This window comes from Acomys minous, assembly GCF_964271855.1.
Source record: "Acomys minous genome assembly, chromosome: 18".
NCBI lineage: Eukaryota > Metazoa > Chordata > Mammalia > Rodentia > Muridae > Acomys > Acomys minous.
Window position 1 is genome coordinate 44,521,434 of NC_140501.1, and position 121,896 is coordinate 44,643,329.

Here is a 121,896-nt window from a genome sequence, read left to right on the forward strand (position 1 = left end):
GCTTACTGGCTTGCTCTCCATGGTATGTGCAGTCAGCTTTTTTGCTGTCTCTCTGTCTCTGTCTCTTTGCTCTCTCTGTTTCTGTCTCTGTCTCTGTCTCTCTCTCCCCTTCCTTCTCCTCTTCCTCCTCTTGCACCTCTTTTTCTTTTGGTTTTTCGAGACAGGGCTTCTCTGTGTAGCCTTGGATGTCCTGGACTCACTTTGTAGACCAGGCTGGCCTCGAACTCAAAGAGCCACCTGCTTCTGCTTCCCTGAGGGCTGAGATTACAGGCATGCACCACCACACCGTGCCCAGCTCAGCCTACTTTCTTATAGAGCCCAGGACCACCATCCCGGGTATGGCACCACCCTCAATGGGCTGGGCCCTCCCCCATCAATCAATAATTAAGAAAATGCCCTAAAGCTTTGCCTATACCCTATGGAGACATTTTTCTCAATTGAGGTTCCCTCCTCTCAAGTGACTCTAGCTTGTGTCAGGCTGACATGAAATAAGCCAGCACAGAGGCCAACCACTGAAATATGGAGAGAGAAACTGGAGGCCATATGGGATATAGAAAAGCCCTGAGAGGAAAATACTATTATTTAGAATAGTATGCCTGGAAGGATCCAGGAAGAGGAGGGGGAGAATTACTTGCTACTATCATATAGCATAATGTGAGGAATTGATGAGTAGGATTCAAATAGAGGGATGACACGTCATAAATAAAAGTGAGCACACGTTTAGGATGCTCACCTCCCCTTCCTTTAAGCGACTTCAGGTGCTCTGTGAGGGTGGTTTACCCTACAAAATCCCGCAAGCCAACAGGCTCAAGTCTTTGCGTCTATTTTAGGAACATCCCTGAAAACTGCTCAGGCCATCGAGGGTACAATATCCAAAAAGCCACCAAGGATCCAAAAGATGTCACTTTAAAGAAGCAATGTGTGCTATTCCAGCAGTATGATGGTTGTCTGTAGGTGCGCCCGGGCAAAACAGTGGGGCTGGGCACAGGGTCAGTGGCCCAAAAAGAGTGCTGTATTTTTGTTGCACACGCTTAAAAATGCAGAGAGCAAGGCTGAACTGAAGGCTCTGGATGTAGATGCCAAGTGAACAAGGCATCTAAGGTATGCTGTCAAACTTACAGAACTGACAGCCAGATTAATCCATACGTGGGCTCCCCTGCCACACAGAGATGGATGATGAGCCTCACTGAAGGGAAACAAACTTCCTAAGCCAGAAGAGGGGATTGCATGGGAGAAAGACATCATGGAGGAAACAAAACGTAAGGTGCGGGAATAAATCCAGGATAAAAGAAATGCAATTAAAAATAAAAATAATAACAAAAAAACGACACTTGGACAAAAGTATAAACCTTTTTTTTTTTTTTACAAGATTTATTTTATTCTGATTTATTTGTATACATGTGTCTGTGTGCCTGTGCCTGTTAGTGCAGGCACCCACGGAGACCAGAAGAGTTCATCAGATGCCCTGGGTCTGGAGTTCACCCGTGCTAGGAAGTGAGCTTGGGTCCTCTGAAGAGCAGGTGGCCTAGAGCCTGGGCCTTGTGTGTGTGTGTGTGTGTGTGTGTGTGTGTGTGTGTGTGTGTGTGTGTGTGTGTGTGTCTGGGTTTGGATCCTGAAAACCCAATTCTTCCTCCCAAGGCCACTGTGCTGCATCTGTGAAGTCCTGTGTTTCCTTTTGGCAACACTGCTTGGTTAGCTTCCAGCTGCCTTTGGTCCACTGTGTGATAACCTTTTGTGAACTCAGGCCCATTTCCCCTCTGCAAACTGTATATAAGATGCTGCACTTCTTTATCAACTAGTCTGGCATAAGATGTAGATTGTGCACGACCTCCTGACCCCAGCTTCTCATCTCCTTTATTTTCTCATTTCCCCCCCCCCATACTTCTTCTCAGGAACTTGTCACTGAAGAATGACCCTCCTGGTCCAGGCCAAACAGCAAGTGTTCTTAGCCACTGAGCCATCTCTCCAGCCCCCAAATACAAACTGTTAACTACAGAAGAGCTATCTGAGAGAACACATAAGCTAGGAGCTGCTGTAAAAGAATATGAGGTGGACTACATCATTAATATCACTAAAAATAATGCACTTACCTAATCCATAAAGCTAAACAGAACTTCAGATTGTCCCACCATACAAAAATAAGCTCTATTTCTTTTTGAAAATAATTTAATTTATTCAGATTAGAACTCAACTGTTATCCCATCACTTGTATATAAGCTCCATTTTTAACATCTTATAAAAAAAAAAGAGATTAGGATATGTTTAAAATTTTTCAAACCATTTTCAGTAATCTCGGGATGACAGACTGATAGCATTGTTCTGTTTGTGTGTGCTATCTAGCATAAAGGAAAGTGTGTGGTTCTGATGCTATTTAGTGAAGCAGAATTTGTGTGTTCGTGTGTGTGCATGTAGGCATGCCAGTGTGCATGAGCATACATGTGGAGGTCACAGGTAAATATCACGTGTCTTTGTCAATCTCTCCACCTTATTTTTTTAAGAGAGTGTTTCTCACTGAATAGCTAGATCCTCCTATGAGAGGACTACCTCACCAACACTGGAATTGAAGGACCACTTGCCACTCCTGGTTTTATATGTGGGTGCTGGGGCTTGAACTCTGGTCTTCATGTTTGCATAGCAAACACTTTACAGACTGAACCATCTCCCCAGCTATGGGAAGAAGGATTATTAATGGAGGAGAGAGAAGATACTGGTGTGAGACATAAGAGATTGAAAACTTTGTGGTTCTGAATTGAAGTGTGCTTGTCTTGATATGAACTCACAGTGTTTTATCTCTATGAGAAAATAAAATATGTATTTCTTGTTCTATTCGTTTAAAGGACCTAGAATCAAGATTATAGTCTCTAAATATCATTCCTCACTGTGTTTGTTTGGATGAAAATGGTCCCTTTAGGCTCATGTATTTGATGTTTGGTCCCCAGTTTGTGGAACTGTTTTGAAAGGATTAGGAAGTGTGGTCTTGTTGGAGGAGGTGAGTCACTGGAGGGTAGGCTTTGGGGTTTCAAAAGCCCAGGGCAGGCCCAGTTAGCTCTTTCTCTACCTCTTAGCTCCCGCTCCAGCACCATGGCTGCCCACTAGCTGCTATGCTCCCTGACATGATGGTCATGGGTGCTAAGTCCCTGGAACTGTGAGTCTCAGTAAATATTTTCTTTAATAAGAGTTGCCTTGGGGTGTCTCCTCACAGTACTAGGAAACTAACTGAGCAAAAAAGCAAGAAAGGTCTTGGAAAGATGTGCATGCAATGACCCTTAAAAATAGGAAGCTTTTTTTGTTGTTGTTTTTTGTTTTTAATGTTGAGTTGTTAAAAAAAAAAAAAAAAGCTTAGCAATCAATCTGAAAAGACTCCACTAGGGTGAGACTTTTACTAAGTGATCCAACGCTGTTATATTAAAACCTTGACTCCTCAGAGAGGCTCCTGCTTCATCCAAAACAAACCCTTTGCTCTCTAAACGGCTGCAGCGTCTTCCCAGTGCTTACTAACTGTGGAAACACCTATGACTCTGACTGACTTGTTTGTTTCCTATTGACACAGACTGGAAGTTGTACATGGACAGGGAGTTGTCTTCAGCATCTGGGATGGTGCTGGCAGGGGTATTGTTGGGAAAAGCGTATCTTGGTGACACACAAAGATGATATAACTTGGCAGGTGATTTCTTTTTCTAGAAAGGCTTTGCCAGAACTAAACCCAGGCTAGCAAGCACACTTGACTCAGGTCCATCTTTTGTCCCTGAAGAAGGTGGCGACAGGATCTTGTCCCACTAGTTGAGAGTTTGATTTTATAATTTGACTTGATAGCCTAGCCAGGGCAAAGGGGAGGGAAGAGGTTCAGGAAATACAGGCTCTTTTAGACTGGCCTAAAAAAGACATTCTTATAGGATCCGGGTCAATAGTTTTATGATTTCCAAAAGGATCAACCCATTATCGGGTAATACCTTGCTGAAGAGCAGTTGACCGGAAGTTAAGGGTGAGGTTCTGCAGGCTGGGGAAAAGGGAGAGACAGCTGAAAAACTGGAATGAAGAAGGCTGTAGGGTGAGGGAAAAAGAAGTTAGTGTAAAACACTAGACAGAAACAACTAAGGAGGAGAGGTCACAATGGGTCATGGTTTACAAATACTTCAATCCAACATGCTAGTGTGGGCATGGTGGCATTCATGGTGTCAGGCACATGTGGCAGAGAGGCGCCTTATGTCTTTAAATATAAGGCAACAGAGATATCGAGACAAGAGCCAGTGCCAGGTATAATCTTCAACAACCTGGACTCGCTGACCCGCTTTCCCCAGTTAGACTCTACCTCCCAAATTCCAGAGTCTTAAAACCAAACCAAACCAAAAACCAAACCCATGGCCTGGAGGCTGAGAGACCAAAACATGACTGGAACCCTAAAGGGGGACAGAATACAATGCTCAAGCCTGGGTGACTGGTTCGCACTGAATCTTTCACACTTGAGTTTCTCTTCCCGATGCTGCCTTCCCTCTGAAGGGAGCATGCTATATGTCTAGAGGGCTCCTACCACAGGCCTTGAGGTTGGGCCAGGTACAGCTGTCTCACCTTGGGCAGAGTTCTCCATTGTTTTCAGCCTGCAGTTTTTCATGATGGAACAGGCTGAGGAGTTCTTAGGAGAACTTGCTCTTGGAGAGTGTAGAAAGCGAAAACTAAATCGATGGTTGTGACTTCTGGCTCAGTATCTATGCATACATGTCATGTTTTGGGGACTTCCCCACCTCATGAATCTGTGCTTTATTATTATTATTTATTTTTATTTCAAGCGCATTGGTGCCTTGTCTGCATGCATGTCTTGTGTGAGGGTATTGGATAATCTGGAACTGTAGTCACAGACAGTTGTAAGCTGCCATGTGGGTGCTGGGAATTGAACCAGGGTCTTCTAGACTGAGTCATTTCTCCAGCCCGAATCTGTGCTTCTTAAGTCAAGGGCTGAGGCTGCCCCACCATCTTGGTTCCCACACAAGCTTAGGGTAACTCACTCCCTATACTGGAACAAGACTCACACCTGACCAGTGGGAAACTCCCTCCTAACCTCTAACTATGGATGCCCCACTTGAACCAGCCAGATGCTGCCCAGCTACTATGATGTATTTTAGAAACACGTTCTTGGTGTCTTTGAAATCACTTACATCCTTCACTCAGCAGGTTTATTTAGAATCTCAGGATTGAAGCTGTTCCCACAGCGAAAATAGCAAAAAACGCTTACTCAACATTATGCATCAACAGCAAGGAAAAAACATTTTCATAATTGAAGTGACTTTCAGTTTATGTGTTCAAAACACATCCAGGAGCAAGGAAAAGCCTCCTACTCATCCTTCTCATCACGAACAAACATTTTCTCTTCCCACGTAGAACTACAAAGAGGAAAGAATGAAGTCTCCACATGGAGGGTTTTTGGAGTGTGGGTATGAAAGAAAGAGAAAGGGTGCTAATGGCCAGCAACGTCAGTCTCCCCCTAAAGAACCCTCCATCCTTCCTGTCCATAGCAATGAAAAGAACCAGGGACTCATCGCCAAAGAATAACAAGCTCCCTCTTCATCGAAATCTCTGCATGTACAGCCTGGATGAGTAAATAGAAACCTGTACGTATTTGTTTCATTTTAAACTCAGAAGGGACAGAATGGAAACAGCAAAAATGGCCCTGGGACACACTGTATAATTAGTGTAAACTGAAGTTTCTTGGAGAAACCATACCTGTGTTAATGGATTTTACTAGGCTGATTGACTGATAAGTACATCCTGACTGTGGCCTAAGGCTATCTCATACACTACACGTCTGATCTGACGTTGGAGGCTAAGCTGAGTTGGAAGTGTACCTGGATGGGAAAAGTTCTGGAGTGGGGAGCCTTGGAATATCCAGATATTCTAGCCCCTTAATAGCATTTTGCACCCACTTTCTCTATCTGACCTAACAGTCTTTTCTTGGGTAGCTTAGTCGGACACAGGCAGGCCTAGAGGTCACTGAGTGTGGGCTCTTCTCCTCCTGATCCCCAATCAGCATTGGCCCCTACGGCTCACGTCCGTGGTAACACATTACATTTAAAGAAGAGAAAGTCCCACAAACACCCTCCTTGAAATATCTTGAAAGGAGGGTAGACATCTTAGTTGACTTGCGCCTAAACCAACTTCAAGTACCAAATAAGACAGAGGAGGGCAGGGCTTTGTGGAAGTCCATTTAAGGGAAGACCAGTTCCTCCTGAAAGTGCCTACTTTTTCATAGGTTTATTGTTTTTATTTTTGTCTTTTCTATTACATGGTTTTCGGTTGAAAGAATGAGATCTGAGTCTTATCCCTGCCCTGGATGATAACATTATATTCTACATTGTTAAAAGATTATAATACTGACAACAGTATTGTCCGTTCAAGAGTTAATTAAAATAGACTCGTCAATGACTTGGCCAGGAAACCACCCTTCTTGGATTACTATCCATCCCAGAAACTTCAAGAAGCATGATCTACCTGAAGATATGCTAACTAGGTGGGAGGAATAATTATCCCCTCACTGATATATGCACTTATGTACCCTAGAGGCCTCTCCCTTGGAGTGGCTACTTATAGAGTCTCAGGGCCAAGTCTATCTATGCACTTCCTGCATTCTGACTAGAAAAGTATGATTTCCCTTTTCCTCTTTCTGTCTCACCTTTTGGATACTGACCAGCATCCTAAACCTGCTTGCCTTGACACTTGGGCCATTTGCATTTTCTCTAAAGACTGGCCCCCAACCTAATGCACTAACTCACAGGCTTGCCAAGCCTGCCTGCTCTCCAGGATGCAAACTCAGAGAGCATGCCTCTTCTCCTCTCTGTCTCCTGCTTTCTGCCACCTTGTGGGTGCTGTTGTTTTTCTTGAACTTTAACAAAACTGTCTTTGAGTTTCTTTTCAAGTGAGTCCACTCTTAAGTCTTTTGTCTTCTAAAGAAACAGGCAAAAGTGATCCTCCCTGGGAATAGGTAAAACCTTTGGAAGGTATTAGCTAACCAGTTTTACCAATCCTAAAGCTAGCACTATCATCTAAGACCCCACTTTAGTGTTACCTGCCTATCTGATGTTCCTACCAATGTATTTAGTGCCTTGTTTGATAATTTCCTCAGGTTCTGTGTCTATACAACCTTCAAATATATTATTTTCTCGGTGGAGCGTGAGCATCAGACAATCCAGCGTAAAACCTAGAAGCCCTGACTATTCCGGCACTGTGGAAAGACAGGGTTGTGTTCATGTTGTTTCTGACTTGGCGTGCTCATGCAATTGGGCTTTGCATTGGCATCAATTACCAGTATCCATGAAGTACTTGACCAACTGTGGTCTGGGTTATCACGTCTCCACAAAGCCCATGAGGGCCAACATGGATAAATTGAGCCCCCCCCTCTCTCTCCCCCGTTCCCATTATCTGCTTCTTAGAGATGCACGCTACACTTTCATTTATGCTGCACCCAAGAAGTCTTGATGGGAAATAAAAGATAATAGATATTGGCTATCTATTTAAACACAGTAGTGTAAGATTCTGTTCCAAATGAAGTCAGTCAAAGGGCTTCAGAAGAGGTCTGTATTAACAGCTCACGTGTGGCTGCTAGAAATGCCATCGTGCCGCTTACAATTACTGGTTAGCATTTTACACTTCAAAATAACTAAAGGCTCCTTGGTCAGGTGGGTAAGTTTAAGAGGAAACCTGGCTACGTTTGCCCTTTAGGGGAATTCCCATTGTCTGTGAACAATCAAATTCAAGGTTGAACCAACTTAGGATTGTCATTAGCAAAAATATGAAGATTAATTAGGCAATAATCTCTTTACCAGCTGCCCAGAGTGGATAATAGGTTTGTCAGTGTAAGCGACATTTTGAACTTAATCTATGCCTGCGATGGGCAACTGTTCTAGGCAGTTGGTTGATGGCAGCTACAATTTTGACAAATCTAATTACTGCTTCAAATGGCTCCTGATGACTTGTGACAGTTGAAATTCTTCATAAGGATGGCACAGGAGGTGGCAGTATCTGGCTCCTCCATTCTCTGTCACATAAGCTAGCCAGGACAAATCATGAGCTGGAAAAACTCCCACCATCCACTAAAAGGCTATAAAAGCCAGGTCTTTATTGTTTTAGGGCAGTGGTTCTCAACCTTGCCTAATGCTGTGACCTTTTAATCAGTTCCCCAGATCCCCAACCATAAGATTAATTTCATTGCTACTTCATAATTATAATTCTGCTACTGTTATGAATAGTAATGTGAATCTCTATGTCTTCCTAAGGTCTTCGGGGGTCACACCCCACAGATGGAGAACCACTGGTTTAGAGGCTTCCTCTGGAGTCTCCTCCCTGCCCCATCATTCTATCCCTGACAGATCTTTCATTACTATTGTTACATTAGAAATGTATCAGCTCAGCCTAAGATGCTAAATAAAGACACAGAGTCCAAAGCGTACTTTAAAGCTGCTAGCACAATGCTCCGGGCAGAAACTATACTAATACAAATCTATTCCTAAACTATGGTAAACAAACCACTCTAAACTGATATATAATACTTGTATCGCAAGCACTTATCACTATAATGATCAACAGGCCATTAACTCCCGTTCGTAGACCTCCTCAGTCAATGTGTTTTCTCTGCCAACTGCCAAACCTCCTCCTCTCCAGGAAGCTCCGCCTTCCACTCTCTGTCCTTCTGCCCAGCTGATTGGCTAAACAGCGTTTTATTGATAGATATTACATCCACTCAGCATTCTATCTCAGCTCTTTAAATTAAGCTGTCTTGTCATGCAGCTTCTCTCCAGACCTCAGGGAAAGCCTCTCTTCTCCTTAACGACCTACCACTCTGTTTTAACGTATTGTGGTGTTGCACACTGCTCCTTTCCAATGCTCTCCCATCTCAAAGCCTGCCCACAGACTTGAGACCCTTTCGCGCAATGAAGCTAATTCAGAAGGGTAATTATGTTTCTGCTCCTTTCCAGGAGCCTACTTGTCACGTTTTTTCTTTTTCTCTTCATAATAGTTCGTATGTACACAAACCAAAACGGAACTCAGGACTTAAAAGGAGATGAGACTTTCGATCACTCATTCACAAGTGGCCATCTGGGCAACTGAACTTCCGCAGGGACAGTCCAAATAAGGCTCTGATCCAACCTGAACCAGCAAATGCCTCCTTGGCTGTGCTTCTGAGTTTGCCCTGAGACTTAACTACCTCTCGTGGAGGTCTCAGCCATTTCCCTCTGGAGCTGCTTGACTCATAAGTTGTTGATTGAGCAAATCAATGCTTTAAAGGTGGGCGGTTTTTTGTTTGTTTGTTTGTTTGTTTGTTTGTTTTTTGTTTTTTGTTTTTGGTTTTTCGAGACAGGGTTTCTCTGTGTAGCCCAGGATGGCCAAGGTGGGCGTTTTGAGGTTGGAGATGTAGCTCCGATTATAGAATGCTTGTTTAGTACACAGGAAGTCCCGCCCTGGCACCACACAGAACCAAGTACGGTGGCGCATACCTTCAGTCTCAGCACTTGGGAGATTCAGGCAGGAGTGCAAGGTCATCCTCAACTACATTATCTAGTTGGAGGTTAACCTTGTTTCTAAAAACAAACAAGCAAACAAACAAAAAACAAGCAAAGTTGGTATTTTAATAATAGTTTGGAAAATAAGCTCCTAGTGTCTAAATATAGAAATGTATTACCACAGATGACAGTAATATACTGTACCGTTAAATATGTGCAATAATAAAAAAAAACAGTGCGGAGAGAACGGGATGAAGGAAGTTATTTTGCAGAACTGACATTTGATGTATCTGAAAAACAAGTACAAACAAGGAAAAGGGGCTGGGGGGTGGGTTGTGAGCAGGATAGAGGAAGCAGCGGTCGGCATTCATACAGAAACTGCTGCTGTCCTGTCATGGCACCTTTGTGCTATGGTACAATACTGATGATGTTCAGTGGATAGGAGTTTCATGGATGGTCAGACACTGAGTCAGGAAGATACAGACAATGTAAGAAGAACGAGGGCATGATGGGAAGGGGATGTGGGTCAGGAAGATACCATGTAAGAACGAGGGCATGATGGGAAGGGGATGTGGAGAGAAGGCCCATCTGGTAGCACAGTGTCCCACGGAAAATCTAAAGCAGCCAAAGATTTTTAGCTAGAAGGGAAAGTCCTAGGAGCTTGAAACATGCTCCAGCCAAACTCCCTTTCTTTGTAGATGAAGTGATGCTCAGAAGGATGGTTTGCACAGAGTTCTGGTGACAATACTGAGAACAGATGAAGAAGGTGAAGCTGAGTGCCCACGTGTGGAGTAATAGCCAGTGGCTAGGGAACGGTCCACATGAGGTGACACTGGGAGCTGGGATGGATCACACCTATAATCAGAGGACTCAGGCTCAGCCTGAGCTGCAGAGTGAAACCCCATCTCAACAAAACAAAAAGATATGAGATCTAGGATCGTGTATTAACTATTTTTTGTACTATTTTATTAGTTTGCCACTTGAATGTATTTCTAAATCAGAATTATCCATTTTTTCACACAATTCTCTTGACCTGTATCACGTTTTAGAGACCAGAAATAAAGGTGCAGCTCCCATTTTCCGCCTGCAGTTGCCAAGCAGGCATCCTAAATAAGCTGAAGGATGCTCTGCCCTAAGCTGCTGATTATTCAAGGATGAACTTCTGTGAGTTTAACCAATTGCAGACAGAGTGCCATGGCATTTTAAAGGCAATTCTTGAGTGTGTGTGTGTATGTATGTATGTATATATGTATGTATGTATGTATGTATGTATGTATGTATACTGTAAAGCTGTTTGAAATGTACTTTAGAGAAGGGACAACACAATTCTGGGCTTTCGTTGAGTATCATAAAGTTGCCATCATCGGGCCTGAACTGGCACCAGCATACCATGTTACTACCAAAACTGATGAAGAGATGGTTGGTTGGCAAACCTAAAACACATAATCAACTCTCATCTTCACTGGGCATTTCTAACATAAGGGGCCAGGAAAAAAAATGATACTCAACTTCACAACCCCTCCTTTGCTTTCAGAGGTAGCCATGTGATAAAATGATGACAAATGATTCCTATCACCTATCAGAAATATAGAAGATACAAACCAACCCTTGTTTATTTAACCTATATTAATAGTGTAACCCATGGGTGTTTAAGACAAAGCATGCTGAGGGAACTTTATGGGTGGGAGGGGGGTTTCTGGGACCACTGCTTTACACTTAGTGGCAAGGACATCAGAAGAAATATGCTGTCCAAATCTGTTCGTTTCCCCCCTAACAACGTGTATACAAACAAACAAAGATTGGTTACAAATTGAAGTTCTGGGAGACAGATACAATCTTCACATGGAAAGAGGGTCAGAAGGGCTGCCAACGTCCTTTATTTGGAACAGTGAGGGGCAGAGAAGCCAGACTGGCCACAGAACTCTTCCTGGACTCAGGCTGGTTCAGGCTGGGCAGGGCTGCACACAGCTGAGAAGATAGGATAGCCATGGAGTATAGCAGGCAACCCTGGGCTGGATTCCCTGCAAACTACAGTGTTGCAAATCATTCAGTATCATTTAATTCAGGAAAACTACCAGGTGACAGATTGAAAAATAATGGCTCAGAGGTTAAGAGCATTGGCTGCTCTTCCAAAGGTCCTGAGTTCAATTCCCAGCAACCACATGGTGATCCACAACCATCTATAATGAGATCTAGTGCCCTCTTCTGAAGTGCAGGTGTACAGGAAGGCAAAAACACTGTATACATAATAAATAAATAAATCTTAAAAAAAAAAAGAAAAATGGGAAGAAAAACATGAGCTCAGAAGTTACAAAAACAAAATGAAACACAGCACACTGAGCAAGGCAATTGAGACAGAGAATGAAGAATTGCTTGTTCCTTGGGTCACAGACTGAGAACAGTGCTCACAGCAGGAGTAATGGAAAGTTGAGACATCACTTATCTAGAAAAAAAAAGGGCTGCTTGGATACTGGACACTGGTAAGACAGTATGTGTGTGTGGTGGGTGGGGGTGGGGCTGTGTCTATAAGAAGTCTAGAAGAGCCAGAAACCCAAAGTGTACCTGGCATTTGAGCTGGCCTTATCCACACGTCATTCTAAAATCTGAAAGGGCAACTGAAGAGCAAATCAGAAGTTGGGATGTTCTTAGGGAAGGCAGAAACACAGGCACAGAAGGACAAGGACACGGCCTCTGAGAAGCCCGTGCCCTTTGAGTTTGTGGAATGCTGGTGGGTCACCAGGGCCCAAGCATAATCTTTAGTCCAGGCTGGGTCACAGGGAGATCCAGGCAGCCTGGTCCTAAAACTCAGTTAGAATGTCGCCAGTGTGACGACAGTGACTCCCAGAATCTGCAGAAACAAAAAAAGACTGGATTCCAGGGTGGCAACTCAGATCCTGAATGTTTGCTACAGACAACTTTGTAAACTTTATTTTGTAAGAAAAGATGAGTAAGCCTAAAGGTAGATATATAAAAAAGAACCACCAGAAACACCGAGCCAAGAGTAACACTAAATATCAGTATTGTCAAACACACACTCAGCTGTTAGCATGAGAAACACGGGCATTTAGAGAATGCAGGTAGTGACAATAATGCATTATAACAGCTAAAATAGAACAGAAGCATTCATGCTGATAAGAATGAAGAAGCAAACAGGTAAGGAGAGCTCCTGAAGCAGAACACTGACAACTGTGGGAGAAACGAGAGAAGCAGACACAGCACTTGGCCCTCAGCATAGCAACAGATGTGAACGGACATATAAAATATAGACAATATTAGCATACTGTTCTTTTATGTCTATGTATCTTTTCTCCTTCAGTTACTTTCAAACATGTTCTCATAAGTAACATGGAGTTACTTTTCTGCACTTAACAATTACTATCTTTAACTGAAATATTAAATATATTATTATATGATGTAACTTAATGAATATACTTATGATGATGATGATGATGATGGAGACAAGGTGTCACTATGTAGCCTTGGATGTCTTGGAACTTGCTATGTAGACCAGGCTGACTCATAGAGCTCTGCCTGCTTCCGGAGTGCAGGGACTAAATGTGCACACCACCACACCCAGCTACCCATGTCTTAGACGTGTCCTATCTGACCATGTTCCTATTTGCCTTTTAGGACATGCCCAGGTCTCTTTATAACCCACTAACTATCCCATGCTGTGCCTCTCAGCTCCACAGTCTGCACATTATATAAGACCAGTTATCTGCACACCAGCGTTTTGTCCTATTTCCGTAACACCAGATCTAAGTTTAGTAACACTGACTCTAAAAGCTGTGCTGCGGTAAATCTGCAGCATCACTTGCCGTAACAGAATCACCCACAGCAGTAATAAATTTACAAGGGCTTTGGGAAAAATGTCCACACGCTGCACCAGACAGCAGCACCGAGCCACATGTAACTATTTTATGTCCTGTTGCAGGTTATGTTGGTCACATTCCCATGAGGCTACTGCATCAGGCGGCCCTCAGACCACCATTGTGGAAAACTGCAGAACAACACTGCCCATTCTGGTGCTGCGCGATAGCAGTTAGTACCACAGAAAGCAGATCTAGTCCAGCTGTGAGCACACGCCAGGCTCTCCAGTCCCTCAGCCCCCAGTGCTCCTCCCTTCTTTGCCCTGCTGGCCCTGCCCTGCCCTGCCCTGCAGTTTTCAGGTCTCATCTCGCAACCTAAGACAGCACCTACCCTACCCAGTCTCTGTTCTTTTATTTCCCTGATCAGCTTTTCCCTCCCTTCTAACTAATGCAATTTAGAAGTCTGCTTACATCCCATTTTGCCTCAGCCGCTGAAACTGACAAATCAGCAAACGTGCATACCAAGACAGTGTAATAGGCAATCTGATTGTGAAGAAATAACTCTAGAGCTGAGAAATTCTGCCTACAGCTCTATACAGAAAGTTACTAAACAAAAACTTCACCTTCAGAATAGAGTCTATTACTATGTCCAAAATGCCTACCTGGAAAATGCAAAAGGACTAGTGAATAAAGAAAATGTACTATATAGACTTTTAAAGGAGAAATTGACCTTTTTCCCCTCTGAGAAAGGATTTAACCCCAAGACACTAAGCAAGTATTCTACCTACAAGCTATATTCCCAGCACCACAAACCTTTTAAGATTTACTTTCTCAAGTTATGTCTGCCTGTGTCTGTATACCCGAGTGCAGAGGCCAGAGGCATCAGCTCCTTGGAGTTGGAGTTCCAGGTTGTTGTGAGCCCTGGAGAGCCAAGCCGGTTGTCGTGTGGGTTCCGGGAAGAACAGCACTACTATCTGGTAAGGACTAAACTCTCTCCAACCCCATCTACCTTTAAAACAAGCAGCAGGGCTCTTCTGGCAGCCCCTTCCTGAGGCTCTAAAGCGCCATCAATGGCTTCACTTCAGGAACAAAGTGGGTGTTCTGTAGACTTAATTAATGTTCCACAGGTAAAGACAAGTCAGAAGTTCCCAATGTGGCTACGAGGCAGGATGGGCATCATCAGAGTTGCGTGGCTGCTGCTCCCGCAGACCAGCTCTGGCAACAGCGCACTTACGTTACGGCTTATGCATACTTGCAAACTTTCGTCTACAGTGAGGCTAGGTGAAGAGCTGACTCAGCTGTCTGACCATGTCGTTCTCCTTTATCTTCCACTGCAGACGCACTTCTGCCCTTTCTCTCTAACCAGCAGCTACAATTAGGAGGCACCATTACAGCAAACGAACAAGCCTGTTAGACCTCTAAGTACAACAGCCCATTCTTACACACGGGAAGGTGTTTTCCAGGATATTAGGTCTAGAGCTCTTATTAAGAGACCCAACAAGACTTGGGTAGCATTTTTTTCTGTGTAACACTAAGTTTGGAAACAAGACTGAATAATCTTCACCTGGGACTATGAAGTTATGGAAAAGGCGATCTCATGCAAAATGGATGAGCCTAAAGCTTTCCTTTGCTGCCTAACAAAAATAAAAGGCAGATTCAGCCACAAAGTTTCCACATGGACATACGAGGCAGGCAGGGTCTTTGTAGCTCTGGCTGTCTGGAAGTTTGCTATGTGCACCAAGCTGGCCTCGACCTCCCAAGCACGAGGTTTAAAGGCATGCACCACTACCCCTAACATAAATAAGTCATTTTAGATATTCTCAGCGCAAATGGACAAATGAAGTCATAATTGTTGTCAAGTTTCACAATCCTGGAAGCTATTAGTTCTAGGACTTTAAATTTCTTTAAACACTGTTTTTTTAAAAAAATTCAAATCTTAAAGCTATCCACTTCAGTGAAGAAGTGGTTTCCTGCTGGCACTCACTCTCAGAGGTCGTAACTGTCTGTTGTTTTCTTTTTGTTTAGAGCATCTGGAAAGAGAAAATGACACCAGGAGATTTACTTAGATTTCTCCTTTCTCCTCTGGTGATTTTTCTTAGAAATGTCCTCAAAGCTACTTTGAAAATAAGATTATTTCCTTTGCTATGTGGATATCCTACATAACAACTGTTTCTTGAGATTGATGTAGAAGAAACTCAAGGCAACAGAACTGATGTTCTGAAGGATTAACTAATAGATCTGCTTAGGAGCATTAATCACACAGAATTCAGCTAAGGGTGCGCTGCCTCCAAACACCCCAGACGTAAGTAGTGTGCTAACTAGCTGACTAGGGGTAAGGGAAATCTAGGATGCGATGACGTAAATGTCTGTCCATCAGGATGGACCAGCCATCAGGCCCATCCCCAAAGCACATGCCTCTGACTGGCAGTTCAAAGGGACAGTGCAGGGCCACAATGAACGTTAAGTCCTGTCTGCCATAAAGCCCCAGTTCTCATCTTGAGAAAAGCATAATTCTGCCAGGTGGGTGAGATGACCCTAGGTAACAACTATTCAAAACAAACAAAACAAAACAAAAAACCAACAACAACAACACAGGTGTACTTAAGAAATAAATCTGGCAATATCTTTGCAGTGTAAATCTCTCATCTGCCAAAGTGGCCGGTCTCCTGTCTCTGTTAAATTTGTTTAAAGTGTAACCTGGGGCCAGGACCTAACAGATAAAATTCATAAGCCTGAGGTATATGCAAGCTGGCAAAACCTTTTATTCACGGCTGACCCTTAATGTGGGCTTTGGCCCCAGCCAGTGTGACTATTGAAGAGATCGTCTTTGATCTCTCACTGGGAAGACACGCTATTTCTAGAACAAGATGGACAGGAACACACCAGTGCCATTGTGCAATCTTCAGAGACGGGAACACAAAGCCGGAGACAGGAAACACTGGCTCATGGCTTTAACAAAACCTCAGGAAAAGCCAGGCGTGGACTGAGACACCTCCTTTACTCTCGCCTCAGCACTCCTGTGTGCCCAAACCCCTCAACATGCAGCCAATCCCAAGTCCTCCTAAGAGGACGCACAGAGAACAGAGTGCTCTAAAGCTTAAAAACGCATTCTGTACACAGGACAGGATGTGGTGGCAGGCAGGATTCCCGCCTGCTGACAGGCCCGTGAGCTCTCCACTTGCTTCCAGGGTCACAGAGCTGGACGTGGAGTGCATCTTCAATACCCTCCCACACAGGCAGGGAGCTATAACGCTGATGTTGGATGTGTCTAGGTGTATGGAGTCTGAGTAAGAAAGAGCAAGGGAAATCTACAACAAGGAAAGGGAACACACATTTATTAAAAATAAAATAGCACACAGTCTCTGATAATAAACAATTAAACCCCACTCAAGAGTCCAAAGACTTCCAATATATAATGTAGCAATATACATGTGTAAAAAAAAATCCCATGGAGTCATTTATTTTAGAATATTCAAAAGAAAAAACAAAAAAGCGCACTTGGGCTTCATTTTGGTGGAGACTGCCTCCAGGCGTGTGTCAGGCCGCTCCCTCGGTGCTCGGTCGGCACCACAGCATGTGCAGCAGCTTGCATCTACACCGCCTTTCTGACTAAGGTCAGTTTCTGTACGATAATCCAGAATAAAAATCAGTGCTTTTATATTATAGGATATATTCACAGGCTGGAAGAGCAGGGATAACCTGGTTTCCTAAAATCTTCAATTTTTAAAGAAGACACAGACGAAACTACTAAATCTAGATGCTTTCACATTATTTTGCCTGAGTGTTGATTACTGTATAAAAACTAATGTACAATCTTAAATAAACCAAAACCAGTGTCTCTAAAGATAGAAGTTCTTCACTCGCAGTGTGGCTGGTGAATCTTCTGTCTTTGTAATTAGCAATGTCTTCAAAGCAAAGACCTTCAAGGAAGATTACCCACTGCTGAGAAGATGGAACCAGAGGGCCATCCTCAGTTTCTGCCTAGGACACACACAGCTCCTGCTGGATACTGGACGGTGCTAATTTACTGTCTTCAGCCTTTTCTTGTCCAGGGGCATGGCAGGTGGTCTTCCTCTTAAACAGCCGCAGACTCAGCCGAAGCAGCTCGTTGTCCACCATTGGAGTGCTTGTGTACGCCTGCTTCACGGTTCCCTATTTGGAGGAAACAAAAGCAACACACTGTGCTGGGCAACAGTGGGACAGAGGCAGCGCAGCTCTACCCCAGCCCGGATGACAGCTGAGCACTGACCTGAACTTTTCTGATATTAAAGCGAATCTGGGCTCTGTTCAAGACCAAACAAGCAAGGCCAGAGGGCACCTTGTCTAGCTCTTACTAAGGTTTCCCACCAAGTAATTAGTGAACACTGCAGCCAAGCAGAGGCGTGTGTGCTGAGCTTCTGCTTCTCTTGAGGGAAGCAACAGCGCCCACCCTCCTGACTGACACTTGTATTCAATCCTGCTTTTGCCGACAAAGTACAAATTCTGAGAGAAGAATCACTTCTTCCTCATTTTTCTTTCACAAGCCAAACATTCTTCACTCCTTATTAGTCTTGTAACATTTGGGCTGAAGAACTGGATAAAGTAACTTTTTATGTACAATTCTATGAGGTTTAATACACATACAGATTTGTGCAAATATGGTGACAAAATCCCATATCCTCAACCCTAACCCTGGTAACCACTGTTTATGTTTCTCAGAATGTCCCAGAAATACAGGACAAGTCTCAGCTACTGCCGGTGTTAGTCCCTCTCTTCAGCACAGTGCCTGAGATTCACGCATGCCGCTCAACATGCCAAGGGCGGTCATGTTTTGTTGATAGTGACTTCCTACTGCTTGGCTGTGTGACAGTTCATCTACTGGCCCCTGGAAGTGGATTCAGTTTGGGGAGTGTGTCACCAAGTTTTAACTGGTTAGGTCTTTTAGGCCATCAACACAGGTAAGTAACAGAATGTCAGTGCAGTCTTAATCTATACCCATCCAATCATGTGGCCTAAGCACACTGGCATAATGTCTGTTTAAATATTTCACCATTTTGAAAAACTGAATTGTTTTCTTATTAATTCTTGAGAATATTTTCATATGTTTGGAGTATTTAAGAAGTGTATTCAGGCTGGGCGTGGTGGTGCAGGCCTTTAATCCCAGTACTCAGGAGGCAGAGGCAGGCGATTGCTGTGAGTTAAAAGCCAGCCTGGTCTACAAAGCAAGTCCAGGATGGCCAAGATAACATACAGAAACCCTGTCTTGAAAAAACAAAAAACAACAAACAAATGAAGTATATTCTGTAAATACTGTCTCCCATTGTTTGTCTTTTTCTTTTTTTATCAGTCTCTTAATTTATGAAGATAAAAATCATTATTTCATAATAAAAATTAATTTAAAAAATCAGAACTATTTTATACTCTCCCCTGCCCCCTCTTAACTGGTCACATTTGTGTCTGTCTACTTGTAGAATCTGTTCACTTCCATTTAGCTGAAATTCTATTCTTTTACCAGTACTTCATTATTTTAAATATATTTTTTATAGTAAATCTTGAAACAAGTAGTAAATTCTCTCATTTATTGTTAGTGGTTGGGTTTTGTGTAAAATCAATATGACCAGATTCCACAAGAACTCTAGAATCAGTTTGTTCATCTCTACAAAGAGATCTTGGTTGGGTTTTTATTAGAATCTTATTGAATCGGCAGAACAGTTTTTGAGAAAACAATACTCTTAACTACTGTATAATATGATCTTTTTTTTTTTTCCTTTTTAGCTTGATCTGTAGATCATACTAAATGATTTAGAACACTGGCCAGTCTTTCATTCCCAAGGTAACCCATATCTGACTGCAGTGCAGGATTCACTTCATATAGTTCTGAATCTGACTTCTCAACATTTCTGAGGGTCTTCACCACCATCTTCCCAAGAAAGGATGAGCAGGAGTTTTCCTGAGGTGTCTCGGTGCTGGAGCTGCAACATGAGCTGGGAAGTGCCCCTGCCTTCTTCAGCTTTCTGGAAACACTGCATAGAATCAGTCTTTTTATTGCTGTCCATCTTTTCTTTTTAATACTTAGAGTGGAAATCCCACTTTTTGGAAGATGTGAGCTGAAGCAGATGTAAAGCTAGCTTAAGCTTTCTACTGCTTCTGACACAGGTTTGGCTGTCTGAGAACTGTCTACACAGTACTACACTGAACTTTATGTATGTGGAGTTTCTGCTTTTCTTCTTCTGTTTTGGTAAGCAGTGCTGGGCATCAAGGCCAGAGTCTTGGGCATGCCAGGCAAGCCCTCCATCACAGAGCCACACCCCAGCCTCTACTACTCTCCTATCACTTATGATAGCTGTAGTGACATCTCAACTTTTATTCTCATTACTGCTCATTTGTATTTCTCCTTTATCGGTTTAGCAAGGCACTATTAATTTCTTAAATAAAACAAACAAACAGCTTTTGGTTTTACTATTTTCTCCAATGTCCTTTTATCTTCAATTTTCTTAATTGGCTATTATTTCTTTCCTTTTATTTGCTATCTGTGTGCTATTTTAATACTATGATGCTAAAATGATATTTAAACAAATTTACAATAGCTAAATGTTTTTTCTTGCTATTTTCTAAGGCACTTTATACTTACACACTTCAAAGTAATTCTCCTATAAAGAGACAATGTCAAATATATGATTAATGGTTTTTTCACTTCTTGTCACTGGAGAGGAATCTATCTCTTCTCCCAGGACACAGTCCTGTTCGTACTTCTCTTTTAAAGTAAGATAAAACTAATCTGAGTCTTCTTCCTGAGGCTGCTGAGCATTTGAACTGTTGCTTAGTTTTACCCCTTCCCGTCAGCTTGTGCTGTTATCTGTAATGCAGGTTGGTCTCAAATCCTCCCACCTCAACCTGAGCAGCATTCACAAGCCTGCACTACAGGCCCAGCTGCTGCTGACATCTTTCACACTGAGAAATCTGAATACTTGCAATTCTTTCTGCAGAGGGGTCAATTAAGACATGTACAATGAGTTATTAAAGTGTCACAATGTGTCATGTGGTCCGTTAATTATCTGCACTGTAAATTACAAGGTGTAAGTTTCTAAACATTCTCCATGAGATTTTTTTAAGGGTGTCTGAGTTGCTATAGTTTTTGAGGAACACAACAGTACATTGGGGAGAAACCAACAAGTGCCATAAAATATTTTTTATACAAAGAGGGCAGTATCCTGAAGATACTGGCACTAATTAGAAGCAGCTATAATATGACGCAAGTGATAATTTACAAGTGAAGGATAAAGATGATGGTGGCTACTGTTAGTGCTCAACTGCAGAGGACTCACTACAAACACGCCTAGGGATGGGAGTGGGAACACACAAGAAAAATGCTGAGTTGAGAAAGGTAGCCACTAAAGATGGCCACCCATATGCAAAACAGGAACAATAAAGGAGAATGATGACTGTAACTTTTTCAAAAGTCATTTAGATGACAGATAGCTAGACAAGACAGTAGCGGGAAAGAGAGACAGAGGAGACACAGAGAGGGAGACAGAGAAGGAGGTAGGCAGACAAAGGTGGTAGAAATGAAAGAAATGGAAAGACACACAGAAGGAGAGACAGATCACCCACAGAAGCCAGAAGAGGGTGCACAAAATAGCTTAGAGGGCTGACATCTGCCTAGCTCTAGTGCTTTAAGCTTATAAAATAAACTATAGTCTCTCTGTTAATTATTTTGGGAGTTAGCGGGGTTAAAGAAAAACTGTTGCTTTATTAATTTTATGCTACAACACTCACCTACAGTCCCAGTTTCCCAACTTTAAAATGCTGAAGACTCTTTCAATTTCTCATCAGATCCTTCTCTAATCCAAAGTAACTCGTATTTCTTATCTTCCTTATTCTCTAGTAAATGCTCTGTATGTTTGCTTTTCTCACATGCAAAACATTTCATGTAATGTTTTGTGCATGAAGTAGGAATGACAATTGCCATTCTCAACAACGACTCATCAATACTACTGAGGATGAAATGTGAATTCTTCCTTTACATGACTGGCTGACTATGAAAGCAAAGTCATAAAACAATTAAGAGGAAAAACATTATTCCTACCACCCACTGCGTGGTACCTTTTCATTCTTCACAAGCTGCTTCCGGATTGCAGAATCTCGTCTGAAACATAACGCTTTACAGCATGGTCCCAGGTCACTAAGAAGACTTGCTCGCTCTTCTTTTCGCAGTAGAGCAGCCATGTTGAGAGCGCCTAGTTCATGTTCGAAAAGGCTCTCTGCATCTTTCAATCAAAACAAGCACACATTAAGTTTCCCTGAAAGAGGAAGTGTCACCACTGACTTAACTGAACACTTCAAGAACCTGATTTACTCAAGTTAGCAGCCTTAGTGACTTGTCAAGGCTAGCAGCAATGGTCTCCTGTGAAAGGACTTTCAATGTGTAGATACATTTCTAGCCTGAATAAACACAATAGTGTTATGCTATTTTAATTTAAGAGTATCAAAAGCAGACTTCAGAGGGAAAGTGAGGCCACTGATTACTACTTGGAAGAAGGGTCAAATGAGAACATTTAAATCAAGTTCAGTGTTCACTTAACTTGACACACACTGACTCTCTCTCTCAGGAAAATTTTGATTAAAAAATTCAACTGGGATAAAGTAAGTAAAAAATTGGGGTTAGCATGAGTTATTTTCTGAGGGCCACAGATCTAACAAAAGTAAAAACAATGTGGCTAGAACCCTTAGGTCACTTTTTAGGTTACAAAATATTCACATATAATTTACTAGTAGTATTAAAATGGAGAATTTTACTGATTATGGGAATGGGCAGAACGACACGGGCTCATGAAACATAAAACACCTCCCTCCCGCCAAACTTTTGTTTAAACTTTTAGGGATATAATATAAAGTCCTAGGTAATGGTGCTTTCACCTTCTCTCTCTTCCCTTGTTTAAGTATTTGCTCAGCCTCTCATTGACAAAAGCTATAAAACAAACAACAGAACAAAACCACCAGAATCCATACACTAAAAGGTTCAGATTTGCTGGGCATGATGGTACATGCCTTTAATACCAGCACTCAGGAGGCAGAGGCAGGCGGATCTCTGTGAGTTCAGGGCCAGCCTGGCCTAGAAACTAGGGCTATTATACAGAGAAACCCCATCTAGAAAAACAAAAACAAAACCAGAAGTCTCCAGAAGTTCACTAAGGTGAACAATAATTCAGATGAAGTATTTTCTGAGTGATAATGCCACGCCACTGCAGTACTGTTGTCAGTGTTTCAGCTGATGGTGTAACTGTTCCAACTACACCTCACAGGAACAGGTGGAGACCAGGGGGCAAGCAGGTATTCTCTGGGCGACAGACAAGGGGCCATACCCACCAAGCTAAACCATCTGTTAAAGGCTCCACCTAGACATTCCGGTTTGAATATATATATTCCTCTGCTTGTAGCCAGGTGAAAAGGTTGCAAGTCACTCATAATTTGCTTGGGAAAAAAACCCAACTTCATGGAACTGTTTGTTTAGTTCTAAGCAAACGTCTGTGCATTCTGACACACGAACTTGTTTGTTAAAAAGCAACTTCCTCTCCTACGGTGCTGCAATTGGGCCTGGTGCCTGGTGCTTATGCTCTGCTGCTGAGCTAAACCTTCAGGCCTCAAAAATATTTTTGTTATTTTCTTTCTTACTTTTCCAACCTCTTTTTTCTTTCTTTCCAGAATCAAGTTTTTCTTGAACTTAAGAAATAACACTCCTAAAGCAGTCCCTAGTGCACAGACTGTATAAGACAAGCAAACGGGCCCCTTCCCCAAAGCACACTGACTGCTACAGTACATCACACAGTTCAGGCAAACAAAGTGCACTTACCTCTGGGTTTTTCTAGAAGCCGCTGACACGTTTCTTTAACTTTAGTAAAGAGATCAGAACCTGCCAGCCTTTTGGAAACCCCAACTCGTAACAGAACAGCTCCGGGCGTGAACTTTAGGAGGGCCGCCCCAGGCTCTCTGGGTTCTTTTGGATGCTTTGGCATAAGTCCAGACCAGTCCACATCGATTACATCTAAGGGATCTGTAACAAAGTTAAGGAAGTAAAGACAGGGCTTTATTTTACACCAGAAAACCAGTCTGAGGCTGGAGAGATGGCTGCAGGTAAAGGTGCCTGCAGTCAAAGCTGTCAACCTCAGTTTGAGTCTTGGAAGCTACACAGTGGAAGAACTGACTCCCAGTGCTCCACACACGCCCTGAGGCATATGCCCACCCTCAACAAAAAGATGAACAGATGTAAAAGAGTAATACAGTGAATGCTGACACACAGCAGATGATCTACTGAAAAGGACGTGACAAATTGCATCTATAAGTTAGGAAATATAAGGTCAAGTGAAGTAAGTATATTTTACATATCATGACCAAGCAAAGTGTCTCCTTATGATAAAAACAACAACAAAATGAAAAAACAAAATAGGTGTGGGGCACAATCCTATAACCCCAGGGCTTGGAAAGGTACAGGCATAAGAATCAGAAGTTCAAGGCCATCTTCAGCTACACGGCAGGTTTGAAGTCAGTTTGAGGACTGCTGTCTCAAAAACAAAAAATAAACAAATGAATCAAATAAGTGAAAAAGTTGCACAATGAGACCCTGACTGAAACAGATGGTTCCCTGAGTTCACAGTGCCCACTCAGTGAGTCAGGCAACGTTCACCATAGTCATGGAACTGACACCGTGTTCAAACAACCTTTATCTATTTTTGAATGTGGGTTAAGTTGGCTGAGGCCACCACAGTTGTGAAGTCCTGCTGCACCACATACCTGCCATGTTGGACACTGGCAAGCAGCTGGGATATGGTGAGGTTCTGGGTGAGATAATAAGAATCTTAAACTCTGGAAAAGAAATCTTACAATTCTGCTCTTCACTAGGACACTCTTTTACACAGGCAGTGTGGAAAACCACAGATGCACAAACTCTAACACTCCTTCTAGTGGCCCCCTTACTTAAGACCTAACAGGAGGAGTGTAAGTGCCCCTTACTTCTCACAGCATGGCCGAGAACCCCACACTCCAGTTCTTCTGAGCTCTGGGTACATTACCTGGCATCTTCTCCTCTTCCTGCTGGTCCTCTCTCTTTTCTGCATCCCCTGCCAGAATTTCATCCAGTTCGTCATCACTGATGGGCTCATAGCCTTCCCCAGCACCAGATCCTAATGAATGTGCATCATCTAACTTGGATTCGTCGTCTCCTGCTGCACAGACAAATTAAGTTCATGTCATAGAAAGATATATAGATAGACAGACAGACAGATAAAATAGAGTGATATCTAAGTGGAACTGAAAGGCAGAAACTATTGGGCACAATAAAAGGTTATAAAAAAGTTGTTTTATAGCTGGCATGGAGTCAGACACCTTTAGTCCCAGCACTCAGGAGGCAGAGGCAGACGGATCTCTGTAAATTCCAGTCCAGCCTGGTCTACAAAGTGAGTTCCAGGACAGTTGGGATTATTGAGAAACACTGTTTTGAAAAACAAAAACTAAAACTAAAAAGGTGTTGTTTGTTTTAGCTAGAAAACTACGTTTTGTAATTGAACACTTGATAATTTAACCTGAAAACAAATTTTACTAGTTACAATCTTAAATGTTAAGAATATAATAGCAATATCCAAACACACTGTAAGGTCACACTTAAAATATCAGAAGTAATGCTGAGTATGTACACTGTATTGACTGACAGTTTCACACCTGTATACACTGAGTTTTGGCCATTCTACCCCTGCTTCCCTCCTTCCCGGAGTCCTTCCTCACCAAGTCCCTCCTATCTCATGCCTTCTTTGTGTGTTAATTTTCAATGATACCATCTCAACACTAAGAAAAATCTAAATAAACTCATTTTCAAAACTCACAAACCTATTTCAAATTGCATTTTAAGCTCAAATCTTATTCTGATAGTCAGCTCATAGCACAAACTTTCTAGCACTGAGGCACAAATGTTAAAGTGCTTTTAAATTCCCCTACCTCTCAATTCTGCTTCTTGATCTCAATATTTTCTTCTCCTTACTGAATAAAATCTTAGGAAGAATGCTGTAATAATATGTGATCAGAGTGTTTTTTATGGCATTAGTAGCATAAATTCTACTTTGTTTTTTCATTGACTTTTTCCTTCAACTATTCCCAGGCGAAGCTTTTATTTCCTGCTGAGTTAGTTGTAAACCTAGTCCCCAAACTATAAATATGCTTAATTATTTCTAAACTACATATTTTATGGATCTATAACCCTTGTTTTCAAACTGTAATAACAGGCTCATGGGGATGCATCTGCAGCATGAAAAGTATGAGGCTATGAAATATCTCTAATAGTTTTTCTACTTTTCAAAAGAAAACTCTCTTTATGGTTGGTGTATGAGGTCACTGTGCAGCACCTTAGTGAGCTTCCATACAATGAGAACACTGTCTTCTTTGGCCAAGCTGAGCAATGAAGCTGCTACGAATGAGAGACGTGTAACCTAGGGTTTTACACCTTCTTGGCCAGACTTATTTTAATGCTCTGCAACTTGGTCAGCAGAGCAGATTTTCGATTTCTTCTGTTTGGAAATCTTGACTTGATTAATGCATTTCACAGCCCACAACCAAAGCATCTGCAGGCTGCCTTTTAGACTGTCAGGTCTGGTTGCCTGGGCAACAGCAACAGCTGGACTGGGTGCTACTCTCAGCTAAGTGGTCCACGGAAGCACTGGTGGGCCTCAGACACATGTATCAATGAAAACCCCACGCCAACATGGGTACCAAGCCATGAAAGCTGCACCACTGTGGCCCTCAACTTCTCTTGCACGGCAGTCTCCCCTGCCAACAATGGTTTGTTGACTACTCTTTACTGGAAAGTTGTGTACTTTCCCAGTATCCCCACTAATTCATCTCCAAGGCAAATTTCATAGTAATATATTTCTAAAAATAGATGTACATAATAGAGTTAAGGTTGTTAAGTTTACCTAACTCATTTTTTCTACCTTAAGTTGAGTAAAATATTTACATGATACAGCAAATGACTCACTTCTAAATACATATGCCATATTGTCTGGAGTCACCATAAATAAATGATATGTTCAGGATGAAGCCTGTGACCCAGTCCTAAAAGACCTATAATAACAATTAGTTCAGTTATATTCCATTACATCCCAAGTACTTCCATTAGAACCATAACTTTTGACCTGATGCTACTTATACTCAAAGTTGAGATAAAAATGTGATGCAATGAAAGCTGAAGATAGATGTTTTTGTTAAATGGGAAAAATAGGCATACTGGGGGTTAGTAACCAACAGATCTAACACTCCACCGGTGTAAAGATTGGGGCTTTACTACACAAGCCAGTGTGATTATATAGCAAAACAAGACAAACAAAAACTAATAGCCTGGGGACTTGAAAGGTTATGTCAGAACAATGATTTAAATTCTGACAGTGAAACTGGAGAGTCTCAGGAAGGCAGACTTTCCTAAGACTTCTCAGAGAAGCCATCCCGTTAGCCTGGGGTTTATATAATCCACCACAAATACCATGTGGAGAACGCACATACGGCAGAGTGTCAGCAACACAGTGTGTCCTGAAACAGTCCTCACAACAAAGGAGAAAAGCCATGATTCATAAAAAGGAGGCTATGGGGAGGGAAACACAGGAAAGTCATTCTGCTACGGTGCAGGGAGGCTTACGCAGACACAGCACAGCGGAGGCTCAAAGGGCAGCTGCCCTGAGCAGCGAGAGCTCCTGAAGACAAGCGAGGCATTAAGGTTCTGGTTTGAGTAGAAATGATAAAAGGGAAAAGGAAGGATGGAGAAAGGTGAGAGACTGGAGATGCTGTGTCAGCTGTCTATGGCCTGGGAACAAGTATATATAAGCAAGAATACTTTGCTATTTTTTAACTGTCGTATGACAGGAGTTGGCCCATAGTAAAACTCACAGATTTTACACCTTTAATCCCAGCACTCGGGAGGCAGAGGAAAGCAGATTGCCATGAGTTCAAGGCCAGTCTGGTCTACAAAGCGAGTCCAGGACAGCCAAGGGTACACAAAGAAACCCTGTCTCAAAAACCAAAACAACAAAAACCCCAAACCAAACGGGAAAAAAAAACCCCACAAAATCATGGGTTTAAAGGTTTAGACTTTCTGTATAACTAAACTGAGCTGAATCAAACTGTAACGAACTGAACTGATTGAAATAACTTTGACTGAAGTCACTATCCCTCCTCCTCAAAATGAATCAGTTTGTGTGGCACAGTGGGAAAGTGAAAGGAGGGAGAGGCAGTGAGGACTAAGGTCCCAAAGACTCAAGACTGGCTAACTGGGTCTGTCAGATGGCTGATGTGGCCCTGTGCTCTAACTAGGCCCAGGGAGTGCCACCCGGCTGCTGCAGTCAATCTGCCATCAACCAGTTTTAGGGAGCACTGTGATGATAACATGTTCATTTTCAACTGTTCTAGCAAACAGGAACTAGTAATTGCTTTTTAATTCCTCACTTCAAATTTCTTCATGTGTTGTGACAGGGTTTTGTTATGTAGGCCAGGCGACCTTGAATATGAGTCTCCTGCCTTAGCCTTCCTGGAGACAGGACGATGGGTGAGTCATCACGCTCAGATGACCTTTTTTTTTTTTTTTTTAAACATGTTAAGTAAAATATGTGATGTTTATTAAAGGCTACATGCGATGCACCTAAGGGACCTCTTATTTGAATGTTTAGGCAGCAGTAGGAGCGACTGTTCTGTCTTTTGATGCTCTGCTCCCCTTTACTTCATCACCACTTCTTTATTTCATTAAGCTCTCCGAGCAAGGTTGCCTGGACACTACTGCTAAAATGAACGCTCTTCTACGCTCACAGGCTTTCCTTCTTCAAGGACTTCCACTCACAGAACAGAGTCCATTGTCTAGTGACCCATAGGTGACTTAGAAACGCTGTCCTACAGGGAACTGGGAAAAGAATGGGGCAATACGACAGAGAACAGCGGCGCCCTCACCTTCCAGACTCTCTGTTCTTCCAGCTTTACTCACATCTTCAAATCCCTGCAGCGAGCCCAGGTCTCTATCCAGTCTTTCCTTGTCCAAGGCCGCAGAGTCCCGGGAACTGCTGTCGAGGTCTCTTTCATGTTCGCTCTCCAACTTGGCTTCACTGCGCTTCACAGATTCCGACTGAGAAGTCTCAAAAGTTCTATCTCGTTCTCTGTCCCTTTCCATGGGGTCAGTGATCAGTCTCTCTCTCTCTCTGTCCAAGTCTCTCCTTTTGTCCCGTTCTCTGTCTCGTTCCCGCAGCCTGTCCCGGTCTCTGGTCCGCGGCCACTCTTTCTCAGCGTCCCGGTCCCAGTCCCGCTGCCGGGGGTCTCTGCGCTCCCGCTCCCTGTCATGCTCATACCTATCTCGTTCTTGGAGTCTGTCTCTACTGTCAAACGACCCCGACCTCGAGTGAACCTGCCGATCGGACTCAGGAGAGCTTCTTCGTGAGCTGTGGCTTCTAGAATCCTGGCGATCTAAATCAAGTACGCATACGTAAAGTTAACACAAGAAGCAGAAACAGAATGCTTCAATTTATAGCTTTTAACTTTTGTATTTTCCACGTATGTTCTGTTTATACACTCTGAATATCACTTACAATTTATAACGTTTGTATTTTCTACTTATTTGTTTATATACTCTGTATTTTACATCTATAATCCCATATACTCAAACTCATTTTAAGGAAAAATTTGTCTCTCAATTAAAGTGCTAATTAAAATAGTCTCTCAAGTGTTCTTATCCATTTTCACCCCCCCCCACCCCCCCCGCCCCCCCGCCCCCCACGACCAGGCGATGATACAGTTGATTGCTCTAGTGTTTGATCTCTTCCTTATCTTGTTTTCTATAGTGAGAACGGTGGCACTGGCTAGGAGGGAGTTGAAAGTAAAATATGTAAGCTTGATCAGTACAACACACCACTAAGATCCTGATGTGAACATTCCGCTGCGTATGCATCTTCATAAGGTCAGTATTTCAGTGTCAAAAGATGAGATTTTAAAGAAATCGTTATTAACCTTTTGTTTTGTTTTGAACTTGCATGCAATTTCAGGCAGCATGTAAAATAACCAGTTGGCACTGCTTTAGAGTTATAATCCGGACAAAAATCACAGAAAACACTAATTGGATCACAATTCAACTTTATTACCTGAGGAAGTACTTCGACTGGGTTCTCCACGCTTTAACTGATCAATTCTAGACTTTCTCTCTCCTGTGATTTCCAGGCTCTTTGTTTTTTCTCTGTCTCTGGAACCACTATGCAGCACTCTCTTTCGACTACCCTGGTCATCCCCGCTTCGATGGGCAGAATCATTCGACGGGGAGCGCAGGCGACCAGAGGTGTGGCTACGGTGACTTCGATTGCTTCCAAGGCTGCTGCTTCTCTTTTGGTCCACCAGCTTGCGATGTGGTGTGTCTTCTACGGTCATATGGGGTGCCTCTCCTTTCTCCCCTCGTGTCCTGTGGCATTTTCTATGTGAGTCTTCACTGGCATTGGCATTGGAGGTGGCAGCAGCACTGGGAATAGCAGCAGAGGTGGCGGCAGCAGTAGCTGAGGAGGCCAGAGCAGCTGCTGCAGTACTGGCAGCAGCCACAGGCGGCGGAGGAGGGAGCAGAGAGGACAGAGGGGAAGGGGTACTTCCAGGAGTGGCGGCGGCTGCGCTGTGCTCCGGTTCCATGCCCTCTGCGCGGTCAGGCACATCCTCATCTGACCAGTCACTGAAGGCTGTATCTTCTTTCTTCAGAGCGTCCTCCAGGATGCCATCCTTGTCAGTGGAAATGTCAATCAGCTCCTCCTTGATGGCCAGGGGAGGCGTCCGCGGGCCTCTCTTCCTTTTATTCTGTGGGGCCGCTTCTTCGTCAGAAACATCAGAATCGCCTTTGGATCGTTTACGCTTTTTTTCGATATTTTTCTTCTTCTGTCCTTTTTTTGGTGAAAACACCTGAGCATCTTCAGACGCCTCAAGGCTGCCCCTCTCTAGTCCAACATCATCCTCTTTTTTTTTCTTAACAGGTTTCTTCGGAGCTTTTGCTTTTTTCTTTTCATCGTGGGCTCGATCAGACCCGTCGCGGTCTCGCTCTTCAGCCTGGCGATGGCTCACCAGGTCTTGCGCGCGCCCCCTTGAGCTCTCCATGCTTTCCGCCTGCTCCCTTTGCCTATCGCCAGAAGAAACCTTCTCTTTGAGTTCTTGCTCTTCATAGCGCCTGGAACTCTCTTTTCTCTCGGATTTGCGATCCTCCTCCTTCCATCTACACTGCCTGTCGTCTGGGAGGTGTGATGGGCTGAGAGAACGCGATTCCTGTGGTCGCACAACCTGGCTCAAGAGTCTATGTTTTTCATCTATACAAAAAATAGAAGTACTCACATCTTCATTAGGTCAGTAAATAGAACATCTCATTTAAAGTACAAACTGACTTTTCATTCAAAACCTTCGAAATGGCAATAAAGATAAAAACACATCTCTAACAAGCAATATTAGGAAGAGATAGCAGCCTTGTGTAAAATGGTATTCCTAACACACCACTCACATATGGAAACGTTCAGCAGCACAGAACAAGAACATTTAAAAAATCTGTTCATTAGTTGCAATAAGGGTGGGTTCACGGCAACAGTGAGCATGCGCAGACAGAAAACAGACTACTCACTCTTGTCATCCCCACTGTGGTAGGTGTCGCTGTCTGGAGAATGCTCCCGCCGGCGCTTGGGGGACAGCCGGGGGCTGGGACTCCCTTCGCTTCTATAGCGCTTCCTAAGTGTGGACAAATACAAGTTATAAGGTACTACATTGGAAAAAGAAAAAAGACTTCTGTACTCAGCTTTTAATGGTGTTTCTTCACTGTAAGTAGAACGTACAATTGCAGGAAAGCTGCGCTGTTACAGCTGTACTCACAAAGGCAGTGTGGGGCTTCTAATACAATTTATTTTACTTCCTTTGCTAAAATGTACATCTGTGAGTAAAAAATCCAGAGGCACATTCCTCTTATCACACACAAGGAACACTCAAGGGAAACTTGTCAGATCTAAATCCTACAAGTTGGTAACATACAGCAGAAAAATCAATGCAATAATGTATTCTGTACTATAACTTGTCAATTTTATATGCCTCGTGCTGAGACAAGGGATGAAAACAATAAAGAGTTACTTTAGGAGTTAAGAGCTGTGAGTGTGACTTAACAGCCACATTACTTTCAGGCAACCTAAGTAAGTTCCTGGAGGTTCCCCAAATCTAAGTTCTCTCATCTGAAATTGGGAGAAAAAGCAAAATCCCTTCTCATAAGACTAAAGAGAATTAAATCAGTTATGTGGTAAGTCCAGTACCATGCGGGCACACTGTGGGTATGTTATAAAAATTCCTTACTGTATTTGTTTTCATAACTAAACTTTAACTGAATAGTGGCTTAGACACCCTGGGTAAACTATTCTAGAGTTTTCTCATATGCTCATTAAATTCTGACTTTTTTTTTTTCATTAAATTCTAAACTTTTAAGAGCTAACACTGTTTTTAGATACCAAGGTCAAAGCTAAGAAAGAAAACCAACTTCTTACATAGATGAGTGATCATGTGAACGGGCAGCCCCAGGCATAGTATGACAACTCCCAGGCCACAGCCTGTGTACTTCATTGTGCAATGCTTTTTCTGCTAAAAGGTGGTCTGTTCCACACTGTTTAAACTGGGCTTGGCTCACACTTGCTATGCACAAAAGAGAGAAGGGAATGGAAGTCACACTCAACATGGAGAGGACTCAAAGGGCTTTGGGGTTTCAGAGTTTGAACTATCGCAGGCTCCAAGGTCACAGGGAGGAGAGGTAGGACACTGCGATTGCTAGACAAGGGATGAAGGCGTACTCTGCTGAGCCCAGGTGACACGGCTCACCTACAGAAGCATCAGAAAGCATTTATGACTTGTCTTTAACTGCTCACGTTTGGGGTGAACTGTTAACACAGCAAGGAATAGCTCATAAAGCAAAATTTAAAACACAGGAAAAGCCAAAGTTAGAATAATAAAACAAACACTATGGTAATTCGGCAAAACTACATAAAACAATGTATTTTTGTCTTTTTTGTTTTTGTTTTTTAAAGTTCTGTGTAAGTTCAGGGCACTGAGATGAAAAAGCAACAAAAAGATGACGATATTAGTCTCATTTAACTAATTTTTGGTTACATGGTTCCTAAGTTCCTAGGCTCAACTTCTGGGTTGGATAGATATGAAAAAAAATCAGGGAAAAAAAATGCTACTGTAACACAATAGACACATGAAAAATATTAATCAAACCATGGAACCAAAGATAAACCAAGATAAAGACTTAAAATTTTTAGTCTTAGAAGACAGAATTAGAAAGAAATGTACATTTGCCTTACAATGTCTGAGGTTTGAATTCATTATCCTTTTTGTTTGTATGTTTGAGACAGGGTTTTTCTACACAGCCCTGGCTGTCCTGAACTCAGACAGACCGGCCTGCTTCTGCCTCCCAAGTGCTGGGATTAAAGGCGTGGGCCACCATCACCTGACACATTCATTATTCTTAACATGGAGCGAGGAAGAGAGCAGAAACAGACTAATATGGAGAAACATAGCCCTGGGATCCATAAATAGAACTCAGAACTAGTTTTCTAGACAACTACAAACATTTTTAAACACCAAATAAATATATGTACGGTGTATGCATGCATACACACGAGGCAACTCTGCAGTACAGGGAAGCAGAGCACAGCGAAGCATCGGACAGAACACGCGACTGCGCTGGAGGTCCCGCCCTCCTTACTTGGACTTCCTCTCCTCGTGGTTGTCTCTGGGGTTCCTGTCCTCTCGGACATCCTCACGCTTCTCCCTCCGGTCATCACGTCCCTTGTCTTTATCTTCCCACTCTCTCTGCCGTTCTCGTTCTTTTTCTCTTTCTCTGGCCCTTTCTCGCTCTCTCTCTCGCTCTCTCTCCCGCTCTCGTTCTCTCTCCCGCTCCCGTTCCCTTTCCCTCTCTCTCTCTTCTCGCTCTCGCTCCCGCTCTTTTTCCCGCTCCCTCTCTCGCTCCCTCTCTCTTTCTCGCTCTCGATCATGGTCACGATCTCTCTGATCTCTCTCTCGTTCTCGCTCCCTCTCCCTCTCTTTCTCTCTTTCTCTCTCACGCTCTCTAGCTCTCTCCCTTTCTAGTTCTCTTTCTCTTTCCTTTTCTCGCTCCCGGTCTCGCTCCCGCTCTCTCTCCCGCTCCCTTTCTCGCTCTCGATCCCTATCTCTGTCTCTAACCCTTTCATCTCTTCTCTCGTCTACTCTGTCTATTCTTCGGTCCTCTCTTCTTTCATCACGCTCAAGCTCCTCACTCCTTCCCTGATGTCGAATAGGCGAGCTTGGTCTTTGATCTACAATAAAAATCAAATTTGTCAGTGATTGATTTGTCAGATAACCTACAGGTAAGTCTTAAATTTTATCTGAGTATAGCACATCAGGTTACAGTAGCAATAAATTATAGATCAAGTACTTCACTTTTGATTTATCATCTAAACCATACACACACACACACACACACACACACACACACACACACACACACACACACACACACACCAAAGAACAGCAATAAGTGAGAAAATAAAGCAATGTTTAAAACTTGAGGCTGGCTATTAATCTCTAATAAGCTAGAATTAGTGGTACTGATGCCCAAAAACATTTGTCATGTTATATGACAAAGTCCGCTTTTCTCCTTTTACTTTTGCTGAAATCCATTACAACTCTAAATGGATCTACTGTATAACTTTTTTCCAGCAGTTCTATGCTTAGGAAAAATTTCTGATTTAGTGATTATAACCAAAAAGCACCATCATGAAACAGTCTGAAAAAACAAATATGGCAATTTTCCAGAAGTTCCTATCAGTGACCTGGCACAATATCACCAGAAACCGGCTGTCCAGCCACTTTAATGGCAGTGAAACCTTTATGATGCCAACCAACACTTCCTATCTTAAAGGAAAACATAAAGCACCTAAAAATGCCACAATAACATGCCAAACTGTCTTCTTTCTGATCTCTCCTAAAAATGTGTTCTTCAAAGCTGTGCTTTCTTTATGTGTTTCCCAATTCTGTTCTATATAGGTAGATTGATTTCGTTCTAACACTTGTTTCTTTTCCAAACCCTATCTCTACAGTTGCTTCATTAATGCAGAAGGAAACTGTTCAGCTCTGTTAGATGCTGATATATAATCAACAGTCTAAGTGGTTGGTATCTCTGCCTTCAGTTCCCCGACCAGATGCATAAGATGTTTCTCATGAAAACGCTGATCCACAGGCTTAAAGGCAGTTACTTGTAGGCAGCGCACAGCAATCCAATCTGACCATTCCAGTCTGGCCTAGAGGCCATTTGCAGCCTGTGCTATCATCCTTCTTTAGCCTTCTCCTCTAGGCCACACTCCAGCCTCAGAAGCTAATGCTTGCTCCTGGGGAGCAGGTGAGTCTTTCAGACCTGTGTGTCTACTTATGCCATCACACCATCCTAGGTTTTCCCACTGTTTCTTCCAGCTAACTGACACATGCTCTGGGCTAATGTAGACAATACCTCTTTAGTTAAGGGAGCTTTCCTGATATTCCGCAGAATTGTTATTTGCCTAACAGAATTTTGCATAGCTCTGGCAATCACTCCGTCCTGGCTACCTGTCTGTTGCGCTTACACTGTGAAAGTGGGAACAAGGCATGCCTGAGCATGTGCCCGCCCTCGGCCTCTCTCCAGCTTCCCTCTGCTCACTCTACAGCCATGCCGATTTCCCTTCATATTCTGGGACATGGTAGGGGACTTCCCATCTCAGGAATCTGTACCTACTCTTTATTTCCAACACACTCTGTTTGCCATCTTGCAAAGCTAGTTGCTTCTCTTGCCTTACACCTCTACATAAATACCTTTTCTTGATGTTTAATAGAACTCTAAAGTAAGTAGACGGTATCAAAGAGACTCTGTTCTGCATCTGATCCTTATGTATTTTCCAGTAATCTGGCTACAAAATGGATTAAAAGATCATCTAGTAGACTGTCAGGATACTTGTACTAGAGATGTACAAAGGAAACTAGCAACAGCAAGTACAGACTCTCAGGACAGAATGTGAGCATCACGGTCTTCTGGATTACCATACTTTACCCCCTTCTTAGTCCCCGCCCCCACTTCCACTCTTTTTTATTTTATTAGCTGATCTCTGACACTTTGTAAAATGACTGACAACAGCTAATTACTGAGTAGCCAGGAGTTTCAGCTGCAGGGGTTAAACTGGTAAAGGCACATGATAATCTACCTTCTTTAGAGAGCTGCCTACCACATACAATAGGGCAACCCCAGCTCTTTAGATCTGCTTATTAGGTTCCAGTAGCTACTGATATACTTCTGCACCACACAAACAAAGATTATATAAATAGCTTTAAATGTTACTAAGTATAGATCCTAAAATACATTTCCTGTTAAAAGTGACTTGATACCAATTTAAAGAACCATTCTCCCCTAGCTGTTGAGCACTAAAGGATACAAAGCTGTTTAACAAACCTCGCTCTCGGTTGTCCCGACGGTCTCTTTCTCCATGCCTTCTCTCAAAGGAAGAGTCCCTTGTTTGATCTCGAGTGTCTCTCTCAGGGTATCTGTCTCTTTCAGGATAGCTACTTCGAGTTTCCCAGCTATCATGATAGTTGCTGCTACTACTATGGCTATCCATTTGGGAACCTCTTGTTCCTCGACTTCCTACACAAAGGATGTTCAAAAATATTTAACAGACACACTTTAGTCAACAAGCTTATCAGTCATAATCTTTCCTCAAAACAGTACAAAATTTTAATTTTTTTGCATTCTATAATGTTATAAACACTGTTAAACAAAACAAAATGGGTCAGAGAACCAGTCTAAGGACTGACTACATTACAGTAAGCTAAGCTACAGTTTGTCCTATCTATAAGGAAGTCATCTGATGGGAACATAAAGCTACAAAGACTGACTTATACTAATTCCTCAAACAGTAAAACAAAAAATTTAAAACTATTTCCTCATATTTAATACAGACACAGCATGAAAAACTGAAAAGAGGGGATATATATTATTACTTTAATTGTATGTTTATTGTGAAAACATTCCAATATAGAGCCAAGGTAATTTGACAACATGAAGTAGTCTGTGAATTCTTTTTTTTTTTTTTTAATTAAAAGATGTGAGAATCAGGCATGGTTGAACAAGACTGAACAAGCTTGTTTTTCCCAGCAGGAAAAAAAGGAAATCAAAGGCAGCCTAGGCCACAATGAGAACCAAGTCTCTAAACAAAACAAAACAACCCCAACAAAGTAAGATGTGAAAAAAGTAAATGATGTTCATAGTAACAAAATGCCTAACAGTCACTAAACTGGAAGGTATCTGAACGCCTCTCAGTGGTGAAGGGTTAAACAAATGATGTGGCTCTCCCATACAGTCACACTCTATGGTAGAAGAAAAATGACTACCAACGAATTTTATGTACTCCAAGAAGATTGTGGTAAGTAAAAAAGCCAGTGCCTGTAAGATTTATACAGCATGACTCCATTTATGAAACATTAGTGAAACAAGAGACCTGTTAAGAAGTTACCACAAGTCCAGGACGGGGAAGAAGTGAGTGTGGTTACAAAGGAGCAATGCACATGAGGAGTCTTTCAATTGTATAATGATCAACCTGACGAGGAGAAGGCACTACGACTCCTCATGACAGGATGTACATGCACACACAGACACATGCATACAGGCTGTGGCCATGCTAATTTCTTCTTCTGATGCTGTGAAGATGTTAACACTGGCAAAGCTAGTGCACAGACGCTTCTTGTTCATTTCATTGTAATAGCCTATGGATCCTTCAAAACAGATATTTAAATGTTTAAAATACATAAAATTTTTATGGGAAAAGGTATAAATTGATATGCTAAATAGACCTGAAATAAAAATTTAACAGCTTTTCATAAACTGCAAAGTTTTCTAATATTTACATGAAAAAGTAAAGGATGAAGAAAAGCCTAGACGCTAGGTATTGGTACATGGCTATATTTCTAGTGCTGGAAAAACAGGGGCAAGGAGGAGCTCATGTTTAGGGCCAGCCTGGGCTTCAGACCAAGAACAAAACAAACAAGCAAGCAAACAAACAACTCCTTAACACAATAACCAAGACAATTATAAAGAAGTTGAAAGACCTTCACACTTAAATGGGAGTAAGTCTCTAATAACCCAACAGCAACCAGTGAGAGGCCCAAGAGATGTGAGTCTGCAGAACTTGGGAAGAGGTTAGAGAAAGGGATGAGGAGGGAGGCTAAATTAACTAAATTTCAGTAGTCTGGAGGCAGGCAAAATATTTCAGAGTTATTTAGATTAAGAAAAATTCTATGTGGTGATTTGAAGCAAGTAGAAATACTGAAGAATATTTAAATCAATTATTTTGACATCAATTTTGAAAATACATCATTGTAGTATATGTAAGTGACACCCAAAATTCTACCAGAGAACTCCTACAGCTGATAAACACCTTCAGCAAATTGGCTGGATACAAAATTAACTCAAAAAAGTCAGTAGCTTTCCTATATACAAATGACAAACATGCAGAGGAAGAAATTAGGAAAACTACACCCTTCACGATAGCCACAAGCAATATAAAATGTCTAGGAGTAACTCTAACTAAGCAAGTGAAGAATTTGTTTGAAAAAAAAAAAAACTTTAAATCTCTGAAGAGATTGAAGATGATATCAGAAGATGGAAAGATCTCCCTTGTTCATGGATTGGGAGAATTAACATAGTAAAAATGGCCATCTTACCAAAAGCAATTTACAGATTCAATGCAATCCCTATCAAAATACCTAAAAGATATTTTGAAGACATTGAAAGATCAACTCTCAACTTCATATGGAGAAACAAAAAGCCCAGAATAGCCAACACAATCCTATACAATAAAAGATCCTCAGGAGGAATCACCATACCTGATTTCAAGCCATACTATAGAGCGACAGTAATTAAAACAGCATGGTACTGGCACAGCAATAGGTTGGTGGATCAAAGGAATCGAATTGAAGACCCAGAGATGACTCCACACACATTTGGTCACTTGATTTTTTAACAAAGAAGCCAAATCCATTCAATGGAAAAATGATAGCATCTTCAACAAATGGTGCTGGTCTAACTGGATGTTTACATGTAGAAAAATGCAATTAGACCCATATTTGTACCATGCACAAAACTCAAGTCCAAGTGGTTAAAGACCTCAACATAAAACCAGAGACAGTAAATCGGTTAGAGGAAAAAGTGGGGAAGAGCATGGAACACTTTGGCACAGGAGACAACTTCCTGAACAGAACACCAACAGCCCAGGCCTTAAGGTCAACAATTAACAAATGGGACCTCATGAAGCTGAGAAGCTTCTGGAAGGCAGAGGACACTGTCAACAGAACAAAGTGGCAACCTACAGACTGGGAAAAGATCTTCACCAACCCGACATCTGACAAAGGTCTAATATCCAAAATACATAAAGAACTCAAGAACTTAAACACCACCAAACCAAATAACCCAATTAAGAAATGGGGCTCAGAACTAAACAGAGAATTCTCAGCAGAGGAATATCAAATGGCTGAGAAACACTTAAAGAAATGTTCAGTGTCATTAGTCATCAGAGAAATTAAAATCAAAACGACACTGAGATTCCATCTTACACTCATCAGAATGGCTAAAATCAAAAATTCAAGTGACAGCACATGTTGGTGGGGATGTGGAGAAAGAGGAACATTCCTTCATTGCTAGTGGGAATGCAAACTGGTACAACCACTTTGGAAATCTATCTGGCCCTTTCTCAGAAAAATGGGAATAGGGCTTCTTCAAGACCCAGCTATTCCACTCTTTGGAATATACCCAGAAGAAGCTCCACCACACATTGGGGACATATGCTCAACCATGTTCACAGTGACCTTATTCATAATAGCCAGGACATGGAAACAGCCTAAGTGTCGCTCAGTAGAAGAATGGATAAAGAAAGTGTGGTACATTTACACTATGGAATACTACTCAGCTATTAAAAACAAGGAATTTCCAAAATTTGTGGACAAATGGATTGAACTAGAAATGATCATAATGAGGGAGTTCACCCAGAAGCAGAAAGAGTCAAATGGTATATACTCGCTTATGTCTGGACACTAGCCCAAGGGGCATGTCCCATGAAAGTCTTCACTTACCAGGAAAGTGGGTCAGAGGGGTGGACATTCTATTGGGACTTTAGGTGAGAGAAGCATGGGAGAATGGGGGAAATAGAAGGATCCAGAGGGTCCTAGAAACCTACAAGAAGAACATTATGACGGGTGGATCTGGGCCCAGGAGTCCTGCTCAAACTATGACACCAGCCAAAGACAATATGGGCAGTAAACTTCAAACCCCTACCCAGATCTAGCCGATGGACAGGACATTCTCCACCGATGAGTGGAGAGTGGGGACTGACTTTCATACAAACTCTGGTGCCCCATTTTTGACCATGTCCCCTTGATGGGGAGGCCTGGTGGCACTCAAGGAAGGATAACAGGCTACCAAGAAGAGACTTGATACCCTATGAGCATATACAGAGGGAGGAGGTCCCCCTCAGTCATAGACATAGGGGAGGGGAATAGGGGAAAATGGGAGGGAAGGAGGAATGGAAGGATACAAGGGATGGGCTAACAATTTAGATGTAACAAGAATAAATTAATAAAATATTCTAAAAAAAGAAAAAGATAATACATCATTGAAACTCTACTTGAATAATAATTTGGTCACGTATACACCAGTTTATTAGAAATTGGTTTCTTGTGATTCTGTTGTATTTGTAGCAATTTTCATAGCACTCTAAATTAGTCAGTAGAGTGGGCATGATTTACCCAACTCCACTTAGGTTTTTCTCCTCAAGTTACTAATTCCAATAAGGAATTCAGCTGACTGCAAATTATTCTCATAAAACGCTAACAAGTCTCTTCTTGGCACCCTATGAGCACATACAGGGGGAGGAAATCCCCCTCAGCAATTGTCATAGGGGTGGGGAATAAGGGGAAAATGGGAGGGAGGGAAGAATGGGAGGAGACAAGGGATGGGATAACCATTGAGATGTAACAAGAACAAATTAATAAAATAATATATATCTTGGGAAAAAAACACTAACAATAAATGTAAGAAATAATGTATTTAGAAAAGAAACTTTAGTTGTTTAATGCTTTTGGTATAAAAATACAAGATACAGTTCATTAACATGCCAAAAATCTTACCCTTTTCGGGCAATTCAGGACCTCTCCCCCTACTTCTGCCCATGCGGTCATTTCTAATTTCACTTCGAGACTCATTTCTAGAGTCATTCCTTAGCTCAACTCGAGAACTCTCTTCTCGCAGGTGGTTTCTGCCATAACTGCGGGTTTCTTCCTGGTACACATCCTCCTTCCGGTGACCATCCCGAGCATCCCGGGCATCGCGAGGGTCTCGAACATCTCGCACATCTCGAGCATCGCGAGCATCCCGAACATCTCGAGCATCCCGCACATCTCGAATATCCCGGGCATCTCGAGCATCTCGGACATCTCGACCATCTCGGACGTCTCGAGCATCCCGAACATCCCGAACATCCCGAGCTTCTCGGTCCCTGTAGTCATGGACATCCCGAGCTGATCGAGAATCTCTGGGATCCCGGCTCTCCTTGGTATCTCTGCTATAATCCCTCATTTCTCTAGAGTCCCGGATGTCTCTGGAGTCTCTCAGTTCTCTGCGGTCTCTAGTGTCTCTCCGGTCCCGGCTATCTCGCAGTTCTCTGTCATCCCTGTGGTCGTGTTCAGACTCTCTCTCTTCTCTGGTGTCCTTTTCTCTATCCCTTTTGCCTCGAGTTTCTGTAACACAGGGGAACAACTCTAATTCTGTTTACAGTTTTCGGGAACTAGATATATTTCACACAAAGCTCTTAAGATTTTACAAAAAGATTCATGTTTTAAGCAGAAAAAGAGAGAATAAAGATAAAGCACAAAATTAAACCAGGTGTGATGGCATCCACCTATAATCTTGGTTTTGGGGAGGTAAAGACAAGGCCATCTCTGGGCTGTCTAGCCTACTCAGTGAGCTGAGGTTCTGTGAGAGGGTCTTCAACACAAGGTAAAGAGTAATAGGAAGATACTCAATGGATACACACTATGGCCTCCACATGCACACACAACTACGCGCGCGCGCACACACACACACACAAATGTATACATGTGGACAGCACACACACAAAGCACAGAAAGACATGAGAGCTATTACTCTATACAGCATTTCAGTCTGAGCTGGGAGAGCAGATCTAGGCTGAACTTAATTTTCAGGGGCCCAGAAAGAACTGTTCTCTTACTGTTGCTGGGGAGTCAAGCTTAGCACTCACACACAGGAAGAGCTCTGTCGCTGGGCTGTACTCCCAACCACTACTCACTACTCCATTGTGACCTACACCAAGAAATCCCATGAGTCAACTGCACTGACCTGGACTTTCCCCTGACCTCCTTTATCAAACTTTCCCAGTGCTTTTCAACTTGGATCAATTACCTTCTGCTTTCCTTTCTTGGGTTGTCTGTTTATCTGTTCTGTGGTGCTGGGGTCTGAACCTTACAGTCTTACAAATGCTAGGGAAGTGCTCTACCACTGAGCCAAGTCCCTAGCTCATTTTTTCCCTTGCTTTTTTATGAAACATTAAGAATTAAAAAGTGATACTTTAGCACTCAGACAGCCAAAAAGTACTCAATACAATATTTTAGAAGGCAGCACCAGCTTACATACCTCTAAGTCGCCACCTGTGTGTACTTACTGTTTTACATTTCCCTGCATTTAATAAGCCTTTGCTACTGCTGCAGTCTGCACGTAACAGAAGACACAGTACAGCACAGGCCTCTTCTAGTCCTTATGTAAGGGTAGACACGGATGTGCAATTTTTGAAAAACAAAACTCACAAATACGGAGTATACCTTCCCTCCTTTCGTGACGCCGGTCATGTGACTGTGATGTCCGTTCATGATCATGCCTTCCTTTTTCTCGCATTGGAGAGCGATGTCTTGGAGGACTTTGCTTTCTCTGAGGAGAAGACAGACAATGCGATGGATAAGGAGAGGCAGAACGTCGTAAGGATGGAGTTAACGTCCGCTGGTAGGACGGGGAAGGAGTTCTTTTCCGACGAGGAGAAGGAGAATGCCTCTGGATAGAGGATCCTGACTGTGAGGATGACGAGTGATGTCTAGAGGACAGAGGAGAATGGTGCTGTGCCGGGGAGGAGGACCTAGTGTGAAAACAACAAGACACTCATTCAGGAGTTTTCAATTCCAGACAAGGAAAAATTTTAAAAATAAGATGGAATATAAACTAAATACTGGAAGTACAGGTAATAACTAAAGATACATTTTAATTCACAATACTGTAAAAGTACAAGGGCACTGGCTTTTAAAGATATAACTGATCTACAAGTCAAGTGCAAACAAGCTCTAGAAGAGATCTTGGCGATAGATCTATAGCCAGCACCTTACTGAGCCAGCATACTCCCTAGCTGCAGTCTAAATCTGTGTCCTCATGCCCACAAGTACAACAGACGGTCACCATTTCAGAAGAGCACAGCCAATCAGAATGCACAGTTGTGGAGCCCTGGCCCAGCTGCTACATCCAAACATAACTCTTGCACCTAAGGTTCAGGGATCACTACAGAAGTAGGAATGGAAAGATTCTAAGAGCCAGAGATTGTGTCTCCTAGAAATGTCAGAAGCTACACCTATAAAGTCTCACCAACATGACTGCCTATACATTAGCTTAACAAGGATGACACCAAGAGACATGTTGACATGGATGAGGGGTGAGTTCATGAGGCTTCAACCCTAGGCAAAGAACTACAGGCAACTAACAAATACTTGAAGCAGGAGAAATAGTCTTCCCTAAGGAAGAGCATACCAACTGGTCATCCAATACCAAATGGTCAGCCCTGAAAATAGACACACAAGTAACATTATACAGACTAAGAAGGTCATATTATGTAGTTAGGAAACAGAATGAACACACGAACACACACACACACACACACACACACACACACACACACACACACACACCCCAAAGAAAAAAGGGCCATGAATTTGAAAGAAAATGGGGGAGAGTACATGAGAGTTTGGAGGAAGAAAATGGAAGGGGTAAATAGTGTAATTATATTTTAATTCCCAAAATAAAATTTAAAAATCAAAACAGGAACGACTGCCACAGAACTGCGGTTCTGAGTTCCTTTCAGGGTTACAGTTAAAATTGATGCAAGTGGCCCTCTCCAGGCTTGGGCTTAGTTTCTGGTGATATGGCTAAACACACGAAGAAGGTTGGAATCATTGGGAAATATGGGACCCGCTATGGTGCCTCCCTCTAGAAAATGGTTAAGAAAATAAAAATCAGCCAGCATGCCAAGTACACTTGCTCCTTCTGTGGCAAGACCAAGACAAAGAGATGAAGCTGTGGTTCATGCATGAAAACAATGACTGATTGAGCCTGGACCTACAACATTACTTCTGTCACACTCAAGTTTGCAATCCAAAGACTGAAGGTACTGAAAGACCAGTAGAAGAGATATCACATAAGACATGCCTATCCTATAATAAATGACTTAATTTATGTTTAAAAACAGTGATTCAAAGACTTTAAGCTTTTGTCATAAAAGTCTTAAGCTTGCTTGGTTAGGGTTACTCTAACATATTTTAAATTATATTCTGTTATGCTCATAGATTGTTCCCTAGCCCAACTGTCATCAGAGGGCTGTCATCCAGCAACTGATGGGACCATATGTAGAAACCCAAAACCAAATACTAGGTACAGCCAGGAGAACTTCTACAAAAGATGGCGAGGAAGGACTGCAGGAGCCAGAGGACTCACGGACACCATGAGAACACAGCACACAGAATCAACTGAGCAGGGCTCATAGGAGTTCACAGAGACTGAAGTGACAAACATCAACCCTGAATGAGTCTACGCTATGTCCTCTGCATAATCCTTATGACTGTGTATCTTCCTGTTCCCGTGGGACTCCCAGTAGCGGGAGTGGGGTGTCTCTGACTCTTACCTGCCCTTGGGACCCTTTCCCTCCTACTGGGTTTCTTCCTCCAGCCTTGATATGAAGGTTTGTGCCTAATTTTATTGTAACTTGTTGATGTCCCTGGGAAGCCTACTTTTTTCTTCTTTTGTTTTTAAAGGGAAACAAAAGGGAATGGATCTGGAGGTGAAGGGAGGTGGTGGGGGCTCTAAGAGGAGTGGAGGGAGGGGAAACTAGTAGGGAAGTCATGTATAAGAGAAAATAAACTTGAAAACGTTTAAAAAGAAAAAAAAGATTCAAGAGTATCTATAATATTCTTTGATGGCTGGCTCAAAGAATACACACACAAAAATTCCAGTAATTAACCCACACTATCTTTTAAAGACATAACATGTAGCCCATTTCTATTAGATCTTGGCATCTACAACATGAAGGAAAACTACAGTTCAAGCTTAAGATAATCAAACTAACACATTAAAGCCAGAGCATTAATCGATCACCAAATAATGGTTTTATCATTTTAGCCATATTTTCTTCTCAAATACCCATTTAAGTTTCAGAAAACTGTTGATTTAAAGATGTTACACTTTCTTCTTCACTACTACTTTAAGAGTTAATGACCAGCCAGGCATGGTAGCCATGGAAGCACTTGGGAGGCAGAAATAGGTGGATCTGAGTTCCAGGCCAGCCTGATCCACAGGGTGAGTTCCAGGAGAGTCAGAGCTATAGAGAGAGAGAACCCATCTCAAAAAAAAAAAAAAAAAAAGGAAAGAAAAGAAAAAAGAAAAAGAAAGAGAGGGTGGGGGAGGGAGGAAGGGGGAAAGAGGGAAGAGGGAAAGGGAGAGAGACAGAGAAGGGGGGTGGGGAGAAAGGAGGAAGCAGTCAATGAGCAAAAATCACGAAAACAAAAAGACTGCAGCTCCAGACAGGAAGTAGCAGCTATGGCTGAGAACCTGAATGGACCCTAATCCTCACAGGCACTGCTTAGATAAAAGGTATGCACTAAGCAATGAAGCCAGCTTGTGCTAGAGTACAGTAAAAATACATAAGCATTTCCACTGAAGACAGGAGGTGAAAATCCAGCCACCTGTAGAGCACAAACCTAAGTTTCTGCCATTTTGGTACAAAAATGGAGTACTTGGGTTTTGTTGGTGGTAGTGGTGGGGTTTTTTTTGTTTGTTTGTTTGTTTGTTTGTTTGTTTGTTTTTGCCATTTTAGCTTAGTTTTAAAAGTATTCCCTCATTTAATCCTGACTTGAACCCAATGAAGTGCATTATGCATATTTTGAAGCTGAAAAAAATGTTAGAGAACAAGTAACTTGCTTGGTAGAAGCAGAATCAAGTAACATGTCTGTCCTGTTCCTTTAACTTCAAAATTTTGGTATCACTAACAAAATTTTGATTACACTAAAACAAAAAAAGAAAAGACTAGCCACTTTCTTGAGAAACCCCACACCTGTCATGGAAAGTGAGTGTTGCATCCTTTCCTGTGGACTTCCTTTAGTTCCTGTATTAAAATCCTTCTGTGGAGAGGAGACGCATGAGGAGGCCAGAGCAAGACGTCAGCAGCTTCCTCCATCAATGCCTGCCTTGAGAGAGCCTTGGGAAAGGCTCCTGATGAACTAGGAGGTCGCTGCCTCAGCTAGGCTGGCTGACCAGGGAGCTTTCAGGATCCGTCTGTCTCTACCCCACAATGGTGGGGTTACAGACAAGTGCAGCCATGTCTGGCTTTTTGTTGGCACTTGAGAATTGACCTCAGGTTCTCATGCACACAGACCAAATATTCTTACCCAGCAAGCCATCTATTTCCTTAAAATCTTTTCCAATTCCAACTACTGGGGGTGGGGGTGAGGGAAGGAAAACAAGGTCTCTGTGAAGGATTACACTTTTCAAGGGAAGCACTAACTTTAAATAATTATCCTGAGAACTAATCAAGAATGAATCTGACTCTCATCAAATTTGTATTTCAAAAATCTTATAAACCAGCAAGATAATTAATACACATAAAAAAATCTTCAACGAAGTACTAGCAAGTAATTCATACAGCATTTTAAAGGTACACATATCCTGACTACATGGATTTATTGCCAAAATGCAAGTGTGTTTGGTTGAATATTTTGAAAAATGACTATGCAATATACCACACTAACTGAAAAAACAAACCATACTCAGGAATACCAATACACAAAAACGTCTGACAAAGTTCAATACCATTGACTAACCTCAGTAGAGCTGGGCATGATAGCACATCCCTTTAATCTCAGCACTCAGGAGGCAGAATTTAAGGCCTCTGTGAGTTTAAGGTTAACGTAGCCTACATAGCAAGTTCCAAGCCAATTAGAGCTACATAGTGATACTGTATCTTAAATAATGATGATGATAATAATCAATAAGCCACTTATAAAAAGGTCACAGTAAATATATCATTTGTCAGACAAAGACTGAAGCTTTTCCTATAATACAAGGTTAAATAAGTGAGGGTGCCCTTTTTATTCAACACACTATGTAAAAATCTTAGCCAGAGCAATTAGGCCAGAAAAATAAATGTCATTAAAATGGGAAAGAAGAAAGTAAAAATGTTTGTAGATGATAGTATCTTGTATGTAGGAAACCTTGATTCTACAAAAACAAAGCAAAATCCTCTTTAGATGAATGAGTTCAGTAAAATTCTAGGAGAAATAAAGACATCGGCCATATTTCTACATACTACCATGAGCAAATCTGAAAAGGTAATTAAGAAAACATATTACAATGCATCCAAAACAATATACTTAGGAATAAATCTAAGCAAGGTAGCAAAAGACTGCTAAAAGGAATTAACAAAATCAGAAGCCAGTAGAAGGTATGTGTACTCAAGTAGGTGTGTGTACTCAAGTAGAAGGTGTGTGTACTCAAGTAGAAGGTATGGGTACTCAAGTAGAAGGTGTGGGTACTCAAGCAGAAGGTGTGTGTACTCAAGTAGAAGGTGTGTGTACTCAAGTAGACGGGTGTGTGTACTCAAGTAGACAGTATGTGTACTCAAGTAGACGGTGTGTATACTCAAGTAGAAGGTGTATGTACTCGAGTAGGTGTGTGTACTCAAGTAGAAGGTGTGTGTACTCAAGTAGGTGTGTGTACTCAAGTAGACGGTGTGTGTACTCAAGTAGAAGGTGTGGGTACTCAAGTAGAAGGTGTGGGTACTCAAGCAGAAGGTGTGTGTACTCAAGTAGAAGCTGTGTGTACTCAAGTAGAAGGTGTGTGTACTCAAGTAGACGGGTGTGTGTACTCAAGTAGACGATGTGTGTACTCAAGTAGACAGTATGTGTACTCAAGTAGATGGTGTGTGTACTCAAGTAGACGGTGTGTGTACTCAAGTAGAAGGTGTATGTACTCGAGTAGGTGTGTGTACTCAAGTAGGTGGTGTATACTCAAGTAGAAGGTATGTGTACTCAAGTAGACGGTGTGTGTACTCAAGTAGAAGGTGTGTATACTCAAGTAGAAGGTGTATGTACTCGAGTAGGTGTGTGTACTCAAGTAGAAGGTGTGGGTACTCAAGCAGAAGGTGTGTGTACTCAAGTAGAAGGTGTGTATACTCAAGTAGATGGGTGTGTGTACTCAAGTAGACAGTATGTGTACTCAAGTAGACGGTGTGTGTACTCAAGTAGAAGGTGTGTATACTCAAGTAGAAGGTGTATGTACTCGAGTAGGTGTGTGTACTCAAGTAGAAGGTGTGTGTACTCAAGTAGAAGGTGTGTGTACTCAAGTAGACGGTGTGTGTACTCAAGTAGAAGGTGTGGGTACTCAAGTAGAAGGTGTGGGTACTCAAGCAGAAGGTGTGTGTACTCAAGTAGACGGTGTGTGTACTCAAGTAGAAGGTGTATGTACTCGAGTAGGTGTGTGTACTCAAGTAGGTGGTGTATACTCAAGTAGAAGGTATGTGTACTCAAGTAGACGGTGTGTGTACTCAAGTAGAAAGTGTGTATACTCAAGTAGAAGGTGTGTGTACTGAAGTAGGTGTGTGTACTCAAGTAGAAGGTGTGTGTACTCAAGTAGACGGTGTGTGTACTCAAGTTGACGGTGTGTGTACTCAAGTAGAAGTGTGTATACTCAAGTAGAAGGTGTGTGTACTCAAGTAGAAGGTGTGTGTACTCAAGTAGAAGGTGTGTGTACTCAAGTAGAAGGTGTGTGTACTCAAGTAGAAGGTGTGTGTACTCAAGTAGAAGGTGTGTGTACTCAAGTAGAAGGTGTGGGTACTCAAGTAGAAGGTGTGTATACTCAAGTAGAAGGTGTGTGTACTCAAGTAGAAGGTGTGTGTACTCGAGTAGGTGTGTGTACTCAAGTAGAAGGTGTGGGTACTCAAGTAGAAGGTGTGTATACTCAAGTAGAAGGTGTGTGTACTCAAGTAGAAGGTGTGTGTACTCGAGTAGGTGTGTGTACTCAAGTAGAAGGTGTATACTCAAGTAGAAGGTGTGTATACTCAAGTAGAAGGTGTGTGTACTCAAGTAGACGGTGTGTGTACTCAAGTAGACGGTGTGTGTACTCAAGTTGACGGTGTGTGTACTCAAGTAGAAAGTGTGTATACTCAAGTAGAAGGTGTGTGTACTGAAGTAGGTGTGTGTACTCAAGTAGAAGGTGTGTGTACTCAAGTAGAAGGTGTGTGTACTCAAGTAGAAGGTGTGTGTACTCAAGTAGAAGGTGTGGGTACTCAAGTAGAAGGTGTGTATACTCAAGTAGAAGGTGTGTGTACTCGAGTAGAAGGTGTGTACTCAAGTAGGTGTGTATACTCAAGTAGAAGGTATGTGTACTTTTAGATTAGAGATTTATTAAGCTGCCTACACAGATGAAAGCAATCTACAACCAATGCCTATCAGAATTCCAATAGCTTTTTTACTTTTACAAGAGAAAATTTTTATCCTAAAGCTTATATGGAAACCTAGCAGAGCTCAAATAGCCAAAATAAACTTTTGAAAATATTGAAGTTGGAGATTTCGCTCTTTCAGAATTCAAAACATAGTACAAAGATATATTTTTAAAAGCACAATATTGTCATATTTATAGTGACCTTCCTAAATAATTTGAATGCTATCTCATATCCATATGCTTGCCAATGGGAGCACATACAGAACCATGCACTCGAATGTTTTGAGTGCTCAGAAATAACCCCGCAAACATATGCTCAAATGATCTTCCACAAAGATGCCAGAATCAATTAAAGGGGAAAAACAGTCATTTTAACAAACACGATGGCAAGCGAAATCTCCACATGTCCTTTCAAATGCACACACCAAGATGATATCCCCCCACCAAAAAAAAACAAAACAAAAAAACCAACAAAACAGTGGAAAACTTCATATATTGGACTTAGCAGCGATTTCCTGAAGAAATCTTTATAGGTCTGAGGCTATAATAGTACTATTTAAAAACAGCCTAAAGGTGAAAGCAAACCAAACGCTCTCCATGGAGGAATGAATAAACAAAGTATGATGTGTGCCATATGAAAATTCTGCCATATATACAGTATGAATGAGCGGTGCAGACATTACACTAAATGAAGTATTCCAGGGAAAGAGTGCATGGTTCTTCTACTTATGAGGAACCTGAAGTCATTACATCACAGAAACACAATCAGAATGGTGTGTCAGAGGGTACAGTGTGATGACTGCAGTTTCAAATGTATAAAATGACATTATGGAGACCTGTCTCACACTGCCATTCATACATGCAACGCTATACATCTAATAAGGTTATCATTTTCAATTTTCACTTACAGTAAATACACTAGAATAATTTGAGGTTAAATAATGTATAACTCAGGCTGGAGAGATTGCTCAGAGCAGAGCACTGACTGTTCTTCCAAAGGTCCTGAGTTCAATTCTCAGCAACTACATGGTGGCTCATAACCATCTATAATGAGATCTGGTGCCCTCTTCTGGTGTGTAGGCACATGCAGGGAGAATACTGTATAAATAATAAATAAATCTTTTTTAAAAATGAATAACTCATAACTCATTGTGAGAACTGTTAGATTTAATACACATAGTTGAAAACAATAATTTTAAATAGCTATCCGCCTATGCCCCAGAGCTTCTTGATTTTACATGTTGACCAAGCAGTTCTACTTACCTTGGCTTATCTCTTTTTTCTCTTTGCCTTTCAAATTCTCGTCCTCTGTCCTTTCCATCTCTTGGTTTTTCTTCTATCCTGTCTTTCACTTTATACTTTTCTTTGTATTTTTTCCCCAGAATGATGTCTTCTAGTATAGGAGGAGGTGGACTGGGAGTCCGTGGCCCTTTCTTTTTACTTTGGTTGCTTTTTGAATTCCTAAAGGTACACAAAGCAATAGTTAGAGGTCTTGGTATTTCTGGAACCCCACCCAGATAACTGTAAAGCGCTTTTTAAGAAACAGCAACAATTCTTTTCAATCACTTGCCCTTTTACTATTCTGTATACTAATAACCAATATCCAAGGAAAAAGGAAGAAGGAACAAAGAATTTATTTACTGTTTGGTTTTTGAATCAATGCTTGTTAGGTATATCACTCTATAGAGTAGTTTCTAAGAGAAGCTAGGGACAGTGGAAGAGTGATAGGACAAGCATAACATTATAAAAACAACTGTTAAAGTTGCTTTTACAAAAAGCTTATGGAGAAAAATAGACAAAAACTATCACTAGCTGTGGTGATGGATGCCTGTAACAGCCCTTGGGTGGCTGAGGAAAGACTGCTGTGAATTCAAGGCCAGCCTGTACTTCACAGAACACTAGGTCAGTCATGACCACAGAACAAGATCTGTCTCAAAACACTCTCCCTATAAGAAACCAAATACAGAATGAAACATTACTATAAAAACATGACTATCATAAAGATCTTTAACACACTTCAATACTTCTGTGCCTGTCCCTTTGAATATCTAGCCAATTAAAACTACATATTCATGTAGAAAATGAAGCTTATCTTATATAATATACAGAAATTAATTCAAACTGGATTAAAGACAGAAAGATATAACCCAAAATTTAAAATTCCAAGGGGGGAAAAACATGAAAGAGAATAAACACTTCACTTGGCAACGATTTCTTGGCCACAAACCTACGATGCAGAAAAGACGAGACAAATGGGACTTCAACAAGCGGTCTCAAGCACAGGGCAGAAGTGATATTTGCAAATCATTCAGAGGTGATCACAAGTATTTTTACTGTTATTGCAAATCCACATTCTCACCCCATACACCAGCATTTTCTACAGTATTTCATTTGGAATGAACACAGATAAAATGCAGGCATTTGTCTACAATAAAGAGCAACTTAGGGAATCATGCTATTAAAAGCCTCACAGTGTAGGCCTACCTGAAACAGATGCTCGAAACTTTTTAATCAATTTCACAGTCACAAGTTTTGATCATAGTAAAGAAGGTACAATTAATTACATCACCTAAAAATGGCTTCCCCAGTACTTTTACCAAACATCCTTCTAATTCTTTGAATCTCATTTAAGAAATCATTACCAACTCTGAGATCACATAGATGGTCTTCTAAAATTTTGGAATTTTGCCTTTCATGGCTAAGCAGTCAATATCCTGTTAAGTGATTTTGATGTACAGACTCTCATTTGGCCTTTTAAATATAGTTTTATGTGGCTTTAATCCCTTACATATTTAAACCTGGTCAACTTGGCTTTATATGTGGCACAAAAGCTTACTTGAACCCCATTTCCATGTTAACATTCTTTTCCAGTGATCTCTATTTCAGAGCACTTACTGCTTTTGGTAAGAAAGACAAGGCGACTCAAAACAATTGTTTCTCTATTCAGCTCATCTGGCTTTTCTATCTGATACTTGTAAGACATTATTCTGTAAGCTTTATTTATTTTTACAAAGTCCAGGGACTTTTTTCTTTTTCAACACCTGCCAGCACCCAGTGAACTGTTCAAGATGAAATGCTGTCTGTTTTATCTCATCACTCTTCTGCATGGCCTGCATCTGTGTGTGTCTCCTGGTCTCTCAAGTCAAATTCCTGTCATTTCCATCTTTCTACCGTTCCCATCCTTCTGTCACAATCGCAAATGTGTCTTCCAGTTGAACATTTTTCTTTTAAGTCACATCATTCTACTAATACCATATTTAACAATCTCAGTGTACATAAAACATCTTTTCTCCCCTAAAATGTCTTTAAATGTCTTCTTCCATTCTAAATCAAACCTGTCAATGCAACACTCTTATGAATGTGGTACATTTATGAATCTAGTATCTATATTTATTTCTGCTTTCTGTGTGGACACTTTTGAATACGCCATCTGCTCCCAGGATTTAGTGTCATCTTAGGATTTTAAGGAGCCTCTTTGTTCATATTTCTGGTGCAGTTTCATTGAAGCTTCTTTCATATGACCTGGAATTCTGCAATCTCAAGATTCACTGGATAAATGACTATAATGGATGGCCTAGTCCTCAGAATTCCTAGTCATATTTAAAAAGCATAAAAGCATTTGAATTATGGTCAGCCTTCAGAAAACTGAGCTCCTTGGTCCATATCCCTGTTATTAGTGTAGACAGATCAGCCTCTTACAGCAGTAAAGAGAGTCCTAAAATCTGATGACTGAATCTTTGCATCTTGCCTTCTACCAGCAACCATTGTACATTATTTATGAGAGTACAGAAACTTTTATGTACAAAATGGTAATAAATGTCGTTATTTCTAAACATCTGCCCACTTTAAAGAGACACAACAGGGGCTGGAGAGTTGGCTCAGTGGTTAAGAGCACTGTCTGCTCTTCCAAAGGTCCTGGGTTCAATTCCCAGCACCCACATGGCAGCTCACAACTGTCTGTAACTCCAAGATCTGACACCCTCACACCAATGCACATAAATAAAAAAAAAGGGGGGGGGGACACAACAATACTTGTTATTTGTGCTAAGATTTTATAGATGAAACATGGAGGGACTCTTGGCAAATGTCTTTCTACATCACTGCACATAGTGTAGATGAGCTGAACACTCACTATCTCCCTTCTGGCCTAGTGCTGAACCATACTCTACTCTCTGAAATGACTCTTCAGATTTCCATCCTGGCTCCTGGACACCACAGAGCTTCCGAGGTGCAACATCCAGTTACTTCCCTTACACATTCCATTCTCTCAATTTCTTCAAAGCCCAAGAAAAGTCCAACACGGTCAGAGGGTGCATGGTTAGAGGCCCACATGTGTGGAGGCTCTAGACCAACCTTGTGTGTCATCCTGTGAAGGCTGCCCACCCCGGCAGTTCACCGATTAGGCTAGATTGGTTGGTCAACGAGTTCCAGGGTCTTTCCTGTGTCTGTCCTTACAATCAGGAATTGCGAGTGCGCACCGCCATGTATGTGGGCCCTCAGGACCAAACTCAGGTCTTTACACGTACAGGCCAGCACCTTAGTGACACCCATTCTGATTCACTACACATGACTGCTGTGTTAAATCGCTAACATCTTAGGATTTAGCTACTACCATAACCAGAATCGTCTGACAGAACTTACTAAAATGAGGGCAACACCAATGTGTGCTGTATGTGTGGGTGTGTGAGTGTATAAATAACTACAGAAGAGGTCATGAATTCAAGAGGTGATGGGAGATCATGAGAGGACTTGGAAAGGGCAGAGGGAGAAATGGTATAAACACAGTGCATTCATGTATGAAATTCTCAAATTTAAAAAGTTAATAAAGTTGGAATTTCTTCATATCACCATTAAAAGCACAGAGCTGACAAACAAAACTCTATTACACTGCTTGTTTTCCAAATGAAGGACAGAGATCAGGAAGATCCTTTACCATCTTAAAGTCTATTTAGCAACACTAAAGCAATACACACCTCCTACTTGTGGCATAGAGCCCACTGTCTACTCTTAACATTTTTAAATCATTCTGTAACTGTTTTGAACAACTTTAAACATATTTCATATTTCTTATTATAAAAATATCTATACAGAAAGCATCACTTGTGTTAAGAAAGCAAATGGTCAAAACAGAATAAATCTGTGATTATAAATCATTATAATACACATCTCCAGATATTTGTCATACTAGATCTTACAATGAATATCAAAGAAAAGGCTGATTTAATTTGCCTAATTACATCTTTTCAGTATGCTAACTTAGAAAGACCAAGGAGTCTGTGTGTCTGTCATTCAGTTTGATTGACTGCAATGGTTGAAATAGCCTACTCAATTTTAACAGAAATTCCAATCCTTGAGTTTAATGTCTCCCAACAATTTATAATATGATTCAGCAATGAAATTAAAGTAGGTTTCCTTCAGGTTACAGATGTAGCTCAGTGATACAATGATTACCTAATGCTCAAGGCCCTCATTAACTGCCAGCAAAACACACACACACACACACCACATCTAACAGATTCAATGCAATGTAATGCTGCACAAAGATTGACAAGGTAACTCAGCAGGTAAAAGTACTTGACCTGAGTTTGACCCTGGGGGCCCATATGATTGATGGAAGGAGACAAAGACTACTAGAAGTCAGAAGCTGTCCTCTGACCTCCACATACGGTGTGCTGTGGTATGAGCACACCCACCATCTCATACACAATAATAAATATTAAAAATAAACACTATACTTGCACAAAGTGTGTTAGTACACATCCCTGTAATCCCCATACTTGGGAAGTAGAGATCAGACCTGCTATCAGTTCCAGAATGCTTTAGAGACGAGCCTGAGCTATGTAAGACTGTCTGAATTAAAAAACAAAATAAATAATGTTTTACAGGACCTTCTCTCTCTATTTTTAAAGGCACATCTTAAGGTACAAAACATACTGGAATTTATGAAACAGATCAATTAAATCAAAGTGATAAAATCCAAATCAATAAATCAAAGGATGAGCTAATAATAAATAAAATGGTAAAATATATTAAAAACAGATTAAAATTAACACTTTATATCTAAGTAGTTATTTAAAAATTCTATGAAGAGAATAAATGTCAAAGAATGCATAGACAGAAAAGTAAGAAAATAAGGGCTGTTTGGGTAACATAATTTGTTGGACAAATGGATAAGCTGAGGGCAAGCTATATAACTCCTAGTGAGGCAAGAAAAGAGCAAGGCAGGACAGCTCACTCCCTCCTTCACACCCTTCATAACACCTCTCAATCCCCAGGAACAAAGAGAGGACTCAAGAGCATTTGTTGGAGGAGCTGTGGGAAGATGGAACAATGAACAATCAAGGTTTCAATTTTCAAGCTTAAATTTAATAAAGATTGTAAAACACACATGCCACCCTTAAAATATAAGGCAGACAGCAATTAGGACGCAAGGAATCTACACAGATTCTGATAGGGGAATATATTATGTAGAATAAGGAAAAATGGGGAAACCTAACAGAAAATTTAGAATTTAAGCTAGAGCCTGTAGGATTGAATATAGAAATTAGGCAGATGGGACAGAATTAAATAAAAATATATTGACAAGACAGGAAAGGTCAAAACATAAATATCATTCTTAAGGAATCTGAGTTTCATTTTAAGAAGAAAAAAGTTTTTCAACAGTATAAAAATTAATGAGAATTGTTCTTTTTAGATTTCTTTTACAGCATCTACAAAGAGGATGGGCTGAGGTATGCTTGTTCAGAGGAGGACACCACATTACATAGGCAAATACCGTAAGTGGAGTCTGAGTTGTGACCTGAAACCAGGAGATAACATGGGCTTTTACTGTAGATTCAACTAAACAGGATTTGCCAAATAATCAACATGAGGGTATGTTTTTAGTTAAAAAATAAGTATATGTATCTTAATTCAAACTTACATAGTAGAGGGATATTTAAATGCCTCCTGTCTTGTACCTGATGTTCCTTAATGCAATTCCATTTCATTATTTCTATTTTTATTTCTTTAGCTGATGACTCTAATTCTAGTCAATACACATATTGCTGGGTAGAGACTTTAAAACATCTAATAACCTGACATATAAGCAAAGTATTAAGTAGAACACTCCCTGTATATAATGCTTAAAAACTGAAAATATGTAGTATAAATACTAAACATGTTTAAAATGTTAAGAAAAAAATCTACCTGAACAAAAAAAGTTGCAGGGTATATTTATGTTCCAATTCAATACATAAAAATAGTACTTATTTTGTAAAAATGATATACACTGGCTAAAGTATTTTTTTAAAAAATCAGCTGGGCATAGAGTCACACCCCTGTAATCCCAGCACTTAGGAGGCAGAGGCAGGTGGATCTTTGTGAGTCTGAGGCAACCTGTGAGTCCAGGACAGCCAGGGCTACCCAAGAAACCCTGTCTTGAAAAACCAAACAAATAAAAAAAACCAAACCAAACAAACAAAACCAAAAAACTCCATAGGCATACATACGACACAAAACCCCAGAGTTAGAAAACTCTAGTGTGTGGATGTGACAGGGATATTTGTTCACTGTCTCTATAACTTTAACTCTAAGAAGGAAAGAGGTTAGACGATGGTATCAGAATCACTTTCTACAACCAAGTTAAGTAAGCAGTTCTGTGGCTGAGATCACCCTGCTGACCTCTGCTGGTCCAACAGTGGAGAAGCTACCACAGCAGCCTTCCGCTCTTTCTTGCCAGCTGAAGATGGCTTGGGGCTGGACTTTCGCTTTGGTGATTTACTGGACTTTCTCAGAGAGGGTGATGGAGACAATTTTGATCTAACCACTTCTGGGGAAACCTGTCAAAGTAATTTGGTAAGTCAATTCAGAATCTCATGAAACACAAAAAGCACGTACCTTAAAACAGTTACAGGGGGAAAAACTGAGAAAAAATTAAAAGACAGAGCAGTCCCCCCACTGACAACCAAGTCTACTACCTCCACAACTCATGCTTATAACTCATGTTAACTAAACTGCCCTAACATATACAGATACTAAGAAAGCACTTTAAAGTTAAAAGTTTTCAAATTTTCCTCAGGAAAATCAGAAATTATTTCAAAGTGAATTCTATTTCCATACCTTAGAAAAAGTAGACAGGGCAATCTAGAAATATCACAGGCCTGATATGGGTAGAATCTCCATTTTGTATCAGGCTGATTGGTACAGGCAATGGAGTGTCAGTTTGGTTCAACAGCAAAAACCCTTTAACTTAAAAGTCATGTAAAGATTAAATGATTAATCTTTTATGGTACAGCTGATATGTGGGGAGCTGACCAACTTATCACCACCCAAGCAGGAGCTAGGACACAGCATGGAGCTCATTTATGTGATCAATATCCATGTCTACATTAATATCACATTCACTTCAATATACACACCTCCTTTTGGATGATAATTTCTTCTCTCTTATCCATGTTTTCTTGTTCCAACTTCATTAATTCTCTCTGTATTTTCTGACGCTTCATTTCCAAAGATAACTCATGAACATAATCATAATTAATATCTCCATTGTCAGAATCTTTAAAATACAAATTCCATTATTTGTTAGACATTATTATAATTATGTACAGAGACTCAAACTTTCCAGCTAGTATTTATGGAAATTTCAACATGTATACTTTCATTAGAATAATATTTCTGTGAAGAACTGAATTCTTTTTGAAAATCTAATAATAAGTTACTAGATTTTTTAAAGTGTCAGGGTTATCACATTCTTGGGTTTCATTACAAGAGGTTTCTAACAGCTACCATGTTCCCTCCCCCATGATGGTTGTTCCCTTATTTGTTCATCGTGTAAAACAACATTTTTTAAAGAAATCATTATAAGAGGAAAATATATGAAAGTATATTGGTAATCTTATAGGCAGGTTCATTGTCATAAAATAAAGCATAAAACCCCAAAGCCACAAAGATTTGAATACATAAAAGTTAAAAATGTTTTTATAACTAAATGAAGAAATTAAAGGTAGAAGTTACACCAGAAAATACTTGACATATGTAATCATTAGTAAAGATACCATATAAACATGTAATGAATATCACAGATATATCAGAAGATAATCTGGTTAGAAGCTAACGCCATTCTAAGTAGGTAATGCCTAAGAACTAGAAATGACTAATGAATGGAAGACCCACAACAATCATAGGAGAGGGAACACGACGTCAGGCAGGCATTGGAGCAGGAGCTGAGAGTTTACATCCTTATCCATAAGCAGGAGGGGGTCACTTCAGAACAGACAGACGGACAAAGGGAATGGCATGGACTTTTGAAATCTCAAAGCCTACTCCTAGTGACATGCAACAAAGCCACACTTCCTAATCCTTCCCAAATAGTTCCAACGACTGGAGACCCCCCCCACCCCCGCCGCCCCAACACACATACTCCTAGTACATATAAGAAAACCAAAGAACATGGAATAATAAATGCACTAAACTGGTGAGAAAGAAGGAAAGCAGGCTTCAAACTCAATGGAGTATATTGACTTTATATAGTAAGAGAAAGACCTCTTACATAGAATAAAAGGGAATTAAATAACTCCTTCAATATAGTAACTAATTAGTCGCCTACAAGACAGTAACTCTGCAGCCTCATGAAGACCACAGTTGAAAGGAGTCTCAATATGCACAACAGGCCAGGGAGCACTCAAGGCTCTATCAGCTCAGCAAGGGTTTCCAAACTCACCATCTCTGTTCGTTTCCCACTCTACATTTTCTTCTTCACTTTCTGGAGTTCTCTCCTTAACAATTTTTATGTCTTCCTTGTCTCTATGTCTCCCTCTTGAAGATTCTTTCTAAAAAGTACATATATACACACATTCAGGTTAGCATATGTCTAAGGCACTGTGAGCTCATTACTGTGTACACAGTATTTCCATTTCACTCAGCTTTGCTTCTGGGGGAGGAAGACATGTCAGGGCCATTTACCTGCAAGTTGTAGGGCAGCCGCATGAGAGTATTTATTTACTAAAGAACAGTACTATGATAAATGTAAAAAGCAGCTCAGCTGTTTTAAAAAGTGCAACATAACCCAATACTTCAATGTTCTACTCCACACTAAGCTTCTATGTAAAAAATCCACTGGGTAAAAACCAGTTTTAAATGGATACAGTATAAGAGAAAAATTAGCTAAGTGACCATACATAAAATCCAACTTTGAAAGGCTAAACCACTGAGCAAACTCTACAAATAACCATCTAAAACTCATGCCCTAAGAGAACAGCTATTTCCCTAGACACCAAAGAATGCATTCAAAGTCATTTGAATAGTATTATAAAAGCTTTTTTAAAAAGACTATAAAAAACTATTTTGGTTAAAGTAAATGTTATTTAACACAATTAACGTATTAATCCTTAATACTGTAGCTAAACTACTATGAAATACTAGGGCTTAGATGTTACTCCAAAGCTAATAGTAACCTATACTCAAAACTGGAAAACAGTAATTCAATTTATAAATTAATTCAGTAATTCAATGGAATACCTTGTTTTAGAAGATTCCAAACCACATTTTACTAGGTGGTGAGAAAATAATCAAAGCCCCTCACACTGAACTTACCACTTTTAGACATAATCTAAATACTATGAATGTCAGATTAAATGCTCAAACTTCTGAGTACTTCCGGTCACAAAACTCAGTTGCTTGAAATACAAATTAATTGTTCTTTAAATTTTTCTTTTTAAAGAATCTCTCTAAATTTTACATATTTAGATTTAATTTATAAACATTAATTCCAGAATTACATTATGAGTTTGCTTGCTAGGTAACACTGGCTGACAAGAGACCGAGAACAAAACCTATTATGGAAAATTTACAAAAGACCAAGAAATAAAAAAATGAGTGCTTGTCAGTGGCAAAGGGAAGGAGAGGAAGACAAGTACTGTGGCATAAAGTGCAGGCTGCTGTAGTGGGAATTTTGGAATTTTGATTTCCTTAAAAAGCCAAATAATGTAAGAATATATTTTTGTTTTAATCCCAGACATGGAAATATGGGGCTGCTTCACAGCAGGTGACTATGATTTGCCTCGTGTTCTAGCAGAGCTGTGATTTTTGCCAACTGCAGATAGTTTCTGCAATTGTGTGATGTTTGGAACTCCGGGGACTTCTCAGAGGCATATAAATGCTAGGGCCCCGAGAAGCAGTGATGGGTTGTTGGCTGGCTGCTGGCTGCTGGCTGCTGTTGGTCTTGGTTTGTTAAGTAGCCGAGTACAAAGAAGAAACAAGATATCCTGATTGTGAAGATCAAACTTGGAGCCAAGGAACCTGACTCCCATAATCAGCAGGAAGTAGTTGTTGGCCCCTTTCTGGCCCCTGACTTTATTCAGGAATCTCTTTCCTTTCCTCTCTATCCTTTTTTCTCTGAGGGGTTGAAAGGGGAGAAGAAAAAGGTGGAGAAGGGTGGAGGAAAGAAGAACCCACAAAGTCATAAAGGACAAGCTACAGGCTGCAGAACACCAATGAAAAACTCCCCTATGTCCAAAGCAACTTCTGAATACTCTGTGAACTAAACTCAAAAAGACTACACAGCACACACCCATGCTAAAAACTATTTTACAAGAAATTACCTCCAAATTACTGAATATAACATGTAGCCTTTTAAGATACCACACAAAACCCAGCTGCTAATGTAAATAACAAGGGTTTCAGAGCTGCCAGAGCAAAACACACAGGATAACCTTTATCTGTATGCAACAGACTATCCAGAGCCCACTATGAACTGGACATACAATCATCAGTCCAGTTCACCAGTTATACAAATAGTTCATACGTACAGGCTTAAAGCTGTCTAATCTTGAGCTGCCCATGCTTTTCAGTGCAACTCTGACTCTACCCAGAGATCACACAGAACCTCTACTATCACACAGTGTGCAATCACGCTTCAACATGGGGTAGAATTCAAGTTAGAAGATTATGTCTTTTCCTAATATACAGCAGCTGACCCACTTAAAATCATAATACCGGAAATTATCTTGATAGCACTTAAGGCTTTAGCTCATTTACAAGTATGCTAGCCAGCTCTGTGTCACCTTGACACAAATTAGAGGCATCTGAGGGGAGGGGCCTCAATGAGAAAATGCCTCTATAAGATCAGGCTGCAAGCAAGCCTGCAAGGCATTTTCTTAACCAGTGGTTGACAAAAGAGGGCCCAGCTCACTGTGGGTGGGGCCACCCTTGGGCTGGTGGTCCTGGGTTCTAAAACAAAGCAGGCTGAGCAGGCCATGGGAAGCAAGCCAGTAAGCGGCATCCCTCATGGCCTCTGCATCAGCTCCCGCCTCCAGGTTCCTGCCCTGTCTGAGCTCCTTCTTTGGCTTCCCTTAATGGACTGTCACTCGGGATATGTAATTCAAGTAAACCCTCTCTCCCCAAGTTGCTTTTTGGTAATGATGCTTCATCATAGAGGTAGTAACCCTATCTAAGACAGTAAGAGTACCCTATTTCCCCATTGTCTCAACTTGTTATGCACATCACTCCTTTATCATATTGGTAGCACAGTCTTCTTTCAGCTTCCTGAATTTCCTCAACAGAATGGTTTGGTATCTTTTAATCTCAAATATACTAATCAATCAGAAGGATAACCTTCTTCCTTTACTTATTTTATTGTGTATTCTAAAGTTAACCATCCCAGAACACACTCACTGGAATACTGTTAAGCAACCATAGTATTTTAGGCCAAACACTTAAGACTGGATTACTTAGAATTTTTAAAACTGTGAAAGCTATTGCTATTGTTATTGTTAGCCTGATCAGAACTTGATAGTAACATACTTTTGCTAGAGACACTGCACACCTGAGTCACAGAACATGAAGAAATCTGGCTGGGACTAAACTGAAAGGTTCAACACCAAGGATTAGCTTTCATAGTGCTGGAAGATGCTGTATGCCTTACGGGAGGAAAAAAGTAATCATCAGTCTCACCCAGCTGTACACTATCTAGGCTACAATAACAACTTGCCTAGAAAAATATGCCTACTAGTGCAACAGTGACAAGAACGCTATAGGAGTAACCAACTACTTTCCTACTAGACTTATGGCCCACTCCACGAGATGGAACCCACACCTGGGACTATCAATGAGGCCAATAACCTGCAGCTAGATAGGTCATATGCCCTAGGGGGGAATCTACTACTATTATTCTGCTAAGTGAATACAGCATTAAAATAACTAATGACTTATTGCTACACACACAGATCTGTGCATTTCTAAACCCCACAGAGAAGCTTCTTCTTGCACTACATGGCAATTAACAGAAACCCACAACTGGTCTGAGCACAGAAAATAACAGACTTCGAAGTGCTCTGCTCTAAATGGGTTATCTATATGTCTCCTCTCCTCTCTCTCAAGGCTGAGGGACCTTTACAACAGGGTAAAAACTGTAAGAGCCAGAGGTGGTGGCTGGCTTCACTAAAACAGTGTTTTCTGGACACAACAGGACAGGTGCCCATAGGAACAATTCCACAGAATGCACAAGACCTGCACAAACTCAGTCCAGACAAAATCCCATCATGGAGTAGGGGCATGAAGTCCTAGCCTTAGCTGACGAACTATTGGCATTTGGTTGCTGATGGGAGGAGCAAGCCAGTTTCTTTTAATGGTGGGACTCTGATGCAGCAACAGCATTCCAGGGCAAGGCCCACATCAAACACAAGCTGGATGGGTTTAAGACAGAGACAACGAGAGTGTGGGGAAGGAGAGAGTAAGAACGAGACCGTGGGAAGTGGAGTGGCTGGGGAAGTCAGCTGGGGTGGGGTGGGGCTGGGAGTTGGCAGAGGGGAGTAGATGAACATGAAATTCTCAAAGAATAATAAATAATAAAAATTTCAAATCATATTAAGTAACCATATCGCCTATGGTCAAACACACTAATATTTTTATACTAAAGCCTAAGAGTTTATCAACTGAGTAAGATTTACAACTGGATCATTTCAATTAAGACCAAGTTGTAATGCCTAGTAAGTCCATGCCTAACTTGCGAAAACATTTTAGTTTCGTCTACATGAGAGATCCAATGTTTGTGGAGTTTTAAATTATATTCACTCTTCCTGAATGTTCACCAGAAGTCTTATCTTACATAGTAAGGAGACATTATAAAGAATTTGAAGTAAAGAATATTGAGGCTAATAATTGAAAACCAAGATTAAAAAAGAATAAGTAGCCAAATAAAATGTTATGCCTTTGTAAGGAATATATAACCCAATTCTAACTTTAGAGAAGAAATGTCTAATAACACTGTATAATTATATAAGTCCTTTAGTAGGAATTTTAGCAGGGGAAAAACTAGCTCCCAAGATCTCCTGTGGCAGCTCCCTACTTCATGTCCTTCCACTCTCATCGCCAGGGAGCTCTAATTATCAGACAATTCATTCTTAATCTTTATCTCTCCAGATTCTATTGATGAAGACTAGTTCTAAGCTCTGGAATTATGCAAAACAGATCTAGCATTCTTCCACAGGCTAACACTAGGTGAACATTACAAATCCTTTCAGTACCTTTTTCTACCAGACCAAAAGCCAGAGACAGCTTTATCACAGATTTACATTTCACGACCCTCACATTTCTGCAGCTCTCCCCTCCTCTCTATACGCACGCTATTCTTGATAGCTTGCTGTTGCTGCAATAAAACCCTGACCAAAACCAAACGGAGGGAAGGAAGGGGTTATTACATTAAGGGAGGCAAGGTAAAAGCTCAAGACAGGAAATAAAGCAGAGGTATTATTGAAAAGAGAAATGAAAATTATCATACTTGATATCATAAACAAAGTGTTATTTCAGGTAAGCATCCCTAATTCAAAACTCCAGCATCTGTAATACCCCTAATCTGAGCTTCTGAGGCCCAGCACAGGCCATGTAGGAACCCACAGCTGTCCTCATTTAAGGTTCCACTAAAAACAGGTGCACACAACCAGCGAATTATCCTAAGGCTTCATGTACACATTACATAAAATACAATGCCATTCTCAAGATAGCTTACTATGTATAAGTAAACATCCTAAAGTCTGAAAAAAAAAACACCTAATATTTGAAACACTTGTGGACTCCAACATTTTCAGATAAGTCATATCCACTTTTTATCCATAAAATGTGGTGACTGAAAAATAGAGAAGAGACCAACAAGTGGTAGGGGTGACAGAAGAGACAGCAAGAGTTCACACTTAAGATACATATGAATAGCTGGGCATGGCGGTGCACACCTTTAATCCCAGCACTCGGGAGGCAGAGGCAGGCAGATCACTGTGAGTTCGAGGCCAGCCTAGTCTACAAATGAGTCTAGGACAGCCAGGGCTATACAGAGAAACCCTGTCTCAAAACAAAACAAAACAAGATACATATGGATGCTTAAACTTTGTAAGAGGAATATAAATGAAAACTAAACTGACATACCGTCAATTTCCCTTTCTTACTGGAAAAGCAATTATGGCAATACACAACAAAGACGCAAAGGAAAACAAACAGGCACTAAACACAGCAGCAACAATCCGAGGCTGCTTAGCCGCCCTGGCCATGACCCTCCGGCACAGCAGTACTACTTCTTGCGATATTCCTTGCTTTAAGACATACTTTTAAGACAGCACACAGTCATTCACTATAGCTCTACAGCAAGAGCAACGTGGAAATAACCTAAATCCCCATGCACAGAAGACTGGTTGAATAATGCATGGTATAGTCAAACAACCAAACACCACATTAACTACAAAAAAGCCTAAGAAGTCTCTCAATATATATAGTTATGGAATGATGATTTATGGGGAAAAAAGTTTAAAAAGTCAAGTGAAATATAAGGTCAACTTTTATATATGAGGAACACTACACCAAAAAATCATGCGCATATATGTGCAAGTCTATCAACATGATTTTAACATGTGCACATACACAAGTGTACATGTATACAGATAAAAGCAGAAGGGAAAATAAATATGATCTATGAGGAACAAGGCAGAGCAATCAAAAGATGGAATAGAAGCCAGGGTTTTAAAATGTAAACTGTTTTGAAACCACATATTTTGTATGTTCACAAAATTAAAAAATAAATCCCAGTATGTCAATTAGAATGGTACAGACTAATTCATGCACGTCTTAATTTGATGATGAAAAAACAGTAACTAGTGAAATCCCTAATGGCCAGATTTAGCAGATATATCCCAAACAAGGTGTATCCTAAGAACTAGAATGAAATTTAACTTTTCAATAACCTATGCATTAGTTATTCTCTCATTTCTATGACAAAAGACCAAACAAAAACCAACTAAACACTGGAGAACTTTACTTTGGTTCACAGTTTGAGGTAACAGCTCACAGTGGCAAAGAAGAAACAGGAATCTGAGAACAGATACGGAAGCAGAAAGCAGACAGGAAGCCATCCAGAAACAGATGAGGAAGCAGAAACCAGACAGGAAGCAGGGATGTGCTAGAACCCACAAGACATACCCTCAGTGACCCACTTCCTCCCACGAACCTCTACAGTTCAGCTCCCTCTAACTTTGCAGATACAAGAGCCCAAAGAGAGCTAGGAAAGCAAAGCAACACAAAATCACAGTAAACAGGGCTGAGGAGTGACACAAGCGCATGCTCTTAATTGCAACAGTGCTTAAGGCTGGGGGAGCAAGGTTCAAGTGTAGCCTGGGCTATTCAAAAACAGTCCTCTAGCTCCCCTAAAAATAAACTTAATTAAAACATTGTGGGCCAGGCATGGTGGCGCACTCCTTTAATCCCAGCGCTTGGGAGACAAAGACAGGCGGATCACTGTGGGTTCGAGGCCAAAGTGAGTCCTAGGACAGCCAAGACTACACAGAGAAACCCTGTCTCAAAAAACAAACAAAAAAAACCAAAACAACAACAAAAAAATTGTAAGAAATTTTTTGCTTGTTTATTTTGTAATTCAACTGCATAGTTCTGGAATGAACTTTGTAAATGTTGGGTTTCAACATCAAAAAGCCAAACAGCCCAACAACCCACCAAAACTGCCTTCAGCTGAGGACCAAGTAGTCAAAAACACACGAGCCCGTACAGGACATTTTACACGGGAACTCTAACACCTTGCTAGTAATAATATTGTTAATTGTTACTGTGAAATCACTAAATATGTGTAATAATATAAAGATGACTAGAATTTTCTGCATAAGAAAGCAATACAACTGTGAAAGCTCTGAAATCTTAAATTTGAATGATTAGAACTTGTTTGTTTTTAAGAAAAAATACATATTTCCTGATCATGTTTAGTAAAAGGCCTTAAAAATCATGACTAGGGCTGGAGAGATGGCTCAAAGGTTAAGTAAGAGCACTGGCTGTTTTTCCAAAGGTCCTGAGTTCAATTCCCAGCACCCACATGGTGGCTCACAACCACCTATAATGAGATCTTCTGGCCTGCAGGCAGAACACTGTATACATAATAAGCAAACAAACAAACCATGACTAATCTAACAGTAGTAAGCCTCTAAGCATACAGTGTCTTGATATACCAATAAGAGAGACCAGGACTTCTGGATGATGTCAAAATGCAGAAAGGAAAATGTATAATGTGCTGGACATATTACTTTAAAAGCAAAATGAAGGAACTACCAGAAACTATTGAGGATGTAGGAGTTAAAACAATACAAGATACATGACAAGGAGAGCTGCACACTGGGAAAACACATTCACAATATATACACCTCACAAAGGACTGATATCCAGAATCTAAGAATTACAAATATGTAATAAAACAAAGACCCCAGTTCATGAAGAAAATACACCAACAAAAGCAAAGAGCCAATAAAAGGTATGGGAGGGTGGGTGCCAGAGAGAGAGAGAGAGAGAGAGAGAGAGAGAGAGAGAGAGAGAGAGAAATAAAAAAAAAAATTAAAAGATGTACAACATCTTTAACCCTCAACAAATACGATTACAACCACCAATGCTGGCCTGGCTAGGTACTGTCTTAAACCCTCACTCCTAAGTTCTATTTAAATAACTGAAACCTGATGTCCATCAACTATTACATGAACAAATTCTGCTCTATCACAGATTACTAAGCAAGAAGAGGAGTAATATAAGGATACAACAATGTGGTTGAAACTTTAAAGTATTAATTAATTAACTAACTACACAAAATCAAGACAGGGAAATATACTACAGGATTCCAATCAAATGACAAATCTGAACACTTCAAGACTGAGTTTAGAGCAGTCTTGTATTGACAGAAATATTTTGCACCTTGATGGTAGTGTAATACTTTGCTAAGAGCAATATGTACATGTAATATGTACATGTGTCAAGAATCAGACTATATGTTTAGAAAAGATGTATTCTACTGTTTGCAAATTGTATCTCAATAAAGTAATATTTAAAAAAAAAAGACTTCTGTGTCCAATATAGAGATGGTGGTAGATTAAAATTGAAGAAATCAGCAAGAACTCAGAGTTAGCTCAACATACACACAGGAGGTCACTAGAAGTAATATAAATTGGCATAACTCATATTTTTGTAATCTGTTAACTGAGATATCCAACTACCCAGATTTTGATTTCTGATACCATTTTATAGTAACAGGAACCAAGCCACATTCACACTTATTCTTCTTCGTTATGCAGGGCTGTCTCTCTCTCTCTCTCTCTCTCTCTCTCTCTCTCTCTCTCTCTCTCTCTCTCTCTCTCTCTCTGTGTGTGTGTGTGTGTGTGTGTGTGTGTGTGTGTGTATGCACGTGCATGCGTGTGACATTTACCAACCCTTGGCATCAGCCATTGAGAAGAAGCCCAAGCTATTCACATAAACAGCCCCACATGGCGACCTGAGGCTTCCAAATGACTATTCTCAACTTTGAGACGTGCAAATAGCTAAGCCTTCAGATGATTCCAACCCATGTTCTCTCGTCCTTTGCTAAGGTTCACACATCAAGAAGAGACAAGATATCCATTCTTGACCTTTCTGAATCTGGACAGGATTCACCTGCACAGCAAACGCATGGCAGCAGGTAAGCCTGTGGGTTCCCTTATGAAAGAAAACTACTTATGATGAAAATAATATCATCCTAACCCTAATAACCCTAACCCGGTACTGTCTGCTATACGAATTTCTACCAGATGACATGTTTACATCTCTGCCTGCACTTCTGTTACCTAACCTCTTTTTTATATCTTTTCCTTTTCAGTAAACACTCATTTGATAATTTACCCCCAACAGCAATCAGCTTCCTAAACTGTTAACTTAGTGCTTTCTCACTCTTTCTATTTTGCACTTACAGTTTTACTTTTTCTAAAGAATTCTTACTAGTACTTCCCCACTTGGTTTTTACCGTAACTTGTGCTTACAGATTTAAAGCAAGGTCACGGGCTTGCTCAGGATATGGTTAGTTACTGATAACCTACCTCAAAGCCTTTCACTGCAAAAGTCCTGCCTACTGTAGCAGCTCTGGACCACCCCCTCTCTAGCCACAGTCAGTCTTTCTTCATCTAGTCAGAGATATCAAGATGTAGATAGAAAAGGAACAAAGCACATGGCAGGGGTGGGAGTATGAAGACAGTTATGGAGGAGACTGTAAAACAAATTCGTAGTGAAGGGAATTCTGGAAGGAACCTTTCCCAGGCACAATGCACACACTAGAAACATAGTTTTGATTCATAATAGGACAGAATTTGGCAACTAAGAATAGGAAAAGATCTAGTGTAGCATGTGTGTGACATCAGAATAACACACCGGAAATAAGCTAGACGTTGGCCAGTCACTTTGAGCTCCACCTTCAAAGGAAAATCTGAAAAAGTAATTTAAATAATAGCCAAATTAAACTGGCCCATGATAGTATTAAGTCTAAAGCAGATTCCCTATCTGAAGATAAGTAATCAGGTTGAGAGCAGAAGTTTAAAGCAAGTTTCAAAAAACAGCTCTAAGTGTTCATTGTACGAACAAGAAATGTTCATAAAATTGACAGATTGAAGCAGCTGAATTAATTAACATTTAAACCAACATCAAAGTTGGACATGGTGGCATCTGAGGAGTTGAGGAATGTGAGGTGTCAGTATCAGAGCCTATCAAGAACAACCAAGAAACCCCACACACAAAACATAAGACAAATTCAAATGACAAACCCTACAACTATTTCACCACAACAGACACTAAAGGAAACCATCAATATACAGCAGTAAAGCTAGACCACTGCTCTCTAGCCCATCTGTCCTGAGGAAAGGCTCTATGTAAACCACCCATAGCGGGTCTCTAAACTCTAACAGACACTTTCTCATTCTGATGAACTACCTACCCGACACAGCTGCTCTAGAGAGACAGTTCCTAGGACACATTTATACCTTTATCATTGACAAATGCTTAAATATTCTCACTGGCTATATTCTGGTGTCAATTCTGCTCTCAATGCTAATTTATTTGCTATGTTCAAATTCTGAAAAATAACAAGCCTGTTAGAGAATAAAACATAATACAATTACTATATTGGAAAGGTTCTGTAGATTCGTTGAAGTACTAACTCCCTACTTACTTGAGCTAGGTCAACTGTATTACATTCAGTTCAGATTAAGAAGGCTTCCCTCTCTAACAAAAACATGCGAGTGCACAAAGTTCTTCACTGTCACATGAGAAAGAAAAATAAGAAGAAATGCTAATATATTTCATTTGACTCACGCAACCAAATCTGTCATTTCAATATGTAATCCCATAAAAACTGACATTTATTTACTCCCATGCTGAATATCTGAAGCTCAGTACATATTTTATACTGACAGCACATTTCAATTGAGACTGAGCCAGAGCCAAGGCCACCAAGCTTTCCCAACTGAGGCTGCACATCAGATGGTGTTTTGCTTAAGTGAACTGAACAGTGCCTACTCAGCCCTTATCCTATACTCAGACTACAGCAGGAGACACACGGCACCACAGTTCCTCAAGCACATTAGTCCTTAACAACTCGCCATGGTTGACTGCATTACTTTTCTCTCCCTTTTTTGTCCCTGTGCCATGCTCTCTGGTTCTGCACAGAGTTGTTTATACTTTGTCCACATGCACTCTGCTTACATTTCCGACACCTTATCATATACACTTCCTCATGCTGTGGTGATTTTCCAATCATAAAATGATTTCATTGCTACTTCATAACTGTAATTTTGCCACTGTTATGAAGCATAATGAAAATACATGATATGCAGGCTATCTTATATGCAACCCTCAAAAGGGGTCGTGACCCACAGGTTGAGAACCACAGCTTAAGATACTTCTTGGAGCATCTTTTGGGGGTATTCAAATTCTCCTTCCTGAAAGAAAGTAAGCTATTTCTTTAATATTTTAGGACATTTTAGTATTGATAGTATCTATATTTTATATGACATACATAAAACAGTCATAAATCTTTATGACCCTGCATTATAAAAGCTTTTCAAATGACGCCCAAAGAGTAAGCAACAATAAAAATTTTAAAGGAGCCTGTGTGGTGATGCACCTTTAATCCCAGCACTTGGGAGGCAGAGACACATGGACCTCTGTGAGTTCAAGGACAGCCTGGTCTACAAGCCTGGACAACCAGGGCTATTACACAGAGAAACCCTATCTTGAAAAAAAATATTATAAAAAGAAATAACAGGTAAGCTAAATTTCATAAAAATCCAAAACGTTTCAGTTTTAAAGAACATGATCAAGAAAGTGAAGACAAGGGGCTGGAAAGACGGCTGAGGCAGTGCTTGCCGCTGCTGTTTCAGGGAGTGTCTCCAGCACCCATGGAATACTGGGCATCGCGGCACATGTCTGCAACCCAGTACTGGAGAGACCTGAGAGAGAGGGATCCCAGGGGACCAATGGGCAGCCAGTCAAGCTAAAATGGTGAGCTTGGGTGCAGTGAGAGACGCCAGGACAGAGTAGGGCTAGAAAAGGAGCACAGGAAGTTAGGAGGGAACGGTTATGTGGAAGGCCAGGCAGATACAGAAGAGGAGCTGGTGGAGGGGATCTGACTAAAATATACTACATATATGTTGAAATTCGCAGACAATTCTCAAAGTGTTTTTCATTTTGTTGTTTTTTAAATACAGTGGAAGGTGACAGAGGAAGAAGCCCACCCGCACGCATGCTCACACTGTGCCGACAGCTACATTGGATGCTCACACTGTGCCGACAGCTACATCTGGTGCTGAGGCAAGAAGACTGCCCGAGCCCACGTCAGTCATAGCCAAGTAAGACACTGTCCCCAGTCTTGAAAAAAATGTTAAACATGTAATGATAATGCACAGAATGGCAGAAAATGTGTTTTAGGCACCTTAAATATGAACGAAACAGGAAGTATATGCTTATTCTAATAACTTTTCTTAAATTTTAAGTTATTTTAGAATAAAAATAAAGGAGTAAAAACAAAATCTTATTTTTTGCTATTTTTAACTTACAAGAAAATTACCTGTATTTGCATTAACAGTTAACCAATTACCAATTAACACTGGTAAAACTGATGGTATATAAATATACAGTTATTTCACATTACTAACCAGAAAAAAAATGAAAAACTTGAAACTTCAAAGAATATATTTTACTTGTATTCAAAATATAAAGAACTCTTACAACTTAATAATAAAGACAGCCCAATTTTAAAAATGGGCAGAGTATCTCCAAATATGCACCAATAACAAGTGAGTATGCGCACAATGCTTGGCATCCTCCTCAGCTATTATCAAATAAAATCACAATTAAATTAGGAGCTGGAAAAAGAATATGGAGAAACTGGAACCTTCATATCCTACTGTCAAGAAGTAAAAACAATACACCCTCTAAATGACAGTCAAGCACAGTGGTTTAACCATCCTGACCCCTAAGCGTCAAACTACCCTTTCACATATTAGATACCCCCAAAAGATGCTCGAATACTGCCAGAAGTGTCTAAAGCTGTGGTTCTCAACCTGTAGGTCATGGTCCTTTCTGGGGGTTGTGTATCGATAGCCTGCATATCATGTATTTTCATTACACTTCATTACAGTAGCAAAGCTACGGTTATGAAGAAGCAATGAAATGATGTGTTGCCTGGAGTATCACCACAGCATGAGGAACTGTATTAAAGGGTTGCAGCATTAGGGAGGCTGAGAACCACTGCTCTAGCAGATCCTCAAAAGTGAAGGCGGCACACACACTGGACAGCTAATGCTGACCTCAGTGTGACAAGCTCTGGGATCTCCTGAGACGTAACTCTGGACTTTCATGAGAGAGTCTCAAAGCTGCTTAGCTGAAGTGGGGACTCCTTCCTATGGGCTAGGGTCTAGAACTGAATAAGAAGAAGAAAGGAGCTGAGCACAGCCCTCACTGTTCTCTGCCTGCTGGCTGCGGGTGCAAGTGACCAGTTAGTTGCCTATATTCCTGCCACTGTGGAGGAGGTTGGCTCAAACTCAGAGCCAAAATAAACTGCCCCTTAAGTTGTTTCCATCAGGTATTTTGTCACAGCAACAGAAAAGAAACTAATAGAACATGTATTCAGCATTTCTGTTCCCCAGGATAAAACCAAGAAAAATGGCCTCATATGTAACCAAGGACTTGTACACAAATGTTCTCACTCACATTACAGGGCAAGTGGAAAGAACTCAAATATCCATCAATGACTAGTGAATAAACAGAACACAAGATACTAATTAGTGGAATACTCTTTGAGAAAAATGAAGACAAACAAACTATGCATCTTATAATAGTGAAGGAAGCTGGTCACAAGAGACGATACCTTGTATGCTTCATTTAAAGAGGCACAAAGGGTGGACAACTTATTAATCAAGAAGCCATTTCATGCCTGCCCTGAGCTCAGGGTCAGTGAGTGACTGACAGGCGACATGGACTTTCTTTACAGAGGGATGGAAACTGCACGCAGGGCTGGCTGCACAACTAGATACTACATTTAGGCACTCATGAGTTCCAGGAAGGTCAAAGCCTTTCAAGTGCACCTGACCAAGTTTAGCAGGCCAATCCCTTTCAAGTACACAGAAGAACAGTTTTCTCCAGGAATCCCTGCCCGTTATTTATTCACACAGGACATCTAATTAGAGACTTACCATATATTTATCGTACAACTTAATATTTAAAACAAATTTATGAAATGAATGACTGCTATTTACGTGGGTTTTATAAGTTGTACGCCTACCCTAACGGGTGAGGACGACTCCTCCGTGTTCCGCTTCTGGGACTCAGAATCCATATCCTGACGTTTATTCTTCATTCTTTCTCTGAGATCACCCGTAGGTCTTTCTGGTGACCTTTGATACAAAAGAAAACAACAAAAACGTGTATTTAAATGACGTTTTTCTAAGAATAATAGAAATACTTCATAAAGATTGATAATAACTCTTTTGTGTTTAGTACCTAAATTTCTGAAAATACTGTTTCAGCTTAAATAGTACTATTTAAAAATATAAGTACTACTTATAAGTTTTCTCTCAATGCCATTCAAAATGCATACTAACGCCTGTGCTGGGGTAAGCACTGGTAACATGAGGGAGAAACGGTGCATGAGCTGAAGAGAACAATATGTGCATGGCAGCTTGAGTTACTTCCTGTTGCCATGTACATACATCAGCCAGACTGTAGTTGAGGGATAATAAGAAAAAAGGTTAAGTTATAAAGTAGCAAAGTTATTCCAGAGGGAAAGCTTTCCCATCCACACTTATGTATGTAGCTGGACACACTACCAACTAAGAAAATACCTCATGCACCTTAAAAATGAGAGCCAGCAGCCATCAAGATGGCTCAGTGGATAAAAGTGATTGGTTGTTCAGGCCTGAAGGAAAGAACAGACTCCCAAAAGCTGTCCTCTGAAAACACACACACACACACACACACACACACACACCACTCTTTAAAAAAAATCCCCAATGGCTAATATTCAGTTTTCCTACTAATGACGTATACAAAGCAATCAGCATACACAATTTTAGGACTAGGTAAATTCTTTGTTTATTGATTAAATTATCTCTGGAAAAAGGCATTATGTATGTTACCTTTAAAAATTATTACAAAAATTATTGAAAGGGGACAAAAAGAATACTACAAAGATCCTTGTTGTACAAATTCAGTTCAGCCAAGTTTCTATCAAAGGCAAAATGATGTTCTCCATAGGAAATGTTTTTCCACATACTGAAAAATTAATTAGTTATTTGTTTGCTTGCTTGCTTTATGTGTGTGGGTATTTTGTCTGCATGTATGTCTGTGCACCATGTGCACGACTGGTACCGAGGCCAGAGAAGGACATTGGATCACCTGGGACTGGAGTTACACATGGTTGTTAGCCACTACATGGGGGCTGGGAACTGGACCCAGGTCTTCTAGAAGAGCAGTAAGGGATATTTAACTGCTGACCTATCACTCCAGCCCCTAAACACTTTTATATTCACACAGTGCCCTAAAAGGTTTGACAAGTAGATTTTATAGCAAAACTTGTATAAGATACAAGTTTAAAATGTCTTTAGAAAATTAAAATTAAACCTCATTTAAACTTTACTTGCTATCCAGGCACATGCCTGTAATCCCAGCACTCTGGGAGACAGAGGCAGGTGGATCTCTGAGTTTAGGGCCAGACTGGTCTACAAAGTGAGTCCAGGACAGCCAAAGATGCACAGAAAAACCCTGTCTTGAAAAAATCAGAACCAAACCAAACCAAACAAATATTCTTCCTGTGTTTTGAATAGTCTATCTTTACTAAAACTGAATGCTCACACCTCCGAGTTCTGTTCAAGTACCAATTTAATACACAACTGGGGCTGTGTAAGGTAGGGGTTTCTCAGGGGCTGTTCGCCCTGGCTCAGTCTCTCCACAGGTGTACACTGATCTGAATATACATATTGAGAAAAAGATCTATTATCAACGCATGTAAGCATGTATACTTTAAAGCTAAGGTCTTGTTTTATTAATTTTAGAATTAACAAACAGATCTTGCTAATCTTATGATTGCTAAGACTATCCAAAAACATAAAATCTGACCCAAATATATAGCTCTATGTCACATTTTTACACTAAATTGCAAAAGTTGGTTTTCAATACTATAGAAAATGTTTGAGTTCTCAATTTACCTTCTGTAATTGCTGCTGTAACCTTTCCCACGAGGTGATGGGCCATGTACGAACCTACATGTGTTCCCATAGAGGCAGCTGCCAGTCTTCAGCCAGTTACGGCACTGTGTCTAGGAGGCAGATATTACCATGTGAGTGTCTGAAGATAAGGAGCTACCAGGGCGAAATCAAATCAGAGCAACCCAAATGGCTGCTAAGTATATGCTACTCCAATAACACCATAAAGAAGTGAGAAACCACAGGAAGGTGTGGCGGGGTGGGGTGGGGCAGGAGGTGATACTGGAATGGGGCATGAATAGGATTGAGATATACTATATATAGAACAAATAAAAATATTAGCTGGGCATGGTGGCGCACGCCTTTAATCCCAGCACTCGGGAGGCAGAGGCAGGCGGATCGCTGTGAGTCGAGGCCAACCTGGCCTACAAAGTGAGTCTAGGATAGCCAAAGCTACACAGAGAAACCTTGTCTTGAACCCCACCCCCCAAAAACATTATATAACAAGAAATTGGCAAACCTTAACATCCCCTTTTCTTTTTATAAAATAAAATTTGCTAAGCCAAGCTCATGACAAAACAACACATTTTTCTTTATAATAGCAATCAGTACATCAAAAATAATATATTAAATGTTTCCCCCAGTGCACATGATCGAGCTAGGCCTCTTCATACATGCTAGGTAAAGGCTCAGCCACTGAGCCACACTCCCAGTTCCAATTAGCTCCCTGTGACCACAGTATTATCAACTCACCTCCGCTGTGCTGCCAGTGCTGGGCCCAAGCCGCTCAAATACACTAGGTCTTCTGGATGTACTCTCAGATATGGTCTTGGTGTTTTCCACTGTGACCTTCCTCCTAATTTTTGACATTTTGAACTACTTTAACCAAAAAAGAGAGAGTTAAAACTGTAAAATGTTTCAATTGTACACACCTGAGCCTAAAACTTTAAACAGACAAAGCTATGGGTAAAACTCTAAAGTCGAGAATTTTTCCTTGAAGCAGGGGCACGGACAGTAAGACACCAAAGAGGACACCAGTAAACAAAATGTTCCCTGCTATAGCATGCCTTCTAACTCTGTAACAACTCTAGAATCTGTTGACTAGACCTGTACCTCCTCTGCACTGGACACTCAACTTCAAGTGTTATTTATCAGTTACTTAGAAAAACTGTTGTAAATTTTAGTAGGTCTGAGCTTTAGGGGAAGACTGCGAGCCTAAGAACTAGCTAACTTCAAAGGCTATGTAAGCCAAAGCACCCGGGGCACTAAAGCCAGGTGAGATCTTAACTGATGTAGAAACAGCTCTTGATGCTGTTTATGCGGCTACAGAAGACCTGCTTCAAATGAGTATGACCTGTCTGGGTGGAGCCACAGGTAGAAACCCCTGCCCTCAGGAAGCTGAGGCAGGAGGATCTCCAGTTCACAGCATGATCATGTCTGGAAGAAAATAAAAAATAAAGCAAAACGAAACAAAACAAAAACCGTATAAATATTCTTTGCTATGGCGGTCACAGAAAGACAATCTGATAAAAAAAATATTCATTTTTCAGTAATACCAAAACTGAAACTCTCCAAGGAATTTCTGTAATCTAATACACACTGCCATGAAAGTCAAAGGTGCTAAAAGTAATGAATGGGTCGTTATTATCAATAAAAAAGAAAAATTGAAAAGTACATTAAAAAGCCAAACAAAGCATTAAAAAAAAAACCCAACTCTATAATCAGAAAACTAATCGAATTAAATAACTGAAAGTGAACATTGAGGTGACAGCACATGTTAGAAAACAAATGCCAGGCCAAGTAGCAACTGGTTCAGTCTTATGAGCAAAAGCAAGAGAGCTAAACTACACAGTTTATATCACCTAAGCCTTAGCAGGAAATGTAACTGTCAAGTTATTAGGAAGAGCCATAGCAGCTAAAACACAACAATAACAACAAACAAACAAACAAAACCCAGGTCATTTCTATTTGGTATACAACTAGTTTTGTGTTGGTGGCGGGTATGGGTGTGGGTGCGCGTGGAAGTGCACGCACGTGCGCACATGCATGTGTATTTGAGTCAAAATTTCTTGTAGCCCAGTTCAGCCTCAAATTCAATATGCGGCAAAGGATGACCTTGAACTTTGGGTCCTTCTGCCTCCCTTGATTTCTGGAAGTCCAGGAATGTACCACCCAGTCTGGTCTTGTCTGCAGTGTTAGAGACTGAGCACAGGGCTCCCCACCTTCTCTAACTGAGCTACACCCCCAGTAAAAGGACTAGTCTTTATAAAGATCACAGACTCTCTTTAATATGCTTTCAAAATAAAGATATATTAGTGGACAGGAAATCACATCAGCACCAGCTGGGTGTGTGGTCGGGCATACCTGTAAACCTAGCACTCAGAGAACTGTGGGTTTGACTGTGAGTTCAAGGCCAACCTGGACTACATGGTGAGCTCAAGGTCAGCCTGGAATAAATAGTAAAACCCTGTTTTGCAAACAAAAAGAAAAGAAAAAATATCCTGGAATACAAAAATCAAAGCTAAACATTCAATAGTGATCATAAAAATATTGAATTTAATTTGGTTATTTAGGTCATATTGTAATAGATTCAAAAAAGAAGAAAAAAGCTTAACAAGTAAAAAAGATGGCAGATAAAGAGGAGGAAACCATAAAATGGTACATCAAGGTGGATTTAATTGGGAAGTTTATATTACTAACTCTTTAACACAAAATATAAACATTCTTTCAATACAATAGAAGTTAGGAAATAACTCTGAAGTAATTAAATACTTCAAAACAGGGTAGAATACCATATACATGAGCAAAATCAGTTGTATCAGCCCATTCTCCAAGAGGACAAATGAGCCCAATATATATTAGCATCTGCACAATGTGTATCTATAATTTTTCTCATTCTCAGCCCAAATATAAACGTGCAGAGGAAGATACAGCAAAGCCCATATATCCAGTTGATTATGGTACAGAACATGAATGAATTGAAAACTTAGAGATATGGTGCAGAAAAAGATCTAGAAAAACAAGAGCTTTGACTAACTGAGAAAAGCACATAAAATGTACCATTTCTATCTCTGGAGAAGGCAATAAGAAGTGCATGTATGTTAGCACGGTGGTGCACGCCTTTAATGCTAGCACTTGGGAGGGAGCGGCTGGCAGATCCACAGCCAGCCTGTTCTACAGAGTGAGTTCTAGGACAGCCAGGGCTACACAGAGAGCTCCTGCCTCGGAAAAAAACAAACAACAAAAACAAAACAAAACAAACGCACTCATGCAGACACACACACACACACACACACACACACACACACACACACACGCACACACGCATACCCCAAAAAGTTTGAAGATAAAATTGCATCTTAAAGCTCCATTATAATATTATCAATCAATCATGATATATCATGATCCTCAAACATTTGGATCAATCATGAGGATCAATCATGATCCTCAAACATTTAATAAAATGGAACAGATTCCAAGTTCCCTATGAACTAGCCAGTCAGAACCTGAAAAGAATGCAAACCTTTTTTCTCATGACTACGTGGTCTCATCTGACAATACAACCTCCAAAAAAAAAAAAAAAATCACTTTAACTTAACATTTTCTCCTGCACCATCACCCTCAGTGAACATAGGTTAGCTTTGTCCCCAGCATTCCTACACTCTATGTCTCTTCTTCGAACACTCCTTCCTGCCAAAAATAGTAACAGATCCCACCACTGCAAGAAACTATTTGTGATGGCTATTCTTGTTTGTAAACTTGACTATATTGGAATTAGCTAAAACCCAAGGGGCTGGGTACACCTCTGAGGATTTTTTCTTAATTGAATTTTATAAAGTGGGAAGACCCATCCTAAATCCAGATGTTTTGAGGTGAGAAGATCCACCTTAACTCTGGACCACACCTCCTGGTAGCAGCCTAGAGAAAGGACAAGAAGGACATGCTTGCTCTCACTCTTCCTTCTTTAGCAATAGATCCTGCTTCTTCAGGATTCTGATGTATATTGAATACCAACCAGCTGAGACAGCCAGCCTTGTGCACTGAACAACCACTGGATATGGAGATATATATATTCATATCCATATATATATATTCATATATATTCATTCCATCCATTGTACGCCTATTACAGAGGCTCTCAGCCTGTGGGTCTCAACCCCTACAGGTGCTGCATATCAGATATCCTACATACCAGATATTTACACTATGATTCATAACAGTACCAAAGTTAAAGTTATGAAGTAGCAACAAGATAATGTTATGGTTGGGGGTCACCACACCATGAAGGGCCACAGTGTTAGGAAGGTTGAGAAGCACTGCTTTAGAGAATCCTAATTAAAACACTATTTACTACTATATTTGAAGTACTGATCATCTGCCACCTCCTTTCCTGGTCTTCTTTTTATTATTATTATTATTTATTTATTTATTATGTATACAGTGCTCTGGAAGAAGAGGGCATCAGATCACATTATAGATGGTTATGAGCCACCATGTGGTTGCTGGGAATTGAACTCATGACCTCTGGAAGAACAGTCGGTGCTCTTAACTGTCACACTCCCACATTTGTACTCTTGCCAGTAAAAAGCTTCCCCCATACAAACAACTGCTTTTGCAGATGGCATAAAGAATGACTCAAGATTCACCTGAGGGGCTGGAAAGAAACTTGTTGCTCTTGCAGAGGACCATGGTTCAACTCCCAGCATCCATATGATGGCTCACAGCATCCATAACCCCAGTTCCAGGAGACCCAACACCCTCCTCTGGTCTCCTCTGGCAGCAGGCACACATGTGGTGCACATATATCCATCCAGACAAAACACTCATATACATAAACCAAAAATAAAACCAACAAGTCTTAAAAAAAAAAAAAGATTCAACTATAGGGTGATTTCCTAGGAATTTCTATTCCAGCTACTACTTGGACTTCCAAATTAAGGGGGAAATACAATGAAGTAAAAGATGTATTCTTTGCCTCAGACTCCTGCAGTGCTAGATTTTGTCCTACAAATACACTGTATTTTGGTAACCGGTCTAGAGTATAGAGAGGACTAAACCACGACACAAAAGGTGAAAGAATAAAATATCCATCTAGAATGAATCTTCCTTCTTCGGCTTCATAGGTTCTGGAATGAACATCTCTGGCCACTTGCTAAGGTTTGGACGAATGCCCCCCGGAGCCCCAAGACTGACACTGAAGGCTTGGTCCTAGGGTGGTAGTAGCAGAAGATGCTATGGACCCTTTAAGGGGTAAGGCATGAGAGGAAATCCCTGCACCATGAGGCAAAGGGGTGCTTTCAAAGGGGGTGTGGAGCCTGTCTGCTAATCTCTCCCTCTAACTCCACTTGCTGGTTTGTCCCACCCACTCAAGAGCCCAAAGCAATAGATCCAACCTTGGACATAAATCTCTAAAATAAAATTGCTTTTCTTCATAAGTATCCTATATCAGGAATTTCATTACAGTAACAGTTGATTAATACGTTGTTCACCTAAGAACTCCACTAGCAACCCACAATGTGACACTGCCCTCAACATTAGTAGTCACATATTTATGACTTTACATAAATAAATGCTTCCTATTTGCACAGAAGACAATGTAACTTAAAATTTCATGTGTTGGAGAAAAATACATAATCTGCAATACACCAGAAAAATTTTTTTTTCATATTTGTAACTCAAAACCATATAATCAACTGATGTGAAAGCTCAAAAATTTCAATCCTAAATGCTGAGTTCACAAGGAAAGATGAACACCACAAAAGAGTAGAGAGTGGATTTGATTTAAGGACAAAAAAGCATTACTGAGATAGATATGAATGCTTCAAACTGGAGGAGAAATATTAGACACAGAGAACCAGAATTGTAGATGCCAATGTCTTGTCAATCACAAAGACTGTAAACCAATAACTTATTAGTAAACTGGCTCTTGTCTGAAGATGTTCCTTCACTTGGTATTCAAATTATTCTCTGGTTTAGACTATCATCATCTACTTCATGTCTTTCTCAAATGCAAGCGCTACCATGCAGCTGTTTTCCCTTACCTAGTCTCCTTTGGAATACAATAAATACTTCACACTTTCATCATCTCTTTTCAACTTAAAAAAAAAAAGAAAATTCAAATTCTGATACATTAACACTGAGCCTATTAAGACAGAAAATTTACCTCAAATATGAGAACTACTCCCCTTCTTCAGGGAACAATGTAGTCTGAGCTCTGCCACATAAACACGGCTGAGAAAAAAGTGTGACAGAGGTAGCTCTTCTTGAATAAGTAATTATTGTTAGTAAAAAAAATATGCTGAGAATTCCCTTATCCTAAATATTTAAGACAGATATATTTTGGATTCAAATCTTGGAAAGTAAAAAAAAAAAATGTGTATATATATATATATATATATATTTATTTATTTTATATAATATGTAATACATAGATAATATATGTGATATCTTGAGAATGTGACCTAGGTTTAAATCCAAAATTCATGCTTAATACAATATAAATTAACACTAATTATTTAATAAAATGTATTAATAAAAGGCACACTATGCTTTAGTATTTTAAATTTATATTCACACATCAAACTGAGATAAGTGCGTACATCTCCAATCCAAGTATTAACCAGGCCCGATCCCCCTTAGCTTGTGATATAAGGTGCATCTGGGGAAGTATGGACAGAGTATACATCTCAAAATAAATGGTTAGTGTTCATTCTAAATCACCAGGAAAGAGAAAGCAAATAAAGAGGCTGTATCCTTGGATTGATTTTTTTTTTTAATGCTGTTTTTAAACAAAATCTGAAACATTCTATTTTACCAGTGAAGATTCAGGAGCCAGATGCTGGTGTGAAAGTCTTCTAGCTCAAAGAGGCAGAGAAAGCACCCAGCTGACCTTCCTCCTTAACGGGTGTCCCAGAAGGAAAAAGCCAGTTCTCCTTCTCAGCACTGTCTCAAAAACCCTTCAAACTGAATGTCCCTCCTTTCTACTTCCTGTTCGTCTCTCTATCAATCCTCTTGACTTCCTCTCACTCAATTTTTTTTTTTAATGTCAACCGGTTGCTTGCTCCACCTCTTGACCTATGGTTGATTTTTATTTAATCCTGTTTACAATAAACTGAAAGCCCTTGGATTAAAGGTGCATGCAAGGGCTGAACCACACCACAACTAGAAATAGATTTTTCCATAAATAACACAATTTCAGAGTCCACAGTGTGATCAAATATCTTGCAATACCAAAACTACACGGAATATGTACAAACCTTTATTTACATTATTCCTAAACAATTCAGTATAAAAGCACTTATATAATATTTACACCATATTATGTACTAGAAGTACAGAGATGAGCACTCTGGGAGGCAGAGGCAGGTGGATCTCTGTGAGTTCAAAGCCAGCCTGGTCTATAAAGTGAGTCCAGAACAGCCAAGGCTACACAGAGAAACTCTGTCTCGAAGAAAACCAAACACGCCCTCACCCCCGGCCCAGCCCGCCCCAAACTGAATGTATGTAAGATGTGGCCATGTTCAAAGACAACATCATTTTCTAGAACTGATTAGAGTTTCTACACATTTGGGTATATGACCCACCCTCTATGGGTTGGTGTCAACTGTGTGTTCGATACAACTACATCATACCAGATGCTCACACTGAAACTCACGTTTCAGAGCACAGTGGTTTGCACACAAAGTCAGCTTGCTAAGTCTCCAGTTCAAACTGTCATCTGATACAATCTAAATAATTAAGCTGGAAGTTGTTTTAAAATCTATACACTGTGTTGCAAAATACTGTTGCTTGGGTTCTAACGCTCGTAATGCCAAATATTACATAGCAAACCTGAACACATAGCCAGAACCACAGTCGTTTCGAATTAGCTGAGCGACCAAATCAGACTTTTAAAACCTTAAATGCCAAACTTAGAAGTTCCAGTCTTTTCAAATTACTTCTTTAAAAGACCCACAAGCCAGGAGAGACTGCACACGCCCATAACTGTCAAACTTCAAATTAGCGTTAGACTCAGAAGAAAACCAACGTTAAGACACTGCCCTTCACAAACAAGAACCTACCAATATCATCTGCATAAATGTTGACCCCTACTTAGAAAACGAGACTGTCCGATCTACCTTCTCCTTTCCTTCCCTGCTTCTGATAGTTGCCAAAAGTGACTGCCCAGGGAGTGTGCAGATAAGGTAGCACTCCTACACTCCCACTAGTATTTATTACAGCCTGGAAAGAAGCAAGACCAGAAACAGTCAAAACTAAGCCTCTCCTTTCTCCGATGGGTCTGGAAGAATACGCGAAGAAGGCAACTCTAAATCCCGAGATCACACTGCTGCACCTTTTCACCGCACGTCAACGCGACCCACCGCGCCGGCGGACCCGAGTCCGCCTGCCCCGCGACATAGACTCCAGAATCACAACTCAGAGCAACACACACACAGATCGAAGAAGCACTGGGAGCTACTGCACGGGGTAAGAGCGGGATGCTCGAGCAGAGTTCAGACTCGCAAGGAGCAGAAGCCGAGAGAGGACGGACGGCAGCGCTGGCCTCCCCGCTAAGCCCGGCCCAACGCCTCTCCCTGTAGGCTCCCCGAATGCTTACCTCCTCTCCGAGCACCCTTGGTAAGCGCAGTGTTCAGGCGTCCCCGCCACCTCAGCTGTCCCCGCGCCCGGCCCCGGGACGACGACCAGAAGGACGCGCACGCGCGGCTCCCAGGAGCCGGCCCTCCGCAGGCGGGAGGACGCCAGGAACAAGGTGCAGCGGGGCAGCCGGGATCCCTCGCCAGGCTCCAGAGAGCTCGGGACACAAGAGGAGACTCACAGAAACCGCTGCACGGCAACGCGCTAAAACCGCAACTCTCCCAAGGCCGCTAGCTCGGCAGCATCTAAAGGCCGCCGGAAGTCGCGAGTTTGCCCTGCTCCTCCGCAGGACGGGCGGCTTCCGGCCTCCAGATTAGTCGTCATTAAGTCCCGCCCCTCCCGGGCTCCTCCCCCCCCGCGTCCCGAGGGCCGTGCGGAGTGTGTTCTTGTCGTGTTCTGTGTACTGAGGTGTGAGGAAGGAAACAGGGAGCCAGCTTGGGAGGGCTGAGAGTCTCAATTAATTGGCTGAGGTTCTCGTTTTTAACTGTTTTCTATTGCGTAAAGTGCCATTTTGTTACTGGCAGTAACCACAGCCTGGACGGCTTCTGAACTGCAAAATATGACATCCGCCCTTTCCCCAGCCTGGGCTGTCGCTGGTGCAAAAGCTGTGCGCGCGAATTGTGCTTTCAAGAACAGGAACAGAGATTTTGTTTTTGTTTTTGTTTTTAAATTTTGGAGTGGAAATCCTTAAGGTGCTTCATAGCGCCTTTGCTTTTGCTGCTTGGACCCGTTGATCTCCGTAAAGTTAGTGTAAGAGTTGCTTAAGAGGAGCTGGAGAGATGGCTCCAGCCGTTAAGAGCGGTTGCCGTTCTTGCAGAAACTATGTTTGGTTTCCAGCACCTACGTGACTGTTAACAACCTTCTGTAACTTCAGTAACAGCCGGGTCAGCGCTTTCTTCTGGCCTCTGATGGGTTCAGCAGAAACCTGATGCTTAAAATCACGCAGAAGCACACACATAATATATATGCACACACACATACATACATACTTAAAGCTGCTTAAGATAGCTGGTCATCATAAATCAAGGGGTGGGGGTACCAGTTTATAATGAAAAAAATAAAAGTTAAATTATACATGAGCCATGGTCACTCCTAAGCTCAAAGTATTGCGCATTTTATTCTCCAACAAAACCAAGGAAACTGACTAAACTTAGAAAGAAACAACAATTTAGTGTTGCTGACATCGGTGAAATAAAAATAACGGGAGCAGAGGCAAGGCATTAAACGTTCCTGATGACGTGCCAAGCTATTTTAGAGACTGCAGCCAGAGCTTCTGTACAAGTGGGTTTGATGTATCTCTCAGGCAGCAAGAATCCGTATCTGCCTTTATCTCGAAGTTCAATCGTAAATGAATATTTGATGCCCAAATCATAGATCCAGTCATCGGAACCTCCAGGAGCTAGATCTAAAGGAAGACAAAGAGATGACTTTGAAATACATTTATTTCAGATCAATTAACATTTTATTTTTTGTAGAAATGAAAATAATTTTGCTTTCTTTTGATTGCTACCTAAATTTCTAATCCGAAAATTGTGGACATGGAAAAGAAAACATGTTAAGAAAGAATACAACCTTAATCCTGTCTGGAGATGGTGGTGCAAGCCTTTAATCCCAGCACTCAGGCCACAGTGGCTGGTTGATCTCTTGAGTTCTAAGCCAGCCTGGTCTACAAAGTGAGTTCCCAGAAAAAAGAAAGAAAGAAAGCAAATATTGCTGAGAACTCACCAACAAGTTGACCAAGGAGTGATAATTGCTAAGAACATTTTAGTGCATTTCACAGTACAGGCATTTTCTGACTTAATTTTAATTACATAAAGTCAAACAATTCCTGCTACTATTTTGTGGGATTTCTAGAGGTAATTATTGTAACATTTCCAAAGGTATCATTACTGAGTTTGAATCTACATCATTTTTAATGCTTTTAAGGGAATACAGTGTAAAACTACATATGATTGATTCAAATAATTTTTTTGATAAATAACTTAGTTTCTTTAGAGTGAGCACCTTATTTGAAAATCAATGTTTATTACTTCAGAGTATTTTCTAGAGTTAGAATTACTTGACTAAGGTTGTATACCCTTCATAGTTACCACACGTGTTGTTACCAAATACTATTTAAAAGACTGCAACTTATTTCTCCCAGCAGGGTGTGAATACACCCACTGCCAACTCCTGCACCATTGGCAAGAATCATACATCCTGGCAATTTTCTGGGAATGATAATGATGATGATGATGGTGATGGAGAAGAAGAAGAAGAAGAAGAAGAAGAAGAAGAAGAAGAAGAAGAAGAAGAAGAAGAAGAAGAAGAAGAACAACAACAACAACAACAACAACAACAACAACAACAACAACAAAAACAACAACCATAATTTTTCTTTGATTTAGATTTCTTTATCAGTGATTTGTATACTTTCATATATTGTTCATTTTTAGAGTTTGCTATCAATTTCTTTGATCACTTTTCTACATGGTTAATTTCATATGTTGTTTATAAGAACAGTATTAATGTTATCAGATCTCTGTTAAGGGGGAAGTTTTTCTCAATCAAGTTTTAAGCATATGGCAGGGTTTTTGTCCTTTAATATTTGATCAGTTTGGCATAGATTTCCATGAAAGATGTGTTAATAACTCAATTCAGTTTTTATTCTTAATGACTTTGTCGGTTTTTTTTTTCACAGAGTTGATAAATAGTTCAAGTAGTTTGAAATGTCTCTTTATGAAATACCAAGTGTCCTTATATATTTGAATATCTGCTGTGCTCGTTAGTCCCTTCTAGTGATCTGTCTCTTCCAGGCTCGGTTCCACACCCTCCTAATTATCCTATGTTTATAACATGCTTTAATACCTCGAGAGGGAGCAAAGCGTCTCTGATTAGCCTTATTTTCAGCATCCTACAAATTCTTCTACCATATGTATGCTTCCAAATAAACTTCAAAATTATGTCAATGTTCATAAGGTTGCATCGAATATACAAATCTATTTGGGAAATGTTCAATATTGTTCACCCATCACAAAGCACATAGGCTTCCTTCAAGATTTTTTAAGTGTTCATGCGATTGCATCAATTACAGAAATCAATTACAGAAAAATTTTAATAGTGTTTTCTTATTGCCCAAAACAGGTAGACTTCTCCTGTCATTTGTCTTTCAGTAAATTTTTTATTTTTCTGTAGTTGCAAATATTTATTGTGTGTCTGTGTATATACATGTACCCATTTAACAACCCACATGCATGTGTACATATGTATGTATGTGTATGCATGTACACAAATATGTTCATACATGTTGTGGTAAGCAGATAAGTGTCTCTCTTTCTGTGACTATGTACACATGTGCACATAAATATTTCCATACACATTGTAGCAGTCAGTCAGATCTCTCTGCCTCTGTACTGTGTGTGTGTGTGTGTGTGTGTGTGTGTGTGAGAGAGAGAGAGAGAGAGAGAGAGAGAGAGAGAGAGAGAGAGAGTCTCATTATATAGCCCAGCCTGCCTTGCAACTAGTTTTAAGTTTTCCTCAAGCTAGTGATTTTCTTGCCTTGTCCTCCCAAGTGCTGAGATTGCAGGAATGTACTGACATACCTTATTTTACTTTTATTTTCTGCCTGGTTACTTCTACATATACGGTATTTACATTTGTATATATATTTAGCACTTGGTCAACTACCTTGCTTAAAACTATGTTATTAATAGCTTTGATTGATGGTCTAAAGTTTTCCAATTAAAAATATATAATGTACAAAGAAGAACCACTTTACCTCTTCCTGTCTATGCTTAGACTGATTGTGAGATTTGTTTGCATTATATATGTGTGTGTGTGTGTGTATATATATATATATATATATATATATATATATATATTTGAAACAGAGTCTCATGTGGCCCATGCTGGCCTTAAACTCTCCATATAACCCAGGATGTCCCTAAACTCTCAACCCTCCCTGCTTCCCCCTCCTGAGTGATGGGGTTATAGATGACTTATGCAGTATTTCAAATATTTTTAAAACATCCATCAGTAGTGGAGGTGTTCAGCCATCCATAAGTATTTCTGCTAATTATGATCAACAAATGCCTAACATTTATAGTTCCATCCTTTATCCTGTGTACACACACACACACACACACACACACACACGTACACACACACACACATACATCCTAGGTACATGCATGTGGAAATTCCCTATGTCAAAAAAGGCAGCATGGGTCAGCGATACCAAAGGACCGACGTTTGTGGCCCAATCTGACAGACAGCTCCAGGGACCACTGCAGACCAAGGAAGAGAGAGAGCCTGAGTGACCTGCTACTAAAGCATTTGGTTCGTACAGCAGTACTGAAAGGAAGCAACTGTTGTTACAAGCTTGCGTCAATCATATTCATTAAGTAAGACCATGGGCTTTCCCTATATTGTCTCAAAATCTTTTTCATGCCTTTATATAACATATTACACTGTCGTCTGGCAGCTACTGAACAGTTTTCCAAAGAATGCCACCTATAGAGAGTCACCTTGCCAGGCTACCTTAGCCACACAGCTTCTCTCAGCTACAAACTTATAGGTCTCTTTTATTTTCTTTACATCGCTGAGTGAAATTGTGCTTTATTTTACCATTCGTTTGCATCAGGAGTAGGCAAGGCTTTTTTTTTTTCTTTCTGAAAAGCGATTAGAGATAGTTTGTGTTTTGTGAGCCATCTGGTCTGTGTTGCAATTATCTTGGCTGTCATGAAAGCTGCCACAGATACTATGCAAATTAACGAGCATGGCTGTGTTCCAATAAAACTATTCATGGAAACAAATATGAATTTCATATCATTTTGATGTGTCAAAATTTAAGTATTTACATTTTTTTGAACATTTGAAAAAATAGGAAAAGTATTCTTGTTCGAAGGCTATGAAATTATGTGGTGACCTTGGCTTGGTCAATGAGCTGCAGGTTGCTGACATTTGTTTACATGTTTGTTTTCTGTTCTTATCCCATTTTTAGTAGTAAATTCCTCCTAGATAAAACATTCCAGCAACATGCTCTAGGGTTCCAGTTTCCCTGAGCCATCTCCCAGGCTGGGGTGGGTTTGGTCCCTCCTTTGGTCTGTTGTCAGTTCCCCTGTCTGGAGTGAACAGACGTTTGTTCCTGTCTCCCAGGAACTGTATTAGCCAACGCCCTGTCCTTCGGCTTCAGAAGAACAGAATCAGAGCCTGCCAGTCCACTCGGGAGTTTCTCAACAGATATCTCCCAGCAGAAATGGATCAAAGGCATTTGTTGCTCTCACTATGAGTCAGGAAACAGGCTGCCATTAAAATACATGCAAGGCAAATAGCATCTTCTAGATGTTTATATCACATGATAGCTCTTTTGACCTTGCCTGGCCTTTTCGTTTTAATTACTTGACTACTAATTATATGACCTCAACTATGTAGAGATAAGCTTCATCTCTTGAATATCACTTTGGCTTCTTCTTCTTTTGTTGTTGGTGTTGGTGTTGGTGTTGGTGGTGTTGGTGGTGGTAGTAGTGTGTGTGTGTGTGTGTGTGTGTGTGTGTGTGTGTGTGTGTGTGTGTGTGTGTGTTATATCTGAATGTGCACACACACCTGCGTATGGAGGCCAATGGAGCACATTGGATGCCTGCTCTACCACTCTCCACCATATTCTCTTGAGACAGTCATTAAAGACACGGGAGCCAGGCTGGCAGCCAGAAAGCCCCAACAACCTTCCTTCCCGCCCTTGCCCCAGCACAGTGCTAGGGATATAGGTGCATGTGGCCTTACCTGTTTTTGTTTGTTCACCTGTTTGTTTTAAACAGGAATCCTGGAGATTCCAACTCATGCCCAGCCCAGTGCATTTATCAGTCAACATGACTTTGTTCGGCATAGTCACTGGTTAAATTATGCTTCTGTTTCTAATATTAAAATTGCTTCAATATGACCCTGTTTAAAGATTAGATTTGGAAGCCAGGCATGATAGTGCACACCTTTAATCCCAGTACTCGGGAGGCAGAGGCAGGCAGATCGCTGTGAGTTCGAGACCAGCCTGGTCTACAAAGTGAATTCAGGACAGCCAAGGCTACACAGAGAAACCCTGTCTTGAAAAACCAAAAAAAAAAAAAAAAAGATTAGATTTGGAAGACTAAACCTATACTAGAAACCAAACAGCTATCTCTGCTGTGTCTCATGGTTGAAGCTTCCCAGAAGATACGTTGTCCTAAGAAAACATGCCCTCAGTCGCAGTATGGTTGTCCAGCATACACAAGGCCATGGGTGTCATCCCCAGAGCTGCTGAGAGAATTGCAGAGATGGGGTAGAGGAGAGAGAGAAGGGAGGAGAGAAAGGGGTGAGGAGAAAGAGGAGAAATACTTACATAAACTTTCTGAGCCACTGCCATGTGTATATCTGATGTTTTTATTAATTCTTTCAATCGCACGAACTGCTTCACTGGCCACTAGCGACTAGAAGCAATAAGATAAAGATGGTGGTCAATTTGAAGCTTTGAAACAGGAGAGTTTGAACTTTCTAAACAAGCATAAGCACATTAGTAAACCCAAGTATATATGTAAGAAGATTGGGTTTATCCAAAGAGTAACTTAAAAAAGAAAAAGATTTTCAATTTATGGCAATCACAATTGAGTAGCTTTCAAAACTAAACTCTGCCAATGCTTTGAATGTTTTCTTTAATTTGCATTTTAAAAATCTCACACGACTTTTCAGGAATTAATTTATTATGTAAAAGGAACTAGATATTTATAATACTGGGAGCTATTCCATTCCTAGACAAAATTATCACTACACTTTAAATTCCACTGCTCTAAGGTGCCCACAGGCACCCACTGAACACATAATTTGCTTCTCACAAGCTCTATTGTGTATCTGTCTAATGGCTTCCAAAGACTCATCAACTGAAGGGTCTTGCCACTAATATAAAGTAGGTTCTACTACAGGTGATTCCAACACTTAGAAATGGCTTCTCAAGTCCCCACTTAACACTTGTCTTCTAGCTAGCATCACGGCATTCACTAGCATTCACTTAAGGATGAAAAGGACTATCCACGGCTACTGTGATATGCCAGTTTCTCATGTAAAAAAAGAGTTGTTTTTAGGAGCCAGTGGGATAGTTCTGTGGGTAAGTTAGGCTACTTGCTGTCAATTCTGATGACCTGAGTTTAATCCTTGCTACCCATCAGTAGAAAAGAACCAACTCCTGCAAATTGTCCTCTGACTTTCATATGTGTGCTATAACATGTACACTTGTGGGTGTGTTTGTGTGCTCAGGTGTGTGTGTGTGTGTGTGTGTGTGTATGTGCTTCTTTGAATGTTGACAGAATACATACTAGGTAGTCATGCTGATAGCAACTACCAAATCAGGTAAAACCAGACCAATTCTACAACTACATCATGGTCAATATCCTCTTATTTCTCTCCACACAGTGCAAACAAATAAACTAGTAAATAAAAACACATAACAAAAGTGATAAACATTTCTTTAAAATGTTTCCTTTGAGGATAAAAACCATAAATATCAAGTAAGTTTTTATTTTAAACAAGCTATTTGCAGAAAATGCAAAAAGAAATACATTTGTTCTTAGTAACTGCCAACCTACCTAAGAGGCTATACTTTATTCCATTAAGAGAGCCAGGGAACAGAGAGGGGCCAGTAAAGACAATCCACTAAACAGGGCACTGTTTAGGTGCCAATGCCAGGGCACCCACACTGTCTGGAAAGCACCCGGGACAAGGGCTTGGCTAAGTCTGAGTATAGACCAGAGGTTCTTTACTCAAGTGTTGGTGGCGACTCCTTTGGGGCGGTCATACATTAGATAATCCTGAATGTCAGATATGCACATTAGAGTTCATAACAGCAGCAAAATTATAGTTATGAAGCAGTGACAAAATAATCTTCTGGTTGGGGACCACCACAACATGAGGCACTGTATTAAAGGGTCACAGCATTAGGAAGGTTGAGAACCACTGGAGCAACCCATTGAGAGTCGTCCTGCATCCTTTACACCTATCAATCCAAACAGAGCATCCGGGACCAAAAAGCAGTAAGAAGATAGCAGACTGCGCTGGCCTTCTTTGAGCATCCTGTTTTGTCTGCTACATTCCAAACAGGTTTGTCTCAGTGTAGACACTGATGGCTCTCTGACAGCACCAACCCTTGGGGAGTTAAAAAGGGCAGTGCTTAGGTAGTTCCCACTGCTGGCACCCACATAAGCGAGGGGCTAGCAGTTAACCAGAAGCAAGCTGTCCTGGGAGGTTAGCGACCACTGTGTCACCCCACCATCCTCAGCTTCCTGCCCTTGCTAGAGATCAGGTCAGGTGAGTAGCTCCCTCCTGGCTTCTGTGTCATCTACCTAACATAAGGAATCCATTCTCTGGGAATGCAGTTCCTGTCCTCAGCTTCACGGCAATGCTAAGAATTCTCTTAGAGAATCCCAACCCAAGCTGATTCCTGGCAGAGTTAGAGGGTAGAGAAAAACACCTACCTATTGTTCTGAAAAGGGAAAAAAGTTTGCCCGCCTTTTTCCTTTTTCTTTTTCTTGTTTTTACTTCCAAGATGCTTGTGAGACTAAGCAGCGCTTACCAGTTCCTCGTGGTCCTTGCTTTTGCTTCTGTTGTAGGAGTAAGGAAACAGGATTTGTTGGGAATATGAGTGCATACTGATGTAAGCTTTAATGTGGTTGATATTTCTTCTCAGGAAGTCAGCCACTGCCTTCACCTCTGGCTCAGACTCCGGGTAAAGTCCACAGTAGGTTTCAGAGCAGGAGAAACTGGATGCACCTTCCTCTGTAGAAAAACGGTTAATGTGACATTGTCAGAAGATGTGTTTGCTCCTCTGTGCTTTGTGACCGATTCCTCTTATATCAATAGTGCAGCAAACTCTGAAAGATGGATAAGGGGGCGCGCTATATAGAGCATGTTTCTGATGCCCATAACCATCTGTGTTTCTTCTGAAGTCAAGTATTCACAGCAAACTTGCTAAGACCATCCTAGGCGGGTCCCCTTCACTGCCTAGGTCAGGCTTCATGGATCCTGAAAACACAACCAGGGATGTCTCAGGAGCTACTTGTTTCCAAACTTTTGGTTAAATGAGGAAAAATAAACTGAATTTCCTTGGTAACTATAAATGATTTTATTTTTGCTCTTAGTTTAAAAATCAGCATAGCTCATTAAAAAAAAAAAAAAAAGAGCCCTCAAGTGGAAATGAGACCTTGGAAATAAGTTTCCAGGTCTTTTTTTATAGTTAGAAACATGGGCTATGACATACAATATGACCATGATGTTTGCTACCAGAGTAAGATTTATTAAGTACTTTGAGAAGCCATAATATGTATCCCTTTGTATGGTGGCCTGGGTGATGGCTTTTCCTAGTTGTCAAGTTGACTACACCTGGAATTAACTAAAACCCAAGGGGCTGGGTACACCTGTGAGGGATTTTTCTTAATTGATTTATTTAAATCAGAGTGTGTGTATGTATGTGTATATATATATATATATATATATATATATATATATATATATATATGTATGTATATATATATGTGTGTGTGTGTGTGCATATGTAAATATACATATTTTTTTCATTCTATCAGCTCTGTTCCTCTAGAGAACCCTGACAAATACACCTGCCTTTCACCACTTCTCCTTTGTCCCCAATTCACAGGAGTGGAGCCCCAGAGAACCACATTTTACCCAAGTCCCATGTACATGTTTTCAGCATGACAGATGACTGAAGTTCTTGTTTGTACTTTCTTACAGGGTCATGCTACATAGCTGAGTCTGACTCTGAACCTTCTCTGGAGTGCTGGAATTACAGATGTATACCATCTTTCCTGGCCCATACATAGTTGTTTCTTTCTTTCTTTTTTTCTTTTTGATTTTATAGCCCTGGCTGTCCTGGACTCACTTTATAGACCAGGCTAGCCTTGAACTCACAGAGATCTGCCTGTCTGCCTCCCAAGTGCTGGGATTAAACATGCGTACTACCACGCTTGGCTTCATAGTTGTTGGGTGCAGTGGGAAGAAAGGGTGAACTTGCATCTGTCCCCCCAAGAGTAGACTGTTTCTATGACACAAGTCCATGCTCACTGAGACGTCAACTCATTCAAGCCAGAGGATGATAAATTACCATTGTGCTTATTTAATATTATTTTAGATATTTTTATCATTTCTTAGTATTTTATATTACTCATGAAAAAAGTGAACTTGTTAAGAATGGCAATATTTGAATGCAAAAGAGAATATTTTCAAACACTACAAAATAGGCTGTCCCTTCCCCTAATCTTTGTTACCCTGATGATGTATTAAAGCGACACCTCTGATAACTTCCTTAGCATTCTGAGGTTTTTTGTTTTTTGTTTTTTTAGAAAGTAGAAGAGATCCTTGTTGAGTCTTTAGCCTTAAGTGGATCAACTATGTCAAGGGACAGGAAATACAGCGGCAGGGGCTGAAGAAAGAATACAAGAACCAAGGGACTGCAGGCAGAGCTTTGAAATGCTGTGCCTAAAAACACTGACGCAATTGGCGTGCTCCAGCAGGAGGAAGCAAGAGGGAGGAGGAGGAGGTGGGAGGGAGGGAGGGTAAAGAGAGAGAGAAAGAGAGAGAGAGAGAGAGAGAGAGAGAGAGAGAGAGAGAGAGAGAGAGAGAGGAGGAAAGTAGAAGAGGAGATAATGAAAGAGAGCCACACCTTCAGGGCAGTTTGGGAAGAGGGAGAGGGAAAGTCTAAGATGGATATAATCAAGATACATTGTCTCTATGTGTTAAGATTATCAAAGAATAAATAAAACTTAACTGGTTCAATTTCCTTATTTAAAGACAAGCCAGCAGCAGGAAAGAGAGGTCGAAGTGGTTTGCTGGCTCCAGTCAACAGTCGCAGCACTACACTGACTTCAGACATTTGTTACTAAGTGATTTCCCTGCTTTAGTCAGGCTTCCCAGTAATCACTTTGAATTCATGGTGGGGTGGGGGAGGGGCCTCCTTCCGCCATTTTCATGAAAAGATGCAAAAAGCAAATGCTTACCACACCAGTGTCTGGAAGCGAAGTTCCTATTCAGGTCTGTGCCCACGCAGTGGTTGCTCTTGTGGATAGAACGGTTCTTTCTCCACATCCGATTCTAAAGGAACCAGGAGGCTTACAGGTTAGCATGACAGACCATCCTGCCAGAGCATCCCGTCTCTGCCACAGCCCCGCCTCCAGCCAGGTCCCAGTCACACCCACTCAAACTGTTAGCTTGAGCCAAACAAAATGATGCTATCTCATGGACCACGATCTATACAAGTATAAAAACTCACCTGGCTCCATTCAACTGCACGCTGGCCTTCTTCTTTAGCATCCTTTAAACTAATGTCATGGGAAAGCTCATTTTGAACTCCTTCAAAGTAAAACAGCTTGTCTCTCAGCTCAAACTGTGAGATGTGCATCTCAGCCATCCCCCTGTACTGTCCTGGTTTGGGTTGGTATGTGTTGGCTGGTTGGTTGGTTGGTTGGTTGGTTGAGACAGTGTCTTACACTATAGCCCAGGCTGACCTACGGAACACTACTTAGCTGAAGCTGACCCCAAACTCCCATCCATCCTTCTGCCAACTACTGGGGTTACAGACATGAGCCACCACTGCAACAATGAGTTGTTTTTTTTTTAAGCGTTTATTTTTGAGATGCATGGTGAAGTGTTTATCAATAAAATAATGATGCAGTGTCTCAGAATTTCTTAAAAACATGATGGGTGAAGTAGAAGGCAGGAGAGGGCATAAATGAATCATAATGAGCCTTGAGTTTCGGGATGATTTGCATCTGTAGCATTAACAAGAAGCCCACATGCTACAGGTTTGGCTGCCAGCCTGACGCACTGTTGGGAGGGAGCGGAAGTGGATTCTAGCAGAAGAAACAGTTCCCTGCAGAGTGAGTCCTTGTAGGGGACGATGGGACATTGACTTCCCCTCAGTCTCACTCTCTGCTTCCTAGCCATCCTGACAGGAGGAATTTTGTTTCACCATGTGCTTCCAGCCATGATCTCCTGTCACAAGCTCCACTGACTGAAATTTCTGGAACTCTGGATCAAAAACCAACCTTTCTTCTTTCTAAGCGTTTACTCTCAGGTGTTTTGTCACAGCAACAGAAAACTGTGAGATGGATGCCTAGAGGGCTAGTGTGCAGTTGGTATGCGATTACATCTGTGTTTATGGATATTTGAAAATGTCCATAATTGAACACTTTCTTTCTTAGTAAAACCCTGTCGCCAAGGCCCAGGATTCCATGAATAGTTCACCCTGCCCCTCTGTATTTTCCATATTTTGCTTCTTTTGCCTTCACCCACCTTCTTCCACGTGTAGTCGTAGCCATCCACGTTCATCATTGGCATGATGTAAAAATTCACGTGGCTCATCAGATTGGTGAACAGCTTTTCTTTCTCGTAGAACTGAGTCACCTGCAGTTAAACCAAGCGTGTTTCGTGTCTCCCTTCAGGTCCTTCCAAGCTTGGCCTCAGTTTCAAATGAGATTTCCTCTCTTCCTAACTTACTTGACAGTTTTGCACAGCCCCTTAAAGTGACTGAATTATGGTACTCCAGTACCACATGGGCCAATGCCTTGTACAAAGCACCCATCCATGAGCCAGGCGCGGTGCTGCATGCCTTTAATCCCAGCACTCAGGAGGCAGAGGCAGGCAGATTGCTGTGAGTTTAAAGCCAGCCTTGTCTATAAAGTGAGTCCAGGACAGCCAAGGTTACATAGAGAAACCAAGTCTGGAAAAACCAAAATGAAAGACAAAACAAAAGAATGCCATCCATGCTATATAGATAATTTAGCTCTTGTGTAAGTATTTTTCTAAATCCATCTATTGCTTATTGGATTTGTTCACAGTGTCTGTTAACATGTTTATGTGGTCAAAAACAAGAAATGATAAGATAACAAATAAAAATGGAAAATACTCCGTATCTTGTACCTACATCTTTGCCTATTCCCTTCAGATACTCAACATGCTCCTGTATGACTGTGAGAGTCCTGGCACGGTTGCTTGCCAAAATAAAAGAACGGAAAGAAAGCAGAAAGTGTTTCTTAAATCTTCAAGTCAGAGGCAAAAGCTTAATGAAAGGGAGGAAAAATATGCATATGAGAAAAACCTCCTTTCAAGTAGTTGAGTGACCAGTTAAGTGCATTTCCTGTTACAGATTTGTGAGTTATGCTGATGTCATTTTCCAGGAGGAATGTAATATTCATTTTTAGAACAGCAACAGAGGAGCCTATTCCAAAGTAATAAGGAATGTTCCATTTTGATTTTTACAGTGTTCCTTTTTAAAAATATATATATATATTTGATGTTATGAGAATTGATTGGTGTCCTTAACCACTGAACTGTCTCTCTAGCCGCCTGTGCATTTTATTTTGATACATGTGGTATGATAACTTTCTTCATTGATTCACTTTCCTTTATCACTGATTCTCAATGTTAGCCCTTGAATTTCTTTATTCCACAGTGAAGGATCCAAAGAGATGGAGTGAGATTGTGAGTTTTAAAAACGTGTTTCTAATCGTGGTGTGGCTGTCCTTGATCCTAGAGCTTTCTGTTTACTGTGAACAAGTATTTGTGTTGTGGCTCAGCCCTAGCACCCACCTTTAATCCAAGAGCTTTCTGTAAATAGGATTAAATAAAGTTTACCCTAGGCCAAGTGTCAGAGCAAGCAACCAGCTGACAGTGACTAAACAGAAAGGAAGGACACTGAGTAGAGGCTATTTAAGACAGTGTGGAGGAGAAAGTGACTTTTCAAAGTAAAATCGACCTACCCAAAACATATTTTGAACCCCGCACCTTAGGAAAACTCGCACAGTGAGTTACAGCCCCCAACCCCACGCAGACTGTTTGAAAGTATTTGAACCTACTTTCTCCCCTGCACTGACTTGAGCTATTTTAAGGGCCAGTGACCTGGGTTAGTTTTTTAGGCCGGTTGTGCTGGAATTTCTTAAATGTTCATTCAGTGGAAATTAGTGACACAATTATTGACTTGAGTAAAAAAAGGACCCAGTGAGTACTATTAAGATAAAAATACTTGATGGTAAGATCCTCAAACCCTATTTAATTCCCTATATCTCCAGAGCCTATGCTCTCATAGTCAACTTATGAATATTTGTGCAATAAACAAGATCATCTTACAAAGTTTCAGGAATTGGATAAAGGGTAACTATGTAACAGGAAGAAAAGGTGTGTTGAGAAAGAACGGCATTAAGTGTAACTTTGCTAAGTGAATCATTGCCAGTATAAACTGGAGTTCCGTTCTGGCTATCTTAAGCTTCAGAGGTAGGTGAAAAAGAAATGTTCTCAACTTTCTTGCAAGTATCTTCTTTCTTGCCTGCCTGATGAACCCTTTATTAAAGCTATCCATCTTGTGTAAGGTTCAAGGCAACCAAATGGCTGGGCTGATGAGGGTCTGGTGAGTCAGAACCAATCTCATTTGGTCCAAATAGTTCCAATGATGGGTGGAAACTGTTCAGTATGCTTTAGGGATGCTGCAGTGTTGCTGGGTACCAATTTCCTTAGAAGCTCTTTGAAGCACAGGAAGTTCTAAAAGGAGGGTTATTAAGAAGACTCCGGCGGTATAAATCTCAGGAGTCTTAGAAAACCCTTGAAACTGATCAGATGTACAAGTGAGAAGTAAGCATTGCCAAGGGGTACAGATTTCTGGGGAGACACAAAGCAGATGAATTCCCTGGATGAGGATCAGACTAGCCAAGCTGCCTGGAAGAGACACTCTTCAGTGTGTAAAGCTGCCTGCTAGTTGTGCAGTGAGCTTTGGGGCTCCAGCTTTCGTGAATTGTCAGTCATGTTGGGGTGGACTTTCAGTGATAACAGCTACCTTTAGGTCATTCTGGCTCCTGGAAGTAACTCTTCACTCACAGTCCTGTCTGTAACTCCAGTATGCCCACTGATTCTTGGATGCTATCCTTACTTTGGCCTGAGGCTGCTTCCCTTTCTGGATTAGGCAGACATTTATTCATGTCTCTCCAGGAATAGTGTCATAACAAACTCAAAGTATTGGGGAAGGGAATTCGGTAAACCAGGTGATGGTGGTTGGGAGTGTTGCATTTGGTAGGACCCAGTGCAGGCAGAAACAGCTTCATGCTCATGCTTGATGTGTTCTGTTTGTCAGGAGAGATCTAATCAGTAATGTCTTAATTTTCTGAGTGGTCTGTTTTGTGTTATAGCCTTTATGAATACTGTTATCAAGGGGGTATGCACTTTGAATTTTCCAGTACTTGTGTCTTTGTGTTAATCAAAGTGGATGGCATTATATATAGGATTAGAAGCATAATCTTACTGTTTTTATTCATTATGGAGGCCTAGAGCCTTCCTACATGCCACTTTTAGGCCATACTCCTTGTCTTGTGTATGGCTTTCTCTTAATGACAATCCATTCTTCACGAGGAGACTTTTTTTTATTATGGCACCTGGAAATGCATTATCTGTTCTGTAAATGTTTGCCTCATGTTCAGTTCCCAAGGATGGGATGTGGCAAAAGATGTCCAGACAGTTCAAACCAAAGTGATGATTGATGATGATGATGATGATGATGATGATGATGATGATGATAATGATGATTAGGACTGAAAAGGCAGTTGCTTCAAATATGTTTTTCCTGCTTAGGAAGCTTACCACCCAATAATATGTTGTTTCTTAACTATCATTCAGTGTGGGCACTACAGTTTTCTAAGCTTCGCTTGTAAAACATGAACCAAGAATTTCAGGATGATGTGGGAAAATGTAGCTTAATTAGAACCCGGTTGATTCTGATTCTGGTGATCCCTTGCGGAAAAACACTGGCCCATGGGAAGTACCAGTACTTAGGTACTTACGTAGCCTACGAACCACAAGCAGAAAGCTGGTGAGATCCACTCTCTCGCATGGATTCCACAGTCAATCCATATGGCATTTTTGGCTGTTTGTTCCTTTCCTGAAACCTGCATACACACACATACACACACAAACAAGCAAACAATAAATAAATAAATAAATTACACAAACAACATATCCCCATCTTTTCTTTCTTTTACTCCAACCTTTCAATGGACTTGCTGCATATGCACTGTTCTCTTGAAAATTTGCAATGCAAACTGAAAGGCTGGTGGGATGAAAGGGGAAGTTGCTTGGGTCTGATGCATGTGTGAATTGGGAGTGATTTTGAAGTCAGGTCTGTTTAAGTCCTCTGGCCCAGGACTACATAGGCAGGTAGACAGAAAAAGAAGCAGAGACTTGCTGCTTTAAGAATATCTTTACTCCTCAGAGGTAAATGGTGTTTGCTGGTGGGCAGTTGTCCATGGGAAGGATAGAGACTTCAGAAATACAAACTCCCTAAATTTTCCCCATGGAGTACACTTTTTGTGCACATATTATTTCTCCACTTCTCCCCCAAAGGATGAACACATCACCATTTGATTCATACAACTGGTACCATTAGATTAGGGACAGGGGCTTTGACCTCATGCACAGGATGGAGGCCTAGTACAGGGTGTCAACCCTGTGGAGCAAGAACAATCAGTTTCACACAGTGACCTCTGAGGTCTTTAGAAGGATTCTCGAGGTTGAGCCAGATAAAATCCCAGTGTGATTGGAGGAAAGGCTCAGGAAGTCCCGCCTTTAGCTGAGGAGGAAGTTGGCAACTGATGGCCGCTGAGGGAGGGAGAGGTAGTTTTCTCCAGGAAAGAGGCCCCTGAAAGTCTACCATGCTCCAGCAGATGGACCTATATCCATCCACATATGGGCAGCATTAGTGTGGGGGGGGGAGGGGGGAGAGAGAGAGAGAGAGAGAGAGAGAGAGAGAGAGAGAGAGAGAGAGAGAGAGAGAGAGACTCCTACATTGATATAGATGGAGATAATTACCTCTTTTCTTCTTCTTTTTGTCATTCTACATCTTCAATAATTTTTATCACTTTTCTCCCTTATTTGCATAACCTGAAATTATTTTTGCAACTAACCTTCAAAAATCAAATTCCCTCCCACAGGATTCTGCGGGCTGAAAGTGAATAGCCACATGGGGCATGGCCGAGCAGAAGCTGCTGTGCTGCCCTACTCTCTCTCCTTACACGGTTTGGTGGCTCCGCTCCTACTTTGGTTTCAAAAGCTCGGCTTCTGTTTGTCCAAGCACAGCTCTCTCCCGGCCAATGGGAGGGAGGTAGTGGTATAAATAGAACAAGGGCTTGAGGAGTAGCCCAGGCTACTCCCTTCATCTTATGAGTGTGGCAGCTGAAGCCGCGGAAACAGGAGGTGCAGATTCCAGAGCTGCGCTTCACAAGAATAAACTCATTACTCAAGGGGAAGAAAATTAAAAGTACTTTATCCCTGAGTCACTGGATATTACAGTTAAGAAATGCTTGAAATAAAAATACTTTCAGAACTCGAGGAAAAGTGGAACTAGGTCATAACAAACACCGTTGGAGAGCGAATCTCCCCCTCTAAGTGACTCTCCTCACGTACCTTTAAAACGTAAAGTGGGTGCTTCTCATATGACGATCCAATGAAGATTTTCTGGAGCATGTCAGGATACCGTTCAGTTATAACTTCTATCCAAGAATAGATCTATGTGAGCAGAAGCCACAGATTAGTCACGGGACAAGCAAGTCAAAGGATGCCCCCGACACAGGAAATAGGCAGCTTCCGCACAGACAGGTACCGTTCTCTGCTATAAAGGAAGTGAAGAACCGAAAACCGTTGGGATGGATGGGATATTTCCCTTGCTGAAAAGGAATAAAAGCAGAGTTTTGATAAGTTCTAAGGATTAGGGAAAAGCTAAAATAGCTCTAAAAAGCAGAGAGCACAGAGTTAATCTTTCAAATGTGGCCTTGGACATTACTGGCTTCGATTTAATTTTTATTTTATGTCTATGAGTATATGTCTGTGCACCACTTGGATACCCTTGGAGGCCAGAAGAGGGCATTGAATTCTTTGAAACTGGAGTTGCAGACAGTTGTGAGCCACCATGTGGGTGCTGGGAATTGAAGCCAGGTTCCATGGAAGAGCAGCTGGTGCTCTTAACTGCTGAGCCATCTCTCCAGCCCAGACATTTTTTATTCATTTTCTAGTTCTAAGGATAGAATTCTGGGCCTTGTACATGATAGATGGACATTCTCCCACCGAGCTATACTTTAGGCTTTTTGTTGTTTTGTCTTTTGAGACAGAATCTCACTATATAATGCAGGCTGGTCTTGAACTTCCTCCCTCAGCCTTCTGAATGCTGAAGTTATGGTCTTAAGCCACTATCCCTTACTCCAGAGGGTTTTGGTTTTTTCTTTTTTGTTTTTTTTAGAGCAGTGGTTCTCAACTTGTGGGTCACAACTTCTTTGGCAAACCTCTCTCTCTAAAAAAATTTACATTACAATTCATAACAGTAGCAAAATTACAGTTATGAAGTAACAACAAAAATAATTTTATGGTTGGGGGTCGCCACAACACAAGGAACTGTGTTAAAGAGTTGCAGTGTAGGAAAGATTGAGAACCCTGTTTTAAAGTCTCATCACATTGAGGCTCTGTATTGCAGTCCTCCTACCAAGCGTCCTGGAGCTCACATTATGGGGCTTAAAAAAAAGATATTCAGGGCAAGGGAGGTTACTGTTGCTATAGTAACTGTTGCTATAGTACTGTTGCCAAGCAAGTGTGAGGACTTGGGTTCAGATCACCATCACCTGTGTAAGAGTTGGGCACTACAGCCTGCATGTTTAATCCTAACACTGGGGAAAGGGCAGTATGTTGGGAGGGTTGTTCACTAGACTCCTGTCTCCTACGTTTCTTATCCAGAGCCGATTGTATCTGAGGAAAGTCCAACATGGATTAATCAGTGTGGTAGCCCTGTTGATTCAGCAGATTTCTTCCAACAGACTTGCATCCAGTCAGCTTCATTGATGAGCTTACTAGACCTTCTTGGGTGGAGGTGACCATAAGTAGGAGAAGGGAAGAGAGAAAAGAATTTCCTGAGAGTAATAGCACCACATTTCCCATGTGTCTCTTAGAAAGGATTTGGAGAAGTTTAAAATACTTTCTGAAAATGCCACGGTGACGATACACTGTATTTCCCCAACTGGAACCAAAGAATGTGACTGTTGGAGCCCGTCCAACTGCTGTCTTTAAAAGAAGGAGAGATTCAGATGGAAGGGGACAGGCGTGAAGGTTCAGAGAAAAGCCACACGTCCTGGGTGGTTTTATGTCAACTTTAACATAAGCTAGAGTTATCTGAGAAGAGGACCCTCAACTGAAAACAAGAGCAAAAAAACCCGCCTCCATCAAACGGCTGTAGACAAGTATGTAGGGCACTTTCTTCCTTTTGAACTGAGAGAATGGTCCAGTCCACTGGGCGCGGTGCCATCCTTGCACAGGTGGTTCTGGGTAGCATAAGAAAAAAATCCTTTTCTCCCCAAGTTGCTTGGTCACGACGTTGATCACAGCAGTAGAAAGCAAACTAGAACAGCATTTGAGGACCAGGAAATAATTGTCTACAAGTCACAGAAAGAGGCCTCAAAAGGAAACCAAAAACCTGCCAACACTTTGACCTTGGACTTCTTGCCTTCAGAAATATGACCAAATAAATTTCTAGGCACTCTGTATTGTTTGCTATGGACTCCCTAGCAAATGAATGTAGTCATGGTGTTTGTTTGTAAGACAACATAACTTTCCGGAAAAAAAAATTTTTTAATGTATTTTGAAGTCCTCCTGTTTAAGGTCTACCCCTCTGCCCATCAAGGTCAATGCAGTGGCATCACACTCATCTTCTGTGTTTCAAGCCACTTCTACCTAGCTTCATTGCATCAAGTTTGTCACCCATCACTAGTGACAGGTGCTAGGAGGAAGTGGCCTATGTAGAATAAATAGCTGTAGGATGCTAAAGAGAAATAATTCGGGGGTGTGACAATATAACACCCCCATCAATCAGCCAGGCATATAGGCTCTAGAAGCAGACTGAGTTCTGCATTAACCAACTGGAAAGAAACAGATGATTTCAAAGATCAAATATAAAACTGATTCTTGTTACCCAAGTTTAAGATGTGGCTTCTGCCAATTTTTAGGCATCTAATCAAAGACATCCTGATTTAAAGGTTCCTACCCAGAAGGATAAAATGCATTCATCTGTAGCATTTTAATATAAGTGAATGCATCACTTTAATTATATGAATTAAATGAATAATCTAATGATTATTCATTAAGGATACAATTCAGGTAATGGCTCAAAGATACATGAGCGATTGCAGTAATTTTACCAGTTTCAGCATAGCAGTCTTATTCTTTTATTTTCCGTTGTTATTAGCATTCAATATTTTCTTCAGTATTTTCCCCAGAGATGCCAGCGACACTTAGTCTTAGATCCGCATGCCTTTGTAGAGCCTGTTTATCAAGTATGGGGGCAACCTTCCCAAAGGATGAATTATCACCATTTAATCAACCAAGTGTGATTAAAAAAAATAAGCCCTTAGTTGGTCACGATTCCTTGAAACGGCAATGCTGGCCACATGCAAACGGCCCCTTTGAGGAGTGGCGGGATAACTTACTTCATTTAGTGAATGATACTGTTCGTAGTATGAGGAGGAGGCCCGGGGGCTGACCGTGTCATTGGAAGTCTGCTGTTGAATTAGATCTTCCACATCGTTCACCAGGACGCTGAGGATGAAACAGAAGGTGAGCGGTTTCCAAGCACAGCGCTGGCTGGCCTTCCCACGTGGCCCATTGCAGCCACAGTATGTGAGCTTGTGGGAGAGTTGCCAGCAGCAGGTCTAAAGAGCAGTTTGGCAAGTAAAACAACACAGCTGAATGCATACTGAGATAGGACGGACCCACCGGCCCTGTTAGCAGAGCCCTGTGGACACTGTGGAGAGAGTATGAGGCTCACACCTTCAGGGTTGCCTAGATCTCGGTCTACCAACATCGATGCTTCTGGACTGTGGTTCTCCAGTGCGCTTTCTATGACAAACGTGATGGCTGAAGTTGGCTGTCAACTGACACACCTGGGGAAAGGCAGCCTCAAATTGAAGAACCACCTCCACCAGATTGGCTTATGGGCAATCCGATGGGGGCTTTTTGTTGTTTTGGATTGCTAGTTGCTTGTAAGAAGGCCAAGCCCACTGCAAGTGGTACCATCCCTAGGCAGGTGAGCCAGGGCCGTTCAACAAAGGTCACTGAATATGATCCCGACAGTAAGCCCAGTAAGCAATAATCTTCTGTGGTTTTACTGCTGCAAGTTCCTGCATTGAGCTCCTGCCTTGACATCCCTCAATGATGGACCATAATATGTAAGATTAAATAAACCCTTTCTTTCTCAGGTTGCTGTTTTGGTCTTGATGTTTATCACAGCAACAGAAATCTGGCTCAACTATGAAACATTCAATCTGCTGCAGTCCAGAACAAGATCTGTTTTCAGTGGAGGACACAGGAGAAGCAGGCCACCTTTCTTTCTTGTTTTTTTATGGTGGATTCCAGATGTTCTGCAGAATGAAACATGAGCAAACTTTTGCCAAGTCAAGATGCAGGGAAAGGTTAGATTGAGACTGTTAGCCTGCTTACCCTGCTAACAAGGCAAGTGCTTGATCAGCCCTATCCATCAGCTGACATGAACAATTTGGAATGAGCTCTCATACTAATAAAAAGTTCTTTATTTAGGCCAATGGCTAAAAGCCACGATTTCGATGTCTGGATATTCTGAGTCTGCCTTCTGCCTCCGTCATATTTCAACTGGCTGACTTTGCAAAGTTTCCTTGTAAATCACCTCCTGCTCCCCCCCCCTCACCCGCATCCCCCCTCACACACACCAGGGCTGAAGAGATGATGCAGAGCTGGCTGCTCCAGCAGAGGACAGGGTTTCAGTTCCCAGAACCCACATGGCAGCTCACAAACATCTCTCTCTCCAGTTCATGGGATTTGATGCCCTCTTCTGGACTCTGAGGGCACTGCACACAAGTGGTTCATAGTTATACATGCAGGCAAAATACCCATAAAATAAAAATAAATGAATCTTTAAACAATTTTCATCCGTCTCTGGGAACAGTATCTACCTTGCCCAGTTTTACAAGGACAAGTGTAACAATGTGTGGCTTGGCTCAGTACAGTTCTTGTACTGAGGTACAGTAAATACCTCTAATAAACCATCAACACTTCTCCCAGCATGTTACACAGAGGGTGCCTATTGTCACACATAAGACCATGGTCTCAAGAAGTACAAAGGACAGCAGGGGGACTCTGGCTCGTGGACAGTGTGTCAGGAGAGGAAAAAGTAGTCCAGAGATATAAAAGAGGGAATGGATTCTGAACAGAAACAGCACCCAGTGTTGTTAAAGAGAAGAAAGAAAGAAAGAAAGAAAGAAAGAAAGAAAGAAAGAAAGAAAGAAAAAGAAAAGAATATCACAACTGTTTGATTTTACCAAAGAAGACTCAGGATCCAGATACTGGAGTAAAAACCTGCTAAACTCAGAGAGGCAGATGAAGTGCCCAATTGACCTTCCTATTCAGCTCACATCTCAGAAGGAAACACCCGAAAAGCTTACTAGCTCAGCTGACAGCCCAAGAGGAAAAGGAAAAAACAAACAAACACCCAAGGCCAAAGGCTTGTTAGCTCAAAGATCAAAAGCCTAAAAGCGCCCATTTTCTTATCCACAATGATATAAAAACCCTTCAACTCAAAGTCCCTCCTATTCTTTAGTTCCTGTTAGCTGGTTTCTTGGTCTGCCTCTTGACCTAGGGTCAACTTTATTAAATCCTATGTACAGAACGCTCTTGAATTAAAGGTGTGTGCTGGGGAAGTTCTTCGCTTAAAGGTGTGTGTTAGGGCTCAACCACCAAACGAGAAACACATTTTTACAGTTCACAATCTCAGGGTTCACAATGAGATAAAATACTCTGCAACAACCCAATATACTGTTTTGTTTTGTTTTAACACTTTTAAATCACTTAAGATGCATGGCCAGGGTTATTTTATCTCCAGTGTACACTAGGTGATTAACTATCAGTGCCAGGCAGGTGTGGTGGTACACGCCTTTAATCCCAGCACTCAGGAGGCAGAGGCAGGTGGATCACTGTTCGAGGCCAGCCTGGTCTACAAGGCAAGTCCCGGACGGCAAAGGCTAACACAGAGAAACTCTGCCTCGGAAAAAAAAAAAAAGTATCAGTACCAAACTGCAGTGTTATCTGTCTTGTTGAAGGCTGGATCTTCACAAACATTTGCTAACTTTGAGAAGAAAGGATTTGTGACAGAATCTCCTTTTCCAGGAGATATCCCAAAGCCTACCAAGGTATAATGCTTCTTGTCAACCTGGAAGTCTGTAGAATCACTGGGGGAAAAGATGTCTGGGCACATGAGGGATTTTCTACATTAGGTTAACTGAGACAGGAAGGCCTATCCTAAGTGTGGGTGGTGGTATTCCATGGGTTGGGGTCTAGGGCTGAATAAAAAGAAGAAAAGGGGTCAGCAGCAGCATTCATCGCTTTCTGCATTCCTGACTGTGGATGCCGCCTTGCTCTGCCTGCCATGATGGCCTGTGCGCCACATTAAACTCTTCCACAATGGCTTTTCTTGTTGGTCAACTTCGCTACATGTGGAATTAACTAAACACTTAAGCAGCTGAGCACATTTGTGAGGAATATTAGTTAACTGGATCATTTGAGGTATGAAGGACTGAAGTGATAAGAGGTTAAACCACTTATCCCTGAGTTGGGTATTGGGTCTTACTACCAACCTGTCTCAGAAATTGCCACCACACCATTTTTAACGCACTGGATTTTCCCACAAAGTAATTACGCCATCTTGGTCAGAGCCGCAGTAGGTGTTGTCACAGCTGTCGGTAGCAAAGGGTACCTACCTAAATAGAACGCCGCTCACATTTAAATGGGTTTTAACACTGTTGACATCAGACGCGTTCACAAAAAAGTGCACTTCTTTTTTCTTCTTAATGAACTCAGCTGTCACTGGCTGCCAGAGAACCACCTACAGTTTCTGGGGGGGGGGGGGGGGCAGGGGAGGGGAGGGAATTGAAAGCTGAGTTGTTTACATCAGTTGCACCTATAGTTAGGCTGGCAGAAGCCTTGTCTCTAAAAGGGCGGTGACAAGGACGCCTCCCAGCCAATCTCCACCCCCTACACAGTAACATAAGCACTCAATTTTCAGCGAGTTCTTTTTAACCACTGTCACTCTAGCTGCCAAACAGGCCCTGGAACACATCAGACGCTTAGTATTTGATGAGAAGATGAATACATTTACAGCTCCACCGGGGCGCTGGATGCGTATTTTAGGTGCCTAAGAGAAAAACGAAATTCTCTCCCGGAAGAAGTTGGATTGCGCACTGATTTCACTTAGTAAGGATTCCATGTGTTTGGTACTACTATCACGTTAGTGTCTCTCTCTTTCATCCAATGCCTCTGAATATTTACATTTTTCTCATTCTGCTGCACTTCTCCAAAGTGTGTTCGCATTCATTTCCGCCACTCATTAGAATATCAACTTTGCTCATTAGACTATCAACCAGGCAGATGTTATCATTTTCTTTGCAAAGACTAGCCAATTAAGGATCATAGCTAGTTTGTCTAAAATCATCTTCCCAGTCTCAGAATAAGCAGTGAGATTCTGAAGTAAATGAGGACACTGAGCTGGGATGTATGTATGAAAATGTCAAAACGAAACTCAGGCTGGTTGGTTGGTTGGTTGGTTGGTTAGTTGGTTAGTTGGTTGGTTTTAAGCTAAAGAATAAAAGTGGAAAATAAACAAGGAACAGAACCAAGTGATGAGGTTTTTGATCCTTTCTCTAGTTTCATTTTACCTTGTGAGAGGGCCACTACCATGTTCCACTCAGCTCTGTGCCTGCCAGAGGCACAGGTGATTCCCTAGCAGCCACCCATGGGACACACCTCAGGCTGAGGCCTTGCTGCCCAGGGCTGCTGCTCAAGAGGCCTGCGCACTGTAAGTGTGTTCCTGCAGGGCCATTCCCCCCATAAGTGGGATTCCCATAACAAGGGAGTCTGCTAAAGCAAAGCTATGCCTGCCTGACCTGGGAATCGCTCTGCAGTCTGAAAATATAACCAGGCCCCTCCTCCTTGCTGAGTCAGCACACACCCTCTCACTCCTGCAATGAAGGTGCCTCCACAACCTCTGGCTTTGGCTTTTTCTCCCCGTTTTTTACACATAGCAAGCTGACTTGCTGACTGCACCTCCAAACTGATCTGATCTCTGTCTCCCAGAGAGCACTTAGGAACACGAGCTCATTTATTCTCTGCTACCTGCTGTTCTTCCACATCTTGGGCTTCCTGGGGAGGTGGGGCCCAGACACAGACATTTTAATAAATGTTTCCTTATGGCTTCTGTGCCTACTACTCCTTGGCTAAGAACCACAGTTTTACAAGCAGAACACTGTTAAACTTCTGTTATAGTGTGACAGCTTTGGGCTGATATGCTTACAGCTTTGAGGTAATGCCAGGACAGTGACTGAAAACCTAATTTCACACAGATAAAGGTTTGATTCTGGAAACCAAAGGCCATTGGTTATAGCTAGATCCATATAGACAGACTGGAGTGGGTGCGGGGGGGGGGGGGGTAGAAGGGGAGAGGGGGCAGTGGGGGAGGAGTGCGGGGGGGGGGGGGGAGGTCACAATGCTCACAGGGGAGAAGCTAATGTAAGCTTAAGTTAGGGGGTTACCTCATAGGTTGTAGTCAGATTCTGAAGCACCTGAACTTGTCTCGAGGTTCTAGGAAGAGCAGACAGAACCTGGCCGCTGGGGAAGAAAACATGGTTCTGGTTAAATAGCAACATGAAAACGGCGCACGTTTTACTGAAGGAATTTCTAGGTCATTACTAGACAGAAACAAATCGTAAAGAGCCTCAGGGCACAGGCACACTCAGTGTGAAAGGTTAGCAGTGTTTTTCCCATAGCCCTACTCTCTTTCCTCTCCCTTCTGTGTACGACAAATAACAAATTTGCTTTTATTTTTTTCACATGGAGAATGCAGAATGCTAGTTCGCTGTCTCTGGGAATGAGAGTAAGCAGAGCCTTTATGAAAAGCAGCACAAGTGTTTGCTTTAAAAAATAAAGATAGAGCCAGGCATAGTGACACAAGCCCTTAATTCCAGCACTTAGGAGGCAGAGGCAGGCAGATTGCTGTGAGTTCGAGGCCAGCCTGGTCTGCAAAGTGAGTCCAGGACAGCCAAGACTACACAGAGAAACTCTGCCTTGAAAATCTAATAAATAAATAAATAAATACAATTCAGCAAGAATATGATCCGACAATCCTGACGGGCATGTGGAAATGAAATTAGTGTGTCAAAGAGACATGCACATTCTCACATTGGTTGCAGTGCTCCTCACTGCTGTGCAGTCAGTCTGAGTGTCCATCAGTGGATAAGTCGATAAAGAAAATGTCATAAATACACATATACACACAATGGAATAATATCCAGTCATTAAAAAGAATGAGATCCTTGGAGCTGGACAGATGGCTCAGTGGTTAAGAGCATTTGTTGCTCTTGCTGAGGACCCAGGTTCAATCCCCAGCACTAACATGGGAGCTCACGATCATATGCCACTCTAGTTCCAGGGGATGTGAAACCTTCTTCAGACTGCTGCAGGCCCCAGGCACTGACGTAGTGCATGCACATACATATGGGGCCAGCAAAACACTCATCCACATAAAATAAATAAGGGAATCTAAAAGAAAAAAAATTAAAATCCGAGATCCTGTCATGTAGGCTAACAGAGATTATGTTAAGTGAAACAAGCCAGGCACAGAGAGGCAAGCACTATGTGATCTTGTCTGCATGTGGACTCCAGGGGAGATCTCAAGGAAGGAGGGAGCAGAAAAGTGGTTACCAGAGAAGCTGAGAAGTGTAGGAGGAGGTGGGGTAGAGAGAGGCTGACCAACAGGTTAGATGACGTAAACTTTGGTGTTCTGCCACACGGTGGTGACTATGATAAACAAGATTGTGCTGTAAATTCTCACAGATAGAAGAGAGGATTTGAATATTTTCACAAATAAAGGAAATGCCTGTGAAGAAAGGACATGCTAAGTATCCTGAGTAGGCAGTGTGCCTGTGTAGCCAAACCTGCCACTGTATCCCACAAATAGATAGGAGTGCTATGTCAGTTCATAGCAACAGAATATCAAGTATTTGAGACATAAGAGAACATTTGTGGCTCTGACAGGCGTATCTGGGTCCTGGGGTCCTCCTCAAACTAAGACACCAGCCAAGGAGAATATAGGCAGTAAACTTCGAACCCCTACCAGGACCTAGCCGATAAACATGATATTCTCCACCATTGAGTGGAGAGTGAGATCTCTCACACGAACTCTGGTGCCCCTTTTCTGACCATGTCCCCTGGATGGGGAGGCCTGGCGGTACTCAGAGGAAGGATAACAAGTTACCAAGAAGAGACTTGATACCCTAAGAGCATATATAGGGGGAGGAGGTCTCCCTCAAGCACAGACAAAGGGGAGGGGAGAAGGGGGGAAGCGGGAAGGAGGGAGGAATAGGAGGATACAAGGGAAGGGCTAACAATTGAGATGTAATATGAATAAATTAATAAAAAAATTTTAGAGAAGAAAAAAGAGAACATTTGTGTTAATACTAGTTTAGAGAGTATTACATTAGAAAAAGGATACCTGTGAACTCATCACCCTACTTAAGAAAGCCACCTCCAGGCCAGGTGTCATGGTGTACCCTCTCATTTCAAGCACTTTCAAGGCTGAGAGAAAACTACCCTGAGACCAGCCTGGGCTACAGAGCCATTTCCAGCCATGCACCACACAGCCAGCTCTAAAGACTAGATTTAAAATAAAGCAAGGAGAGAAATATTTTTGTTCTGATTTTAAAAGTACGTGTTTTTATATTTTGATGATAATATTTGTCCAAAAATAAAAAGGAAAAAAAAACCCATCCTTTGGAAAATGCCATGGATGTAGCTTAATTTTACTTTATTTTATTTCTTTTCATTTTTTAATTTCTCAGATAGGGTTTGTCTGTGTAGCCCTGACTATCCTGTAACTTTCTCTGTAGACCAGGCTGGCCTAGAGCTCAGAGATTTGCGTTCCTGTGCGCCACCACTGCCGGACACATAACTTAAACCTGCTAACCCTACTGCCGTTCACATATTCCATACATACCGGCAATCTCTCGGCTACTGCTTTCTTTTTCTCTTTATTTTATTATCTCCTACAGCAAAATTCGATGGTGAGCTGCAGAAATGAATCTGCTAGGAAACCCTCCCTCTCTGAGTAAGTGGTTTGCAAACAAAGTAAAGTGAGACTGAGTCACATGAATGCATTGCCCAGACTGTACAAGCACCACTAGGGACCCTTAAGTCCTAGCAAGTGTTGCACAGCAGGAAGGGATACACCAAGTATAAGTGAGGAAACAGGTTCCCGTCATGGTAGCATCTGTGAAAGCATCAACTGTGCTTAAGCTCTGAACCACTCTCCAGCCCCCTAAAATTACATTGAATAAAAGATTTTATTAGAGAAGAAATGTACCACGAACTACAAAAGTACAGAAGAGGTTATAATAGCTCGGGGGACATTACCAGCAAAGGCTCCACTGAAGCTGTGCCGGCCGGTTTTATGTCACCTTGACATGAGCTATAGTCATCTAAGAGGAGGGAACCTCAATGGAGAAAAATGTCTCGATAAAATCAGGCTGTAGGCAAGCCTGTAGGGCATTTTCTTATTAGTGACTGATAAGGGAGGGCCCAGCCTAGTGTGGGTGGGGCCAGCCCTGGGCTTGTGGTCCTGAGTTCTATAAGAAAGCAGGCTGAGTAAGACATGAACAGCAAGACAGTAAGCAGCACTGCAGCATCCTCCATGGCCTCTGCATCAGCTCCTGCCCCCCCAGGTGTGTGCCCTGCTTGAGTTCCTGCCTCGAGCCAAACAAACTCTTTCCTCCGCAGGTTACTTTTGGTCATGGTGTTTCATCACAGCAGTAATAACCTTAACTAAGATATAAGGGTAGATTGACTAAGTTAGGCTGGCTGAGGCTGAACGCAGGAGGTCATAGGGTTCTGCTGGGGAAATGGCAACCCACTCCTTCTTCCAAGTGTAATACATGGGGGTGTTCAGGACTGGAGAAGAATAGGAACCAAACAGAAACAAGTTTAGGAGGGTATGTCAATCTTCTGTATCTCCTCCTCTTTAAAGCATGGGCTGAGTCAGAGGCTGTGTAACAGTGCGGAGCTCCTAAAACTTTGGCACCAGTAAAAGGTTTCTGAAGGCATGAAGACCAAAGATTAATCTAAAACCAAACACCAGATGAATCCGGAGTGTTTGTGGTAGCGCCTTCCTGTGTGGCGTGACGTGGCTTCACTGCAGCGGTGGCTCTGAACACACAACACGTGCCCTCAGACCACGTAATTTCATGGATTGTCCAGAAACACTTCAACTCAGATTCCCAACTATTCTATTTTCATGAACTGCAGTGCATGGTAGATTTCTGCTCCTATTAAAAACACGATGGTTTAACTACTGAAAACAAAGGGTCGATATGTCTTCCTCAACATCCACACATCGGTGTAACCTTCGGATTGTGTTGTGTTAGGATATTTGATTTTAAAACTTGCCATTTGAGTCATTGACTCAAGTTTCAGAAAAAGCCATGAAGTGAATTTTGGCTTGGGGTCAGGACAGAATTTCCAACAATTTCTAAAATGGTTCTAACATGTTTCTCCCATTTTCTAAGAAGTATTTACAAGAAGCACATTCTCAGCATTGACTGCATAAAATTAGAATATTGATTAACACAGAGAAAGTTGAAAACACCCTGTAGCCTGTAGTATCAAATGTTCTGGCAGCATTTAGGGCTTTGTGCAAAATTAAACATTAGTTTGCGAAGAATTTGTTGTCATCTTTATTAAATAATAAGATTCTACGTATACTGAGACATTGTTTTAAAACAAATTTCTTTATGACTTGTTTTTGGTAGATGCTATCTTTCTATGTCTATTTTATATACCTATGTACCCGGGGTCACGTAAAAATTCACGTAAAGATCTCTGGAAACCCTTCCATAGAGAAGGCTTTGAAAGCACACTGATAAACTTGGACTTCATCATTAGTGACTAGGAGTAAGGAGAGAAACATGCGCTATGGTAGAGGATGCTTTTGTTTGGAGAACTCCGATAAAATGATTCTGAATTCTGGACACTGCTGAGAAGAAGAAAGGTAGCTCAGAGCAATAGGCTGGGAAATTTGATGTCCATCCCTGGTACAGGTTTAGCATAATCCATTCAGCCGCTGCCTAAGGGCGTATGTTCAAGGCTATGCATTGAATCATTATTCAAAGTGTCAATAACTGGAAACACATGTGCAGATATCCTAGGGCATTTTCCAGTTATAACGAATGGGTTTGATTTATAGCAGTTAACTTGGGGGATGATTTCCATGGTTTATTATAAAGCAGTGAAACAAGATGATGCGAACTGAAATATGACCCTATTTTTGAAAAACTAATTTAGAAAAGAGAAAGAAAACTACTATATATTAAAAGCAGGAGAAAGTTATGAATAAACAAAGACTATTTTGTGAACTCTAGCTTGTACGACTGTTTGAGGAGAAGAGAGCACAGATCCAGAGCCTTGTACATTACCATTGTCTGTTTGCTTTTGTTTTCTGAGATAGGGTCTCACTATGTAGCTCTGGCTGTTCTGGAACTCACTATGTGGGTCAGACTGACCCTAAATCTGCCTGCCTCTGCCTCTCGGATGCTAGGATTGAAGGCATTCACCACCTTGCCCAGCTAATTACAATAGTTTTAAAAAGAAAGGTGTAGTAGCTAAAGTCTTTAATCTCAGCACTTGAGATACAGAGGCAGGTGTATCTCTGTGAGTTCGAAGATAGCCTGGTCTACATGTGAGTTCTGAGCCATATATGAAGAGATCCTGTCACAAAACCAAAACAAACAAGAAGAAAGAAAGAGGAGGAGAGAGATCGGTTGATCTAAAATTTTTCAAAAATAATTAGGGCATTGAGCTAATGTAGAATTACACACAGAGACACAAACACCTAAGGAATGCATGGAAGGGAAACCACTGACGAGCTAGAGATATTTCTCTAGGTGGCATAATTTCAGAGTTTTCTCTCTAACTCCTTTCTTCTTAAAAAAAAAAATTAAAAAGAAATCTTAGAATTTTATTTACTGAGAAAAACCAAAGCAAAACAATAACTACAACCTTCCTTGACTAAAGAAGGCACTATGGATCCAGTGCTGTGGGGCTTCTCTGTTTGTCCCTTATCACTATGATAAACAGAGCGCCACCCTTGCACATGTATTTATCCTCACTCGCCTCATTCTGTGAACAGCTGTCCCCTTAACTATGTGCCATGCCAATTCTACTATTTTTAGTTTAGTTAGTGTAAAGCCAAGGGCCTAACGACCATCCCAGCAGCAGGTCGGGACCCTTTCCAAAGACCTAACTGGAAGGCCAAACCCATCACCATGGTCAAGAGTACCCCCTTTAGGGAACGGCCACTTTCCTTCCCACGTCATGCCCAGAATTTCCACTGCCAGGCTATGCCACGACTTTAACCCTTGCTACTGTCCTGGAAGCCAGCTAAGGAAGTGTAGTAGATTCACAGAGCCAGTGTAGGGCACTGTGCCTCAGACCGGAGCTTCCTGACAGCAACAGACCCCGCTTCTGTAAGTTCCAGGCGGCAAGAGGCCCGGTGCAGTTGCTGTAGTGAGCAACAAAGCTGGAGTAGTAAACAGAAAAGACATGACCTTCAGCGAGACCCGGGGTGGTCAGAACACAACATTCCCAGGGCCGAGACAGGTGAGAAGCCAGTAAAACCATTGCGCAATCTTTACAATCAAAGTATGTCAAAGAGGCAAGGAGAGGGACTGACGACAAACTGTCACAACCAAAAGTCACACTCCATTGCCTAGCTTCCAGACTGGAGTCAGTACTTATACCCAGACTTTCACCCCTGTCACTCCAGGATACTAGGAAGTGTCTAAAGCAGTAGTTCTTAACCTGTGGGTCGTGACCTCTTTGGGGGAATCACATGTCAGCCTGTTTATCTGATATTTTATATTACGATTAATAACAGTAACAAAATAACAGCTATGAAGTAACTACAAAAATAACTTTATGGTTGTGTGTCAGCACAGCATAAGGAACTTTATAAAAGGGTCATGGCATTAGGGAGGTTGAGAACCACTGGGCTAGAGGGATCGTGATTCGTTTTTTGCAAGAGTCCTGTGGCGGTTGACTCAAGCTACTCTGAACAATGCCAAAAGGGATGCTCAGACGTTCCAAGGGCTATCGGCTGCAGGGTCCACACTGATAACTCCACTCTGGGCATCTGGAGCCTTAGACTAACTCCAAATCAAGGTGGGTGCACTAGACTGAGTTGTTTGAAGAGATGTTATATGCTTTTGCAGTGTTTGAGGCCACTGGTGGTCTGTTCCTTGAGATGAAAAGAATCTATCTGTAACTAATACCTGAAAAAGAATAACTGGTATTGGGTACCCAGCCAGAACACGATGTCAACAAAAAGCAGATGTGCTGTGGCCTGTGGTGCCCTCCATGCTCTCCTCTCCAAACCTTCTCTTCTGTGCCATCCATGTTCCTCGCTTCTTTTTCCACTGGCTGGGCTCACAGGCTGCACTAAGGCAATCATTGCATAATTCAACTAATGACTTTGTTTACAAGAGTCTTGCTAGTTTTGTTGTTGTTGTTGTTGTTGTTGTTGTTGTTGTTGTTGTTGTTTTTACCATTTCTCGTATCTGGCCTTTAAAATCAACTGACTGTGGAAATGTGGGCTTCAGCTGCCTTTCTCTTTGGCAGATGGTATTTATGCCTTTAAGAAAGCTGTCTTGTTGTTGCCGTTCCAGGGCACTCCACTGATGAGAGTTATCACTATGCGCCTACAAGCCAGCCAGAGGAGATTGCTTGAACACAAACTGTTATTAGGAAAATGATAGCAGAGAAAGGCTTCAGGGGAATGCCAGCTGGCTAATGCTTTCTGGAAAGGCTTAAGTTCTAACCCCCAGAAACGAGAATTTATCAAACGCTGTCACTCTGAGTGAAATTAGATTTCTCTTTTAGTGGTAGTAATAGGTTACTCCTGAAAAAGCAGAGCTCAGAAACACTGTGGGGAGTGGGGCGCTCATCTGAGAGTTCAGAGCTCAGAGATACTCCTGTCTCTGACATGGCTGCTGGCTCCTTTCCCTGTCTCCCACAGGTGGGTCCTCCAGGTATACACAAGTGCTACATGTTTCCTATGTAGTAATATTATTTAGCTAAACTGTAACAAATTTCTCATTCCACTCTTCAAGCATAAGTATCTATAGATTTCAGAGTACATGCCACAGCCAAAAACAAACAAACAAAAAAAGTAAAAACCATGTGCAAGGGAATTTTCTTGCTCGTGTCTTCACCATTTCTTTTTGTCTGCCTCTTTTATTATTATTATTATTGTTGTTGTTGTTGTTGTTGTTGCAGTTTTGTGGTTTTATTTAAACACAAATAAAACACGCACTCAAGCCCTCTACTCATTTTCTTCACTGCGCAGCCTGGCGTTGGGATTGGTGACTCTGAGGGCCAGCTGTGCTGCTCTATCTACGATGGCTTTTCGGTTCTTGGAGGAAACACTGTGAGCAATCTCAGCACAGTAAGATTTGTTGCACATCAGAAGCACTTCCAGATCCTTGACATTGTGGACCAGAAACTTCTGGAAGTCCCTAGGCAGCATGTGCTTGGTCTTCTTGTTGCTCCCATAACCAATGTTGGGTATCAGAATCTGGCCCTTGAATCTTCTCCGCACCCTGTTGTCGATACCTCTGGGTTCCCACCAGTTTCTCTTAATTTTGACATATCGGTCTGACTGGTGCCTGATGAACTTCTTAGTCCTCTTTTTAATGATCTTGGGCTTCACCAGAGGCCGGAGGGCAGCCATGATGCCGCAAAAGAGATGGTAGCCACCTCGTAGGTAGCTCTGAGGAAGAAGGAGGAGACGGCAGCGCGCAAGGGATGATGGGATAGATTTGATGGTTTTGTAAAGATATGGTAAACTATTTCAGTGTTTTGTGCTACAATGAGCATCCTACCTAATTTATTTCCCTATAGAATTGTGATGGTGTTCCAAAGCTAGCTCAGTGTGCATCTGCAATCTAACCACATCTCCTCGGGAGATCAGAAATTCAGAGTCAGCTTGGGCAACATAGAGAAGCCATTTGATGGAGGTGGGGCAGTGAGGAGAGGGCAGGAGAGGACAGGACAGGGCCCTAGAGTGTAGGGGTCCTAGGCATTTAAAGAAATAGCAATGCTGTGCCCTCCCACTCCCCCTCCCCCACCACACAAGTCAAACCTACTCCTAAAGAATTTCAGATTTTCTTATCCCTCCACTTACAGACAATGATGTTGCTTCTACAGTAACCAGATCAGGGTTAAGTGATGCTATCAGAGTCGCTCCTGCTTTTCTTTTTTAAAAAAAGATAACCATCAAGTTATGGAATACTAAACCCTAAAGAGATCTTGAGATCGTACTTACTTGGCTATTAATAAAAAATACAGACCCAACTGTTCTAGCAATTCTGCCCCATGTATCAATTTATTAATAGCCATTTTTCACAATGGAATCTACTGCTTGGTACTCGACAATCATGCAAGACAGAATTAACCAGCTATTATGAATACAGCGTCAGACATACAGCATCACCTGAATGATTGCTTATTCTATGGGCCTTATGACTCACAGAAGGTTTTTATGGGTAGAATTTTTCCCTACCTGTACTATACTCTCCCTGCCATCTCTCTCTGCAACTTAGTAAGGGGAAGACAGGGACCTGTCTCAAAGACAACTAGAAAAGGGCTATAGAGGCAAAACAAAGAAAAAGTTTTAAAAATTCTAAAATTATGTATACATTTTCAATCTTAGCATTGGCCAATGAATAGTTATAACATGGCACCTATGCTGCAACTGTTATCCTATGTGCTCTGTATGCCTTTATTTGTGTTCTATGCACTTATGCTCAAATATCCTCAGGAAATCACTCTCCTGAGTAAATAAAGAGGTAGCTAAGATCCTCTCCTGGTCTGTGCTCAACAACTGTGTGATCCAGACCTATTTCATACCTTTACCTTCTTTTCCCTCCTGTGTTCTACATACAAGATGAAAATAAAGAATTATTTATTTACCTGACGTAGCTACGTGCTAAGACAGTATGAACAGAAATCATGTGATATGTGAGGATACAAATAATTCATCGAGATCCCATTTATTATTTATTTCATCTCCATGACCACTGAAAATACTTATCACAGTGGCAGAATGTAAGCAAAAAATGAAAAAAAAAAATCTAGTGATGTCCTAACATCCCCAGATCACCTCAAGTCTCTGGAAGAACTGTCCTTCATATGTTTGCTCCCCACCCAAGGACACTACTTCTGCTCTGTGAAAGGTAAAGAAGTGAGAAGGATCCAGCCCCACCTAGGCCCCCGGCTCTTACCTCTGAAAGGCGAGGCCATGCTGCTCACAGAGGATGATGACTGCCAGGACCCCAAGGCCATAAAGCTTCATCCCCACAGTGACTTGTTGAGGAACAACATTCCCCAGGGAGAAAGTCCCAGATAACTGATTACACAACATTCTTCTTTACATACTGGTTAAAGTGTGACAAGTGGGTGCCCTGGGGTGTCTCTAACACAGTCGACTTAGCTTCCATTTCCACAGTCTAAAAGAGACATGTGCATACAATTAGTTAGGTTGTTGGATGACTGAACCTCCATAGATGGCCACCATTGTGTCTAGTTTAGACAGTCTCAATCCTGACATTGTGACACGACAGTCATATATAAAGTCCATACAATTGAACAAAACAAACTCAAACATTTCATAATGTTTTAAATAAATTTGTGATTTTTGTATTGGGCCTCATTCATAGCTATCCTTGGCCTCTTATAGCTGCGTTGTAGCCTGTAGATAGCAGGGTAGACACACTTAAGAGAATGATTAATCCCTCAGGGAAGAGACTTGGAAAGTTCTATGGCAGGATGTGATCTGATTCCCCAAACTGATGAGATCCTGGTCCATGTTAAGGACCAGAGAGCTATCTTCCCCTGACCATGTCTTTTTTTAACATTTTCAACTTAGGTGAAGATATAAGGGGAGATTTTTGAGGTTGTGGCTTTAACAAGCTCAGGAGCAGAGTCCATGTAGAGGATTCTAGAGTCTGCATCAAAAAATACCTTTCCTTAACCATAGGGAATGCTAGGCTCGCCATCATGGCTGCCATGGGAGCTGGTACAAGCAGTAGAGTTTAGGCAGTTCTGGATTATGTTTGCTTAGAGAACGTCATCGCGGTAGCCACCGTCTCAGTCAAGGCCTACCACCCGCCGTTGTGCACCTGCACTCTGTAAACAGACAGAGTCTGAGAGCTCCCCACATTCCAACTGGTAAATGCACTTAAATGTTCCTGAGGTTAAGGCAGGAGAATTTGCAGAGTACTCTTTCCACAACAAGGACTTACGAAAGGAAAAAAAAAAATGGATGTTGCAGATTTCGTCTGAGATTTAAAATCACCAAAACCAAGTCAGTGGGTTAAGGTGACCTCCACTAAAAATGTCCTTCTGTAAAGCAAAAGAGAAATTAAAAATGTCGGGTCCCAGCCCGCAGGGAAAAATTGAATCATGGTTCACCTGAAAGAGGGAGTGGGGATTGAAAAAGTAGGATACAGAGACGCGAGAAATAACGAACAAGTCAGGATTTCTGACATGGCAGAATTTGGCACGGGTCTCCACATTAAAAAAAAAAATGCTGATTTGTGGGAGAGGAAGGATAGATTATAAATTAATGGGTTTGCTCTAGCACAGGCATGTGTGGAAAAATGTCAGGGTAGCAATGGCAAAGGAGAGACACGTATTTGAATTAGGCTTCTGTATAGGGCCATTCTATGTTTTCACATGGACAAAATACAGGAACATAAATTTAAATGAGGCACATAATCAAGAGCAAATAAATGCGTGTTTCTAGTAAATAATAGACACGGTGAAGAGGAGGGAGAGATGCCCAAGCAACTGTTCGTTTTCACTGAAAATAAACTTCTTTTCGTACAGCAGATTCTGATCGTGGTTTCCACTCCCTCATCTCCCCCCACCCCAGATCATCCCCAGCCCCCAACCTTCCAACTCCATTCTCCCCTCTCTCCTTAGAAAACAAAGCAAATGAAAAAAAAACAAACAAACCAGAATAAAGTAAAACAAAGAGAAAGCAGAAGAAAGACACAAACACACAAGACTCATAAAAACGCAAAATCAGAAACCATAATATACAAGCTAAAAACGAGTAAGGTTTAGGGGAAAAACTGCCCAAACAAAGCAATATAAGACCAAAAAAATCTACAAAAATACCACTGAGTTCATTTTGAGTTGTCCACCCACTGCTGGGCATGGGCCTTGTCCTTAAGAGTGGTTGGTATGCCCAGTGAGACTTCACTGGAGAAAACTAATTTTTCATTGTTGGAAATAGCTTCTTGGTTAAGTATATGGGAGCTTGTGTCCACTTCTCTTTCTCTCAGCACTGGAACCCCATCTAGCTTGGACATATGCAAGTCCTGTGCATTCTGCCACAGTCTCTGGGAATATATATGTGCTGGTTTTAATGCTTATATATGTGGGCATATATGTGTTTGTGTGTATACACATGGATATGTATGTGTGCGCATGCACATATATGCACATATACACATGTATGCGTGAATTTTGCCTTTTGTTAGCCCAAGAGGTAAGATATTTTGACAAATGTAATAAATTTTGTGCTATATATTTTGTGTTCTGTGTTTCCTAAAGAAATATAGAAGTCAATATATTTTGAATTGCATCTCTTTCTGCTGAAGTAATCTGGACATTTCATTTAGGTCTATAGGGTGGCTTGATCTTTTATGATCTTTGTGTCTGAATCTGCTTGTTAGTGTTCCTATCACTGTAAGGAAGCATCGTGACCAAAAGTAAGTTATAGAAGAATTTAAATTCAGAACATGGCTGCTCTGGCAAGATATTACATCCAAAGACCTTCTAAGTCTGTGCGATTTGGCTGGAATAACAAACACGCCTTTAATCCCAGGAGATGGGCAAGCAGATCTCTGATATCAAGGCCAGTCTGGTAATAGAGAAAATTTCAGGTATAGAAAAGCCTAGGTCCAGGAGTGGTG

General features: G+C 41.3%; 3 protein-coding genes across 6 annotated transcripts; all 3 read right to left on the bottom strand.

Annotated features, from left to right (window-relative positions):
• Nucleotides 1-16,612: 16,612 nt before the first annotated feature.
• On the bottom strand, nt 16,613-84,077 carry ZC3H13 (zinc finger CCCH-type containing 13). 4 transcript variants are annotated; one of them, XM_084767443.1, is made up of 19 exons: nt 83,736-84,077; nt 75,893-76,018; nt 75,143-75,252; nt 73,222-73,333; nt 58,840-58,948; nt 57,536-57,675; nt 56,799-56,956; nt 50,400-50,597; nt 42,215-42,522; nt 40,508-41,116; nt 35,784-35,975; nt 33,036-33,624; nt 30,918-31,021; nt 29,422-30,612; nt 28,244-28,750; nt 24,340-24,489; nt 23,124-23,324; nt 21,377-21,540; nt 16,613-17,446 (listed from the first exon to the last, which is right to left on the bottom strand). In XM_084767443.1, the coding sequence occupies exons 2-19, from the start codon at nt 76,007-76,009 to the stop codon at nt 17,276-17,278; spliced, it is 5,130 nt and encodes a 1,709-aa protein (XP_084623569.1). In that variant the 5' UTR covers nt 76,010-76,018; nt 83,736-84,077; the 3' UTR covers nt 16,613-17,275. The 4 variants fall into 4 exon arrangements, with proteins under 4 accessions (XP_084623569.1, XP_084623568.1, XP_084623567.1 ...); XM_084767442.1 differs by having other exon boundaries at nt 24,340-24,492; nt 75,893-76,015; nt 83,736-84,076; XM_084767441.1 differs by having other exon boundaries at nt 24,340-24,492; nt 83,736-84,076.
• An 817-nt stretch (nt 84,078-84,894) lies between these two features.
• CPB2 (carboxypeptidase B2) lies at nt 84,895-119,297 on the bottom strand. Its single transcript, XM_084767449.1, has 11 exons — nt 119,197-119,297; nt 109,405-109,480; nt 107,578-107,702; nt 104,281-104,389; nt 101,222-101,323; nt 99,604-99,708; nt 96,074-96,184; nt 94,780-94,873; nt 92,343-92,545; nt 90,123-90,210; nt 84,895-85,178 (listed from the first exon to the last, which is right to left on the bottom strand). Exons 1-11 carry the CDS (start codon nt 119,265-119,267, stop codon nt 84,994-84,996), a joined length of 1,269 nt encoding a protein of 422 aa, XP_084623575.1. The 5' UTR covers nt 119,268-119,297; the 3' UTR covers nt 84,895-84,993.
• On the bottom strand, nt 117,201-117,720 carry LOC311589206 (large ribosomal subunit protein eL32-like). The gene has a single exon (XM_084767508.1). It carries the CDS (start codon nt 117,642-117,644, stop codon nt 117,237-117,239), a length of 408 nt encoding a protein of 135 aa, XP_084623634.1. The 5' UTR covers nt 117,645-117,720; the 3' UTR covers nt 117,201-117,236.
• Nucleotides 119,298-121,896: the final 2,599 nt, after the last annotated feature.

Coding starts and splice junctions, on each gene's coding strand:
- ZC3H13 (XM_084767442.1), bottom strand. CDS start 76,009: ATGTCAAAAATTAGGAGGAAGGTCACAGTGGAAAACACCAAGACCATA. Junction 57,676..58,839: donor GTGGGAAACGAACAGAGATG/GTGAGTTTGGAA, acceptor TGTATTTTAAAG/ATTCTGACAATGGAGATATT. Junction 50,598..56,798: donor CCACTGTTGGACCAGCAGAG/GTCAGCAGGGTG, acceptor GTGTACCTTTAG/GAATTCAAAAAGCAACCAAA.
- LOC311589206 (XM_084767508.1), bottom strand. CDS start 117,644: ATGGCTGCCCTCCGGCCTCTGGTGAAGCCCAAGATCATTAAAAAGAGG.
- CPB2 (XM_084767449.1), bottom strand. CDS start 119,267: ATGAAGCTTTATGGCCTTGGGGTCCTGGCAGTCATCATCCTCTGTGAG. Junction 107,703..109,404: donor ATCTGACTACAACCTATGAG/GTAACCCCCTAA, acceptor CAGAAACTGTAG/GTGGTTCTCTGGCAGCCAGT. Junction 101,324..104,280: donor AGTATCATTCACTAAATGAA/GTAAGTTATCCC, acceptor CTGCTCACATAG/ATCTATTCTTGGATAGAAGT.